The sequence below is a fragment of the Phaenicophaeus curvirostris genome, chromosome 1, assembly GCF_032191515.1.
Source record: "Phaenicophaeus curvirostris isolate KB17595 chromosome 1, BPBGC_Pcur_1.0, whole genome shotgun sequence".
Lineage (NCBI taxonomy): Eukaryota > Metazoa > Chordata > Aves > Cuculiformes > Cuculidae > Phaenicophaeus > Phaenicophaeus curvirostris.
Genome location: NC_091392.1, coordinates 150239849 through 150384027, shown reverse-complemented (window position 1 = coordinate 150384027; position 144179 = coordinate 150239849).

Here is a 144179-nt window from a genome sequence, read left to right as displayed (position 1 = left end):
ATTTGACAGAAAGAAGGATCATAAATTGCACCTGAATTTAGCCATCAGAAACATTAACATGTGATTTATATACAGCATAATAAAACATAACTGAATGAGTAGTGAATTGAGAAGCAAAGTTTGAATGTTGAAGACCTGCAAGTTGTAAGTAAATATATTTAAATTATTTAGTGACTTGTTCAAAATTAAAAGTTATGATCACACGCAATTACTGTCTGTCAACTAAGCAGAACCCTTGAAGATCTGTAATTAATATTAGCTCTAGGAAATAGTTTTACTAGCTCTCCTCCTGAAGTGAAAGGGGGAGACACAATTTATTCCCTAAAATTGAGAAATACGGCAGGAAAAGAAGAAAATATATGGTTCTTCGCAGCTCAAGAGAACTGAGAAGATGAACCAATAATCTTAATCTGTTTCCATCATTTCACATATGTCAGTTCAGAATTGAACTAGGGCAGAAGTGCAGCTTGATTATTCTGGGTTGCCTCCAAGTAGCAACTTGCAAAATGTTGGTAACTGAATCAGTTTCTTTCTTCCCTAAAAGTTGTGTTAATAATTATAATAATGATAAAAATTCTGATAATAGTAATAATTTAAATATATATATGTGTGTGTGTGTGTATTTTGGGTGGATTTTTTTTAGATCTAGCAGATTGTAACTTTGAGACTTTAGCATATAGTTTCTGGCAGGCATTCTGGCCAGTTTTCCAGTGACATCAAATATTTCATTGGTTTACATGGCAAGGATTGGATGGAGGGTCATGACCCATGCTGGAGAGGTCCTTGAAGGACTGTAGCCCTTAGAAAGAATCCACATTGGAGAAGTTTGTGAAGGACTGTCTCCCATAGGAGGGACCCCATGCTGGAGCAGAAGAGTGTGAGGAGGAGGGAGTGACAAAGTGTTATGAACTGACCATAACACCTGTTCTCCACCCCCCTGCACTGCTTAGGGAAAGTGGAAGAGTTGGGAGTGAAATTGAGCCTCAGAAGAAGAGAGGTGTGAGTGGAAGGAGTTTTTAGATTTGTTCTTAGTTCTTATTATCCTACTCTGTTCAACTGGCAGTAAATTAAATTAACTTCCCCAAGCTGAATATGTTTTGCCAGTGATGATCATTGAGTAAGTGTTCTCCTCCTGGTCTTTATCTCAATGCACAAGCTATTTAATATGTGTCCTGCTGAGAAGGGGGAGTGATAGAGTCACTTATTGGGTACCTGGTTTCCAGCCAAGGTGAACCCATCACAGATAATTTTTTTCTTATTAACAATATTTTTGTATAAATACTCAATTTGGAGGTATCTTTTGCACAGTAGTACTCAAAGAAAGGTTTACTGAAATTTGCAATCCATTCTTCTTGGCTATACAGTTTCTTTGAGAAGGTGTTAGAAGTTGGGAGGTTGAAAGATAAATAACTATTCATTTAATTTAACATTTCAGTATGTTTTTTCTAAGTTCTGCTGCACATATAATTTCTATGTTCTTTATTTTTTCCTTAGTGCTTATTTTAATCTGTATAACATCTGTCAGCATTTGTTTCATAGCCAATTGTTAAGCTGCTTAAATGAAAACATTATCAATAAATTTAAGTTTCAGAGAAGGATTTTGTATGTTTGTAACTTGTATGCATTTATGCTTGTAACTCAAAGCACAAAAGAGCAAAAAATGCTTCTTAAAATTAAAAAAACCCACCTGTTGTTAGGTTCATCTTCAAGATTGTAGTTGAGACTAATACAGTATATATACATTAATGTAATTTCTCAACAGCATAAAAGGACCTAAAGCTGATATGCTATAAAAAAGAGAGGCAGGATAGGAGACAAGGAACAACCAAGTGATTTCATTTTTGGAAATATTGCGTACTTCTCATTATATTCTGCAATTGCCAGACACTAAATTCTGCAGTAAGTGAAAAATTCAATCTTGATAGAAGCTCCAGTGGCAGCTCCTTGAGAAATTGCTGACTGTGTTTCTCAAAATAAAAGGCTATGACTTGTAAAAAGACTGGAGATCTGAAAGATATACCCTTAACATAATAGAGACTGAAGAGGTCTGAGGAAAACCGACAAAGCAACGCATGCCATGGGCCATCACAGAAAAGTGTTTACTTGCAGGTGATCTCAGTCATTGTTCTGGGTAAAAGATGAGAAAAAACCAAACTGAGAAGCCAGTGGAAACCCTGATTTAATAGTTATCTGTTTTTCACAGTTAGTATACATTATACACCTTGCAGATCACCTGCCTTTTAAATTAAATCTAAATAAATGCAAACACCTGTAGAACACAATGTAATTTTAATGTGAAAGTTAGCTATTCTAAAGTGATCCTTCACTAATACTGTCCAGAAAAGTAACATGACAGAAAAGCTTTCATTGTTGATGCACTGGAAACAATTTTGCAACATATTAAGACTATTGGACACTGCTATTAGACAATACATATTGCTTGAAACAATAATTAGGATTTGTTTCTTTGAGGCTGCTTAGCCTAAATATTGAATAGACACATCTTCTCTGAGATATTTAAAATAAATCCAGTGAAAAACAGAATATATGTTTATACATTATTATGACTGAATTACAATATTTGCATTCAAAGTGTGTTTTTTCAACAGGAAATAAAAGATTTTGGAAAAATAAAAAAGAGAATGACAATATATTTTAAGTTTTTAATAGAATTGTTGAAACTGATATTTTTCTTTAATAGTAATGACTTCTTTTTAATTTTGGAAATTAAGTGTGAAGGCATGGTAAAAAATGAAATACATTTTTGAGTAAATTATGCTTGGCTAATATTATTGACAATAAGAGAAAAGTATGCTAAGTTATCAGAGATATTACAATAGGAAGACTGAAAAAATTACTTACAATAAGGTTTTTAATCTAGGTAGTCCTTGATCATAGAATCATAGAATCACTAGGTTGGAAAGAATCTACTGGATCATCGAGTCCAACCATTCCTATCAAACACTAAACCATGTCCCTCAGCACCTCATCCACCTGTCTTTTAAATACCTCCAGAAAAGGTGACTCAACCACCTCCCTGGGCAGCCTGTTCCAGTGCCCAATGACCCTTTTCATGAAATATTTTTTCCTGATGTCAAGCCTGAGCCTCCCCTGGCGGAGCTTGAGGCCATTCCCTCTTTTCCCTGTCACTTGGGAGAAGAGGCCAGCTCCCTCCTCTCCACAGCCTCTTTTCAGGAAGTTTTAGAGAGGTGTTCAGAGGTGGGGAAAAGAATACTGCTTTTGTTTTGTTTTGTTAAGCAGACATTGAATTAAAATCTCGCATATCTCTCAAAGAACTTTAGATAAATTTCATAACAATGAAACTGCAAAATGATAATTAGTGTTGTCATTGGTTGGAAATTTTTGTATAAAGAATAATAATTAGTAGTTAAAGTTAGGAAAATGCATGATTTTTTTTTATTGAAAGTTAGTTCTAGTATGAGTTTCTGTTTGCAGCACTGATACAAAGCGTGGAATACATTCTTAATGGATATGAATGTGCTGAAATTATTCCATGTAAGCACCTGCTTCAAAGCAGAGGAAGACATTGCAGTGAAATATAAATGCAAACCTTTCAAATAAACAGAGATATTTTTCAAACTGACATACTACCAGATAACCACTATGGGCAATGGACCATATATTTTGTCGTTTTTTTCTTATTTTGTCTCCTGCATGAACTACTGTAATAATCTATCCTCCTCTATAAATATTTGCTCTTTTAGATGTTGAATTATTTCTTTTTTTTTAAAAAAAAAGTAAATATAGTGTACATTAAGCTTGAGTATTTCAGTTCTATTGGATGAAGTTGTTGGTGGAAGAGGGGCTGCATGAGGGGCCTCTGTGACAAGAGGTCAGGAGCTCCCTGGTGGCTGGCACAGCCAGTTTCAGACAGCTCCAACAGATCCACTGCAGGCATGGCTGAGCCCCTCAGTCAAGATAGTGGTATGTTTAAGAATGCACAAATTGCTACACAGCAGTGAGGAGTGTGGAAAAAAGTGTGAGAAACAACCCTGTAGACAGCAAGGTCAGAGAAGTAGAAGGGTAAAGCAGTGCTTCATACACCAGGGCAGAGATTCCACTTCCACCGGGAAGCCCATATATGTGCAGCAGCCTACGGATGATTCCGTGCTGCAGCAGGTGGATACACCCTGAAGGAAGATGTAGCCCATGAAAACCCCATGCAGTAGCAGGTTTTCGGGCAGGAGCAGCAAGCAGTCTGTGAGGGGTTCACACTGAAGCAGTTCATGAAGGACTGCAGCCTGAGACAAACACCATGCTGGAGCAGGGGAAAAGTGTAAGGAGGAAGGAGCAGAAAAGAACGGTTGTGAATGGATTGCAATCACCCATTCTATATTTCCCCTCTGCTGGCCAGAAGCAGAGATAGTAGAGGATTTGGAAATGAGGAAGCTGGAAAGAAGGTGGGGCTGAGGGAAAGGAGTTTTAGTTTTCATTCTTGTTTCTCACTGTCCTACTGTATTTTTGATTGGCAATAAATTACATTAATTTTCCCCAAGTCAAATCTGTTTTGCCTGTGATTTTAGTTGGTAAGTGATCTCCCTGTCTTTATCTTGACCCAAGAGCTTTTTTATCTTATTTTCTTTGCTTGTCCTGTTGAGGAGTGGAATTGAGAGAACAGCTGGGTAGGCATCTGGCAGAAAGCCAAACTTTATTCAGCACAACTGTTCAGAGGACTTTTTAATCAGAATTTGCAAATGTAAATGTGTTATTCAGAGTTGAATATATGTTTTTTTCTGACAAGTATCCTAATAGTAAGATTCATAACCGCTGCTTCAACTACAAGCTATTGGAATAGAAGATATTCTCTCATTGATTGCTCTATGTGAGTGTGGATTATTTTTCACTGACTAGGTGACATTGTTACAGATGAGTTCATTATGTGTTTGGAAATATACTAAGAAAAAAAAGAAGACAAAAGAAGAAATTATAAGCGTCTTTTAACAGTAAAAAGAGGTTATATATTTTTGACTGAAAAAAACCATACAAAGTTAAATATCCATATTCTGAAGATGCTGATATGCTGATCAAAAAAAAAAAGCGCTAGACAAAATAAATAACCACAGAAAAATATTTTGACATCAATCATGACTCAAATGACAGATTTACTGTTGCAGAAGTGAAATCATGACATTGTTATTTTGTTTTATTTATTTCAAATGATAAACAAAATAAAGTGTATTACTTTGTTCATGTGTGACTTAAGGGACTCCTGGGAATATTCTGCGGATTTTGAGAATAACTGCTGCTGCCAGGTGAATATAATGGCAGCTCTACAAGGTTCTGACAAATTCTGCCAGATGCCTTTGAAAACAGAGTGCTGGCAGCCTTTATTCTAGCTGTCTCCTGGTCAGGAAGGGTCAAGGACACGCTTGATCCATATTAGGCAAAGACCTATATAAAAAACAAGCACAGTGAACACACACACACACACGCACACGCACACACACAGCCCAGGCAGCAAAAATATGAATCACAGCATCACTGGGTTGGAAAAGACCAACCCAATCATCGAGTCCAACCATTCCTATCACTAAACCATTCCCCTCAGCACCTCATCCAATTGTCCTTTAAACACTTCCAGGGAAGGTGACTCAACCACCTCCTGGGAAACCTGTTCCAGTGCGCAATGACCCTTTCCATTAATTTTTTTTTTCCTAATCTCCAGACTGAATGAAGTAGCTTGTTTAGCCTTTCATGTAAAAAGGTACAAAGAAAATGCCAGAAAACCTTCTCTGTCCAACAAAAATACTTTTAACTATAACAGGGCACAGTCCCCCGGCACTCCTCTCTTACTGTTAGACTCTTGCCCAGATAAACTGCAGACAGACCACAGTCTCAGTATTCAAGGAGCACCTGAATCCTCTTTCTGTGTGTACAGCAGATGGTTCTCCAGCAGGAATACAGGATCGTTTGGGTTGGGTGGGACTTTAGAGGTCATCTAGTCCTCCCCCTCCTGCAGTGAGCAGGGACATCTTCAACTAGATCAGGTTGCTCAAAGTCCCTTCACTTGAATGTTCCTAGGGATTGGGCATTCACAATTTCTCTGGTCAACTTGTTCCAGTGCCTCACCTCCCTCAAAGTAAAAAATTTCTTCCTGTTATCTAATCTAAATCTATGTTCTTTCTGTTCAAAACTGTTACCCCTTATCCTGTCACTGCACTCCCTGATAAAAAACCTCTCCAGCTTTCCTGTAGTCCCCATTAAGTACTGGAGGCTTCTGTAAGTTGCAGGCTTCCTGATATTTTTCCCTGACTTCCTCTTTGCTGGGATGCATCACTCCTGTGCTTGGAGGATATGTTCCTTGAATATTATCTGGCTTTCTTGGCCCCCTCTCCACTCCAGGGCTTTATGCCATCGTACCCTACCCAGCAGAACCTTCAAAAGGCCAAAGACTGCTCTTCTGAAGCTTAGAGTAGTGAGCTTGCTGCATACCCTCATTGCTGCCTGAAGGATCTTGAACTCTACCATTTCACGGTCACTGCAGACAAGACTTCCCTTGATCTTCACACTTGCCACTGGCCCTTCCTTGTTGATAATTTTTTAACTTAGTATACGTCTTCCAAATTATATATTAGTCATATTTGGAGATTTTTTCTTCAGTATCCAAATCAACCTACATATGTTAAGATGCATTCATAAAATACTGTCTATGAATACCTAAAGCTATTAAAATATCACCACTAGATCCTAGTACAGTTTCATCACTTGACTTAATTCTTCTATTGCTGCTTTTTAATTTTCACATTTTTAAAATTTGGGTTTGCCCTTCTGAATAACATGGATCATCATACTGATATTTCCTTTTGAAAGGGAAAAATCTTGCATAATTAAAACATCATTTTTATGCTAAGACTTCTGCAAGCCTTCATTATTATTGTCTGTAAGTAGTCTGAGCTTTTACATCATTCATGATTTTGTAGCATCAAGCTCAATTTATTCCAGCTTCTTGTTTGAAGTTCTTTCATGCTGTTTCCAACTGACTGAGGCTATCAACATCCATGGAAAATCAGGAGCCACAAAGCTTGTTTGTTGGAGATAAATTCATCAATTCATTGCTATGTTTGAGTCTGTTCTGAATGTGTCTTTACATAAAACTAACAGCTGGAAAATATTTTAATCTCTAGTTTAAAAAGTATTAGGTATTGATACTGGCTTATCTCTCAGATGTGAAATGTCTAAGCTCCAGCTTCAGAGGAGTTCAAATACAATTTTGAATACTGAGATGTCATTCTTTGTAAGATCAGTAGATGACTTTATTGTGAAATCTTTCCAGTACTGTTTCTTTTGTGTCATCTTCTCCATCAGAAACCTGTTACACTGAAATTTAGGATTAATATTTGACTTTCTTATGATAAAGTCCTTTATTTTCTGCTGCAGAAATCTCAAAAGTTAGTTTTCAAACTTTTTTTTTCAATGTCTTCACGGCTTTGGAGTTTCTAATGATAAATACTGAAATGTTGTTACATCAGTCAATGCTATACTTGGCAGTGTCCTGTACTAGCAACTAAACAGATTTCTTTCTTCTTTTTATTTAGGCTGAGCAAATAATGCTATTGCACATACCTGAGGGAAAAAATAGTCCTCATTCTGGAATCATTTACACTATAAAGAGAAATAAACATGATGGTAAAGCAAATACTGTTGTAATGCCAATAATACATAAGCTGTTTATGGAGAACGGAGCATATTTTCTTCAGATTTCTATTGTACCTGCCTCCATGCACTCCTTTAGCAACTGCAGAGAAACAGTTTTGCACATGAAAAATTGTCTTAAAATTTCTGTTGGGGTCTTTTGGAATTTATTCCTTTTTTACTTACTTGAGTCCTTTTTAGATCATTGGGAATATGACTAGAGTAAGAGTGTGTAATCTGGACCATTTTCTTTCTTTTCAGTTACAGAAAATCTCGAACAAACCCAGAAGAAATAGAAGCAGATATATGATTTCAAAAGATGTCAAAATAGTAAGGAAACAAACACTCCTACTTGATATTATTTTATTTTGTATGCTTGTGGTTTTTCTTTTTTTTAACCAGCTGCATAATTAAAAGGGATAGTCAAGCAGAAAATTGTACATACACCGGTATTAAAGGCAATTATGTACTTTCAGCATGGATAAATGACAGCATGATTAAACATCAGCTGTCAAAAATAACAGACATAATGGAATGGTGTATTAAAAAAATCAGCTCACCTACATAGATGAAGATGATGTAAAGCAGAAAATAACAAAAAAAAGTCTTTGAAATGTTACAGCTGCTCTGTATATTCAAGATATCTGTTGAAAACATGAAAATTAAGATTAGCCAATACACCTGTCAGTGAATAGCTATACTTCTAGCACTTTAACTTGTATATAAAAATGTAAAAACACAAAACTTATCCAGTCAGTTTTAAAACTGTATGAAAAAATATATAAATCATCACTTCACTAAAACCTTCTAAATGCAAGTTTAAATAATATGATTATGTTAAACAAGAACAAGACCTGTGTTTTCCACAAACTCCTAGAGAGACAGCAGTACCTCCTAAAGATAATGCATCTGTTTTGAAGTATGTAAGTCAGGTGAATTATATGGAACTTTCTCATGGCACGCAAACAACATGTGTAAATTCTAATCATGTATGGATTTTAGAGATGTAAAATATGTTTCTCTGTTTTTTTCTATCTACATTTTGTTTTCCTGAAAACCTTATTTAACACATCTTATGAAACAGTTAATTAAGGTAGAATTTTCATTCTTTCTTTCTGTTTATGTTGTTGGTTTTCTTTGTTTGTTTTTTTAGTTAGTGATTTTTTTATGTTAGTTACATTGTACTGGGATTCAACTCCAAATTCAGATATATAAATTTAGTTGTCTAAACGTCTCCATGAGAACTATGTTTCAAAGCTTCTGTGAACAATGAAGAGAATGGTAGGGATAGTACCCTAAGCACAGGTATCCAATATAATTTGAAATTCTATGTATCAACACATCCTGAAAGATACCAACACAAAACTTCAAGAAAAAACACCAACCTCTACTGTCATACAAAATGTGCAACTGTACAGAACAAAAGAGTTTTGAATTGGAAAATGGCTCCTTGAGTTGCAAGTCTATGGAAATGTAATATATAAAGAGTTGGTTTTAGGATCAGAACATAAATCTTTACAATTTTTAGTATTTCTGATTAATTTTATATGCCTTGAGACATTTAATGGAGCAGAGCAGAAAAAGCTACAGGAAAAATTACATCTTTAACAAAAGCAACAGGTTAACTATAAAAACAACTTTGTCTTTTTGTAATAATATATTCCTTGTTTCTAAATTTAGAAATTTGTTTGTATAAATAAAAAGAAAGCTATTTTACATTCTATCCATGTTAAATATCTCAGTTTGAATCCCAAACATAAATTTGGCTGAGCGCCCTTGGAATGAACTTATTCTTCATTAGTAATCTCTCAAGGAAGAAATTATGCCTTCAAACAGAATAATAAGTGTGAATTAGGTAATTCATGGGCCATGAATGTGCCTCTAATAAGAAGTGAGTTATTTTATTGAGGTAGCCTACACCAAAAAAAAAAAAAAGTGAAAAACTTTTGCCCAAGTATTATTTTTGAAAATGTTTTTGTCTGTTTTTAAAGACAGCAAAAGCAAATGACTGGAACTAATTTACAGCATTTTATTCTTCACACTGAACTCTTAAAATTATTTAATAACTTCTTTTAAAATCTTTTAGTTTGACTCTACTCTTTGTTGCTGTCCACATTTTTCATTCCATTCTTATTAGGCAAAGAATCAATATATAATCTTCTGGCAAACAATTCAAAGAACAATAAATCTTTGTAAATAAAAGATACTGCTTTCTCATCCTACCAAAGTCTGTATTTCAGATTTTTTTTATTTTATTTCATCTATGCATAAAACCTGTACCAAGCAGCAATATCTGTTCAAATTATGTGCTATATTCCTTTACAAAAACATTGACTGAGTTGGGGAAAGTTCAAAAAGGAGCAGGCAGATGCTTCCTTTTCTGATGAGTAACTGAAAAGTCATGTAAAGAACGTTGTGTACTATAAGGAATAAAATACAAAAGAAGAAAGGAAATGAAAGATCACCAAAGAGGGTTGGAATTCTCCATTGAAAAAGAGAATCTGCTGAAAGGAAGAGAGCCTATGCCTATGTTTTAATGGAGAATTCTAGTGGTAGCTCTGGACATCCTGCACCACACACTCCCTGCAACCCCAAAACCCCTAGTTCTTAGACAACTGTGGTGTTTTTAAAGGGTAAAAGTAGAAATTGTGAACCTTAATATGGAAAAGAAGTATCTTCAGCAAATCCATATAGCATCAATGTCTTGTAAATGTAAGACGTGTTGAAGACAGAAAGAAAATTAATGATCGTCCATCCTTCTAGTTTCTTTGAGTTTAAAGAAATATTCTTGTCCTTTTTGTCCTAACTCTCCATAAAGGAAAGGACATTCTAGACAGACCATTAAGATCTGATCAGCTTTGGACCTATCATTCAGTCTTCTAAGGAGTTTTCAGTGGCTTTTTGGAAGACACATAGGACAGAGAGCTTGTAGAAATACTGTACATGGAACAGGAAAGTGGTCAGATTATTTGCATTAAAACATTCCAAATCACTTCTAAACGTAATACATAGTAGGTCACAGGGGTGCAACAGCAGTATGATATCGAATATGGCTTTGTGCTTTTTACTTTCTAAAGCAAATCCACACACAATCATACTTTCATTGTTTTGTTTATTTCTCTAGCCAGGTGTTTTTATTTCAGAGACACATTGCATTTATCATGTGGCACTCAGATGACATTTATTACTACTTGCGTGTTTTAATTTACTCTTAGAACAGTACAATGGCCTTAAGTTGGACCCTACTCTTGACATGAGTTATTTTTGTACAGATCTATTTGTGTACTGGGTCAGAAAGCAATTGTTTATCATATCAGTCATACATGCTACATTTTACCTCTAAGGTTTATGACTGATAGTGTAAGATAGCCTGAAAATGAAATTCTATGGTTTGGGGGTTTTTTTGTTGTTTGGTTTGTTTGGGTTTTTTTTCATGTTTAATAATACTTCTATTTCTGTGGAAAGTTTAGGTGAATAGCCAGTAACTTACTTTCATAATAAAATTGGATAAAATTACTCTTATTTTTTAAATCTACCTCAGTTGTTGAGGAACATAGACATAGAAACTTTATGAGGAAGATAACCATGACTGTAAAATAAAAACAAAATAAATTTTTTTTGGTGGAAAATTTAAATGTTTGGTGTGAGATTCAGTGAACACATAGGCAGATTTTTAAAGTTTCTATTTTGAACAGCTACTCCAAACTCTTTCCATAAGCTAAGAAAGGAAAAAGGGGCTTTTCAGAGGCCATTTCTTCCTTCTTAATTACTTAACCAAAATACTTTCTGGAAATACCTGTTTCCTCATTGACCATGGAAGAAAGTTGAGCAACTATTTAAAATTAAATGCCTAACTTTTAGAAAGAGCTACTTTGATGGAATTAATCAATACTTTTATCTCAAACCCTGTTCTGAGAAAACACAGTAAAGAAATATAGATATTCATGGTTGTCTTGCTTAGGGTACAGATCCTTAGTAGTCATACAGAATCTTAATAGTCACAGGAAAGGAGAAATGAACTTCACTGTCTGCCTGACCTCTATGTCATCATGCTTATAACTTCACAAATACTTTCAACAAATGAATTTAAGCAAGTCCTACATTCTTTTTTTTTGGGTAATTTTCTGCAATTTTATATGTTGCTAGTTATAACATATATCCAACATTTATGTGAGCTATAATTTGTATTTTTAATCTTCTTTGTAAATGCAGTCTTTAAATTTAATTCCTATCTTTCTAATATTCTTATGAAGTAAATATATTTCACTTTATTTTTTATATATATTTTCTCATTATAACCTATGAAGCAATTAATTTTTGTGTGCCTCTCAATGGCAAAACTCATTTGGCTAAGTTTCTTACTAACCTAGAGAAACAGCTTTTGCTAGTCTCAGAACAATTTGAATTCAGGAATAAATTAAGGTTTATCTAATGAATCTAAACAGGACATTTTACTCAGAAAGTGATTTGAAGTTCTCTTCTTCTTTGTGATTGTGCCAGAAGCTCTTTTCCTTTGTTTATCACACTAGATGATTTTTAAAGTCTAACTAGCCCACAGATACCTTTTGCTTGTCAAGGGAACTTTGCTCTAACAGTGAATGGAAATCTATAATTCTAGTCCAAATTAGGAAGTGAAACAGCTAATGTGTGTTAGTGTTTGTTAAACAATTGTTTTTACAACTAAAGAAAAAATAAAATAAACCTCCAGACAAGTCTTAAAACAAATCTGTGCAAAGCAAGCTCAGCAAGGTGCATCCTGAGACCTGGCAGAACTAACTCAAGATCTCTGACACCCTGCCTTTATGGGTGCTGCAGCAGGATAATTAGCAGTAGTTAAGGCTTATTTGTGATTTTTTTTCTGCCTGCCTCTAACCGAGGTGTAATATGGTCATGTAAGAATAGTTAGACCAAGATAACAGTGTCCAATACCTTGTAGTTACCAGGAGGGACCTTATGACCAGCACCCAGCTGCAAACACAAATTCAAATGAGCTGATACAAACCAGATCCCAGAAATTAATCTATTTTTTAACCTATGAAAACAGCAAGTAATTCTTCAGACTAGACAGAATTTGACCTATGAAAAATTGTATATAAAAACCAGTGATGCACACTGGTGTTTGGGACACAGAACATAACCTCTTTGGGTTTGAACTCCCTCAGTCTGACTCCCTACTCTGGCTCTCTCAGTCTTAAACACTAAGAATCAGCAAACACTGCAGTCATCAGAACCAAGAACTTATCATATACTTAGTGCTTCACTAGTACGTGTGCTCAACATTTGTTTCTTAGTTGTTAAAGGCTACATATTAATTGAATGTAATAAGTCCACACTTATTTGAAGTCCTGAGATTTTTCTGGTGTCTCAATTGATCATACAGATTTTTCATCATAGTGGTCCCCAGTTCCCTGGTATTGACAATTCCAATGATGGTAATAACATTTCTTGAGGTACAGGCTTACAATAATCTTATTCCCTGCTGTGACTTTCATGAGGGAATATCCGGAAAGAAATCATAAATAGTTATCACAGTTGATAAGAAATAGGCTGAAAGAATTATTCTTCACTGTAGAAATAGTCTCCTAAGGATCTTGCATCAGAGATGCAAAACGTAAATGAAGACTGGTTCTATAAACATATGTTCAATTAGAGATTTTTTCTTTGGCCCTTCTGTTGCAATTTTTATGATTTTTTTCTACTTGGCAGAAAGCTATGATTCCCCTGCCTGCTACCAGAAAACAAATATCAGCTTTTGCACTTACAGGCAGGCAGAAATGTTCTGAAGAGCAAACCTTGTTAATTAGAATCATCTTTTAAATCTCAGTACAAACATTTGTCAGAACAGCAATATATATAGAAGCCATGTATACTGGAATTTTGCAGCCATCATCAGAGTTTATAATAAATGTAGAAAGGGAATAGTGAGATTAAAGACAGAGGTTTTATGTTTTGCCTTTCTTTTTCTCAAGGTAATTAATATACTATAACTTCTGACCAATATACCATGCTTAGCTTTCAGGAAAAAAACTTTCTATAGCAAATATGCCTGTCAGTAATATACATTTAATTTGTGATTGTATTGATTTTCTGTCCCAGAATGGATCAAAGAGAAAGGAATTCTCTAAACAACCAAAACTATAACTGATGGAGGATAGAAATTAAGATGGATATAACCAACATCAGAAAAAAGTTATGGAATTGAAGCTTTAGCATGAGATGTCCAGCCTTTTTTTTTTTTTTTTCATAGGCATTTACTTTTACTTACATGGTTCATTTTTCTGAGCAGAGAAAAGGACTTCCCATTTTTTTATATAACACAAAATTTTAATTTGCTCTCAAACAGAGGGCATTGCAGTAAATGGGGAAAGAGTGAGGATTTAAGGTATATCGTTAATAAGAATAGCATCTTATAATATTAATAACAAAGATAACTCTAGTCAGCAAATAAATTAGTCAAAGAACAACATGTTCAACGGGTGCTTATATCAAACTGATTTTTTACTTTTAGGGACTGTGGATGTGGTAGAAAGACAATTTAAGTCAATTAATGGCATATTCTGTCATGAATTTGCTAACAATTGTGTTACTTATCTGTACCCGCACATCTCCTAAAGAATTTCTGAGGTCACTCCTAGTTACAAGCTAACGCTATGACCTGACACTGGTGCAAAAATTATTCTACCACACCCTAGATTAATCTCATATTCAGTATCTCTGTTATTTTTTTTTTTTACGCTGGCATCCACCTTGCATTCAGCTTGTCAATAGTCTCACATTCTTTGCAATGTATGATATCAGAAAGACTGATGAGAATGTGGGTTTGATCATTGTTGCATTGCGCACTGAATTTAACCTTGACTGATGATGTGTCCCTGTGCATCCCTGAAGAAGATCATCATCAGCAGCATCCTACAGCTAACCTCAAACATGTCTCTGATATCAAGCGATGCACCTGTCCTGCTATTTTTCCATTAAGGCTATTTTGGATGTTCCTGTGCACAACAATGTTTAACAATTGGCGTGAACACCAATACAAGAGAATGCATTCCTTCCAAATAGTTTGTAATACCTGCAAGATATACTCAGTGCTGTCTTTCACCCGTAATGAATAATCTGGTTAACTGTCATGCAAAGGTGAAGAATCAGAACTAATCTTCCACTTGAAAACCATGGCTGCATTCATACAAGGAGTATGGATTTAGTGTTAATCTTTCTGTTGTTTGTTGACAGTTTTTTTGAAACATACTGAAATAATACATATATCATAGAAAAATGGGCATGATATTATAACTTGTTACTCATTTTGGAAAACAGTTTTTAGAGTTCTCTCTTGTGCACATTGGACAATGGAAGCTAACATAAAATCTTTTTTTAAGTATCTTTTTTTAAAAGCATTTGCTAATGTGCACCAAAAAAACTTTTCCTTCGTTAAAAGTACATCAATTCCCTCTTCTTTGCTAAGAATGTGTTAAATTTAAGGGTGATTATTATATGAAAAAACAACACTTTACAAGGAAGACTAATGTCAGTAGCTCATGTCACAGAAGAAAACTCAGAACATCAGAACAAGAAGGACGTAAGCTAAAAATGAATGTGCTTTTTATGTGCTTTTTAAAGTGCTACCATAACACTCTGTAGAATAAAGACTGTAAAATTATTCATCCTTAAGAAAGACACAGGAGAAATAACAAAAGATTTCTATTTACAGAAATGTATTCCATCTCTTTGCCTTTCCTTCAATCATGTTTCACAGAACAGGTAAACATCGACAGTCTTTTCTTAAGAATCAAAGAAATTTTCCAGTAAAATTATATAGAACTATACACACTTCATTTTAATTTTACCTTGCTTTCATTGTGCTATGAATATATGACCTCATTTCAGGACTGACAGGACATCAGAGTTGATTAAAATATTGGTGTGTTCTGTGCCACAGTAGATCTTATGCATCTGGTTGTGGTGGTGGGATTTCTTCCCACACCACTAGCCACACAGACCAGTCTGTGCTGCTTTGCACGACCTTTTTGATGCACTTGGAAAAACATCTCTCCTGGCTGGGTTACTATCTGATCCAGTGGGAGACAAGCTTCATAGGGTGAAGTTGTCCCATTATTTAGAGGCAGTCATTCAAGACAACACCACAGCCCTCTCAATCTACCTGAAAATGCTATGGTTGGGAAAGAAATTCCCTTATCATCTAAAGAAGATGATAACCAGTCATCTCAACCAGTCACTCTGCATTGTTACAATGCAGCGATCCAGAATACTTGGGCAGTCCCTCACTGCTCTTGGGGACCCATGTACCTGGGAAGAGGCCCTGTCATTGCCTGAAAAAGAGATTGACCATCAGTCACCCCACCTCCAACCTGATATCTGGATCGTGGCCCAAGTGAAGTGGTCTGATTCAACTAATGGAAAGTTCAACTAGAATGACATCTAGCAAGCGCAGCCAAAGTGAATGTTAAAATATCAAAATTTAAACAGTCAAATATCTAATGAACATCAATTATCTTGAAACCCTATAAGTATGTAATTGTACCAAAGGCCCTTTGAACTCTTCTGGATCACAGTAGGCTGAGACTAGTAATCTCCCTCTGAGTTGGTCTGCCTCTCAGCTGTAGTGTGGGATCTCATTTGCTAACAGCAAAGGAAAATGCCTTAAGAGAAATCATCCCCCACTGAGAGCTGACCATCTTGTGTCAGGAATACTGGCGCCTTAAATGTGAGAATTCCTACCAATCTTAAGAGAGAAATTTTCAGGCTGCCTCTGTACCTGTCATAACTCATACTTCTCTAATGCTTAAATATTGATATAACTCTGTATACATACATATCTCTGTGTCTTCATATATAAAATGTGTAGTAAATAGGAGAAAATCTTGTAATTTTCAAATCTGATTTCAGTTACTGGTTAATTTGAGTGTAGCATATATGTTGAATATTTTAATTACTCCAGTAATAAAATAGTTAATTTTTAATAGAAATCTTGCCTCAAGAAATTCTAAATTGCTGATATATCAGTTTCATAAATTCCTATCCCCAACACTGGCACCATTTCAAAACCAAGAAAATGAAAATTAAAATTAAAGAACAAACAACTAAGACTAATCTATGACCGAAATCAGCCTTGATCTTTATTTTTAGTTTTGGCAAAGTGTGAGTTATATCTTTCTCCAGAACAAAACAGAGTTCCTTTGCAAAAGAAAGTACATTTAACTTCCTCAGTTAATCCCCCATTTATCAATATAAAGACATCTGAACATCAGGGAACACTTTTTCACTATGAGGATGATTGAGCACTGGCACAAGTTCCCCAGATCGGTGGGAGAATCTCCATTCTTGAAGTTATTCAAAAGCAATCTGAACGTGGTCCTGGGTATCAGACTCTAGGTGGCCCTGCTTGAGCAGGGGGCTTGGACAAGGTGATTTCTATGATACCAACTTGCTAAGAAAAGTTAAAACCCACTGTGCAGCAACTGTGAGAAAGAGCAGAGAGAAAAATATGAAAAAATGCCGCAGACACTGAGGTCAGAGAAGACAGAGCAGGAGGAGATGCTCCAGGCATCAGAGCAGAGATTCTCCTTTAGACTTTGGAAAAGACTGTGATTAAACAGGTTGTTCCCTTGCAGTCTGTGGAGAACATAATTGAAGCAGAAATCCACACACGGAGAACTTCATGCCAGAGGAGGCAGACATGCCCTGAATAAAGCTGTAAGCCACGGAGAACTCACATTGGAGCAGGCTCCTGGTGGGAACTGTGGAGGACTCATGCTGGAGAAATTCATAAAAGACAGTAGCTCTAGGAGAGGACCAGTGCTGGAGCAGGAAAAAAGCCTGAGGAGGAAGGTGTGGCTGCAAAGACCTGTTATAAAATTACTGTGGCCCCTCATTCTCTATCAGCCCTGATCCGTTCAAAGAGAGGAGAAAGAGACAGAAGAACTGAGAATGAAGAAGTGAAGTTGAGCCTGGCAAAAAGAGGTTGGGGAGGGAAGATGTTTTAGGGGTTTGGTTACTCTATTTCTGTTTATGCTAAATTTAACTGGAAACAAAATTAATTTTCTCCTGGTCAAGTCAGTTTGATTTATGATAGTAACCAGAATCTCAGTGTCTTTATCTTGACTCATGAGCTTTTCCCTCTTGTTTTCTAGCCCTGTCCTGCTGAGGAGAAGAAATGAAGAAGTGGCTTGGTCAGGGCCTGGAGGCCAGTCAAAGTTAAAACACCACATGAAATAAGAAAGCCTTTTATTAACTGCGTTAGCTTTTTCATGTTATTCTTATCTGTGCACTATAAGACAAATTAACAAAGTTTTTGTACAAGTTCCTCTTGCATACTTTAGGGATTTGTGGAATCAAAAGGGAACAGAGTTGAGAATGAAGCAGACCTGAATTAAATTAAGAGAGAACATAGCCCTAGCCTGTCACAGTTTTGGAAAGGGTAATCATTAGCTGTTAAATTCAATGAGACATTTATGCATGCCTTCAGTAGGTCTAGCTTTCCCTTGAAGTATACAGTTTTAGGGTTGTATATATGAAGTGAGAGTGGGAACACAACCTGATAAAATACCTAGCAGTAAAGATGAAATATAAATAAATGTCCACAGGGTAGGCTAAAAACCATTATAACGTGGATCTTCATTGGTTTATGAGAAGCTTTATTAATTTGCCTGTATCCTAATAAAGGTGAGTTATTTTAAAACTTATACTTTGTGTGGAAATTAAATGATCAGCTAAATGGTAGTTACTTTTTAAAACCGATACAGTCTTTAAACAGTTAACTAGCTTTGTTTCTATCGCAGGAGAAAAAAAATAACCACTTTTTTTGTAATGCAATAAACATATTTTCTATATAGGTTTTTTTTTTCACTTAGTACACTAAGAATGGGAAGTCAGTAATATATGCATCATTCTATGTTAATACTACTGTTGGCCTTCTGTGACTTGAACAAATACTTTATGAGGTTTTCCACCCCTCAAAAATCTCCAACAAATTCATATCTGTTAGTGTTGGGAAATCCTTAAAGAGACATTAGGAAAACTGATGTACTTCTTTGCTGAGCAAAATACTTTAAATACTTTTTCAAATAATTTAGAGCTACTAATCTATGTATGCACTTTCTAGATTTTAAGCTACACTTCTAGGAAAAGGCTGATATATTGAATACAGTAATGTACATATATTTCATCATAATTTCCTTCTCTCACACTACTGGCATATCATTCATGATCTTAATTATGAAAGAATTTACAGAATTGAATATATAGTTTTTATTGTATTTGAACATTTAAGCCTTTGTCCATTTCTGCCACTTTGTCTTCATGCTGGAGATTCATCTATTATTCGTATTATGGGATACAAATTGGTACATCTGCATAATGAGATGCTCAGCTACATCCTTGTGTGCCTTCCAAAGCTTTCAGAGATTAACATAATAGTAATAATAATAATAATAATAATAATAATAACAACCCAATAAAAATGCAAATGCTTGCTCAGTCACTACAGCAGCAGTTTGCCTCCCTATTTCACAGAATTGCAGAATCATAGAATCACTAGGTTGGAATAGACCCACGGGATCATCAAGTCCAACCACTCCCATCAATCGCTAAACCATGCCCCTCAGCACCTCATCCACCCGTCTTTTAAACACCTCCAGGGATGGTGAATCAACCATCTCCCTGGGCAGCCTGTTCCAGTGCCCAATGACCCTTTCTGTGAATTTTTTTTTCTGATGCCCAGCCTGAACCTCCCCTGGCAGAGTTTGAGGCCATTGCCTCTTGTCCTGTCATTTGGGAGAAGAGGGCAGCACCCTCATCTCCACAACCTCCTTTCAGGTAGTTATAGAAAGCAATGAGGTCTCCCCTCAGCCTTGTCTTCTCCAGGCTAAACAACCCCAGCTCTCTCAGCCGCTCCTCATAAGACCTGTTCTCCAGCCCCTTCACCAACATCATCACTCTTCTCTGGACTCTCTCCAGACACTCAACATCCTTCTTGTGGTGAGGGGCCCAGAAATGAACACAGGATTCAAGGAGCGGTCTCAGCAGTGCCGAGTACAGAGGGAGAATAACCTCCCTGGACCTGCTGGTCACGCTGTTTCTGACACAAGCCAAGAGGTCAATGGCCTTCTTGGCCACCTGGGCACACTGCTGGCTCATATTCAGTCGGCTGTCAACCAACACCCCCAGGTCCCTCTCCTCCAGGCAGCTTTCTAGACAGACTTCTCCTAGTCTGTAGCACTGCATAGGGTTGTTGTGCCCCAAGTGCAGGACCCGGCACTTAGACTTGTTAAACCTCATGTCATTGGACTCAGCTCAGTGGTCCAGCCTGTTCAAATCCCTTTGCAGAGCCTCCCTACACTCCAGCAGATTGACACTTCCATTCAGCTTAGTGTCATCCACAGACTTGCTAAGGGTGCATTCAATGCCTTCATCCAGGTCATTGATAAAGACATTGAACAGGGCTGGACCCAGCACTGAGCCCTGGGGAACCCCACTTGTCACTGGCCTCCAGCTGGATTTCACACCATTTACCACCACTCTCTGGGCCCGGCTATGAAACCAGTTTTCCACCCAGGAGAGTGTTCTTCTGTCCCGGCCAGAGGCTGACAGTTTCCTAAGCAGAATACTGTGAGAAACTGTGTCAAAGGCTTTACTGAAGTCCAGGAAGACCACATCCACAGCCCTTCCCTCATCCAGCAGCCGAGTCACTTTGTCATAGAAGGCGATCAGGTTAGTTTGGCAAGACCTGCCTTTTGTAAACCCGTGTTGACTGGGCCTGATCACCCGGTTCTCTTGCATGTGCTTCATGACAGCACTCAAGATCACCTGTTCCATGACTTTCCCTGGCACTGAGGTCAGACTGACAGGCCTGTAGTTCCCTGGATCCTCCCTGTGACCCTTCTTGTAGATGGGCACAACATCATCCAGCCTCCAGTCAAGTGGAGCTTCCCCAGTCAGTCATGACTGCTAGAAAATGATGGATAGAGGTTTGGCAAGCACATCTGCCAGCTCCCTAAATTCTCTTGGATGGATCCCATCCAGCCCCATAGACTTGTGGGTGTCTAGCTGGGCAATCAAGTCTCTAACCACCTCCTCTTGTATCATGGGATCTTTGTTCTGCTCTTCTAACTCCTGGATATGTATACACAGGATGTACATATCTACACATTTCTCTCAAGTACCTGGCAACAAAGACAGTCTGTGAATTACCTATCCCAACAATATTTACTAAGCTTGCCAGCTGCCAAACAAGCCAAGAAGCAGTGGAAGAAAGAATTTCAAACCAAGATGGTGTTAAGCTGTTATTTAATTATTTTTCTTTTTTGTCCTTATTTCTTCTGCACAGTCTAAGCTTTGGAAAAAGAAGCAAGATGTTTGCTTATATTTTGCTTGTGTGAAATGCTTACTCAGTTTCCTGAATATGGATCATAAAGACAAAGTAATTTCTTGGTTTCTGAGATCCTCAGTATATTAGCACCAACCAATATTCTCATCCAGTACAATCCAATACTTGCAGTCATATGTGCAGTTTAAGTGCTGTTTCTTCATAAAGCAAGTATTAGAAAATAAAAGAGGAATTTATCAAACATTAATGACTTTCAGTCTTTTGAATCACAAACAATTTTACTGCCTTTTTGTGTTCTTCCCTCACATTCTGGATACGGGAAATCTATACAAAATGCTGCAGATCATAAATATAGGCATAAGAATGGTGCATATTTTAAAAAGTTAAAAAATGTTATTTCAGCTAACTTGGAGCAAGTAAATGAATTTACAGTTCTTTGGAAAAACAGCTTCACATCCACTTTTGTTGAGGCAAGAGAAGTTATACAAACTGACCCCATCTGAGTTAAAAAAAAGCCTGTGATGCAATAGTTATCTACATGGTTGATAGAGACTTTCGAAGATTTTGTGTACTCTTTCTGGATGAGTTAAACACTTCCACCAAATGTTATCTGACTTTAAGAAAAAATAAATCAAAGAGAGATAAGTATTTTATAAAGAACTGCAGCTCTCAAGTGATTTAAAATCCACTACATAACAGATACTTTCTTTGAGCCAAAACAATGTAATGGAAATTTTAAGTTAAATGACAAAACTCCTTGACATTACTATTACAACATCCATAAAAATATCAGAATAAGAAATCTTACTCTCTACATTGAGAAGTGTAGAACTGTATTTCAGGAACAAAATAGGTACAGAAATACTGAGTGCCCCATTAGGGCCATTAATTGGGAATGAATTAGTAAAACATACACCAAACTTGAACACGAAAGTCTCTGTGCCTGTTGCAAGACTGAAGAACAAATAGGTTGATATCCATAACTTATTTTACAAGACACTGTCAGGTGCTTGTAAGAAAAATGTACCTCTGAAAAATACTCCATTGTGAATCATTAGCCATTTAAATATGTGATCATCTTTCTTCTGTTTTCCAGTGTACAACAATAAATACTCTTGTCTTCTTTAGCACTACCTTCATATGAATTACCTGCATAGTTCTTGCTGTGTACAATATTTTTGTCTTAGACTTCAATTGCATTATATGTGTATGTAAATGCAAATATCTACTGCATCATTTTCTGTTGAGAATCCCATAATCTTAAAAAAGCATTAGACTTGCCACCTGCTGGAATATACTGCTGCAAAGGACAACTGGAATGTGCTCTGGATTTCCTCTTTTCGAGTAAGCATTAACTGACTCTCTGAATTGCCACAATCAGTCACGCTCTATCACTTTTACTGTCCTCATCCCAATTAGTATTTAATGACTTATACCAAGTAACATAGGTTCAATGGGAGAGAATGCTATTTCCTGCCCTTTCCTACAGGCTAATTTATAGGGCTCCCCTTGTTAGTGTAGTGACAATCTAATTTTACCTTACCTTTTCAGGACTCCAATCTAGCCCACTGGGTCCAAATCTTGATTAAAATAGAGGATCATAGAGAAATGGTAAAAAAGAAACAATAAGTGCCTGAAATAACTTTTCTGTGATAAAAGGAATAAACATGACCAATATCACAGTCAGATATCACTTTTGGGTAGAATATTGCTGCCAATGTGGAATAATTGTTTCAGTATTAAGGGGAAAATCAGTCAGGAGAAAAATGTCTTTATTTCTTCAAATGCAAGAACATTCTGCTCCTGAGTTAGCTCTTAGAAACATATCAGGTCAACTGATATTAAGCAGAAAACTTTCTGCAATTAGCCACTCAAAGAATTCCAAATTGCAGAAAAGTGTTCTGCTTAATTCATTGCGCCTAAGAAATTACAACCAAGGGACACTCCAAAGGGGAACCCAGGACTACTGAAACACGTCTGAGACATGAAACATCCACAGGTTTCCATGAAGATGGTTTGCTTTTCACCATGCATCATTCAGAGTTTATACAGATGGCTGTAGATAGAAAGGGACAGAGAAATAGTGTGGCAATTTTAATGCTGTGTAGAGCCTGCATTTAGCTACGTGATGATAAATTAGGCAGTCAGCTGCACTTCAAATAAAGAGAAGCTCTATTCCACCGAGGGTACCTGGATAATGGTCACACACTAATGGTTATGGAATTAATGTGTTGAGAGAAAAAAAAGTAAGTTTCATGTCTGAGTTACACCTGTACATCAAGTGTCTGCATATTGCTGGTTAAAAAGCCTGAGGCTCTCAGGCCTGAAGCTCTCAGGCTCTGCAGGCCTCCACAGCAACTGACACAGAAGTAAATTGGATTTTGAAGGGCAATACATGCTTTTCCAAAATCAGCAGGCAGTAGAGATATATTTTAACATGTGGTGTAGAAGACAAAGCAGAATAATGTATGTGCGAGTTTTCTCTGGGGTTTTTTGACAATTATAAACCCAGCATTATTGCAATTTCTGTTATTCTTTTTAGTCTTGTTACCTTTTTTACATAGGAATATGAGAAGAAAGACCCACAAGGAAAACCCCTCTGCTCTACTTTCTTGCAAATACTGTAAAATTATGCAGTTGTTCCTATGTAAGATCTGAAATGCAAGATGCAGTTGGTAACTATTCTCTTTTACTGAAATGTGAACTTCAATTGATTAATTGTCTCACATTAGGAGGCAGAAAACACAGTCCAAGAAAACTTTTGGCCCACCAGGTTTATATTCACTGAGGAAAATAATAAACTGTCCCTCAGAATTTGCTTGGATCTCTGAAGGTTTCATCTATGATGCATGAAGTGCTGTCCCTAATAAAATCAGTATCACAATTCCCATTTAATTTCATTGAGGAAAGAATTTCAGTCCTGTTCTAATGCTTAGGCTACACGGCTCTCTCAGTGTCTCTATGTTGAAGTTGGAATTTATTTGAAATTCAAAATTGTTTGAAGCTTGCAAACCATCTGACAATAAACACTGTAAAATCATTGCCTTTTCTGTTACATACTTTTCTTAATTAAATTTGAAGCATTACCTTTATCTTCTTTTTGCATGGAAAAAAGAATTCAATTTACATCAAGCATATTTTTATTGTTAATAAGAATTGATTTATTGGTATATCTAATTTTTATAGTGAGCAGGAAAATGAATGATAGATTTTCCAGAATATGTTTTACACAGTAAGAATATTTTTATAATTTATAGAAAATACATTTCTTTCTGAGACACAAAAATTTTTAGAATTTCTTCCATTTTATAAATTCTTTTTCAAGTCACAGAATTACAGTTTATGGGTGACCTATTATATTTTTCTATACTGAAGTGTACATTAAGTTGACTATAACATTGACAAAATTTTTTCTACTTCCCTTACACTAGAATTTATATGTAAAACATAAAAAACTGAAGAATTTTAAGAAACCTTTCATTCAATTAGACATATAAACATTGCCTGAATTATGTCAGATTAAGGCGTATGTCCAAAAAAGAAACCAGCATAATTAATTACAAGTGGTAACACTTTTGTTTCCTGCATTGATGATCTGAATGAGAGCCAAAGAATCTGATTGAGCATTAGAACTTATTATTCAGTGCTTTGCTTCAACCATTTTATAGCAAAGTCTTGTTCCCAGATTTATGAACTTTAGGGAAGGGTGAGATATCTCTTCATGAAACATTATCAGAGCAACAGTACATTACAAATAGACTGACAACAAAAAGGTATGTCTCAATATACAGTACATGTCTTTGAATACCATGCATAACCTTCTTTTGGGACCCAGAGCACAGAGTTTTATTTCTCTTGAGGACAAATATGTTCCTCTAAGCCTCAGAAGAGGAGCTCCTACTTGCATAACAGTGCACTGGCTTGGGTACTCTGCTGGGAGGTAGAGATTTGTTTCACCAAACTTTGAACATCTTTTGTGTGGGCAATTACATCTGTAATAGTCACCTAGGCTTGATTAGTAACCACTGAAGCAAGAACAAGAAATTCTTCAAAGCAGATCCTGCAAAATGTTTTAGACTGATCCCTCAGAAGGAGATGAATCCTTCCCTGTCACAAACATTGGACGCTTTTGGACCATGATCACTCCAATGAAGGAGGTTCAACTAGGTGAGCATTGCATTGTTGACGCTCAATTTTGTGAAGCACTGCATCTCTTTAAAGACCACTTACAATGATTTCTGTCTGTTTTCAGAAACTAGCATGTCTTTGTATCCAAAACCAGAAATGTTCCCAAGGCACTTCAGTGAGCAGTGTCATGCACATCAGATTTTTAGTGATTGCTGAAACTAAAATTTAGTGCACAAATAAGTAGTTAAGCTCTGAGATGTTTTAGTTTTCTATGTACATTCTTAAAAGAAGTGTCTTCTCAACTCAAACAAAATAGTTGTTTATTTTTCCTTACAATTTTAAGGTTCTTGTAAGTCACATTTTAAAACTAGATGATGGCTGCTAGGTTATAAGAGAGTAGAAAACACTACTTTAAAACCCAAACACCATAAATGGAAGAAATTAACCATGAGAGATGGTCATATCATATATTGTGGTGGTAAATGGTGTGAAATCCAGCTGGAGGCCAGTGACAAGTGGGGTTCCCCAGGGCTCAGTGCTGGGTCCAGCCCTGTTCAATGTCTTCATCAATGATCTGGATGAAGGCATCGAGTGCACCCTTAGCAAGTTTGCGGACGACACTAAGCTGGGTGGAAGTGTCGATCTGCTGGAGGGTCGGGAGGCTCTGCAAAGGGATCTGAACAGGCTGGACCGCTGGGCAGAGTCCAATGGCATGAGGTTTAACAAGGCCAAATGCCGGGTCCTGCACTTGGGGCACAACAACCCTATGCAGTGCTACAGACTGGGAGAAGTCTGTCTAGAAAGCTGCCTGGAGGAGAGGGACCTGGGTGTGTTGGTTGACAGCCGACTGAATATGAGCCAGCAGTGTGCCCAGGTGGCCAAGAAGGCCAATGGCATCTTGGCTTGTATCAGAAACGGCGTGACCAGCAGGTCCAGGGAGGTTATCCTCCCTCTGTACTCGGCACTGGTGAGACCGCTCCTCGAATCCTGTGTTCAGTTCTGGGCCCCTCACCACAAGAAGGATGTTGAGGCTCTGGAGAGAGTCCAGAGAAGAGCAACAAAGCTGGTGAAAGGGCTGGAGAACAGGCCTTATGAGGAGCGGCTGAGAGAGCTGGGGTTGTTTAGCCTGGAGAAGAGGAGGCTGAGGGGTGACCTCATTGCTCTCTACAACTACTTGAAAGGACGTTGTAGAGAGGAGGGTGCTGGCCTTTTCTTCCAAGTGACAGGGGACAGGACAAGAGGGAATGGCTTCAAGCTCCGCCAGGGGAGGTTTAGGCTAGACGTTAGGAAAAAATTCTTTACAGAAAGGGTCATTGGGCACTGGAACAGGCTGCCCAGGGAGGTGGTTGAGTCACCTTCCCTGGAGGTGTTTAAGGCACGGGTGGACGAGGTGCTGAGGGATATGGTTTAGTGTTTGGTAGGAACGGTTGGACTCGGTGATCCGGTGGGTCTCTTCCAACCTGGTTATTCTGTGATTCTGTGATTCTGTGATATATCTCTGTCCTCTTTTATTTAACCATTTTAGACATGAAAGTTGTCTAATTCAGATTAGGTATTTGTACTTTAGATGCATAAAATAAGGAAATGTGAGTGCCTCTCAAAGTGAACCAAGTTCCTTGAGATGATGGGACTAAATTTCTAGAGCACTGGAATCTAAATGATACTCCAGCATCTACCAGAAGCTGAAAAAGTGAACACAACCAGTCTATATCATTAAAGACTGCTGCAGATTATGGGCAGTTTTAAAAATATCAGATATGTGAGATAAGTACTACCAATCTGAAAATGCACAAAGAATTAATTCCTTATGTTCTTGTTGTTATGTAACTTCACTTTGCACTAACAGCTGTGCAACCTCTTCATCCTTTTAATTAAAAAAAAAAAGTCTTCTAATACTATTATCTTTAATGTGTGTCTAGCAAACGTGAGAAAACATTATGAAAACATTATTGGAAAGATTACTGCATCAAGGGGGATATCTGCCAGTGTTGAGAAGTGATCCAGACACCATGACTCACAGTTATTATAATAGCATTTGCATTGTGTTACCATATGAGATTAGAGCCAAAGTATTTGGCAAAGTAAAAAGTCACCTCTGCCAAAGAGAGCTTACAACATAATTAAGGAAAATATACAACATTTTATTGTAACAGAAAAAGGAAGGAAGCAGAAACCTCAAGGAAAATATCACTGCTTTCATTTTAGTGGTTTTATGTGTTTCATCAGGGGCTGAGTGAAACAGATCATAGTTATTTAAAAGCTGAATGGAAGGGGTGATCACAATAAGCAAAAAAGCTCCTCCCAAAATTGGCTCTAAGTTTTTGCAATGGCAGACCAATCCTTTCCTCCAGCCTATTTACAGTGTTTTTGAAGGTTATTCTGGAAATAAGAAAAGGCTAATGTGTATAAATGAGGATGCAGTCTTTGTTAGTCATACAGACACTACTGATAAAATCACAGCATTACAGTTCCTCAGTGTTGCTTAGTGAGCAGTACAAGATATATTCAAAAACTAAATGATGATTGCTTTTTTAAAAGTACCAAATATTAGGCAGCAAATGACTTTATGCAGATACACCGAAGAGAGACAAGTGGAAATGTCAAATATGGGGATATTTCTCAATTCCAAGCAGAAACGTTGATACCTGAGTTTTGAACATATAGACTCTTAAATTTTAAACTTTGAGGGTTTATTGTTCACATCTTGGTATGATGAAAACCAACTTCTAATTGTGTGTTTTTTCCATTACTTAAAATCCATAAGGTATATGTAAAAGCATCTGCCTACATGCTTATCTGGAATCCCTAGGCATTCTATGAAGGAAAAATATCTAATCAATGTTTTGTACCAAAAGGAAAGTGCCATGCCAGTATATCAGTAGTGGGCATGATAGAAGGCTCGTTACCAAAACCATTCTTCAATGCATTTTGCACTCCTGACCTAGCTAATAAAGGGAATTATTTTGTAGAAATTTGACCTTTTTGTTCAATACACTAGCTGGCTTCAGACCTGACATTTATGAGTTTTCTATGATTCCACAGTATGGAAAACTATAGCAGCTAAGTAGAACTCCAGATATTGTATTATTCTAGGGAAAAGCAGGGTATAACAGCTATTCATCTTTTATTCACAAGTAATGTAGGTTTATACCTTCTTTTAATTTTATTTGATTAAATAAATGTTAATTGTAGTTTTTGAAAGAGGCAAGTGGGGCATAATTTCAGGTTTCTGTAGTTAGATGCATGTGTACCAAAATCAATATTTACTTGAGGTTTGAATTTTCCTTCATCTGAATAATTCATGACAACAAGTGCATATCTATATCATCCTAATTCCTTTTCTCCCAGGAAGTTTTGAAATAGCACATTTTCTTGTGTATATAAAAAGTAGATTAATGTTTTCCTTATTCAGTCAGTACTACCAACTAAAGACTGAAAATAACAGTTTTGCAGAAGAAGCAGTTGAGTCTTCAGTAACAGAAATTTTTTAACAGAAACTGTCAGGTGAGTGTATTTCTAATCTATATCTGATTTTTTTTTTTATTACCTGTTAATTTGGCCCCTTGTCTTTATTTACATCAAAAACAATCTACCACTCATTTCCTTTATCAAATCCAAAACCAACATGATCTGACAGCTTAGTGGAACTAAGAGATTTACTGCAAACACATTTCAAAAAATAGTTTTTCAACTCCATCAGTAAAGCACTGTTATCAGTAAAGTTTTATTACTTCAAGTTTTGTTATTGCCTCACCTTTTGTTACAGCAACTTTATGGGCACATTTGCAAAATGCATAATAGGATCACTGAATATAAGAAAACAATAAAAATGCACAAACTTCACATCACTAGAACTACATTACTAACACCAAGAATAGCACAATATTACTATGCAGCTAATTTTGCAGCAATCAAATACAAGCATTCTTACAGTATTACCCATGTTCTGATTTGAGCCAAAGCAGAACCAAATATCTAATTTTTCATCTAATCCTCTTCTAAGTAACTTCATTTCCTGAAAGTTAACACCACATCTGTCTCTAGAAGTGATAAAGCTTAATGTTCATAGTTATCACTGAAGTAATGGGGCACTGTTAGGCAGAAAGGCCATTGCTTATACTTATTCCCACAGAAACCAAGGTCATCCTCAACCTGATGAAATACCATAAGTCAAAAGGGCAAAAAAGGATCACATCTGCACAGAGGAGTAGGCAGGACAGATTACCAAAAACTGACCAACAAAGTGTTCCATAGATGTCACAACCAGTGTAAAGCTGAGGTTCAAACTCTCTTCTTTGGTGGTCAGTGTCCAGTGAGGACCTCACTCGTCCATCAGATCCTGATTCCAATCTGTACATTCCTGAAACCAGCTCCTGTTTTCCACTGAGCACAGCCTGAGAAATCCTCTGTGGCTGTCCTGCACCATCAGTGGTGACGTGGTCATTAAGGAATTTTATTTTGTATATTTTTATGTATTTTTTAATTAATATTATTATTTTCATTTCTGTTAATATTGCTTAATTAAAAATGTTTCAGTTTCACAGCCACAAGTGTGTCTCTTTCTCATTTACCTTTCCTCTCTCCTTGTGGGAGCACAACTGGGACTACAACTGTCTTGCATTTAGGTGCTGGTCAGGCCAGGGGTAGGGAACAGATAAATCAGGCCAACTCAATATTATTGTTTTGCTTCAGGAATTAAATTATTTACCAATAAACATGTTAGTAACTAATGTTTGGTAATAATAGGACTGTATGAGGATGGGGTTATCTTTTGTTGTCCTAACTTTATGATGAAAATAAGAACCCCCTTATAAACCTCAATAAAACATATTGATATTCATGCCAAATATATCTTCTCTCTGCTCTACAGAGCTGTAATGCTTGACTATTTTCATATCAAGTATTTAAACTTGATAAGGCAAAATTGGTTGACCTGGACAGGTAAGGGAATGAGAGGACTCTTCTGAATGGTTACAAAATACTACATTATTATGAAAATGCAGGGACAAATAAAACTTTTGTGGTCTAGCAATTTGTGCTATTTATGTCTATTCAATTTGATTCCCAAACAGAAGTAGTAATAAAAATAATTTCTAAATAGTAATTTTTATAGTGTACTTAATTGTGTTTTATGCTAATTCTCAGTTCAACTGAGGTTATTAAGTAGATGGACCTTTATCAAAAGCATTTTCCAGTAATATTGTTTGTGGAATGTTATTAAAGGAAAAATGTGATTTTAAAAGTAATTTTAACACTTAGTTAAGTGTTAAGTTACAGAATCACACAGAATCACTAGGTTGGAAAAGACTCAATGTATCATTGAGTCCAATCACTCCTATCAATCACTAAACCGTGCCCCTCAGCACCTCATCCACCCACCTTTTACACACCTCCAGGGAGGGGGACTCAACCACCTCCCTGGGAAGCCTGTTCCAGTGCCCAATGACCCTTTCCATGTTTTTTTTTTCCTGATGCCAAGCCTGAACAGAGGCCTCCCCTGGCAGAGCTTGAGGCCATTCCCTAAAAAAAGGTAAAATAACATTTTTCCTTGCTTAAGGTATTCAGTTAATTTGTATTCTTACAAATTTGTTGTAAGTCCAGAAATTTTCAGTCTTGTAACCAGTAGTTTAAGGAATATTTCAGAACTTCCTTATACATCCTAAAATGATTGAAATATAATATTGTCATGGGTATTAAAAGATATAGTGACACAGGTCAGTCATTAACCCATTGACTCTTGAAACCTGACTCTGCAAGGGAAATTTTTATGTCTTTCCAATATTGCTCAAGCAATCCGTGTGTGTATATATATGTGTGTGTATATATATCCCCAAATTCATTATGGCTCACAAGTCTTCCCTGCACCTTCTGTTTCTGAAAGAAAGACTGTCAAACCACTGTCTTTATGTAGGATTTCTCATAAATACCCAATTTACATTTCATTTTGGTATTTTCTGCTAGCTGAAGATAGAGGAAATGAAGGCACTATTACTGGAAGTGTGAAATTGAGAGCTAAAAGTAATATTGAACTGGAGATAAGTCAGGAGAAAACAAAATGTTTTTCCTTTGGTGATGCTGATAGGATGACGTCCTTAGGGTTCTTCTAGTAACCTAAACAAACTGCAAATGCATGGTTTGTGAAGAAATTATTATGTTCAATAGTCTTTCTCATCTGGCCTTTGAGAAATTACACAAGTTCATCACTCAAGCAAACTGTACCAAGTGACAAAGAATAGACTTGAATTTCTAGTGGTGTATAAAAACCAGCTTCAAGCCATTTGCCTTTGACAATGGATTTAGAATTCAAATAAATTAAAAAATAATAAAACATAATTAAATATTCTTAAGTATAAATGCCAATTCAATAAAAAATTAAACACAATAAAACTCTCTGTGCATGTCTGGCAATATATAGCTATTGCAAAAATGTCTTCCTGACCAATTGAAGTGCACTGATCTGTGCCTGCAGATTCCAATAAAGCCTTTAAGATACTTCACTGATTAAAAAAACGCATAGTTTCTCCATAAAGTTTCTGATTTTTCATTATTAACATCAGAATGTGTAAAATATACACACATCCTCAGGTCAAGGTACAATTCTTAAAGGAAGAAAATAGTATCCTAACAATACATGAAAAGCTTTTTCAGCTTAACTGTGAAATGCAACCAGTATGTCAAAACATATAGCTATTGAAGTTTTACTCCAAGACATCACTAAAGGCATTGTTATTTTACTTTGAACTGCAAATTTTAAAGTCTTAATTAAAGAACTGTATAGTAGGTGTGATATGTTGAATTAATTGATGAATTGCTTGTTTGATTAAAGCATGATTAAGCACATTTATTTTTATTTCATATTCTAAAACTGATAAATTGCTTTAAAACCAGTTCTGTAATTAAGATACACATAAAGTAAACGAAGAGTTTAACATTTAATTAACTAAGGTCCTGGTGATAGCACTTGAGGGTATATTAATTAAGGAGGATCTACAGTAGCTATGTTGTCCTAACTATTTTTTCATGGAACTTTTTAAATATGGAACTATTGTGGATAAGGAATTAGGCTAATTACTGAAATATTTGAAGGGTTATCATTTTCCTCAAAGAAGAGATGTGTTGATGTATATTCTTGCTTGTTGTAAATTACACCTGTATCTGTACTGATGAAAATTTCCTGATTTCCATCAAACATTTCCAAGAAGGCCAATGGCATCTTGGCTTGTATCAGAAACAGCGTGACCAGCAGGTCCAGGGAGGTTATCCTCCCTCTGTACTCGGCACTGGTGAGACCGCTCCTCGAATACTGTGTTCAGTTCTGGGCCCCTCACCACAAGAAGGATGTTGAGGCTCTGGAGAGAGTCCAGAGAAGAGCAACAAAGCTGGTGAAAGGGCTGGAGAACAGGCCTTATGAGGAGCGGCTGAGAGAGCTGGGGTTGTTTAGCCTGGAGAAGAGGAGGCTGAGGGGTGACCTCATTGCTCTCTACAACTACCTGAAAGGACGTTGTAGAGAGGAGGGTGCTGGCCTCTTCTCCCAAGTGACAGGGGACAGGACAAGAGGGAATGGCCTCAAGCTCCGCCAGGGGAGGTTTAGGCTAGACGTTAGGAAAAAATTCTTTACAGAAAGGGTCATTGGGCACTGGAACAGTCTGCCCAGGGAGGTGGTTGATTCACCTTCCCTGGAGGTGTTTAAGGCACGGGTGGACGAGGTGCTGAGGGATATGGTTTAGTGTTTGGTAGGAACGGTTGGACTCGGTGATCCGGTGGGTCTCTTCCAACCTGGTTATTCTGTGATTCTGTGATTCTGTGAAACACACTTCAGATGATAAATACATTAGATACATGCTGGGCCATATTTGTTTTGACCATGATTCCACAACTGGATTATGATTATGTTGCATTAATGTCTTATTGACTGAAGCAGGAAAGAGATTGGTCTGGGTGTTTTGAAATGTGGTTCCTTTCAAGTTCAGAATGAAAGCTGAACATCTTTGTATTCTCTGTGAAAGAAAATTCCCTTTAGTTACATCCTTCACTTTGTTTTAGAGTTTTTATGTTCAGACATAAAATGTGTAACACATGAAAGATTAACAATGTGTTTTTAAAGAAAAAAAAAGATTAAATTCTGCTAAAGGACACATTGCCATCACTAATGTTTAGAAACAGTGTTGTTCTGAGTCCTGCATTTGGGACACAACAACCCTCTGCTAGCCTTGGGGAAGAGGGACTAGAAAGCTGCCTGGCAGGGAAGGACCTGGGGGTGTTGGTTGGCAGCCGGCTGAATGAGTCAGCAGTGTGCTCAGGTGGCCAAGAAGGCCAATAGCATCTTGGTTTGTGTCAGAAACAGTGTGGCCAGCAAGACCAGAGAAGTGATTCTGCCCCTGTACTTGGCTTTGATGAGGCTGCACCTCGAATACTGTGTTCAGTTTGAGGCCCCTCACTACAAGAAAGACATTGAGGTCCTGGAGCGTGCCCAGAGAAGGATAATGAATTAGAGTACAAGTCTAATGAGGAATGGCTGAGGGAACTGGGGTTGCTTAGCCTAAAGAGACTGAGGGGAGTCCTTATCACTGTCTACGACTACCTTAAAGGTTAGTCGTAGTAAGTTGGGTACTGGTCTCTTCTCCCAAATGACAGGTGATAGGATGAGAGGAAATGGCCTCAAGTTGCACCAAGGGAGGTTCAGATTAGACATCTAGAAAAATTTTTTCACTCAAAGGGTCGTCAGGCACTCTATCAGGCTTCCCAGGGAGGTAGTTGGGTCAACAACTTTTTTTTTTTTTTTTTAAATTACTTATTTTTTTTTAATCTCTTATTTTGCCCATCAGAGAGAGGGGTATAGGCTGAAGTCAATGTATATTAATCACAAATTCTTTGACTAATACAGCCTAGTGGGGACAGATAGAATCTACGTATCACAGAATCACAGAATCACAGAATGACCTGAGTTGGAAGGGACCCATAAGGATCATTGAGTCCAACTCCTATCCCTACATAGGACAACCCGAAAATTTGCACCACATGTTTGAGGGCATTGTCCAAATGCTCCTTGAATATTGTTATGCTTGGCACCATGACTACTTCCCTAGGGAACCTGTTACAGTGCTCCACCACCCTCTGAGTGCAGAACTTTTTCATAACACCCAACCTAAATCTCCCCGGCACATCTTCCTGCCATTCCCTCAGGTCCTATCATTGGTCACCAGAGAGAAGAAATCAGCTCCTCCTCTTTTCCTTCTGAAGAAGCAATAAACTGCTATGAGGTCCCCTCTCAGTATACTCTTCTCCAGGCTGAACGGAACAAGTAACTTCAGCCATTCCTCATACAATTTCCCCTCTAGACCCTTCATCAACTTTGTGGTCCTCCACTGGACACTCTCCAGTAGCTTGATATCCTTTTGTACTATGGCATCCAAAACTGCACACAATACTCAACATGGGGCTGCACCAGTGTGGAGTAGAGTAGGACAATCATCTCCCTTGACCAGCTAGCAATGCTGTGCTTGATGTATCCTGGGACACAGCTGGCTCTCTTGGTTGCCAGGGGATACTGTTGGCTCATGTTCAATTTGCCATTGACCAGAATCTCCAGATCCCTTTTTGCAGAGCTGCTCTTCAGCCTCTCACTCCCCAGTCTGTATGTATATCCAGGGTTACTGTGTCCCATGTTCAAAACCAGAAACTTCCCCTTGTTAAACTTCATGTGGTTTGTGATTGCCTAGCTCCACAGTTTGTCCAGATCCCTTTGCAGGGCCTCTCTGTCCCCAAGAGTGTCAACAGCTCCCCTCAATTTTGTGTCATTACCAAACTTGGTTAGTAAACCTTTGAGCCCTGCATCCAGGTAATTTATGAAGATACTAAAGAGTACTGGTCCTAAGATGGATCCCTGCAGAACTCTGCTAGTGACTGCTCACCAGCCCAATATAACCCCATTCACTATGACCCTTTGAGACCGACGCATCATCCAATTGTTCACCCACTGCACTATGTGTTTATTCAGCTGCGTGCTGGACATTTTGTTTAGGAGGATACAGTGAGAGACATCATCAAAGGCCTTGATGAAATGCATAAATATTAGGTCAACTGGTTTTCATTGGTCAGCTAGGTGGGTAATCTTGTCATAGAAAGAAATTAAGTTTGTCAGGCAGCACCTTCCCTTTATAAACCTGTGCTGGCTTGGAACAATGACTGTGTTGTCTTTCCGGTGGTTTTCAGCAGCTCCCAGAATAATCTTCTCCATAATCTTACCAGGCACTGAAGTGATACTTACAGGCCTGTAGTTACTGGAGTCACCCCTGCTGCCCTTCTTGAACATTGAGACAATATTTGCCAGCTTCCAGTCAACTGGTACATCTCCAGATTCCCCAACAACTTATAGGGATTTAGCTGAAGCAGCAAATCCCACACAAATTTGGGGTTGATTGGAAGTTTACCATTTGCACAGTCTTGGTCCTCTAGTTCAGGGCTAGCGGTTGCAGGTGGAAGCCAATTATCAGCATTGAAAAGAGAAGAAAAAAAATTATTAAATCTCTCTGCTTTGTCTATATGCTTATAAGATATCCATGCTCATCAAGTAATGGGCCAGTGTTATTTCTGGCCTGCCTTTTGTTATTAACATATTTTTAAAAAGCGCTTATTATTATCCTGCACAGTGCTGGTCAGCTTCAACTCTGGACACATGAATTTCTGCCCTGAATTGGTGAACAGCATGCCTGTAGTCCTCCCATGTCACCTGTCCTTATTTCAACTGGCCATACACAATCCTTTTATGCCTCAGTTCAAGTAGAAGATCCCTGCTCAGCCAGGCTGGCCTTCTGCCTTGACTGCTTGACTTCCAGCATTTTGGAATTGCCTGGTGCTGTGTCTTAGGAGGTGGTATTTAAGAAGTGACAACTACCTTTCCTTTGGCCTTTACATGAGTGGTGGTGATGCAGGGGAGTTGACTGCCTGGATGACTTGTCCATCCCAGAAGGGCCTATACATGCATCAGCTGTATGACCATCCAATTCCAGGGTCTCATACCTGTGTGTACAGACACCTATGAAGGTGAGGTACACTGAGAATGGATTCACCTGCCCCCACTAGTATTAATCTTTTTCCATCCTCCTCCATCTCTAGGGCCTCTTCCATCTACCTGATGGTGGGAGAAGCATTGGGAGTCCTTTGTCTCCTGTGTTTTGGTTGGCTGGTGCATCTTTCTCAGGGTTTGCAGTGTATGATTCCACCAGTCAATCTTCTTCTCTGACTCCCTGATACTCCTCAGCCTGGACACCTCCTGAAGCTCTGTCACCATGCCAAGCAGATCCTTTATTTGAGCACATCTCTCACACGTTACCTTGCTGCTGCTGTCTGTTACTGACCAAAACTCAGGCACACCCTGCAGCCCAGGACCTGGATACCTGCATATTCCCTAGTGTTTCATTTGGGTGGCTGCATCTGTCCTTGCAGCTGGATGGGCTGAGGAACACTGAGGGCACAGCCTTTTGCTGGGTGGATACCGTGGCTCCTGTTGTTCTCAGATCCTTGGGACAAGGTCCTGCCTCATCAAACTGACAGGCAGACTGACATACCACGCCTTTCTGATGTGTCATGCCCTGTTTTCCTGCTCTGTTCACCAAGCTCCTGGTCATGGTGCTCCCTTAAGAACCATTTAATTCTCCTGCAGTTCTTTCCGGGAATGCCCCTGCTATGTCAGCCACATTCACAGGCTATGACAGCTCCTGGCTGGTCTCAGCCCATCTACAGGTTTCCCTGGCTCTGGGAGTACCTCCCTTCCTTCTCGACATGTGCTCAGCTGTGGAACTTACAGGCGCTGTCACCGTGCTCCTCATCAACTGAAAGGAACAGGAGAATCTTTGCTAGCAGATTGGCTGATTTAGTGAATTGTACTTAAACAGCTTGGGAGATAGTGTCCAATACTGTGACACTTATATATTCATAAGCAACAGAGTGGATAAGTACATATACCAGAGCAGTGACGAATCCTCTCCGACACCTTTCAAAGGCAAGAAACTGAAATCCTGTCACCTCAAGTGTATATATACCAATGCACATAGTTTAGGCAACAAAAAGGAGGAACTTGAGTTTTTGACCAGTTTGAGAGTTATGATGTCATAAGAATCACAGAAACTGGAAGTAAAACTGATGTGGCTGAAGGACCACAATATATGGTTACAATCCCAAAACACAGTACCATGTGTGAGCTGCTATGAAGAATATTAACTTAATACCAGGAAAAAAAGCTTCAGATTGCATTGATGATCTGTTAGAATTTGGAAATAAATATTGAGCCCATCAGTCTAAAGAATTGAATATTAGTAAAGTGCCATGTGCAAAATGGAAAGTTACAGTACTTTTGTGTGCAATGTACAAAGAGTAGATTCTAGTTTTACTTGGGTTTGTTACTCACAATCTTATGCCTATATTTTTATTTTTCAATTAATAAAGAGAAAAATAGCATAGTTCCAAAAATAGGTAGATATATCTTTTAAATTGCTTTAATTCATTGTTTCTTTATTGTACGCCACATGAAAACTCAATGTCTCTCTCTTCAGCACTGCGGCATTTTGCTGCTTCTAAATTATTTTCATGGTTGCCGAAAACAAGATCTCAATTTAATACTAACTGTGAACCTTACAGTGAAGTCATGGCTCAACAAGTCCTTATTTTCATTTTCAGTGGAAATAACAGCATAATCACAACCAAGCAAAATCATGTATGCTCCGAGATCTCAAGACAAATGTAAAATAACCTCTGTCAGTGGTCCATATGTGATCATCAGTTCAAGGATCCATAAAAAGTCTTCAACAATTGTATTTTTACACTTTCAATTTCTGTTCAATACACTTGACACACTTGACAATGTTAAAGATTTTCATACTAATGAGTCACTTTTGTTCTGAACTGAGGCAGTTTTGGTATTAAAACCTTGGCATGCAAATTGTACTAGCCCGTGGAGATACATTTTCTTTTATTTTCTTTTTTTCTCAGCTGAGCTGGAAAACGAAGATTTGATAACAATATTAACCAGACAAGAATTAGTTTTGTCATAAGATTACAAATTGCCATTGTAAAATTTCCAAGCTCAGCAACTAAATATATAAAATTAAGCCTTCCTCATCACATTATCATAAAATAAATTGACCATGAGTAGTAGCATCATCATGAAATTGATTATGGCAATGTAGCTTTCCATTTTGCTTTCAGAATAGTTTATGAAAAAAAAAGAAAAGTTTAGATGAATCTGTCATCTGTATTTGTGTTGGTATTTCAGTTTAAATGTTTATATTTCAAATACAGAAATATATGATTAGATAGTCAAAGAATTTTACAACCTTCAACTAACTTCAAAATGGAAACACTTTCCCGTTTGGGAGGTTGACAAGGGAAGAAGATCTTGGGATTGCTGGGAATCCTGAACTCAAAATACATTTGCAGAAATTACAAGATGATTAAGATAGGACACTGGGGTTGATTTCACTTGAATAAATGTTAAAAAATGCATTATTTACTATTATATTGCTTTCATTACTGTTTGTTTTTTTTTTAATAGAGCTCTTGACTTGGATTTTAAACCTTAAACTTCTACTTTGCAAATCTTGGTGCACACATTAAGTTCTGATCTGCAGATAACATGCTCAAGAACGTAGCCAGTCAGTACTAAAATCCTTCAGTTTCATATGCAGTTTCTGACAGAAGTAGTGCAGATGCTTAGGGAACAGTAAATGAACAGGACGTGTAGTGATATTTTCCCTGATGCTTACATTGTTCTATGGTATAAAGAGCTGTGACTCAATGTCTTCCTCAACCAGAGGTGACTTCATTCTATTTAATAAAGCCCAAAGTATTTTTTCTTTAAAAATCTGTCCAAATCTTCATTTGAATGTACCTAAACCAAGAACATTCAAAATGTCCTGTGGGAAACAGTTCAACAGCTTAACTGTATTTTGTGTGAAGAATTGTTTCCTTTCATTAGTTCTGAATCCAGCACCATATATTTTTCACTGGGAAAGACAGTAAGCAACAGTCTCAATAATATCTATTTCAGCCTCCTGTAGCTCATAGACCAAAAAGCCGTGATATAGATTCACTGCTGTTAGTGCTATTAAACTCATCTCTTTACATCTGTGGTGCGTGTATAAAATAAAACCAAAATATTTCCTCTCATTTTCAGCCAGAAACATTATGTCACAAGCAAAAAGTCTTGGTTTAGCTTACTTACAGTTCAAATGAACCTCCTGTAGACCACTGATATGGCAATAGAAAAGTCTGGTTATCTACTTTTCCATTCCCTAGTGTCATATTGAATATCATTAAATACAAAAAAAAAACTTCCAGGGTTCGCTGGGATGCAAAATGATAAAATTATAGCCTTCAGATATGTCTTCATATATTTCCTTGTTCTTAAATGAGACTATATCTGGTCACACCTATAAAATACTGTTAATTGCCTGATTTACCTGTTTATTTTTTTCTTTCTGTTTCATGCTATTTCTGATTCCCATGCTCATCTTCCATGCTTTTAGTAAAATGCCAGTGTTCAAACAGAAACTTTGTTCATTGCTGAATATTAAAAGGTAGTCACAACTTAAATCAATAGTACATTACAAAGTTACTGAGATCACCTGGACAATTCATCAGTGCCTCTGTGAATTGCCCAGGACATCCAGAGGTGCTTTGAATGCTACTTGCCTAAGTCACCAAAGGGACTGAAGATTCAAGCAACATGAATACTCCTAAAAATACTTTTGCAACTTATTATAGTTGACAGTGGATGTGCTGGGCATAGTGTTAATTTATCTTATAACAGATAAAAGTTACAGTGAATTTTATCTGAAAACGCTGAGGTCTTTGTCTGGAAACTCTAAACATATTTTTCAATCCTGTGGCCAGGAAGAGGACATATTGCCTTGATACAAAAGGGGATTTATGAGATTTGAGATTATAAATATAACCCCTGCTTCTTACCACATTTATTTGTGTACATGTGCAGTGCAGATTGAATAACAAACACTTACGGAAAAGAAAGTTATACAATTGCAAATGCATTATTGTTCTACTGACATAGATTAATTTACATATATAATATTTTGAAGGCTTTGTGATATATTTCAAAGTTTTGTCTCCCCTGTGTATGTATCACCTTCACTTAAGCTTTTTATTTTCCAAAGCTTTTGTCTGATTGCCCCTTCCCAGCAGTATATTTTGGAGCATGAATGACATTTTTCACAGTATATGTAACTTGTGAGCTCTCTTTCATTATAAGATGCAAAAATATTTTCAATTCCACACTTAAAAACTATTAAAAATAATTGTTAATTAAATGCTGAAATTTCCTATAGCTGTTTTTTTTGTTGTCATATTTTTCTTGTTACTTACCACTGACAGAGTATTTCATACTGACTCTAATCTTTAACAAAAATAATTATGCTGTCCTCTATAAATCATTACTATAACCTGCATTGTGATCCAAACTGGACTATCCAGGGGTCACCAGGGTGTACCCCGGGCTTCCTCGTAAAATTTGTGGGTTCTCCTTCAGCTTTGTTAAGGTGAACCAACCCCAAATGATTTATTTAAAGGCATTTATTTACATAGGTGAATTCTTGGGAATAAGAGAAGGGTCGGTTTGTTAAATCTGTGGTAATGAAAAAGAAAAAAAAAGAAAGAGAGAGAGAGAAAGAGAGAGAAAAGTGTAAGAATATCACCACCCCAGGCTCTGTCATTGCCTTCATGACCCTGGAATGGCAAGTGTGTGCCAGCCCTGTTTCGATAGCATTATTTATAGATTAGAGACCTTGAGGGGAGCACTTTCTGGTGCACCCGTGCTGTAGTGCTTGTGGAAGGGTCTGGAAATGAGTCTGAGGTCTGGTGATGCTTTTCCTCTTTGCTCCCTCTACTGGCAGGGTTGCAGAATGACCGCTCTTGACATGCAAGCACAGTCATGATAAGTAAGTTGACACAAAGACTCTGCCTCACTTCCTTCCAGCCATTCCACAGCTGGAAAACAAATGATTTAAGGCATAGAATTTCCCTTGCAAAATTAGTCTCTTACACACTTGCCAAGACATTTTTCTGCAACAGAGAGCTATTGGTTTCTTCAAGGTCTGCATCTTTTGTTTTATTTTCTGCTCTGTTTATCCATCTCTTAATAAATTGTACCTCCACTGAGGCAACATATAACACTGTCAGTATTCAGCTGAATAAACTGAACATCAGTATATCTGCTGTTTATGAAGGTTCAATTAATTAACTTCCCAGCTTTTCCTGTGAGATAGAATTTAAGTCCACTTCTAGACCTACTCTCCTTTCAAAGCAGAAAAACAGACTTTGCAAGAAAAATGTTTTATTGTGACATTTATGGCATGTGTCTTTTTCATAAAAACTTATCTGTAATACAGTTATAGTCTAGCTGTAGCCTACATTATTGCATTTCAGATATATTCCTAATCTTTGTTATACTTATGTAAGACATAGTAGCATTTTTATTCCATCTCTCCTTTTTATATATGACACAAAGTTCTATAGCCACACTATATAAAAACAAACTCACAAACTAGTGATAGAAACAGCTTTCAAAAAGACAGATTTATAGTAAGGTACAATGTAGCATCTGCATCATATATCATGTGTACCAACTCTGACCACTTGGAACAAGGGTATGTTCTGAGAGTATTTGCTCATGTTACAATCTTAGAAAGCTTACTTGCTTTGTTTATTTCCTTCTTTCTTTGAGCATAGCTTTTTTTGATGGCTTTCAGTTCTGGGTTGTTTTGTCTCTTTTGTGGAAATAAAGTCAAATTATTCTGAGGACGTTTTTACCTTTGTGAAATCATTCAACTCAGTTTTATAGCTGAGAAGAATTTTCATGTTACTGTTCCCTTGCTTGTTATGTTCTAGTAAAATCCAGACTAAACTGTTAAAGTCAATATCTTTCTGAAGATACCATACAGATTTATTTATCATATTCTCATAATTTACATGACTATGAAATTAGCTCTCTGTGATTTGTGATCCTCTGATGAAACCCAAGGTCCTAATGGCTTGGATTTGTAATGCAGTACTCTGATTTGTGTATATATGCTTTTTTGTTGTTGTTGCATATTAAAACTAAAGTTTTTATGAATAACATTTAGCTTCAGTTAGCACCCATGTATTTAACCATAAATGGAATGGTAGATCAGCTATGCAGAGGGTAATTCTTAAGTTTTTAGGCAAATCATTGACATAATTTATTACTAGTGTAAAGTTATCATGTTCAACATAAAATAAAAAGTGAGAGTTGACTCAACGGGAAAGCATCAGTTCAGCAATGAAATATGCTACAACTAACTATTTTAGTATTTCATTTTACATTAATGTACATGGTAATTAAATGTAGCTTTTTCAAGGGTTTATGCTTTGAGTATTGTGGAACTCATCAGAGATGCTCATTGAACACTCATGAATAAAATCCATGAATTATGAGAACTTCCATTTTATTTTTCCGAAAAGTCAATCAGCACCATGATAAATTGATCCTTAAGTCAATTCATGTCATCATTTCTGGAATTTCCTGAAGAAACAGAGAGGCAAGGTTGCTGAGATACACATCTATGTCACATATGTGATAGAGATAGTAGAAATAGAGAGGTAACAACGGAGATGGACATGGTGGTGGAGACAGGTAGGTATTTTCTACTCAGTGGAGTTCTAAGTAGATAAATAAATCATAGAGTCATAGAATGGTTTGAATTGGAAGGGACCTTAAAGATCATCTAGTTCCAACACCCCTGCCATGGCTGGGTCACCTTCCACTAGACCAGGCTATTCAAGGCCCAGCCCAGCTGGTCTCGAACACTTCCAGAGGGGGATCATGCACAACTTTCACTGGCCAACCTGTTCCACTGTCTCACTACCTTCATCATGAAGAATTTCTTCCTAATGTCCAGTCTAAATCTTCCCCCTTACAATATAAAGCCATTCTCCTTGTCCTATCACTATGTGCCCTTGTAAAAAATCCCTCCTCAGCTTTCTTGCAGGCCTCCTTCAGGTACTGGAAGAGCACTATAAGGTCTCCTCGGAGCCTTCTCTTCTTCAGGGTGAACAACTCTCTCAGTCTGTTCTCATAACAGAGGTGCTCCAACATTATTCACTCAGTGCTCCTCTGGGCTTGCAGAGATGGGCCTTTAATGGTCTGGTAGCCCCTGTGATGGGCTTGAACCTAGCCAGGCAGGATGTTATTTGGTGTCCTCCATTATTGTCTCTCTGAGCTTTATTGTGGGTCTGCAGATGAGCTTTATCACATAACCTAATGGAAACTACCTGTTTTTCTTTGAGGAACCACCAATTTCATGTGCTTTAGATGTATGTCATTTCAAAACAGGTAAATTGGTTTCTATATAAAAGGAAGATCAGGTATCTCAAGATACAGCAATTAAACCCTTGCTCTTCTGTAATACTGATAAGCTAGAATAATAGCAAATGAAAGATATTTGCTTTATCAGACAAAAGAAAAAGAACTGAAATAGGAAAATTACTAGATAAGCTTAGTTGCCTACAATAAAAATATTCTACCACAAAATTTTCATGCATATGATACAAACCCTCTGGTTGTATTGATGTATAATGACATCTGATCTAGCAGATATTGCTACATTCCATCCCTCCACTGTTGTTGTTTTGTTTTTTTTTTTACAAGTTTTAAAGTGTTTTCCTGGCATTTTTTGCTAAGTTCATACTTTTAGGTAAAACTCCCTGTATATCTGCTTTATAGAGGAGACAGCAATTTTGACATCTTATGTAACTGTAATCGTATGGTGTCACATCTAATCACCTGTGATAGTCTCTTGATTTGGACTATGATCAGGAAAATACCTAGACTGTAAGAAATATCACTGATGAACCTTATTTAAAGAATTCAGCTAATCCTTATTTAAGATGTCCTCCAACTGTCCTGTAAACCTTTGTAGATCATAGACTTCCTGAAGCAAACAAAGTTATTATGAATTTCATTACTGTTAAGAGTCATCATATATTAGATCTATCAATGTTCAACCTTTATAGATCACATTTCAACAATCTCACCTGATCTTATTTGAATCCATAAAAACCTTCAGCATCTGAAGGGTCCTTTGTCTCAGAATGAACTGGGTAAAGAACTGCTTTACTGGGTAAAGGACTGCTCGTTTTGCTTACTTGAGTTTGCCTTCTCCTAGTTTCATTTTATCCTCTGTTAATTCATGCTCTCTATGGCCGTTTTACAGTGCTGTGACGCTCATAATAGAGGGGTTAAATCCATGTATATGCAGTAAGTTAATTAACTCCTCATTACACTGAGGTTTTACTGAAAGAAAGATCCAAACTAAATAAAACAACACTCCTTTCCAGGTACTAAATCCCACCCACCTCTTCATATTTAATTCCTCTGTGTGTGTGTATATCCATATATATATGAAAAAAAACCAAAAACCAAAAAACAACACACCTCCCCTGTGGTTCTACTTCTCCCCTGTTATTACATTTATTTAAATGTTTAGTATAGGCAGCTGGAAATGTGTTTATTCCATGAACATTTTGTTTGGAAACAGGGACAATTTAGAGGTCTTTCTAAATTCCGTGAACAATTTTTGAAGTGTGTGAAGAGCATTAGAAATGGGTTATAAGGTGAGACTGATGTTATCATATCTTATTTCCACCTGGGAGAACATAAAGCACTTTAATTCTACAGTAGAGGATTTGTAAAACCAAGGAATTTTGGACTTCAGTGGAGAAAATACTTACAATGAGAATGAGATACAATAAAATATTCGAATCACAAAATAGAATGTAAGATAGGAGAGAGTGAAGAACTGGATAAAGATTTCAGGCAGGCCTGAATGAAAGCAATCACATTCACATACAATTCGCATACAATTCACATACAATGAAAAAAAATATTATGTAATAGGAATAATGGGATCTAAAATTTAAGACTGCAAATGAAGCATGGAAAGCACTTTCACTGTTCAGTGTGCTCAGATTTGGCCATTTTGTGTAAAGTCTCCACATCTGCATGACAATGCTCACATTGTACCAAAACATTATGTATCTGCATTCAACTGTATCTTTTATTTACAGGAATTAAATATCCTGTCCCACAGCCATGTATTTGTCCATGCTTGTCTGTTCAGTCCATAAAAGTGCACTGTGAAAGGCAAGCTTGTCTTGCTGGGCAACCACTAAATAATTACTCTTGTTTCATGTAACCTGTGACACCTCTGTCCTGCTTCCTTCCCATCACATCTGTCTACTGTGGGTGTTGAGGAGTGGAAGCTTTTGTGAGAACTAGACTTACTTCAAACAGTGGAAAACAAAAAAAAAAAGCACCCGACAGAGAACCACAGACACACTAAAGCATATTTTTCTCCCTTATCAAGGTGCCAGCGTGACTTACAAAGATCAAATATGGAGCTACTGAGGTCAGATATAAACCTGGACAGATATAAATTAATTCTTTGACATATTTTTTCAATTATGGCCTAGAAGTGAAAGGACAAAATACTGTGGCTCCTTCCTGCTTCAAATGCCTGAAACTGAAACTAGAAATTCTAGATACCTGTTTCACAGTCCTGTTGGAGCTTTTTCAGCACCAAGACAAGAGATTCTGCCAGAACAGAATCAGGTTCAATTTTTTTCTGTGTTACACAATCATAGCTAAATAGTCAGATTGATGTTGACAGTTATTGAATCAGTGATTTGCAAAGCAAATATTGTTTCCTATAACGGTTCATTGAGCTTTGAACAGACTTCTTTAATGCACTGTTTTTCAAGGGTGCTTAGTCTGCTTGAGTGGTTCATATGCATATGAGATTTAGAGAGAACGTTAGTAGCTCATTAAGAACAATTTGATTAATCAAGGAAGAATGGTGGCAAGCTCCATGGCAGCATTACTAAGGGCAAATCATGCCTGATGAATTTGGTGGGCTTCTGTGATGGGGTTATAGCATTGGTGGATAAGGGAAGAATAGCTGAAATTATCTACCTGAATTTGTGCAAAGCATTTGACACTGTCCCACACAACATTCCTGTCTTTAAATTGGAGAGACAAGGATTTGACTGATAGGTCCCTCAATGGATAAGGAATTGGCTGGATTATTGCACTCAGTGAGCTGTGGTCAACAGCTCAGTGTCCAAGTGGAGACCAGTGATGAGTGGCATTCCTCAGGGGTCAGTATTTGGACATGTCTTATTTAATATCTGTGTCACAGACATGGACAATGGGATTGAGGGCACACCCAGCAACTGCTGATGACACCAAGCTATGCATCACAGTTGACATGCTGGAGGAAAGGAATGTTATCCATGTGTGAAACTCATGAAATTCAACAAGGCCAAGTGCAAGGTCTTGCACATGGATCAGGGCAGTCCCAAACACAAATAAAGGCTGGTCAGAGAATGGATTGAAAGTAGCCTTGAAGAGATGGACTTGGGTGTGCTGGTAGATGAGAAACTCAACATCAGCCAGCAATGCACTCCTGCAGGCCAGAAAACCATTTGTATCCTGGGCTGCATCAAAAGGAGTGTGACCAGGTCACAGGGAAGAGATTCTTCTCTACTCAACTCTCGTGAGACCTCACTGGGAGTACTGCGTTCAATTCCAGAGTCTTCAGCAGGCGGAGGACATAGATCTATTAGAGTGAGTCCAGAGAAGGGCCATGAAGGGTATCAGAACGTTGGAGAACCACCTATGTGAGGACAAGCTGAGAGACTTTGGCTTGTTAAGCCTAGAGAAGAGAAGATTCCAGGGAGACCTTACAGCAGCCCTCTAGTACTTAATAGGGACCTTCAGGAAAGATGAGGAGGGACGACATCAGGGAGTGGAGTGATAGGATGAGGGGTAAGAGTTTTAAGATGAAAGAGGGTAGATTTGGATTACATATTAGGAAGCAATTTTTCCTGTGAGTGTGGTGGGACACTGGAACAGGTTGTCTGGAAAAGCTGTGGATTCTCCCATCCCTAGAGTTGTTCAAGGCCAAGCTGGTTAAGGCTTAGAGCAATCCGGTCTAGTGGAACAGACCATGGGCAAGGGGGTTGGAACTACATGATTTTTAAGGTCCCTTTCAACACAAACTATTCTATGATTTTATGATCTACAACTGTAATATAATCAATTTATATATATAAAAAATATTACTAGAAATCTCATTCTGCTGGTTGATTCATGAAAGAACTTACCAAAACAAGATATAAAATCATAGAATCATAGAATCGTCAGAATTTGAAGGGGCCTTAAAGATTATCCAGTTCCAACTCCCTGCCGTGGGCAGGGACATCTCACTAGATCAGGTTACCCAAGGCCCCATCCAACTTGGCCTTAAACACCTCCCAGGATGGGGCATCCACAGCTTTCCTTGGAAACCTGTTCCAGTGTCTCACCACTCTCATGCTGAAGAAATTCTCCCTAATGTCTAGTCTAAATCTGCCCTTCTCCACTTTATACACGTTCCCCCTTGTCCTATCACCACAAGCCTTTACAGATAGTCCCTCTCAAGCTTTCCTGTAGGCTCCTTTCAGGTACTAGAAGGTCACTATGAAATCTCCTTGAAGCCTTCTCTTCACCAGGCTGAACAAGCCCAACTCTCTCAACCTGTCCTCCTAGGGAAGGTGCTCCAGCCCTTGGATCATCTTTGTAGCCCTCCTCTGGACTCATTCCTGCAGTTTTTATATTGAGGATTCCAGAACTGGACACAGTACTCCAGATGAGGTCTCACAAGAGAGGAATAGAGGGGCAGAATCACTTCCCTAGACCAGCTGGCTGCTCTTCTTTTGATGCACCCCAGGATACGGTTGGCCTTCTGGGCTGTGAGCGCACATTAACAGGTCATGTCGAGCTTCTCATTGACCAGCACCCCCAAGTCCTACTCCACAGGGCAGCTCCCAATCACTTTATCCCCCATTGCGTGCTGAAATTGGGGATTGCCCTGACCCAGGTGTAGGACCTTGCACTTGGCCTTGTTGAACCTCATAAGATTCTCACAGGCCCACTTCTCCAGACTGTTCAGGTCCCTCTGGATGACATCTTGTCCTTCCTATGTGGCAGCTACGCCACTCAGCTTGGTGTCATCTGCAAACTTACTGAGGGTGCACTCAACTCACTATCAATATCATTGATGAAGATATTAAACAGCAGCGGTCCCACTATGGACCCCTGAAGGACACCCCTAGTCACAGATCTCCATCTGGACTTTGAGCCATTGACCACTACTCTCTGAATATGACCCTCCAACCAGTTTCTTATCCACCATACCATCCACTCATCAAATCCGTATCTCTCCAATTTAGAGAGGAGGATGTTGTGGGGGACCATGTCAAAGGCTATACAGAAGTCTAGGTAGATCACATCTGTCAGTTTACCTGTGTCTGCTGCAGTCACCCCATTGTAGAAAGCCACTAAGTTGGTCTTACAGGATTTGCTCCTGGTGAAGCCATGCTGGCTGCCATTAATCACCTCCATGTCTTCCATGTGCTTTAGCATAACTTCTAGGAGGATCTGTTCCATGATCTTCCCAGGTGCAGAGGTGAGGTTGACAGGTCAGTAGTTCCCAGGGTCATCTTTTCTACCCTTTTTAAAAATGGGCAACACGTTACCCTTCTTCCAGTCACCAGGGACTTCTCCTGATTGCCATGACTTTTCAAATATCATGGAGAGTGGCTTGGCCACCACATCAACCAATTCCCTCAGAACTCTGGCATGCACCTCATTAGGTCCCATAGACTTAAAAATGTCAAGGTTCCTCAGGTGGTCAAAACCTGATCCTTCTGCAACTGTGGGAGGGGGTTTACCCCCCGGTCACTATCTTGCTGTCCCATGACCCAGGAGGGGTGAAGAGAGCAGTTATCAGTGAAGATTGAGGCAAAACAGTTGTTAAGTAACTTGTCCTTCTCCTAGTCTGTTGATCGGAGGTCACCATTCCTAACCATCAGTGGGCGTACAGTCTCTTTGACTTTCCTTTTGATTGACTTACCTGTAGGAGCTCTTGTTAGTCTTTGCTTCCCTTGCCATGTTTAGCTTCAGCTGCACCTTGGCCTTCCTGACTTCATCCCTACAAAATCAGGCAGCGTCCCTATACACATCCCAGGCTACCTGTCCCTGATTTCACTGCCTGTGTAGTTCCCTCTTCTTCTTTAGTTTAACCAGCAGGTCTCGACTCAGCCTTGCTGGTCTCTTCCCTTCCTTGCCTGATTTTCTACATATGGAGACTGAGCGCTCTTGCACTTTATGGAAAGCATTCTTGAATATTTTCCAGCTCTGTTCTGCTCTCTTGTCTTGGAGGACCACATCCCAGGGGATCCTACTGAGTAATTCTTTGAAAAGTTGGAAGTCTGTTTTCCTGAAATTTAGTATCCTGAGTTTACTCCTCACCTGTCCCATAGTCCTCTGGACCTTGAACTCCACCAGTGCATGATCACTGCAGCCCGGGTTGCCTCCAATCCTGATATCACTGATGAGTTTGCTTGTATTGGTGACCATAAGGTCCAGTATTGCATCTCCTTGGGTGAGGATCTCTATTATCTGGACTAAGAAGTCATCCTCAATGCATTCCAGATGTCTCCTGGATTGCCTACAGCTTTCCATGCTACTTTTCTAGCATATGTCAGGGTGGTTGAAGTCCCCGAGTGGGATGAGAACTTGCGACTGTGAAGCCTCCTGTAGCTGGACGAAGAAGACTTTGTTGATTAGTTCTCCTTGATCGGGTGGTACGTAGTAAATTGTGTGGCCTGTGCTAGTATAGGTTGGGCTGACTGAAATAAAGATGGGAGATTAGGAAATAAGAGAAGGTTTTGTACTAATTCTCTTTGGCTGAAGGTTAACTGTCATCTTGTATAATGTCAGTGCACAATATTCATGTATCTTTGTTCCTGAATGCTTTTCAATCAGTTTCATTATATTGTCAATCTGAGATTCTTCAGATCCGTTCTTTGATATTGCTGGGTTTTTTTGCGGGTTTTTTTTCAATTGCTTTTTATTAAAACCTTTATGGGGAAAGGATATAGGAATACAACATTAATCACAAAATGCTAAGCTTTTAATCTAATCAGGTAGTTGTCTGGTTTGCCTTTACATGCAGACAAGAAAGATAGGAACTCTCAGAGGATCGTGGTTTCCCCTTTAGGAAATGAGTCTCAGTCAGTTCAAGTAACCTTCCTCTTATGGTATCACTAGTTATGAAGAGTCTAACTGAGCAGCAGTTTGGGGTGGAGACCTAACATGACAGAGTGGCAGTAGCAGTTCTGGTTAATAGAAATAATGTGAAAATCACCACCTCTTCTCCTATAATTTGAATAACTAAATTAATGACAAATCCAGGTCTCTGAAACTGAGAAATAAGAAATATATACCCAACACGATAAAAATTATCTGTTTTCAGGCTAATAATTCTCTTTATGCTGAGAAACTGGTTCAGTATATGTATCTGCTTACAAGATTCCATTCCTTGAACTTTGTCAAGAAACTAATAATTCTCTCCTAGTAAATCCAGAATTCCTAGAAGACACAGGGTATGAAAAAGAGAGTTCAAAATGGGCTGGAAATGGGAAGAAGATAGTCAGGTATTGCAGGTGAATAGAAAGAGAAAAAGATCTTTAAGACAATGCTAAGACTTGGATCATTTACACAGAAAGGAATATTAGTAGGAAAAAAATAAGCTAAAATAAAAATGAAAAACAAACACAAAGAAGATAAATACTCAAAAAGTACCGAGCTAAGATTTGAGGTAGGTATGATGAGGAATATTCATATGTACATGACTGACAGAGAGAAGAAACTTCAATTGTCTTTCTTGGAAAATGGAGACTTACTAGAAGAAGGAAAGCTGTCCTTTGCTACACTAATAAAGTAACTTAGAAGAATGAGCAAAAACTATTAAGGGGTAAAATTAACTTGACATAGTTAATGCACATAACTCCTTTTCAGTTTCAATATAAACTGCCTGCATAAAGCAAAAGGTAGAATCATATATTGTGCAGTAAGGAATTGATACGTTAACATTAACAAAGAAACGGTTATAAGATTCAAGATCGTTACATGTAAGTACTTATGCATACACAGAGAAGCCAAATAATTAGATTCTTACATTTACTTCAATGAGTTAAGACAATAAACATGCTCTCGCTTTAATTTATACCTTTGTGAGTCCAGTTTCTTTATTTCCTAAAAAGAATGATCTTATCTTCTGGGTCATTTATCCTTCATGAGCTCATACTTCCAAGGTCAACGGATTTCAGTTAAAGAGAAAAAATATATTGCTTCCAGACATGCTTTATAAATGTTGTCTGGTATACTGTCAGAGTTTTAAAAGGTAAGCTATAAATAAAATGGCAAAGGTTGTTGTAACTGATAAGAATATTTTATTATTATTATTATTTATTCATTTTATTACACACATGCAAAATGTAAAGGCATCCTAGCTGTATGGAGAATCTATTGAGGCTCTGCATGTGTACAAAATAGTATGAAATAAGCAAAAAGTGGTGTTGGAAATAGTTAATTTAAAAGAAAAAACTGCAAGAATAATTTCCAAGGACTAGACAACATTATCTAATAGTACATTATCTGTATTCACTTGTAATTGTAGAGTTGCCTTTCAGAGTGTCACAATGATTGAAGCTTATGGCAGAAATTAATGCCTATCGTCAAATAAGAAACTGGTTTCCCCAGGTTGTTACCTCATTTTTTTCTCTTAAACATATATGAAGTAAACTTTTAACCATTGCGCTTTATGCTAAGTGGTAAATCCTGGTAAATGATCGCTTTAAAATGCGACTTCTTGGTTTCAAGGGAGGAAAAATGAAACTAGAGTCTGAGACAGGAACAAAAATAGTAGGAACCAAATTCCTATGAACACCATTAGCTTTTATTAGAAGTGCCAGTACATTTCTTTACTCTTATGCTTTGGAGACAAAAATTTATAATAGTCTGTACTTATGGAAATGAATAGCCAAAATGTTAGGTATGTACACACATACACACAGAAATGGTACTAAAAAAGATATGGGACTTTCCAGAGATTTCAATACAAAACTATTGAATCTGAAACTTCCAGAAAACTGAAACTTCCTGAAACTACCAATAATTTATCCTTTAAAAAACAAAACAACTTCAAGGTGGGAGTGCTGTACTGGAAAGGGCTACTTAGCCAAAATAAATAGCAAGAAATTTACTCAGGATGGCAAAGAAAGAGATTCAGGGCCCTCACTTGTTGAAGGCAAACAACAGAATTAAATTTGCTGTGTTTTCAGTAAGACTCACTTATCTTATGTTCTTCCATATCCAGAAGAGAGATGCAGGCATTTCCAGGCCATATTTATCCAGTTTATGTTAGGTGTCTGTTTGTAGCTTAAGGGAGGGGAGTGGGAACAATTCCAACATTGCCCTCCCCAAGTTCTTCTATTGAACTCAGATAAATTTAGGCATAAGAAGGGACACCTATAGTAATTTAAATGAGTTCCAGTTAGCAGCTTGAAGACTATCGAATATATAAGTCCTCAGGAGAAAATAAACAACCAACTACAAGTTCAATATTCTTTACTCATTAAAACAGAGCTTTATTTAAAGCAACTTAATGTAATTACTTTAAAGCAATTTTCAGCTTCTCCAATACCAGATATTCTAATTACACCAAACAATGGGTCTTCAAGAATAGAAAAACATGCAGTGCTTTACAGTTTTCTTATAACTTTTTCACGGTTTAAAACTCTATTATGATTTATATCTGTATTGGGTTATGGTGGGAGATATCAGGAAAAGAACAGGAATTCTGTGTTCTTTGGTAGATAGAGCCATGTTGCCATACTAAATAAAACAGCTGCTTTTAACTGCAAATATTCTCCCGGCCATTACCTTCATTAAGCAGTGGGAAAGCAAGAGGCAGATCATAACTCCCAGACAAATTTGCCACAGAATATTAAATAGCACTTTAAACCACCATGTTTATAAATTATTTAATATGGAAATGAATATGTTTTCCTGAAGTCAGAGAACACTTATGTAATATTGAAGAATGAAGAAGATATTTTACCAAATCTATGTAAAATTATTAGGTAAAATAAGAATTGTTATTATGTAATAAATTCTAAAAGAGTGCTCTACACTTAATGAAGTATTGCATGAAGATAGCATAAAAAATACTAATAAAAAAATTCCTCAGCAGATTTAAATGCATAAATACCATCTATTTTATTTTAATCACATAGGCAGGAGAAAAAGAAATTAATGAAACATTTTTAAAGATAGGGAATTAATTAGAGTTCCCTTTGTTCCTCATTCTTAGTTTTCAAATACCCATGTACTATAGGTAACATTCTTTTTTCTGTAAGGTATTCAGGACCATGTGAGACCTTGAAGGAAATTTAATCTTGCTTCAGAATTTCCGTAAGAAACTCTAAATCTTAACTTTGATTTTTTTTTTTAATTATTATTCTTTTATTGTACTACTACAATAACACTTGTTACTGGGAATTTCTGTAGTTTCTTATTTCATTTCATATTCTGACATTATACAACAGCTTTGTCAGTTCTAGTTTTGCTTGCCCACTCAAAGCAATGTTAAGAAGTGAGGGATGATTAGTATAGTGCTCTGGAATTATCCACACCTACTTTGGTTGAACATAACTTAGCTGTCAGTCATTTCAAATGTCAAACTGAAATGTAGAGAGAGATCTAGACTCATGGATGATTCCACAGTAGAGTGTAACAGTCTGTTAGAGGCAAAGGTTTTAATCAAACAGGATCATTCTTTACCTATTGATGTTGAAAGCACTGCATCAGATAAAATCTCAGTGAGTGAAATGCTGCATGAGCTTATGAAAACAAACACAGACATGGTCTCCTCTCAGAAACATAATCAATGAAGAACACTTTGCCTGACTATTTTTACACTTCTTCTAAGTAAAAAACACATTCAGATGAAAAATTCAGTACTTGATGACTTGTAATGGGGAGTCCTGAATAACTGAACAATTAAGGAGGTAAGGCTTCATTGTTTACAAAGTTTTTAAACTCTTTGATAAGTAAAAATCATGTTCAATATCCATGATGACATTTACAATAAATGGGGGGGTAACACAATATTAAAACTGGTACAGTGCAAAGCAGATAAAAATGAACATATATCAGAGATAGATGAGAGTAGAGCTCTGATATATATTTAAGTTTTTCTGTGGCTCAGTGTTTTTTAAGACAGAGAAAATATTTGTGCTATGAAATGGATACTCAGTAACTCAAAACTTCCCATATCACAGAAGTTAGACTGAAAGGCTAGAGCACATGCCCTGTGATCCATCATTACACAGTTTCTTGGAAGCAGCTCATAGTTTTATTCGTAGGAGTTTATCAAAATGATCAGGCATGAATTCCCTTTAGCAAATCTGTGCTGACTACTCCTGATGACCTTCTTGTCCTTCATGTTCCTGGGAATGGTTTCTGGAATTAGCTGTACTATAACATTCCCACAGACAGAGGTGAGGCAGCCATGCCTGTAGTTGCCTGGGTAATTCTTCTTATTCTTCTTGAGGATAGGACTGACACTTACTTTCCTCAGTCCTTAAGAGAGTTCTCCTAACTGATATGATCATTCAAAGGTTAATTGAAAGTGCTTTCTAATGACATCAGTCAGCTCCCTTGGTACATTTGGTTGCATCCCAGGCCAATGGATTTATTCATGTCCAGTTTGCTTAAGTGTTCCCTCATCCGATCTTCTTCCATAGAGGGTAAATATTTCTTGCTTATGGCTTTCCCCATTATCTCTGGGGCCTGTGACTGCTGAAGGGCGGTCTTGCTAGTGAGGACTATGGCAAAGGCGGCGTTCAGTACTTCCATCTTTTCCTTTTGTCTTTGAGGTACTTATGGAAGTCATATTCAATTCCAGGTAGGTTTTAACTTTCCTAACTTTACCTCTGCATGCTTGGGCAATATGTCTTTATTCCTCCCAGGTTACATGTTCCTGTTTCCAGTTTCTGTATACTAACTTCGTACGTTCAGACTTTTAAGAGGCCAAAGTCTGATCTCCCGAAGTCCAGGGCTATGAGCTTGCTGCGTCCTCTCTGGATCCTGAACTCCACCATCTCATTGTCACTGCAGTAAAGGTTGCCTTTGACCTTCACATCCCCCATTAGTCTGTCCTTGTTAATGAGGACCAGCAGAGAACTTCTCCTTGTTGCATCCTCTATCACTTGGGTCAAGAAGTTGTTACTAATACTTTCCTGCAATCTCCTTGGTTACTTATGCCCTACTGTGTTGTCCCTCCAGCAGATATCAGGGCAGCTGAAGTCACCTATTAAGACCAGAACCTGCAGATGTGAGGCTGCTCCTATTTATCTGCAGAAGGCCTGATACACCTTTTCCTGGTCGGATGGTCTATAGCAGACACCCAATGTCCATAGTGTCACTCACATTGGTGCGCTCCTTGATACTTACTTATAAGTTCTCAGTCCATCCTCCATCCCCAGTTAGAACTCCATGTACTCCTGATGCTCTCTCAGATAGAGGGAAGTTTTCCATCCTTGTCTTTATGGCTTGTTTTTCCCAAAAATGCTCTATCCCTACATTGCAACACTTCAGTTACATGAGCTATCTCACTACTTCTCCCTGATCCTAACAAGGTCATAGCCATGCAACTGTACCCAGATCTCTAGCCTGCCATCTTTACTTCCTATGCTGCATGCCCCGGTGTGCACACACTTCAGATTCATACCCCAGCATGTTGATTTCACAGAAAGGATTTTGAGGATTTATCTGCAATAGCGGTTTGTAAGTATTTTCTTGCTTACATGTAAATACTGGAGTTGACCCCATTTAAGCCCCATTCTGCTGATGTTGTGATACCTTCCTTTACATCACTCCATGCACTTTGCTCATCAGCCTTATCTATTACTTCTTCACAGCACTGCTCCTACCTATCTCAGTCCACCATCGTTCCTAGTGCAGATCAATGATGCCTTTTAAAAAATACATATTGTCCAAAGACCCCAGGTTGTAGAATTGTATATGAATAGTTTTTATTTGTTTGAGTTTTTTCCTCTCTCAGGAGTCAGGAGTCAAAAACCAGAGTCCCTTATAGAGGTTGAACTCATATGGTTATATTAAAAATTATCCTCAGTGCAGACGTGAATATGTTCTAGCAATCAATTTCTGCCTTTGTAGTCATAAGACAGAACATATACACTCAGGTTGCTTGTTATTTTTCTTATACAAAGTAGACATGTATTTTTGGACAAATTAATAATGCAGAGAAAATTTCTTTTTGCTCTTTATTTACTTTAACTTAAGAGAATGTAAAATGAGTGCATGTGGTCCCATAGAAATAAACATAAAGTAGATTACCTGTGTCTCACCAACAGAATATTTTTTTCAAATGATGAATATTATTTTTCAAATGATAAAAATAATGAATCAGAAATTTCTCCACCAACATTTTGTACTTCTGTTTCCTCAAGTTTTATTTTGTAGTATTCAAACTTGAATAGTGCTAAATAATAATGTTAGTAACATGATTTTTATACAAGCAAGAGGCTTCCAGAGTGAAGCTCTTAAGAAGTTGCAAACAAACAAACAAACAAACAAACAAAAGGATAAATGGTGAAATTAAATATTATGTTAACATCTGAAAGCTTCTGATAGTAAATAAAACTTCTGGAAATACTTCTAAAATGTGGATAGATCCATTTGAGTTTGTTAGTTACTTCTTCCTTAATTTAACTTCTAAAAATGTTATGTTTTTATATTTAAAACTCCTGCTACATGAATTTTAACAAAAATAATTCAGTATAGAGGAATTAAAAAGCGTCTTTTGTTTTTAACGAGCAGCAAAAAGTTAAAATAATAACAAATCAACACTGAAGGAGAGTGTGAATTATCTTTTAAAAGAATTCTTAAAAAAACAAGTTCTATATTTTGCCATAATTTTGAAAGTTTTTATAGGAATCTAGTTTAATAAACTTCTATGACAATAGTTCTCTTAAACTTTCTATAACCTTCAAGAAAATGGATGATATATAAAAAATGTTATGTATAACCTTGGAAGGACAAATGCAAGTCTTATGAATTTAATTCGTTTTTAATTAACAGTGTTATACAAATCATTTAGAAATGAATTAGTATTATATAATGTGCATTCATGATCATGAGTAGAGCAGGAAGAACATCATCGATAATGAGGTTTTGGTTTTGAGCCAATCTACAATCACGTCAGTAGCAGACAGTCCATGGAAATGCTGTAAAGTTCCTAGATATCTCAAAGGATACTGTGACACAGGAATCTACCTATCCCAGAGCTAGCAATTAAATGCCAATGTGTTTCTTAAGGTCAAGGTCATATGCTTCCCACATTGTTGTATATGGCTTTAAGGAATCACTAAACTGGATTTACTTGACACAGCCAGATTTATCAGTCATATTCTCAGTTGGTTTTGGTTTTTTTTTCATATGGAGTGTACAGGTTTCAATTTATTACATATATTATGCTCCTCACAATTTTAACTAAAAAAACTTTATTGATAGAGTGAATAGTGATATAGGTGAATAGTCATAGGATGTTTTCAAAAATGAAATAAGCTTCTGTGGTTATTGGAAGTCTAAATATGATCACTGTGAATACATTAAGGAAACTTACATTCTGATGTAAATGTCGTATGGTGTGTTTCCCAGTGCAAAGTTCAGGACTCACGTTTCTGTTCCCACCTATCCTCACTTGTCAAGAGTACAGAGTATTTACTTACAAAACCCTGATTTATCAGCAATTTAGAATTTATTAGGATTAGATTCCAAAATTGCTGTTAACAATTAGGGCTGCCCAGGGAGGTGGTTAATTCACCTTCCCTGGAGGTATTTAAGGCACGGGTGGACGAGGAGCTGAGGGGCATGGTTTAGTGATTGATAGGAATGGTTGGACTCGATGATCTGGTGGGTCTCTTCCAACCTGCTTATTCTATGATTCTATGATTCTATGTGTTGATTAGCAAAGTGAGCAAAATATTATCAATGCTTATAAATATTTAAAGTGTGGGTGTCACGAAGATGGTCAAAACTCTTTTTATGGTCCCCAATGACAAGACAAGGGGCAGTGGGCACAAAATTGAACACTGGAAGTTCCACCTGAATATCAGGAAAATCTTGCTGTGAGGGTGACAGAGCACCAGAATAGGCTGCCCAGGGAGGTTGTGGTCTCCTTCTCTGGATATATTCAAAACCTGCCTGAATGTGTTCCTGTGAACATGCTGTAAGTGGACCTGCGTTAGCAAGGGGATGGGACTAAATGATCTCCAAAAGCCCCTTCTAAGCCCTAACATTCTGTGATTCTATGATAACCTTATACAGGATTCAGTGATTGTGCTCTGTTTTTGTTATATAGTATTTATTAAGCCTTTCCTTTACTCTCGTGCAATGCTTCTCTATTTTTTTGTTTTTTTTTTTTTTTTAAAGCCTATGTCCTCTTGCTAAAGACCTCTTTTCCAATTATTTTTGACATTACTGGAAATATTGTAAGAAATTTTACACTAATATTTTCTAGCATTTATGTTTTATTTCAAAATGATTGTTTGTATGGGACTACTAAATCTGTACTCTTTAATCTAGGTGCCAGGATAATATATAGAAAACAAAAACTCTTTTTCTTTGCATAGTATAAAAAACCAGTGTGTGATTCAGTCTAATATGAGGTCAGAAGGACTTTATAGATTTTGACAGAAAGATTGTGGGAATTAGGAAAGAATGGCTGCTAGCTTCTTCTACCTTAAATTTGTAACAGTTTGTTCACTGGGTGACTTCACTTTCATATAAAATAGAGCAAAAATATAATAAATGGAATCCCTCAATAAGCATTTTTCCTAAGAAGCAGGTGCTGTCAAGCCAAAGTCTTACAAATGATTTAAAGCTAAATGCTTTGTTTTGTCTCCTTAAGTTCCTGGCAAAATAAATTTGAGAGGGCAACACATAGAGAATTTAGTTTGACGTGGTATTCTAAAGTAAGGTAATAATCCTCTCTTCTCTGTCAAATTATAATCACCTTCACAATTCATTTTTTTTTCTCTGAACGTTTGAAGTAACTAAACCAGAGACATAACAATATCTACCAGAAAGTACTAAATGTTCCCAGAACATGAAACAATCAAATCTCCAGTACGCAGTACATTTACCATGTAAGAAGTAATCTTTTATTTCTTTGAAAATCTACAGCATCCAGGAGCACCACGGTAAATTGAATTTTATTTTCAAAAATGCTAAAACATATATTATGTACTTATATGTTAACCATACAGCTAAATTAATAGTAATAATTTGCATTCTGTTTTGTTCCTCAGAATTTATATTCAATTGTACAACTTATCAATTTTTATACTTTTAAACTTAATAAAAATTACGTAAATCATTTATTCCATAACTATTTCTCTTTATAGCTTTCTTACGCTCATGACATGACCTGTGTGGAATATCCCGAAAATATTCAACATTTTTTCTCAACGCTTTTACAGTTCGACATGAAAAATGCCTTTCTATTCAGTTTTTCATGTCTGTACTTAATAAATATTCCAGATTTTTTTTTTCTTTAAAACTTTGTAAGTGCACAAGGATAATTGGGAAAAATGATCATTAGGGTTGTTATGCCAAAAGAATTACTACTGGACTTTGGTAATTTTGCTGAAAGCTTTGGCTAAAAAATTAAATCTTAAAAATTCTATTATGCTTTAGTTAATTTACTATTGGTTAGAGTCATCATTTTCTTGGGGGTCTTTATCTACAGTCTCAAACAAAAGCAATCTGAGGGAGATATTGTTGAGTTGTTTCCTTCTTTTTCATCAAAAGATGTCTAAAGAAAAAAAAACCCAACACTTTTGCTTCTTTATTTAAGAATAATTTAAAAATAACGTGACATAATTTTATGACTAATTACCAGTCAGACTACTTTTTCCTTGTAAATATTCAAAACTATTCAAGTTTTTTTGCCTCATCATGTGAGTAAAGCACAATTAAGGATGAAAAAAATGGAGTAAAAAAATATTTCATAAGCTGAAAACCTGCATTTGAGACAGCACTAAAATAATTTTAAACTATATACTTTCCCAGGAAAAGCTGTACTAAATACAAGCTACTTTAATAAAAACTCTTCCAATAGCTTTTTGTAGGTCACAGAGTACTTTAAGATATTTTATCCAGCATTTCTATGCAGTGTGTTGCTGACATGGCACCGAGTCAGTTGTCTGTTCTAGAAATCTCAGCAGTTTTATTTTTCTGGTTTCCTGGGTTAAATAAGAGAGTGTGCAGTGGTAGTAGATGGGAAGTTTGCATAATCATTTCTGAACTTTTAAATAATGAACGTGCCAACTGGACTGTATTGTGCATATCAAGTATATGTTATTCTTTGCAGTTTGTCAGGATACCTTTTTTGTCTTTTACCTTATTGAAAGAAACAAATCTCAGTAGCGCTATAGGCAAAGCAAGTATGTGTTCAGTAATTGTTTAAAAGTGTTTTGGAATGGAAAAGAAGAGGAAAAAAGTAAAGACAGATTATTTGGCATAACACCAACTATTTGACAAATACTACCAACATGTAGATTTTAACTTTCTAAGCTAACTTCAAAACTGCATTATTTCATAATGTTAATGACAATAACTTCTATATGATTCCTTTTGCATTCTTTTTGGTTTTCTCCAGCTATCTTTCATGCCCTAATTCCTGAAACATTTTGACTGGAGCTTTTAAAGAAAAATGTTATATTTTATAATATTTAATTGTTATTAACACCATTTCTAGAGTGTGTTTATCAATGGCAGTTATCCATTTAATAACAACAACTTAGTATCACCTCAAGTTGTAGCATAGTTATATATGTAGGGGCAAATTATTTCATCTACATTATACCAGTACACACAAAATCAAATATATATAAAATATTCTTTCTAGGAAAATGTAAATCAGTTCAAGGAAGATTGGAATGGGATAAAATACACAGAAAGAATACAATAAGAGCAATTTACACAAAATATCTCTGTACAATATTCATTTTTATACTACATTTTTATTGATACATATAGGAGTTAGACTCTACCTGTGAAGAATACAAACACATTATTTTGCCATACGTGGAAAACACAGTGCCTCAAAGCTATCTGTATTACTTTTTGCCTGATAGGGCCTATTTACAAGCATTAGAAGGCAATGATGTTACTGGAAATAAAAAAAAAAAAAGACCTTTTTTTCAATGGGAAAACAAGAAATTTAGAAAAGTTAAAGCTTTTTACCAAACATTTTTCATCAGACATGAGTTTCCAGTGAGGTATAACAGAGGTTGGCACAAAACTCCATGGGTTCAGCTTTTTTTAATTGTCTATAAATAAGCATGAAGTTTCCACTGAAAAAATGTGTACAATAACACGAAAAATGAGGAAGATAAAGTACTATTGAAAGAAAAGGAGTGCACAAGACAGTGTGATGTTCTTATCTTATTCAAGTAAAACATATATTAATGTAGACTTGTACAAGTTAATACATTTCCACCTGAGGAAACAGGCCATCTTGACTTTATGGAAGATTTTTAAGGAGCACAGTGAAGCAATGCTGCCAGTGCAGTGCTGTCATCAGAAAGGCTATTGTAATCACTGCACATATATAGAGAGGCAGGGTGACCAGGAAAGGGGAGTCAATGATGTGTGCAGCACTGCCAAGGGACCCTTGGATTGCTGAAAGTAGATATCTAGACTCTCAAAACAGAAGCTGAAGAACTGGAAGAGGTAGAAGGACAGAGAGAGCATAATAGGCAGAAGGACAAAACACTTGATACAAAGAAACTTAATATGTGCCACATTGTTGCCAGTTTTTCAGCAAATTTTACTCTGACTCTGTACTGTGCTGTCAAATATCTTGTCATAGGAGAAGGCTGAAGCAGAAACACAACACACACTGAGTTTTAGTGTTTTCATTTTATTAACCTAATTATGTGGTCATTTATATTGTTTTATGAATGACTGCTGATTATGTACCAGAGAAATATGGTGAGTAGTGAATAAAAGGTAGGTTTCCTCCTCTGCTGAAGTGGAGGCATATGTGTTGGCATTTAAGTAAAATACCAGTCATTTGAAGTGTCCTTAACCAGGATAGATTGAAACAAGTCTCCCTCTGGTCTTTTGTTTCCATTTCTGAGCTGGTTGAGACTGTTTGTTATACTTTTTTGTTACCTGATCGTTTTCACCATATATGAAACAGATATAGAAACAGTATATATCAGAAATAGAAACAGAAACAGAAACAAGACACATCAGTTCATGTTTTTGACAGTCCTAAGCACATGTATTATGTATATGTTCTTTTTTTCTGAATATTATGCTATTGTCCTAAAATGTGTTCTAGCCAGTACGCTATGGCCCATTTGTCTTGTGAATGATAGCTGACCTTTCTGTGCTCATACTCATTGTGCCTTCTAATGTTTGGGATATTTGGACTACTATGCCCTAGGAAGTTCCCACATGTCAGAGGTGTTATCAAGCTTTTGCTAACTTCAAGAGTGAGATTCAGTTCTTGATTTTGCAGGATGTGGTAGGCAACAGTTGCCTAGACATAGACATTGACAGTAATTAAATATAATCAAGAATAACTGATATAATTTTGTGCAATTTACAGATACCACACCAGATATCACCATCCCAGTTCTCTTTCAGTTTTATATAACTGATGGACACATGTATATATCGTGCTCTTTAGCAGCATCTCAAATGACACAACACCTTGTTGTGGCAAATTTAACTGAGCTTAAATGAAAATGTGGACAACTTTTTGACCATGAAAACCAGAACAAACAGATACTTCAGGACCATGAAGTTGATGTGTGGCCTTAGCATTTAAGAATTAGAACTGAGAAAAGAAAAAGGTAAGGAAGGATGTGGGAGGTGAGAATAAGAGAATGTACCAGGACATATCTCATTTCTCATCAGTAGCGCAGTTAAAGCAGTAGCTAAATCTGTGGATATCTTTTATTTTAAGATTTTAACTATTTTACATATAAATAACATTTTAGATATTTGGATTAATATTATTGTTTTTGTCATTGGTCATTATTATTATTGTCATTGTTATTATCGTCATTGCTGTTATTGTTATTATTGTTATTACTATTAGTGTTATTATTGTCATCCAGTATGCATGGCATAAGACATATCTGATTCGTGTCTTCAGAGAAATAGTAAGCAAGTTGCACTGTTACATTCTTATTTTTTAACATTTCCTTTCAGTGAAACACTATCTAAAATATTTAAGCTAAGAGCACATTTCATTGTGGAAAGATTCATACACTAATTTTATACAATTTGTTTTCCTTAAAAAGAAAAGGTTTTTATTGAATATCATGGAATTGTTTTGCATGGTAAGTCAAGAAATCAAATGGAAGCAGCACTGGTTCACTAATAGCTTGTAGCAACTCAAGAATTTCATACTTCTAGCACGTACATCATACGTATGTCGAGAACGGCAGCTGTGTGACAACACTGTGATGTGTTGGCCTAGCAAAACTTAATTCAGTGCTGCAAGGTAAATGACATAAACTTTCCTTCATACTGTAGGCTGTATGGAAATTTGTCAGTCAGCCATGATAAAAGAGGTCAAGCTAAGAACCTATTTTTGCTGTTGTTGTTTTGTAACTGATCCATGATCAAATTCACATGCAACTATAAGCAGCCCCCTCTATGTATATATAAAGATATTACTATCATCTATGGTTAACATTCACATGGAAATAGCATATTGCATGGACAAGTCCAGTATGAATGCAGCTCTGAACTGATCGTTGAATTGAAGATACTAGGAAAGATGGCAAGACTGTTAGCATTGCCTAGGTGAAGTACCTTTTTCTTTTTTAATTGTTACATATAGAGACAGGTAGGAGAAAAGAACATGAAAGAAGTCATACTTTACACTGGAGAGAAAACCAGATGAATTGTGGGAAGCACAGCATTGACTAATTTCATACCAACCTACTTACCAGGAGGGTGATTCCTACAAAGATGGTCACAGGAATCACACTTCAAGATTTTTCTTTCTGGCTGACATTCTATCAGTCAAAGCTAAACAAAAATCAAGCAGAGCCACATGTACTTTTTACATTCTACATAAAAACAACATAATATATAGATGTGTGAAACGCTTTTAAAAGTACCTTGCTCTCTCTTCTCTCAAAGTTACTATGAAAGCAAGTATTTATTTGATAAGCTGAAATAGGCAGAAAAGCAGAGATTACAGATTTATACAGTTGAAACATCACATTCATGTTATATGAAAGAGATGGGAACATAAAAAAGACAGCGCATGATTAATGTGTCTGCAGCTTGCTCTTGTTTTCTTTTCTTTTTTAAAGCACAAAATATACAGTTTCAGAAGACAATCTCTGGTTTTAACTGCTAAACTGCCATTTATCATCCATAAAAAATGGTTTTACAGGTATGACTGGTCATCATTATATAGGTAGCTCTTCCTGTTTTGACCTAGTCCTACTATAAAACCTAGCCGAATCATTTAAACTGTTTACATCCTAGTTTTCATAGTAAAATAGAGTTGGTAGTGAAGGATGTATGAAACTTTAAATCAAAAATATTTGATTATCAGGAAGTTAGGAACTTAAGTTCAGGTTTAGAGAATGATAATTATTATACAGCAGAAAATTAACCAAGTTGCTTGCTAGGGTGTCATGATATAACCAAGAAATTAAAATCTGTACTTGTCGCATGTTCTGCAGCAAATTTAGCTTGGTTTAATAATCAGGTTTGGCTAGTTAGAATTTACGAAAAAAGCTTAGTACAAAGTATTATACAAAGTACTAAGCTATAGACTATCCATCAGCCATCTTCCAGAAAACAAATGGAAATGCAAAACTCTACTCAACAGCTGGACATGAAGAAGAAGAGGAGAAACAGGGAGCTCCTTTGAATTCTAACAGCTGATGATGGCAACTCTCCTTTAGACCTGTGGTTTAATAGCACCTTATCCAAATTCGCAGACTTCATCCAGGATATCCTTGTAATTTGTGCAGAGAAGTAAGAATATGTGCAAGTTATTAGATAAACTCTTCTTTCCTTAAATGCTAGAGAATGCTAAAGTGAAAACAATATTTATTCTGAAAAGAAAACATTTAATTTCCTGTTGATAGGAACTTAAAATAGTTTAAAGAGGGCAAATCAAAGCAACAGATCATAATTAACAGTAACTTGTCTCTACAGTTGTTCCATCATCTCAATAGAACAATTTTCCAGCTTGCAACTTAATATCTAAGAAGGAAAATCATGGATTCTCAGTATTACAGGAATAGTTGACTAGAGCTCCTTTGACTGCAATGGGAGATAAAATGGCTATTACAAAGCCATATATACTTAGATACCTAAATTTATTTGCTGTTTAGAAGTGAGGTGTGTGAATCTAAGAGTTTATATCACATGCATAACCATTTCTTTTGTGTCAGATGAGGTTTTTAGAGGAATCTTTTCTGGCATTCAGCTGCTGGCTGAAATCGAGCTGACCTCATGTAGTTGTGGTCCTCTGTTGTATCTTCTACCTTATGAAGAGGTCTCAAACATCCTAAGAACTTAAATTGCACTAAGCATCTATTGTTATTCAACTATACTGAATCCAATTTTTTTTAAATGCCAAAAGTAAGGTAGCATGCAAAGTGATTTTTGTTATGAATAGCCAGGAGCAAAACGAAGATGAATAAACATATTTCAAACTTTTAAGAAGATATACTTTTATTATGCCTTGTAATGATATGATAATCTTTATATTAGGGCATATTGCTTTCTGGAGAAAACAAAAGAGAAAAAAAAAAGAAAAAGACGAGTGCATCAGATTAATTCTTCATAATCAACTGATTAATTGAAACATTGGTTAAATAATGAGTTGTATGTAATTAAACAGAACAAACTGGTACTCAGTACTGTCTATTCATTGAAAAATGGTTTATGATGTAAGATTGCTCTACTCTAGCCATCTGTCAAAGGTCTTTACCCTAGCCAGCTACCTTAACACTTACTCAGTGTCCATACTGCCAACAAATATGTCTAAAACACACTGTGTGCATACCAAGTAATGTGTCACTCTGGATTTTCAGGAAAACTGAACATTAATTCATTAAATTAATTCAAACATTAATTACAAAGATGCTGATAAATTAAGAATAGTTATTTTATATGAAAAAATTATTATGAGTTTATTTTATGTATTCCATAATAATTAAGATTATTTATCCCATGGCACAAAACTGTAGGAATTTGGATTGAAATTAGAGAGTAAAAACCTAGTAATTGTAATAAGCACAAAAGGAAATATTAGATGAGTCTTAATGATTTTCAGTTTGAGTGAAATTATATTTCGTTGTCAAATCTGTGCAATGTTTTCATCCATCTGCCTGTCTGGTGTACTGCAAGGTAGCAATTGTTCTGTGAACTCTCTAATGATTTAATGTTCAATTTTTTCTCCACCTTCTCAGTATTTTAGAAATATGGTGGAAATGCCATAGGGAAAATTCAAAACATTTCAATATTTTATATACATTGCCAAAGGAATAAATCATTGTTTACATTGATTAAAAAGTTCCTCAATCAAACACAGTTTTAGACTAATACCATATTCTTAAAACTCTGATACATATTTTTCACAAAGTTTTGGTTTGGTATCTGTGATGTGAAAATGCCACTGACGTTTATGTGCATTTACCCTATAAGGGTTAGTAAAACATGCCATGTTTGCTCATTACTCTCATTTATCACTATAAAGAAAATGAGCCTTCAAAGGATTGGTTTTATCTATTGACTATGTTCTCTTTTAGTGTATTTATCATAAAAAAAAATTTTATTTATGTGTTGGAAAGCAACATTTACAAAATTGGTCACCCCTTTATTAGATTCAATAAAGGACACTAGGTCTGGGAAACAGACCCTAAAGATCTTAGCTTCCATTTATCTGTTGGGATGTACAATTTCAGGCCCAGGTTTAAAAAAAAAGAAAAAACATACATCTAATTGAGTAAGTATTCACTTTCTATTGATTTCTATGGGAATTCAAATATATTCTCTGCAGTCTCTGAGTGAGATATATCATATGAGGTATGATCCTGAGAAGCTACACTGTCCTTTCATTAAATAATTTCCACTGGCCCCTTTAGAGGACTAGCATCACAATGTATTCAAGGGAGTAGAAGGAAAAAAAATCCTACTCATAGGGAAACCTTTATAGAAGAAAACAAGATCACACTCAAAGGGAAAACCTTTTTAGAACTAAATAGACATTGTTACTAGTGAGGAGTTCTGTTGAAGGAGAGAGTTAGCAATTAGTGTTCTTTTTGTTCTTTAGTATAAGTGATGTTGAAACAAAACTTTTTTAATTACACATAGGCAGAATGCATTCTTTACATTGTTTGTATTTCCCTTATGAGATTTCAAAAGGATTTCCTAATGGAAATCTTATTTCCTTATAGTCCTGGTAGACAAAAAGTTGATGATGAGCTGACAATGTACTCTTGTGACTAATAAGACTAATGTTATCCTGGGGTGCATCAAGAAGACTGTGGTTAGCAGAGAGAGGCAGGTTATCATGCTCCTCTACTATGCCCTAGTGAGACCCGATCTGGAGTATTGTATCCAGTTCTGGGCTCTTCAGTTCAAGACTGAGACAAGGAACTGTTGGGAGAGAGTCCATTGGAGGGCCACAAAGACGATTAGGGGTCTAGAGCACCTGTCCTGTTGGGAGAGGCTGAGTGAGCTCAGTCTGTTTAGCCTGGGAAAGAGAAGAGTGGGACAGTGTGTTATCAATGCTTATAAATATCTAAAGGGCAAGTGTCAAGAAGATGGGCCAGAATCTTTTCAGAAGTGCCCAGCAACAGGATAAGGGACAATGGGTACAAGTTGGTACGCTGGAAGTTACACCTTAACATAAGGAGAAACTTCTTCACTGTTAGGGTGATGAAGCACTGGAACAGGCTGCCCAGAGAGGCTGAGGAGTTTCCTTCTGTGAAATTAGTCAAAACTCGCCTGGACACATTCTTGTGCAACCTTCTGTAGGTGAACCTGCTTTAGCAGTGGGGTTGGAATAGATGATCTCAAGAAGTCAGTTTCCATCTCTACCATTCTGCTATTCTGTGACTATCCAGCAAAATAATAACGCCTCAATACAATGACAGCATATGAATATATGAAAGGGAAGGGGAAAGGGAAATGGAAAGCTCTCCTCAGTAGCCATGAAGGAATTGAAGTGGCAGGGATCTTCCATACTAGCGTAGCCCTTTGGGGGTCCTCTAGTGTGGTGGGTGATAGAACTTTCAGGTAGTAATAGGTAGTTTTAGAGGAACCTGCTCAAACTCCCAGTGGTTTTTTTGCCTACTATGATGCCATTATCGCTGACTGGAGGATGCTTTGATCAGGTGCAGAAATTGCACTCTGATTTGATGCTAAGCTCTGTGGATGTAAATTACTAGATAATGCTTATCACATACATAGATGAAAATTATCTATTTTGTCATGCATTAAATCTTTATTTTCCTCTAGTACAAACTAAAATCTACAAAAAGAGGAGATAGAATAGCGAGGAATCCTTATCCCAGTGACAATCACTTCCTATGAGAACCCACTACGATATCAGTTTTTGCAAATATAAGTCCATAAAAGTACCATCAAAAGAAAAAAATTATGTGACTAATAGGAAAAAATGCTGATAGAGCAACTTAATTGAAAAGTTATGCAATTGCAACTGTAAAAGAGATTGTGGTGGTGAAAGTGAGGACCTCAAAGTATCCAGGTGGAGCCCCTTGGAAGCTTAAGGTGACTAAGGCACAGTGAAACACAGGAAATAGAAAAGACGTTGTTCTAATTACAGCATAAAATAACTTCTTCAGTCATAAGAAGAAATTAGTTGAAGTCAGGTTAGTACGGTTAGTACTGTAGTGAAAAGGTTGCAGAAAGATTGTACAGAAACAGTGGAAATAAGCACCTGATAAAATTGAAAAAAAGCAAACACTAAAGGACAAACCTGCCTGGTGTACTTTCAATGTTCATTATCCATTTCTGCAGCAAGTATGACAAAATAATCTGTATTTCTCATTTAGATTTTATGAAACAGTGCTTGTGGTAATATTGATTCACACCTTTCAGTACTTTACTGCTGCTTTATTATTATTGCACGATTAACATCTGCATCCAAGAGACAGACCTATTCTTTCATTTTCAACACTTTCTGCAAGAAAAATTCTACTCTATCTGCACTTCACTGACATTTTACTTGACCCAAAAGGTGTTGACTCATTATTTTATTAGGACTACAACAATCTATAATCAAGAAGTAGCTTTTCAGAGAAACATGGTCATTAAAAATACTATGATCACTTATAATTTTACCAAGATATGCATGTTAAATTTTGGAAATTCATCCATTTCTGTCCAATATAGTTCACTGACTTCCTTGAAATAGTCCTAGGCTGCTCATTTCATTGAGGAGTAGACAACAAAACAATAAAAATATTCTGCCATAACAAAACATAACTTGGTTAATTAGATACGGTACTGATTTTTATTACTAAATTTTGATGTTCTATGTCAAAAGTGTTTTATTTTTCTCTCAAAATAAAATTAGATCCATGAATATTTATTGCACCATCCAAAATTAACTATAAATTCACATACTAAGCATTTCAGACCAATAGAAGACAGTGTGAAAGTCCTTGCCTGATTGTCTTGTAAATTTAACAAACTGTGCTCAGTCAGTTCCATTTGGTACTTCAGTCTGTAGAAATCATTAGGCATTCACTAAAGGAGGAATCCCCTGGCTTTCCAAATCTTAACTGAAAATCCTGTATACAGATTGTTAACATATTATTTCTCTTACAGTGCATCTTCTGTATGCGTATAGTAGATAAAGAAATGCATTGCTGAAACTCTGTTTCACTGGATTGAAATCACCTGTTGATGAGCACTAACCATATAAAAAAGCAATCTGAACATGACTGCGGAGAGGGGAAGCAGTGAAGTTTGGTAGATTTTGTTATGGTTTTTTTTGGTGATGATAGTGAAAACAAAAGAAACCAAGCATACACAGTACTTCTATTTTTGAAAACATCTTCCCTGAACACCCCTTGAAAACATTACCTCTTGCTCAAGGCAGAGTTAATATTGTCACCACTGTTGCTCCTAGATAATTCTCTCTGCGTCTGCTTAGACAAAATGTCCTTTGGATGTAGATTTTACTGTTATTCATATCCTTTTTAATTTTAAATTATAATTCTGTAAGCACTAACATTGCAGGGCAATTCAGAACTCTGTAGAAATCCTCAGTACATGACAGAATAGGAAAGAAGGTAAGAGTCTGAAAGGTATAAGAATCTGATGGCTCGGGAAACAAATTTTTTCTTGAACATGTCCTTAGAGTTCTCCATTAAATTCTTCTTTTGATTTTTACTTTCCTAAACTTGTTATTGTGTTTAAAGATTTTTGAGAATAAACCTGTTACAAGTTACTTGGTTAGCAACAGAAGACTGCCTAAATCAAGAAGAACATGACAAATGAGCAAAGAAATAAAAATAGAGACTTGTCCACCTAATTTCAGAGTACGCAGCAGAGAATATTAATTCAAGTTAGTCTGGGTTGAGAAAATGCAGAAGTTTGTTTATATGATTTTATGATTTTTTTTTTTTTTTGGAGAGTTCTTCTAGAGGAGACAGCAAAGTTACCTGCTGAATTTGTCACATGATTCTTTAATTCATTGTGAAAACATATCATATGAAATACAGATGCCTTTTTCTGTATATTAGAAATTGAAATAAGTGAAATATTCCTTACTATTAAGAACCACTTTTAGTTTGTATCAACAGGATCTAGTTGCAGCATCTGAAGTTTAAGCATGGTAATAATCTCAGTATTAGTGTGTGTAATATCTTTTTCAGATCTACTGCAAAACCAGCTGCTTTTAAATGAAAAATAAGGATATAAAATGATAAAAAATGACAGCTAAACTACAAAAACATTAACTGCCTTGTTTTTCATAAAGAAACTTTAAATTTAATCTACATTCAGTTACTGAGCTAAATCATCATGTTTTAAAAACACATTGTTATGCATTAGGTGGAAAGCATTTCATATCAAAAGCTTAATACATCAAGCTGCAAGGGTTGGTTACAGATGAATTACACCTGTAATATTTTAGTCAGCTGCTAGAATTTAAAAATACCACTTTAACAAATTGATGTATGACCCACTCTAACCATTGTTTTCCACACTGCATTAAAAAGCTAAATAAAAGTACTAATTTTTTTTTTTTTTTGGCATACTATTGCTTTGACAGGTCTGTCTTTAAATTCACCAATAAAGGGACACAGCACACTAAATTTGTCCTTAGCAGAAAACCTTGTTTGTGGGGGCCTGACTATTTTAGACCAACACACCTTCTGCAGATGTTATGCTGGGAGTATAAATTCTTCCTTTTGCAGCTTAGTGATAAATAACCTCATTTGCTGTTGGCTGAGAGTCTGTGTGCCAACGAGATCAAGTTATGAAATACCTTGCAATTAAATGTTGTTAAAAAATAGACTGAATGAAACAATGCTATGAGCTGCAGCTCAGAAACTCTCTGCAGAAACTGCTGCAGGAAACTCTCAAAGGCTGCTTTAGGAGAACTGAGGTATGAGAAATAGGCAAATGGACACATGTAGAGAGCAGCATGGGCAGGAAAAGGGGAATGATGTAAGCATTTCAGAGAGAAGAAGGGAGAGGATATTTGGGGGCAGTATAGAAAGGACTGGATTAGAGGTGATTAGGACTCTGCAGATAAGGAGTAACCCATCTTACATAATGGAAGATCAGGAACACATGGCAAAGCTTTGGAGGACTGGTAAGAAAAAAACTATAAAATTGTTCTGGTAGCAGCATTTTGGAATGAGCAGAAGTGAAAGCTTCCCAGTGTGAAAAGTTAATTGTAGAGACCAAGACTGAGATGAATGAAGTAGAAGTAAAGATAAGTTGTGAAAATGGAAAGATTTGGAGAACAGAGATGTTTGATGGCATTTTGAGTAAATGAGGAAGAGGTAGAGTATGGGTTAGTAAAAGACCAGGAAGATGAAACAAGTCTAAGCATCTGGGAAGTTAAGAGAACAAGGAAGTCATGAGGATCAGAGATTTTCTCTAAATCTACAGGACTGAATAATAATAATTCTAAATACGCAGCTTAGTAAAGAAGATAGTTGTAGGCTGTGGTTCATCTCTTGGTTGATGTTGAAACAGTTGTCTGCATATGTAGACATATGTTGCCTGTATATACTACACAGGTATCTACTGCTATTTGAAACACAGTGGATGATCTGAGATACCCCTTTCAGACCAGCAGTGATCATATAATCATAGAATCATAGAATCATAGAATCACCAGGTTGGAAGAGACCCACCAGATCATCGAATCCAACCATTCCTATCAAACACTAAACCATGCCCCTTAGCACATCATCCACCCCTGCCTTAAACACCTCCAGGGAAGGTGACTCAACCACCTCCCTGGGAAGCCTGTTCCAGTGCCCAATGACCCTTTCTGTAAAGAATTTTTTCCTAATGTCCAGCCTAAACCTCCCCTGGCGGAGCTTGAGGCCATTCCCTCTTGTCCTGTCCCCTGTCACTTGGGAGAAGAGGCCAGCACCCTCCTCTCTACAACCTCCTTTCAGGTAGTTGTAGAGAGCAATGAGGTCTCCCCTCAGCCTCCTCTTCTCCAGGCTAAACAACCCCAGCTCTCTCAGCCGCTCCTCGTAAGACCCGTTCTCCAGCCCCCTCACCAGCTTTGTTGCTCTTCTCTGGACTCACTCCAGAGCCTCAACATCCTTCTTGTGGTGAGGGGCCCAGAACTGAACACAGGATTCGAGGAGCGGTCTCACCAGTGCCGAGTACAGAGGGAGAATAACCTCCCTGGACCTGCTGGTCACACCGTTTCTGATACAAGCCAAGAGGTCAATGGCCTTCTTGGCCACCTGGGCACACTGCTGGCTCATATTCAGTCGGCTGTCAACCAACACACCCAGGTCCCTCTCCTCCAGGCAGCTTTTTAGACAGTTTTCTCCTAGTCTGTAGCACTGCATAGGGTTGTTGTGCCCCAAGTGCAGGATCCGGCATTTGGCCTTGTTAAACCTCATCCCATTGGTCTCAGCCCAGCAGTCCAGCCTGTTCAGATCCCTTTGCAGAGCCTCCCTACCCTCCAGCAGATCGACACTTCCACCCAGCTTAGTGTCGTCCGCAAACTTGCTAAGGGTGCACTCGATGCCTTCATCCAGGTCATTGATAAAGACATTGAAAAGGGCTGGACCCAGCACTGAGCCCTGGGGAACCCCACTTGTCACTGGCCTCCAGCTGGAGTTAACACCATTTACCACCACTCTCTGGGCTCAGCCATCCAACCAGTTTTCCACCCAGGAGAGTGTGCACCTGTCCAGGCCAGAGGCTGACAGTTTCTCAAGCAGAATGCTGTGAGAAACTGTGTCAAAGGCTTTACTGAAGTCCAGGAAGACCACATCCACAGCCTTTCCCTCATCCAGCAGCCGAGTCACTTTGTCATAGAAGGCGATCAGGTTAGTTTGGCAAGACCTGCCTTTTGTGAACCCGTGTTGACTGGGCCTGATCACCCGGTTCTCTTGCATGTGCTTCATGATAGCACTCAAGATCACCTGCTCCATGACTTTCCCTGGCACTGAGGTCAGACTGACAGGCCTGTAGTTTCCTGGATCCTCCCTGCGACCCTTCTTGTAGATGGGCACGACATCAGCCAGCCTCCAGTCCAGTGGGACTTCCCCAGTCTTCCAGGACTGTTGGAAGATGATGGAAAGGGGTTTGGCCAGCACATCTGCCAGCTCCTTCAATACCCTTGGGTGAATCCCTTCTGGCCCCATAGACTTGTGGGTGTCTAGTTGGGCTAGCAAGGCTCTGACCACCTCCTCTTGGATCACGGGAGCCTCATTATGCTCCTCTAGCTCCTGGATTTGTACACAGATGGAACGACCCTCCTTACAACTAAAGACTGAGGCAAAAAAGGCATTAAGTACCTCAGCCTTTTCCTCATCCCCTGTCACTGTTGTTCCTTCTGATGACGCAGTATGACAGGAGCACATAAATTCTTTTGAAGTATCAGATACAGAACAGGTGGCATGCCACTGGATACCTCACAAGTAACAAGGCTGGATAAATTATTCACAAACAAACTTAAAGTATGAATAATTACTTGTAAACATGATCTGAACTTAATGTATCTAACTAGGAGTTTTGTGGGAAAATGTGTTATTTCTACATAAATTAATTAGTTAGAGATTTAATGTTCAGTATCTCTTGCAATATGATTGATACTGTGTAGATATCAAGGAAAGAAAGTACAGAACAGTTACATAAATCTGAAGGGTTACATAGTGAATTGAGTAAAAAAATAGACATATACAGGAAATAAACTTTAGATACAAATGCATAGGTGTGTGTATTAAACACATACATATATATGCATATGAATATATTTAAAGACCGTTTATATATACATTAATATCTACATACTTCTTTTAGAGATGCGGAAAATGAGAGGTTTTACACTTTAATGGCAGAAGCACATGCAAGCATGAGTCAGATATGCTCTAATGTCCATATTCCCATATGCTCCGTAATGCAGAATATTCTATGACAACCTGGCAAATCACAAAGCTGTGAATGTATCTAAGGGTCTCCACTTAATCAGTCCTGAGAAGCCTAAGGTTAAGAACACATTTTTTTGAAAGAACTGAATAAAAAGTAAATATAGCAAGGGATATAAACATTGAATGTATACCTAAAAAAAAAAATTACAAAATCAATTCACTCTTTGGAAAGAGAGTTCTTTATGAAAATTATGGAAAAGTAATAACTGTGTGCACCTATTTTTTTTTTAACTCCGTATTTTTTTTTACCTTTTTATTTTTCAGGTTAGGAAATTAAGGTAGGACACTTCTACTCAAATTTCTGTTTTAAGAAGATAGGTATTCATACTAGAACTAGCCACTTCAGGCTATTTTTATAGTCAAATAGAAGAATAAGATTCTAAAATAGGACATAAAGACAAACTATAATATTTTTGCAGGTGCATTGACTATAAAGACAGCCTAGAATAGCTTCTAATTTGATAGTCTAGCTTTTTAAAAATATTTCTAGTTCAGTCTTATGATCAGACATTAGTGGATATAATACTAAGAAATATAGGAATAAATAGGAATCGCGTTAGACAAAGGTAAGGGGGCAAGGGAGGGAAGCAAACAGAATGGAGAAATAAAAAGACCTGATATACAGGGGTAAGAGATTGCTGTAAGGACGTAACAAAAAAAATACTAGGTTCATATTTTATTGGCCTTCTTTTTGTGGATCACTCTTTATCATCTCTCTCATACTGACATTTTTTACTGGTGTTTATGTGGAAAGGTGACAAGAAGGTGAAATTCTTCCATAGTGTTCAATAAGACTTAAAGCTCAAAATGTTCATATCTGTCAGAAAGTGTCAGTTCACCATTTGGGGGAAAAGATCTCAAACATACTTTCACAAAATCCTTCCGCAGGACGTGGAGTTTTGTTCATTTATGTTTTTTATAGACACTTCTATAACACAACTGTACTGTAGCTACATATAATCTATCCTAAATATTCTTGAAGTTCTATAATCAGTAACTCAGTAGTAGTAAAATCTTTAAGATGCAAGAGATATTAATTTTTTGAAAAGTAAGTAAACTTACTGCATTTTACATATAAAAAAATTAACTTCAGAAACTCAATAAAGTATTTACATTCTGCATCAAGTAAATATAGAGAAGTTAATGTTGAAAATTTTGCAGCTTCCAGGTGCAGATATTTTTTTGTGTTACACATCTATTATTTCACATAAATTATAGAAAGCACTAGAAACACCTGTATAGTGAGAGACCAATTTCATAAATCCTACAGATTCGCAATGACATTTTTTGACCCAAATTTACTTAAATTCTAGCTTGGATGAGATGTATGAGTTATCTATACCAATGAAAAAGAAGGAGAAAACGAAAGGAAAAAATGCAACCTTGATCTATCTTTCAGTAGAAAGTGATTTAATTCTAAACAAACTGAAAAAGAGACTCAAAAGAACTCTTTGGAGCTCTTCTGCCCTCTTTCTGCACCGGACATTGATTTAGCTTTTATAAGAGTATCATTGAAATAATGAGTGAAATTATCACTCATTGAAATTATCCTTCTGAAGGAAATTATGACCATACTTTATCAAAATCACAGAATCATTATCCAACTCTTATTACCCTTGACCTGTCATCACCTTCACCTGTGCAAGTTCAGCTCTTCTTTTGTCAGGACTTCAATCATACTCTCTACTACCTAAGAGTTTACCTCTGTGTGCTCAGTATCAGCACCCTAGCACAGCACAGATACCTAATCTTGGTTTAGACTCATGTGAAGAAAAAGTCAGAAGCCTCACCAGAGACTGCCTCCTCCATGCCCCCAGTTCCTCTTTCTTGTAAATATTTTTCAGCTCAGGTATGCACTTTTTGTTCCTGACTTGAAAAAGCTGCTAGTGTGTTTGGGTTGTCTCTTTTTGTCTTACTTAGGATTCTTCATGTATTCTCCCCATTATTCAAGGACATGATGGAAAGTGGTCCCAAAATGATCCCAAAATCCATGCTTTATCTATTAGATTTTTTAAAAAAATGAGTTGTTTTCTCATTCTCATTATCCCACTGGCATCACAGAGACATAGGAGGATGGCTTCTATGACTGGAGTGTTGCGATAGAAGGATACAGGCTCTTTAGGAAGGACAGAGAGGGGAGATGAGGAGGGGATGTTGCTTTCTATTTCACTGACCAGCTAAAGTGAATGGATGTCAGCCAGGGAATGGATGAGGAGTCTACTGAGAGCTGATGGGTCAGGATTAAAGGGAGGGCACAGACAGATGACTTTATAGTCAAAATCTGCTATAGGCTAGCCAAACAGGAAGACCAAGCAGATGAGGCCCTCTATAAACAGATAGGAGCAGCCTCATGGTAACAAGCCGTGGTTCTCATGGGGGACTTTCAAACATTCTGATAGCTCCTGGAGGAGCAACACAGCACGGCACAGGGAGTTCAAGAGGTTCTTGGAAGGCATTGATGACAATTTCCTTCTCCAAGTGACAGAAGAGGCAATGAGAAGAGGTGCTATGCTGGACCTCTCACCAACAAAGAAGGGCTGGTGGGAAGCCTTGGGAAGGTTGTGAAGCTCATGGAAAGCCTTGGCTGCAGTGACCGTGAAATGGTGAAATTAAAGATCCTTAAAGCAGATAGCAGGGTGTACAGCAAGCTCACAACCCTGGTAAGGAGAGCAGACATTGGACTCTAGAGGGGTTGGCTTGGTAGAGCATCATGGAATAAAGTCTTGGAGGGAAGAGAAGCCCAGGGAAACTGGGTAATATTCAAGGATTCGCTCTTCCACGCTAACAAGCAATGCATCGCAGAAAAGAGGAAGTCAGGCAAAAATGCTATGAAGTCTGTGTATGAACAAGGAGTTCCTGGATCAACTGAAACACAAAAAGGAAGGCTAAAGAGAGTGGAAGCAGGGGCAGATAGCCTGTGATGGACAGATTTGGTGGCTTTCTATGATGGGGTTACACCGTTGGTGTATAAGGGAAGAGCAACTGACATCAACACTGTCCCGCATGATACCTTTATCTCTAATTTTAGGAGGCATGGATTTGATGGGTGGCCCACTCAGAGGATAAAGAATCGACTTGATGGTCACACTTAAAGCACTGTGTTCAACAGCTCAATGTCAAAGCTGAGAGCAGTAATGAGTGGCATTACTCAGAGGTATGTATGGGGTTGGAATCAGTGAGTCTTTTAAGGTCCTTTCCAACCCAAGCCATTCCATGATTCTGTGATTCCTTGAAATGTGATTAAAATTTAGATAATTTACTTTCTAAGCAGCTCACCTAATAACCTGAATTATATTTTCTGAGTGATTCCCAATGCTCCATTTTCAGACTTCTGTCATGAGCTTTAATCAGGAAGTAAAGAATAATAGCATGTTCTATTTGATAAGAATTTTTTTGTGATTGATTGCATATGCAAGCCAGACAAAAAATAATTTGTAACTGTACCTGTAATAGATTCATTTTAGAAGTATATGAGTATTGACAGTTAGCTCCTAAGCTAATCTTTTAAGTCTCAGTGAAGGAAGGAGATGCTGAAAGAAGTGAATCACCTGACTTATTTTAGATATCTACTTTAGATATCCTAGATTTGCTTCTCTTTCTTCCCTGTTTATAAAAGGAGTTCAGAGTGAATAGCTCAAAAATAGATATTAAAACTCAGTTCAACAGCCTAGTATGGCACTAGTCAACTGAGATTCCCTGTGGTATCTGACTTGATCTTTAGCTACCATTCAGCAAAGAATTCTCTCCCATATGTCCTCTGTAATGTAAGCCATTCTTATGTGGATGCATATTAAGTTTATTAAGGGCAACTCAAATGTGGCTTTATGCTTAACTCTAGACAGATGAATATAGCTGGAGATGTCTGAATTCCCATTGTAGCCTATAGAATTCTAGCACTCAGCTGAGTTGTCCACAAAGTGTCTGGTGCCATATGAAGTACCTTAGGTTTGTTATTGATGATATTGCAGCTGCCACCATCATGTCTGCCTTGGATTCACTAAGGCACCTCAAATGGTTGCAAATGCTTCTGTTTTGTCAGCTCACTAGCCACATCTATAAGGAGTTTCACTACCAATTTATGATACAGGTGAGGAGCTTCATCCTAAATTAAAATGCAAATTATTGCATTTATATACCTAAATAAAAGTGTGTGCAATCTGGATGTGAACACCACCAGTAATGTGAGACAGAATTTGTCTTACCTTCATGCCTACCTAGTATTTCAGGCAAAGTTATTGTGTAAAGTTTTCCTAGTCTCATCTTCCCTTCTTTCCAAATTAGGTGATACTAGTGGGAACAGAGAGTTAGTGCCGTAAAAAGAGGCTTTTACTCTCTCAGGCTCATATTTCTTTTTGTTGTGTTACTAGGAGAATGTATTTACTTAATACAGTTCCTTGATCAAATCAGAGAAAAACTCTAGGCTTCACTGAATCTCAAGAACTCCTCAGAGCAAAATTGTCATGTGTAAGACAGAAGTGTTCATTATTCCTGTCAAAGGAAGCCAGCAGAGGTATGTAGCAGTAAGAAAAGTGCAGTGGTATATAGGAAGAAAGAAGTGAGAGTTTATGCTAAAATATGGTAAAAAAAACCCTGAAAAGTATGCAAAAATGAATAGCATGCCACTAAAACAGAAAGGAGTCTGACTTTGTTTTGAAAAGTCAGTACCCAGAAAAAGAAGGGTAATTTATTATCTGATGACAGACAGAAATATACAAGCAGCTTCAGAAGTTGGATAAGCTTCAAAATGAAAGTTCAGAATGCCAAGATGTGCTTCTGTTGAATTAAGTATAGACTATAAAAAGCATCCATGACTTGCTGTCCAACAAAATGTCGAGCAGAAATGAAATTTTCTTTCAAGAAAATATTGAATTTTGCAGTTATAGCTCCTCTCCTGAAAAAGAGTACAATATATGAAGCATTAATAGAATAAGTAAGCTACTATTGGATGTCTGAGATTTCCATGTTAAAGGATATAAGACATTATTATAATATGAACTTTAAACCTGAGATTGTGATTTGAAAATATTATTAGTAGGAAAATGATATTTTAACGCTTGCTGAAGAGAGGCTATTTGCACATCTTTACCCTTTATAGACAGCATAAACACAAAAATGGTGAGAGCAAGCTCCTGAGGTATCATAGATATCTCAACATGTCACTTTCATGAGATACAAGGCTTATGCTTATTTTTCTTGAAAGATTGTAAATTTGACCAGAACAAAACACAAACCAAACCAAAATAAGAAAATAACTTATTTCAAGGTTTACAAACAAAAATAGCTAGATTTACCAGTTAAACTAGAAAGAAAATGTAAATGTTTTTAAGAGATGTAACCCAAAGATATCAGAAAAGAAAGGACAGCTGTAAAAGCAAAGACTTTTCAATTCAGAATATAAAACGTTAAGTATATCAGAAATGGCTTGTTTTGCAGGGGAGTGGGGTAGTGTTTTGTTTCATGGTTTTGATTTAGTTACAAAATTCTTAGGGTACCTCATCTATATGCAAAACTAATATCTGTGAATTCAAGAGATTTAACATAGATTTTGAAAATCTCTCTGTAAATCTACTTTTTTTCTCATTTATTCAAAAAATACTACAATTATTGCAAATTCTTAGGTAATTTTTTGTTACTATAACTATTGTGTTCCTTCTGGAACAAAAAAATCTCTAAATATCTTAGTTTTACTTATATTCAACAGTGTCTTCTCTTAAGCTCTCTGCCAAGTTCTTGGAAAACCATCTGTAATGAGTTCTTTCTTGAATAATATATAAATAAACAAGCACATAAAGTCATCTTTTACTATGGTAAGAATGTACCTAATACTTGCCAACTGAAAATTAGTTGACCAGTTCAAACTGGTAGCCTTGGTTCTTTCTCCATATCACGTGGAGAGAAAGAGGCAAACATGTCATGTGATTCATTTAAACCTAAAATTGGTTTCTACTGCCCAAATTGTATTGCCTTGTTAAACTGTCACCACTGATCAAAAAACTTATTTCAACAATTAGTTTAGACTAGACAACTACTTTCATGTAGCAAAATTAAGATAGCAGTAACCTCCACTGCACTAAAATGGTCTGATTTACCCTTGCTAACTAAGATACCAGAATAAGGAGGGTAAGTTTGAATCATGCTATCTAAACCAAGTAATGTTGTACTTTTAATGCATTAATCATACTATCATAGAATGGTTTGAGCTGGATAAGACCTTAAAAGAGTCACTGATTCCAAACCCCTTCCATGGGCAGGGACACCTTCCACTAGATCACTTTAACAGCTTTCAAATCCTTTTTTCATTTTATGCCTAAATCAATGTCTTCAGAGAAACATAAACATTTCTCAATAACTTCATTGTTAATGCACCTTTGCAGTGCAGAAGTTGGGTATTCTCAGTGGGAACGTTCTTATTTTCCAGTATATTTTTATTTGAATATAGGTAGTATTCATTCCCCAATCATCTATTTTGAGGTCAACATTACCTTTTTTAGGGTTTCACCTAGAATTGAGGAAAAAAAGATCAAAAAAAAGAGACTATCAAATGCTGCTCATAGCATGGTATATCACTTAGAAAATAGAAATTCCAATTTGATAGAGAAATACATGGTCTCTAACTCAGCCATACTTCATAAATTGTAAAAATGCATTCTTCAACTTGTCATAGATATTTTTTGTTATAAATCCATTTAAGTAGTAAAGAGATATTCTGCTTCATTCTGCTTCTTTCTGTTCTGTTATGCAAGAGAAAAGTAGTTAGAAGCAGACAACAGGATCATCATGATATGTAAGCTACTCATATCAGTAGGACAAAGGTAATCATTACTCTCTGTTGGACCTTCTCAACCACCTATATTATACAGAGAGAAATAAAGCTGGACAAGTAGTATCTTTCATAATATATTTCCTTTTTTCTCAGGAACCCACTTTTACTCCGAACTTAAAGCATATCTCAAATCCAGTTAAAACAGAGGATGCAGTATTAGGGAAATTATACTTTAAGGTAAATCACCACAAATACTTCATGCCTGTTTAATTTAAGAATAGATATGGTAGAGACAGTGACAGATATATCTGTGGCAGAAAACAATATGTGAGTTTTACACTAAGTAGGACTGAATGTTGGCACAAAGCAGATTTATTTTCCCCAGATCTCTTTGGTGCTTACGTTGTTGATGTACAAACAGACCTTTACGCTTTTCTTCAAAGACTGTAAATAAATTCCACTGAAGTAAAGATTATGGGAAAGAAGTTTGGATTTTAGTGATTTTTAAGTGGTCTACATAGATGCATGTAAATGGAGTGTGGGTATTCTATTAACACAGGATATTCTGTTATTTATAATTTAAAAAGAGGTAATTAATGGTATCTTACACACTTCTTGTATTTTCCAGTTGGATGATTCTAAGTCTTTGGATATTACAATGGTTAGAGTTGATTAGAGGAAAGAAGGAAGAAAAAGGAGAGAGGAAGGAAGAAGGGGGGGAAAAAGGATGAACAGACTGGACCAATCATATAGCTCTTGGACAAGGAGAGTTGTACCATGCATCGCAGTAGTAAACCAAGCCTAGTATATGAGTCAACCAAGGCCCCAGAGGAATAGTTACCAGCAACCCTGACTGCAGTAGGGACACTGGGACCACACAGGACAAAACTCTGGGACTATGTACTTCTCCTTGGACTTGGGACAAAATCAGCTCTGTTTTGTAACATGATTAGAGCTACAGATAACATGGACCCTTGTCCATGCAACTGCCTGCAAGGATAGGTGCATGAGAGCATGACTGCCCTGGCACAGTGACACCACAAGTGTGAGGCATTTAGAGCATGGTGTGGGCCAAGTGTTAAAGCTGCTGAGATCCATGACCTAACTCTGGCACTTAAACGCCACATCTGCTCCTATGTCTGTGAGAGGCAGCCTTTGCACCACTGCTGCTGAATTAACATTATTAAAAAGCTCTGTCGGAAACTCAAGCACCAATTTTCATCTCAAAAGATTTATTAATCTGTGAAAAAGGCAATTTCTGAAGTGAAGCTTCTTAAATTATAGAATTACAGAAATGTGAAAAAAAACAATTAAATTCATCTGTTATCGGAACTCCTAAGTCTTACAAAAAATGAGAGGAGAAATCATGTTCTTCATGAGAAAATAAAGTAGAATATATTGGAATATAAGAAATAGCTTTACTTGCTTTAAGTAGATGGTTCCAAACACGTTGGGGAAGAAATAGCTGTTTACAGGCAGCATCTTACTTAAAATAAATATTTTACTAGTATAAGTTTTCTCATTAACAAATATATAAGACAAAAGAATTTCTTAAGTATTTACAATTAAATATATGCAAAAATAACCTTAAAATACATTGGTACTGGAATAAAAGTGGTTATGCCTTTAAAAATATGATTCCTAAAATAAAACAAAAAAAAATTGAGAACTTCATTTTTCTTTTTCAAAACAGAACAAACTGGAAACAATAGATTTATTGGTCTCACGAGTACACTGAAAGTCTAGAATATCCCAATCAAATACCTCTTTAGAGGTCACAAATCTAAGGGAAGTTCTACCAAAAGAAAAGGAAACACAAAAAATATCACACAAGTCCTTATTTTTATTCCACTCTCTCAATTTTCAAATGCATGAATGTTACTGATTAAAATTTTAACACTAAAAGTATTTCTTAATGTATCATGTTGAACATGTTTCAGGAAACTTACAAAACTTCTACTTGTTCTGAAATGACATAAATATTTTATCACAGTTAATGAAGAGAAATACAGCAATTTGTGTACAGTATAATGATGTTAATATATTTTAATGTAATTATTACTGAATTGTCTTGAACTCTTCCTATTTCTGCAGGTGTCAATTAGAACTGAATGTGAGTATGAAAAATAGATATAGCTTATAAATACTTAGGAGAAAATGAACAATGTTAGCTGTACAAAGAACTCTTTTTGTACAGCTAAAGCAATGGGAATGGTCAATGAAATATAAAGAATCTTGGGTTTTAACCTGTAAAGTTATACTGAAGTGTCAGGAGTAGCAAAATAAAAAGCTGTTTTAAATTGCCTTAATTATAGGAAGTTAAGTTTTCCTCTTTTCTTTCATTTTACTGGCTTTTTTTTCTTTCTTCATGGATTCAGGTTAATTTCCTTCTGTGTGCTTACTTAGGAAGATTGCATGCACACAGGTTATGTGCATAGCATAACTCTAGGCTTCCTGTGTTAATCCAAAGAGTACTAATTATATAAAATTCTTATCTGACAAACACACACTGAGAACATTTGTCTTTTGGATTAGCAGTGGTTTAATACTGATAAACATAAACTCTTCCAAGAGTCATTGAATTCCATATTTTAATTACATTTTACTGCATTGTTCGCCAGTTATGCTAGAGGGGTCTTTTCTGAGGCATGAAAATCGTTTAGGAAACAGGCTACCATTGACAGAGTTTTTAAGGGTGCACAGAAAAATTACTCTGAAAGGTTTGGTTTTTTGGTTTTTTTGGTTTTTTTTTTTTAATCTATCAACATGTCATCATCAATATTAGGGGAAAAGGGAGTGTTTAGGCCTAGATTCACTGGCTTAAGATTTCAAGTTACTCTGTGAATGTGGATTCTCATGAATGCACATTGTCATCTTATCAAATTTCTCAGTACAGGAAGAAAGTAAAGAAGTGACAGACAAAAACTTTCAGTATTACTAAAATTATTCATTTATTTTAATCTCTTTCTTATCTACAGGTTTATTCAGTATGTGATATCAGGCTTTCAACCTATTTCTCTGATGATATTTAAGGTCCTTTCCAACTTAACCATTCTAAGATTCTACTAAATGTTTTATAGAGAAGTAGATTGGGAAAAAATCATTGTGGTATGAAAAAAACAGTCAATTGAAAACCTGAAACATAAAGTTTGATTATGTACATATATTCAGTTCTCTCTTAAAACAAGTTAGGGCAAATTCCCCACTTGTACCATTTGCTTAAGCATATAAATTATGCTTTCCATGCACTGATTACATGCTGATATGGTAAGTTTGGGGTTTTTTTTCTCTTGTTTTTCTACACAAGTGTAGTAGACTGATCCAAGGTGTTTTGTACTCTCAGTAAACTCATCAGTACATCCTTTTTAGTCTTCAAGGAGAATACACTGCTTTGTTTAGGAGGTTTCTGTTTTGGTTTGATTTTCTCCTGTTGTTACACACCTTTATTATCCTTGTGTCATTTTAATCTCAGCTTTTGCATCTGGTTAAGCATAAGAATGCAAGTGGAACATAGTAATTCTTTCTCCCTGGCGGAAATGTTTAATTAAAGTTAATGGAATCCATTTATATCAGGACCTCATTCAAAGTCTTTACAATGTATTACTTTTTTTTTTTTTTACTTAGGCACTCAAATTACTTCATTACTGCAATTTCACAGTGGTAAAACTCTTCCATTAATCTATACATAATGTCTTTGAGATATAGCTACTTTGAAAGATACTACAGATTGAGAGGCCATCACATTTTGTTTAAAAATATTCACACATTTATAGTCAATTTGTTTGTTAAATACAATACCTTAAAAATACATCCTGTTTTACTGTTTCGATTTGCTAGCATTTTATTATTATTTCTCAAGCCACAAAGTGTAAAAAAAAAAAGCACTGGGATCTATGATCTAGAAGAGTCTAAGATTCATAAACACTTTATATCAGAAATCAGGATAAATCTAAAATTTTAGATTTTATTTTTCCAGGTCACTTAGAACAGAACATGATTCTGCAGGTTTTTTACTATTTTTTTTTTAATAGTTTTTTGATTCTAATAAAGTCTAAGACTGTATGTTGTAAGTGAACCGAATACTTTGGGTTTTTTTATATAAAATATCTGATGATGAGTTAAACTATAATAAATATAGCAATAAATACTTTATTATTCTCAAGAACGTTAAAATAGATCTCAATCTGAAAAGGGGAGGATCCCAGTTCAAGTTTTTGTCAATAAAATTTTTAGGAATTTTTAAGAATAACTGTAGCACCACCACAAGAAAATCTAATATCAATATAAATACCTTTCACACATTTCTAATTCAGTTATACAACAATATCATCAGTGGGATTATTATTATTACTACATTATTACTATTATATTTGGAGTTGGAAGCCATTTTATTCACTGAGAAATTTCCCAGAATATACCATAATGTAGTCATTAAAGATCATACTAAAATACATTAGCCTAAAACATTGCTCACAATGTTGCTGAAGATATGGAAGTAGAAGGTTAGAAGGTTATTGTCAAAACCAGACAAAGTTTTAAAGTAGAGGTAATATTCAATATTAAACCAGAAAATACACTTGGAAAAACTAAATGCATCTTTGGTCATAGAATACTTGCTTCAAAAGTAGAAAGTAAGCACCTTGAGGAATATTTTGAGTTTTGTTGTTTACTACAGAAGATAGCATATGTATTTACAAAACTTCTTTGGCAACACTTCATAAAGAACATATCTGAGAGGTAAAAATGAGCATGTTTGGGGGACTGTGGTCAGGTATAGTTGAGTAACAATGTCAGCAAAAGTGCAGTAATGTGAGCTTCAGTACATCTTTGAATGTATGCCTGGCAGGAATCGTATGAGGAAGGCCTTAATCAAGTTGCTAGTATTGCTCTTTTCACTATACTCTTTCTGTTGTTCTGAGTAAGCTAGCATGAGAGAGTCAATTCACGCCATTTACTTACTTTCATTAGGTTGTGAATTAATAAAAACCCAAGCCTACTTGCTAGGTAGCCACAACTAGAGAAGTAATTTATCTTTCCAGCTTCCAGCTCTGTGTGTAGGAGTGAGAACTAAGGATGGCCTTACCTTAGGGTATAACAGCATCTAGTACCCTGGCATCTCAGAATAGCCTTTCCATATCTTTTCATGCTTCAAACACCACCTCTGATGTGACAACAATAAGACATGTATAGTTTACAAGTGTACCATAGATGCGCCTAAACTCGGCAGCTGGGTTTCAGTGACCAAATGACCCATGGAGTGGGGTTCAAATCCACATTCAGATAGTTACATTTAAATGTACACAACATGTAAGTCTGATAAAGAAACAGACATCTAGAGTACTGGAATTTAGACATATGTGATTGGCTGTGTAGTTTCCTGGACCTGCTTGATTTGATTAATGCATTTTTCATAAGATGGAATGTGGGGTTTATGTACATTGATATTTTCCTAAGGACAGTGAGTTGGAAGGCATCTTCCTCTATTATTCTGTGCTGATTTTGACTGGGATAAAGTTCATTTTCTTCATAGTAGTTAACATGGGGTTATATTTTGTATTTGTGCTGAAAACAGTGTTGATAACATAGGGATATTTTTATTACTACTGAGCTGTACTTACACAGAGTCAAGAACGTTTCTACTTCTCACCCCACCTCACCAATGAGTAGGCTGGGGGTGCACAAAAAACTGATAAAAGGGATACTCCGCACCATCTGACATCCTGCTCAGTGTATAAACCTGGAGAAGAAGGAAGGAAAGGGCATCCAGAGTTACTGATGATGGAGCCCCGCTTTCCTGGGGATAGCTGGACATCTGCCTGTTGATGGGAAGTAGTGAATACATTCCTTATTTTGCTTTGCATGTGTGTGGCTTTACCTCTTAAACTCTTTATATCCTTCCAGTATTTTTCTCACTGTTATCCTTCCAATTCTCCCCCCACCCCTCTGTGGAGAAGTGCGAGAGCAGCTGTGTACTGTGCAGTTACTAGCTGGGGTTAAACCATGACATCTTCTAAGAAGGTCCTGGCAAAATATAGAATTCAATATAGCTCTGCCTAATGTATCATGAATAAATCAGAATGGATTTTGAAGGACAATTATTCTCTGGGGAAAAAAAAATAGGAAATTAGCCTTCTGGATTATCTCTAAACGCCTTCTAGTTCTGTATCTCTCTCTGACAGTAGGTGAAACCGAGACAGATATATATTGTGTCCTGGAATATTTTCCCAGTCTCCATCATTTTTATTTCATTTTACTCACAGAATTGCTGAGGCAAAATTGGTTTCTAGGTATTGCAGCTAAATTCATTTTTCACCTATTAAATTATCTGATCAGTTACAATACTGAATAAAGAAAATCAGCAGATATAGCATTTTGTAGCTAAGACTCCTATAGATTTTCACAGCTTTGCTACATTTTTTGGAGGTGTATTGTAATGCAAACCCCAAGAAATCTTTCCCTTCTCCTGTTCCTTGAATACAACTGCAAAAGGGGAATTATTATATCTTCACCTAATTTTTAATAAAAGTGTTTTTTATTGAGGTCATATTTTCAAAACTACTAACATAGTTTTGGACGTATGACTCTGCTACGTTCAATCTTTTGCCTGCTGTTTCCAGAGGTGTTCTTGTTTTATCTCTTGACATCTTATATGTGATATATATCATAAAATGTTGCTTTTACTTCTTTTTATAATTCATCATTTTGTGTCATTCATTCTCACCAGGATATTTCTGAGAAGAGGTATGGTGTTTGTAAAGATTTGAGCAATATTTCTATGGATTAAGCGTTCCTTAAATCAAACAGTAATATTAGTCCACAAATTAATCTCTGCACAAAATATCTACTATGAGCTAAGGTAGATGCATCCCCCCGATACAATGTGCTAACCCCATCAATTTAGACATAGTCCGTTCTGTACAATGAACATAAAAGGCAAGTAGAACTAGACAGCTAGCAAAACTGAATGAGACTAACAGATACATACTTTCTTCACAAGAATTAAGAGGAAAATCTCGTAAATTATGTAAAGATCTTTACATCATATGCATTTGAAGCCAACTTTGCCCAACAGTGATTTTAACAAAAATTCTGTAAAATATGCTGGTTTTAAGTTTCTTGTGCACAATTGTTTTCTATCATTTGAGCTTTCAATGGATTTATTTTTGGATATATATGACTCCCTTAAAATTTCTAAGAGTTTAAAAATGAGATATATACATATAACCTTGATTATGGCAAGCTGCTTCAGCAAAAAATATGTTTATTTCCATTTCAAAAGAAGGGCATCTGATAAAAGGGGTTTAAATTTTAAGAGATTTTCAAATAAGATATATCCCTAATCAGTTACACTATGAAAATTCTATCTTGCTTTAAAATATCACTTTTTATAATGAAACTGTCAGAGAATTTTTAGCAGTAATGAAAGCGGGAGGCTGAAAGATGCCTCGAAAGTTCCTAATTCAGTTTTTAATTTAAGGCAAATACAATAAATCAGAATGTTTTTGAAAATTAGTTATCTAGTACCTTATTTCAAGGTGCCTTCAATAATATAATAAAATTATTACATTCTGTCTTCTCTAGCTTCTGAAATATGAAATCTTTTAATTTCTAATGAAGTAAAACCTACTTGTTTTCTTACTCATCCTGTCTTTCATCTGTTCCATCTCTCACCCAGAAAACAATATTGGAAAATCTGCTGTGGGTAGGATAGGTGTGGAGTGAAGCGTCCACAGTTCATATATTCCATATCCTTCAGATAGAACTCGGAAAACAGATATCAAAAGTTCTCCTCAGCTTGGAGAGATTTGAATCTGTATCTCAGATACTAACTTGTAAAGTATCTAGGGAAATAATTTTGTTTATTTTGAAAGATAATGCTTTTTTTTTGGTCCTGATTCAGATGAGCTTAAGATAGTGTTATTGTGATGTCAGACAACTTCAGACTGAAAATAATCTGAAGCAACATCTCCAATTCCCATGTGATTTGGTATAAGGAACATGTTTACCCTTAATAAAGAATTCCATTACTGTTTATTCCACTGATATTTCTAATCAATTCATTTTCTTATGCATGATCATCTTAGTATAATATGAGTATGGCTATAAGCACCAAAGTCTATTTCAAGAAATGAATAGTTAACATATCAAAGTAAAGTTGAGCCCAAATTTAAGTAATGGTACAGTCCAGATTACACCCAGAAAGTTGTCTTGGGCACAGACTAGGGAAGCAATACACCAGCTGTATTTAAATAGAGTGTATTTTTTTCAGCCTGAGATTAGATCTTACAAATTAGTAGTTCATATAACATTTTCTTTATAATGTGTCTTAACATTATTTTGAATACTTCTCATAACTGCTTTGAAAAGGGTAATTCAAATATTAGTCAAGTGAGATGTGTATTGATCATAATATTTTTATTAAATTGAAAAGATAACAGAAAGGTGAGATTCTGTACAGAGATTTCTGTAAGCAGTGTGCAAAATTATTATTTTCTTTCATTTTTGCAAAGCTTTTATCTCTTAAATTTCATTAGTTAAATTTCTCCTACTTAGAAATAGTTTTTTAAAGAATACTGGGAAAATTAGTTTTTTTTGTGGGAACCAATTGCTAACAATGAGAACTGAGTTTGATAACCTAGTGGGTCAATTGAAACCATTTTCTCATTGCTTGGTGTGCAAGTAAATTGGAAAGTAATGTAAGAGGAAAAAAATCTCAACTTCACTTTGATACTAGTCTTCACAAACTCTTTTCATTTAAGACACTATTTTAAATTCTACATTACACAAAATCGACAATCTCATTGCAGTCTTTCAAGGTACACACTGCACAAATACATTCAGTACTTGGAGATAAGCTTGCATTCCTAATAAACCAGAGTTGCAGGAAGCTATTTCACAACAATGAAAACTGCACCGAACTAATTATTTCTGTATTTCAATGTGAATTAATTGCCATTTCTTCCTCTGACTTTCTTCATATCAGGAGCCTGGGAAGAACAGAATAAACTAAAGGCGGCAAGAAAAAAAATGCAAAGTACTTCAGAGTACACTGCACATGCAAAATTTTCACAACATATTTGTTTCTTTTAACAAAAGAAAGAACAAGGAGCTGTGTTACTACAGAACGATGGATTGCTGCCACAGATTCAGCAATCTATTATTAGGAGCAGATTCAGTCTAAAGGAGGACTCAATGATGTTGGAAAGAGAAAAAAAACAGAAACCAACAGAACACCTTATAAGTGTCAAAGTTTGCAGATACAACAGCAGGTTTTTAACTTTTCCTCTTTTTTTCAACCAGACGCTTCTAAAATAAATAGAATAATTGTTCTAAATAATTTTTTTTCTGAGCTGATACTCCAGATTATAATCTTTCTTAAATCCATAGTGGTCCATGTACAATCATGCTAAACTTATGATGTGAATTACAGTCTTTTATTATCTCTTCAATATAATTTGTGATCAATTTTCTTTTGCCAAATAATTGTCATCAGCGTTCTATGCGTCAGTGTTTTGATCCCATGCTGCCTTTTAGGGTTTCATATTTTATATCATTCCTTCCTTGACTCTTTCACTTTTTCTCTTATTTCAGGCTCTTGCAACATAATTACTGTGCTCTAAACTTGAGAACAACAAAAATAAAATTAGGAACTTAAGACTACAGTTTTCCAATGTATATTATATCTTCCTTTCTCTAAGATTATGATCAGAATATCATAACAATGTGGAAATTTTCTTCTTCCTATTTAGCCCAAGAATATCACTGTGTCAGTCTATATTAGATGTTTTCAGAGTTTGGTAAACTTAATCATATCTGTAGAAATAGTGAGTGAAGCCACTGTCTTCAGTGGTATGTTAATGCAAGAAAACCTTCTATCTCCTCAGAAATCAGTTCCTAAAAGTACATGGATACCTATTTTACCAAGCTTTTCTGAGAAATCAGTTGAAATTCAGACAGTTCCTTTCTTAAAGCATAGTTTGTATATACTAAGTCATTAACTTCCATTTGAATATACTTATCCTGAATAAATGAAAAAAAAGAAAGATCATCCAGAGATCCAAAGTAAGTTTCACATGGTGAAGAATTGCTATATCTTTATATTTTATACAATCTTGCTTGTATAACACATATCTCATGTAAGTGAATGAATGCTCTTGTATGAGTAAATTGGCAAGAATCATAGGTGCAAGTAGAGACTTCACTAAATTATGCCTATTATATAAACCATATTGGTAATTTTTTTTCAGCTGTACAGGAAAGTTTATAGTGAAGCAAATTGCCTAATTAAAGTAAATTACAAATCTATTCTACTGTTTAATTTAGGCTGCCTCTGGGGAAAGGTGTGATCTTGACGTGAATTCTGTGATCATAACATGGCTTTCTGTTTTTGAAGTAAGAGTCATTTAGAGTTATTCTTATCTAAGCAGCACACCTCCAAGTACTAGCAACTCCCTGGTTTCAAAAGTCTGTCTTTTTGTTTCCCATAGCAACTAAATTTTCTCAGAAATCTTCTAGTGTTTTTATAAGAGAAAGAAAATCTATATAACAATAAAGTGTTGGTGCATTTTATATTAACAGCTTAGTTATAAGGACTGCTCCACACTCTCTGTGGATATATTTTGCTTTTTGTCTTCAAGGTGCAAGGATAAATAAATTGACATGTTTAGTGGAAAAGGTGAATGTGGATTTTTCTCTTTACATCCCCATGAATTAATAAAGGTGCAAGAGCTATCTTGTAGAACAGAAACTCATAGAATATTAAAAGAAAAATAAAACCCAGAAAGTATTTTTTTGTGGTTTGCTTTCAACATTGCAAAATTAGGCTATTTATTTTTCTTTATTCTCAAAGAAATCATTACAAAGCACTATAATGTAAAATATTTTTTTCCAGATTGAAGAACAGTAGACATTCTCATCTGTAAAGAAAAGCAATATATTATTTTTGCCCTGACAGATGTTTTTTTCAGTGCATAGAATATATACAGCTGTCCATCCTGACTTCAGGCATTTCTTATGAGAACTCACTTTTAGTCTTACTCTCAATCTTGCCTGATTTCCTGAGTTCAAGTTAAGTAGAGAAAATGCTGTTCAAAAGATAATTGAGCAAAGGAATAGGTATGGACAAAAATTCTGTTTATCATCTCACAGGGACAGCATACACAAGAAAATAATCAGATTTGGAGGGGCTGGGAATTTTGAAAACTTACATCCTCCAGTCAGTTTACACAAATATATCAGCATTCTATGTCTGGAAAGGAAAATAAATAAATAAATAAATGGCAAAAATGAACAATGTATTCCATAAGAATGAGACAGCTCTGTTTACCACTCTCCAAATGATGTGATGGTTTTCTCTCAAGCTGGTTTAATCATGATTTTTCAATAAATGACCCAACCAGCATGTCTCAACAGTTTATTATTAGACGCTATGTTAGTCAATGTATGACAGCATCTTGCTGTTTGGTCATATACAGATTAGGTTCAGGATTGGCTTAGATTTACATGGATATGACTAACCAGAATCCAGTATAAGGACTTCATATAGACCTGTTTTCACCAGCTATATGTAGGAAATATTTGGACAAAAGTGTTTATTAGAGAACGAATTATCATAAGTACCTTTCTTCCATGCAACAAAGCACTTATAATTTGTTGGTATCCATACCTGTTTCAATAATATCTAAATTTTCAGTTTGGTGGAAATGTGAAGTTTTATTAGTTAGCAACTTTCCTCAAGGTCTAAAGAGAGTTATCCCAGTAACTGCTACACAGTTGTTATTACAAAATCAATTTATTTGCTTTCATCAGACACCTAACAACACATACAAAAATAAGTTTGCCAGGAGGGCATCACAAAACAATGTAATTCTATACTATTTTACAAAGACCTTAATCTTTCTGAAGTTTTAATCTAGGAAGTCAGGCAAAAATGCCAGGAGGCCTGCATGGATGAGCAAACAACTCAAAGACAAACTTAAATACAAAAAGGATGCCTACAGAAAGTGGAAACAGAGGCAGGTAGCCTCGCAGGAATACAGAGGAATTGTTCAGCAGTCAAGGATTAGGCTAGGAAAGCTGAAGCCCTGACAGAAATCTTGCCAAGCATGTCAACAACAACACAATAAGCTTCCATAGGTATGTCAGTGATAAAAGGCAGTCTAGCAGGCCCTCTGCACAAGCAAGCCTTGTTACCCAGGATGTGGAGATGGCTGAGGTACTCAACGATTTTTTTTGGCTTATTCTCCACCAGCAAGGGCTCAAGCCACATCATCCAAGTTGCAGAAGGTTAAGGCAGAGACTGGGAGATTCAAGAACTGCCCACTGTAGGACTGGACCATATTCAAGACCATCTAAGGAACCTGAAGGTGCACAGGTCTGTGAAACCTGATGAGATATATCCACGGGTCCTGAGGGAATGTTGTAGATGGAGGGAAATTAGAGTCAGTTTTACGACTAACTTGCTGCAAGTAACTTCATCCTCTGAAAACCAAGCGCACGTTTTTGAGAAAGTGCCCTTCTCTAAAGTGATAACACAGGTCATTGGTATGCGAAAAGGTCAATGCGTATACTTAACCAAGGAGATCTTCAAGCTGGAGGAAAAGGAGCCACACCCGGAAGGAGGTCCAAGTGGGAGAGGTGACCCTAAACTGACCAATAGAGTATTCATCCTGTATACGTCATTCTCAGTATAAATTTGAGAGATCATGAGGGTCTCGCTCTCTTCTGTGATGGCTGATATCCAGCGAGGACCTTATTTATCTGATTGCTCCTAATCCCAGATGCTTGCATTCCTGAATCCAGTTCTTGTGTCCAGCTCCCTCCTAGCTGTGGACCCATTTCCTCGTGTCTGCTCTGCAGCATTTGCCGTGAGGTATAGTCACCAAGGGGTGAGATGGGGGCACAATGTCATAAATTTGTGTGTATTTTGTTACTTTCTAATTATTTTCATTTTTTATTGTTATCATTAGCATTGGACTAAAGCTGTAGTTCTAGTTTCCAACCTGTAAGTCTTTTTCCTCTCATTTCCCTCTCTCCTTTCCCCGCATGATGGAGGGAAGAAGGGATTTTGGAGGCTAAACTGCACAGCTTTAGCTGCCAAATTTGGCCAGGTTGGGGCAAACTGTGACAGAAAATTGGCAGATGAAATTGATAAATGACTATCCATCATATCTGAGAAATCATGGCAGTCTAGTAAAATTCCCACTGACTGATAAAGGGGAAACGACCTCCATTTTAAATAGAAGTAAGACCTGGGGAACAAGGAAGACCTGGGGAACTAAAGGCCAATCAGTCTCACCTCTGTGTCTGGTAAGATCACAGAGCAGATCATCTTGGACTTGCTGGACACCAATTTGAACACAAATGTCATCAGTTAACACTAGTAGGCAGCTAGGTAACATACAGCTGCTTGCCTACAACAGGGTGGACGAGAGAATTGGAAAGGTAAAAGTGAGAAAACCTGTGGGTAGATATGAAAGATTAAAGTAGAACATTTTGTTTCTAAGACTGCCTAAGGTATAGAATGTGTTGCAAGTATTAATTTGATAATTGGTGAGCAGCAATAGGGTACATTTAGACAGCCATGCCAGCAAATACCATATAAGTCTAAGTTTGTCTTGGCAACAACATTGGAAACTCGAGATTTGGGTAAGTGTATTGCAGAATTGCAGTTAATGAGGAAGAAGCTGTTAGTGGCAGGGCAGATGGGTCCAAAAGTTGAGGAGAGAGGGGAGTAGGGAGAAGAGAGAGAAGAATGTGTAAAGCCAGGTAAAGAGCAAAAGAGGTCACGACCTTCCAGAGGGAGGGGTGAGGGTGACTATGACCAGTAATTAAATTGACCTACAGAACCAAGCCCTGTGATATGCTGGATGAGTCCCCTTCAATAGCCTACTAGAGTCTCCATCAGATTTATAAATAAAAGAATTGGTCCCTGAGGGTGCAGTAAAAACAAATCTTCTTTCATGTGGGTTCTAAGAGGGTTTGGGAGGGAAGGATTGTAGAATTGTGGTTTTTTAGTAGGTTCTGTCCCACTTTATTACTCGTTTCTTACTTATTTTGCATTTTGAACTTGTGTTTTCAGTGTGGCATATGAAGTCATCCGAGAGAAAAGTTTATTTCTTCAATAAATGACATAACAATTTGGTGATTAGAGGGTTGTCTTGGAATGCGGAGGAAATCAGTTCAAGTATCTTCAGATCAGAGGGAACCCTAATAAAATGAAATCTTACAAGATAGTTGAGACCTTAAAGATAATTTACGTTAGAAAAAAAAGAAAAGTCCTGGTCTTTTCTTTCTCATTTCAGAAATTCCAGCTGCAGTATTCTAAGTAGATTATCTTTCCAAATTAGATTATTTCCTCACTGACACAAAATTCTTACTTGTCTACAGAGTTCACTTTGCGCCAAAGCTCTATATCAGATTCAATAGTTCTGTGCTAACCAAGGTTTGGATTCATTTTGGACTGACCACCACCTGTCATATTGTCTGAATTTAAAGCTTTTGGGATTTCTCAGTTTCTATGGTGAATCTGGGCATGAAAGCACAGACAATATGTATTAGAATGCCAAAATCAAGTTGTGATATATCAATCTTTATTTCTCAGTGTTACCTTCCTTTCTAACCAGTGGAGTATTGGGAAAATTAGTGTGACTCATTTTATTTACATGCCAGTTTTAAGAAGTTAGAAAAACAATTTGAATGTTATGTCACTGTAGACAAACTCAAAATTGACATGTAAGGAGCCTGCTTTTGCAGTCTTTGTTGAAGGGGAGTCAGAAGTAAAATGTTTTTTTAGGAATAGTTATTACTTGTGAAATACCTTAACTTCAATTAAGTTATTCAGGGTAAGTAATATTATATATATAACATATAACATATATCACATTGTGAATTAAAGATTAGTGTCGGGATTGTTAACAAATCAGGACACTTTCAATATTTTGAAAACTTTACTAACACTAATGAACAACATGATTCCTGTTAATTAGTTCTAACAAATTATAATTTATTATTGTTACATATTCAGCATGGTCAGCCCTTAGCAATCACACCCTACATTAGCTGGGAACCTGCCAAAGTACTGTGCAATTTGCATTGATGACTATGATCTGTGATAGTCTGTATCACTGAGGTTGAGGTGATCGGCCCTGGGAACTCTTCGGCAACAAGAGGTCAGACCAAAGCAGTATTGTCCTCTATTATCCACCAAATTTGGGATCTTATTCTTTTACAAGATACCTGAGTAATGACAAGAATTCCCACCCCTTAGTCCCTGTCAGAGGCAATGGAGAAGGGAGGAGACAAATAGGAGAGGGAAGAGACAGGCAAGTACCCTATCTTGTAGTTTGGCTTATTCATTTGATTGTTTTTGTGTTTTGATTTAGAATCATAGAATCATAGAATAACCAGGTTGGAAGAGACCCACCGGATCATCGAATCCAACCATTTGTTTTTTTTTTCTGATTTGGTTTTTTCCTTGCTTAGCTGCTGCTTATTTCCTTAAAGAATCCATATTGTGAGACTTAACCAGGTAACCTTTGGGGGAAAATGATGCCACTATCAATCATATTTATTTTGTTACAGGCAACTTAATGAAGCTACCTTCTTGTGTTGGTGCAAGGATCAGTAAACTGAGCACTGGATCTGTATGTTAGAGACCAGAAGACACCACTTGGACTCGATGTCCCTGATAGGCATCAGTGCTTGTGCCCAGCGCAGTCTCTAATCCTATTTCCAGCTGGCCTGGGCCAGTGCTGTCAGGATCTCATTTCCTGGATGGACCCATCTGGCCGGCACTGCAGCTCATATCCAGCCTGTCTCTAGCCACTCCTGACAGGAACCTCTGGCCAAGCTCCAGCCCTAGCCTGGAATTCAGAAAGGTTGGGGACTGGTTTTGGGCCCAAGGATGATCCCAAGGATGGTGCTGTTGGCACACTTCATGCCCTGACAACACATTGGGAGTATTACATTCTAGAAGGGTATAATCAGCCTGAAATTGTTTCATTTCAGGAGACATGAAAGAAGAAAGACTAGTTTGTCTGAGAAAATAAGAACAATAACTCCAGTACATGTTTAGGATGTCCTTGAGCACTTTGGATGGCTGTAAATGCCTAAGGACAGGAAAATGAATCACAACTACAAACAGGATAGAATTAATCTCTACATTTGCAGATGTCAAAATTTATTGTAAATATGTGTCTGTACAAGAGCTGCATGCTCAAGTTCCCTTTCTAGTTAGTGAAATCCTTCAGTTTAATATAATTACCTCCGTACAGACACCTAAATTATGTACGTGTTGACTGAATGTAACTTGATGTTTCAGTTGCCACTCCAAAACTGTATGGATTTCCATTAGTCCAGTGAAGATGTTTTGGTTAACCTACCTGCCTTACATGACCCCAAACTCCAATATTTAAGCTCCTGAATGGATTTCCAAATCAATATTGATGGCTGAAAAAAAACAATCTGAGAAGTTCACACATATGTTATCAGCTGTATAGCCTCCCAGGCAACACTCATTGATTTGTCTAGTAGCTGTATATAGCCATCATAGCTCTCTGCTACCATTGTAGATGTCCTAATTTATGTAAGGTATTAGCATGGGATATCAGTAAGGATATGCGCTTTTCTGGAACAACATTTAGGTGCTGTGCCGAATACCCTAGGATATCTTACATGTAAGAAATTAAATTTAGCCCCCCTTGATTGGAAGAGAAGTTCATGTATGATGTTCATATGCAAATTCTGACATTTATTCATTCATATCACATGTAGTTGTCTCACATGCAAGACGTTATTCAGGTACATAAGGGTACGTAAGAGTATCTTACAATACATAAGGGACTCATGGCCCCGCAAAACAACATCTTAAAATGATCCAAGCAATGTTTAAAATTTTTAGTGAGTATGAGATAATCTGTGTTTATATAATGAAAACCTTAGTGACAACACATGTTACTATTTACTTCATGAGCCTTCATTTAATTGAGAGGATTTAGGAGGACACTTTTCTGAGAGGCAGGAGATCTTATAATAGGCTGTTGATTTTTTCTTATATCCTTGTGAGTATCTGCAGATGTTTATTTGGAGAGGCAGAACATTGAATTATTTGAAACATTAGTATGATTCAGTAGATCAGTTGCTATGTTACAGTTATCACTTGGTACTACTTATTATGTCGCCATAATCAGTTGTACATGGCAATATATCGAGTTCCACAGTGCAAATGATGGAATGTGAATGGGCTTTGTTCCAGGCACATGGATAAAAAAAAAAGAAGAAAAAATGTACAACAACTACTTACTATGCAATTTTGGTATGTTCCAGAAAAAAGATTTTACGCAGATTTTGGATTTTTTTTTGTTATGATTTCATCTACCTTTAAAAGGAAAGACAACTAATATAATTATTTTGCACATTGAAAAGCCATTACTGAGAAACTGTGTGAGAAAAAATTCACCCTGCTATTACCACCTGCACTGATTTGTCCTGCATACTCTAAAGTTATGTTCAGATTGTTAGATGAAATGCTCTATAAACATGAAAATCCAAATTATCTCATTAATTTTATCTCTCCTCCCCTCCCCTCCCCTCCCCTCTCCTCCCCTCCCCTCCCCTCCCGCTCCCCTCCCCTCCCCATCTAGTTTTGGTCTTTCATGTCAATGCAAGTAAGCTCTAAACAGGTTGTTATCATAGTCTTATATCAATAGGCTTTACATGTCTACTACAGATGACATCTATTGAGTTCAAATGACAAAAGAAACTCCTCCTGAGGATAACATTCTCCTGATGAAGGACATACTTTTGTGTACATAGCCACAAGGCTGAAATATGAATAAGGATTTTCTCCTTGTTTATTAAAACAGTGAATGAAAATGTACAAACAGGGTTTTTCAGAAGTTCATGACTGCAACACCAAATGCAGTCATGCAACAAACTGAAAACTCTGAATACTTTCTGCAGTATGACCCAGCAGATGGGTTAGAAACTCATGCATGCTGTTGCTCCAATTAGAGACTTGAAAATTTCACTCATTCCTTGTTGCAGTCACAAAAGAATGTGAACAATAAAAAAAGAAAATGCAATGTGAATAACAAATAATATGAATTACAAATAGAAGGAATGGTTAGATCTATGGTGAACTTAACCTTGAGCTTTACCATTTCTAATTCATTAATCATATGGGTTTACTTCTTCCTCATAATTCCAATTTCTTTTTTATTCTTAATAAGCCAGAAATTATTTATGAAGAGGATGGTCCTCTCTGTTTGCACTGTGTCTAATCAATATTAGCTTTTCCCTAGGTACAGATTGCCAACATTTTAGTGTTATTAGCACTGAATAGTAAATTTTTGTCAGTAGTGGTATTTAATTGAAAAATATTATGAGTAGCAATAAGCAGTATTATCAGAGTAGTATGATCAGAATAGTAATATAATATTAATGATATTTATAGAATTAGAATAATGGAGGATGGAAGGGACGTCTAGAGGTCATCTTGTCCAACCTGTCTCTATAAAGAGGTCAAGATGAGATCAAGTCTGGCCTTGTCCATGTGGGCTCTGAGTGTTCCTAAATCCAGAAATTACAGTCTCTCTTTGCAACTCATTCCAATATTTCACTACGGTGTTTTCTTGAAGTATCATAAAAAAAAAAATGTGCTAAAATGAATTTGGAAAATTTTGCAGTTGGAGGAGGTTATAATTTCACCAGGATAAATTAAATGTATGTATCAGGGGTATTTTGTCATTATTACAAACTGAAGACCTCAAGTGGCTATTTTAATCAAGAGAATTTGTATTATAAAATCAAAGGCTTAATAGTATTTATGCTATAAATATTACAATATCAAAATGTCATTCTACTAGGTGAATGATTACAGCAGAATACTTGATTTTTTCCCCCCTGATAATAGCTCAGACTATTCCTCTGAAAATAATACTGAATGACTGTTAGACAGCTATTTTGTGGCACTGTGAAATATAACTATTTCCTTCTGTGAAAAAAAAAGTGTAGAATCTTTGGATCTTTTGAAGGGCATCTTTGCAGTAAGAAATTAAGTGTAAATAAACTAAAAAATCAGAGTTACTAACTTAACAGAACCCTTAATATATTATTATGCAGTTACATTTATTGTATTCCATGCACTTTAGCAGCACATTTCATTAATGTGTGATTTGAACAATCGTAATTGTCTTTACTTCGGCTGCACACATACAAGGAATGTAAAATGAGGATGGAGTCTTTCATTGATTCAAAGTAGGATACTACCCTATAATTTCAATTTATTGATAGTGGTGTGCGAAGCACATGATTATCTCGGTCATTTTCATTTGTGTATCACCTTCCTATTCCATAAGCCCCAAAAAAGTAAATGGCTATCCTGTCACTATTTTTCCAGTCTAACACAAATAACGATATAAAACATCTGCCCAGAACAGAACAAATAATACTAGCACACTGCAGCATGAAATACTACTCAGAAGTTTGCAGAGGAGCTTAGCACACGTCTACAATTCTTTCTGTTTTCTCCTTCTACATTTTTGCCAAAATTGTCTGTTTAGACAGGAGATTCTCAGTTAACTAGTCATTTCTTCATTCAGTCCACACATACTCAAGGACTGTTAAATAACCTTGATGACCCGAAAGTCAGCACACACTTCCTCTGGCCCTTAGAGTCCTGATTTCTTCCTTCAGTACAGACTTCATGTTCTTTTCCCTCTTGAATTCCAGATATTCTCTATGTAGGAGAGGACTAACTGAATTTATCTCAGACTTTTTGGAAGAGAATATCCCATCAAATGTTTCTTGATAAACAAAATTCTTCATTTCAAATTGCTCCAGAAATTTACCATGGAAACACCAGAATTTGCTTTTATTCTGTTCAAAGAGAAAGAAGTTTCTATGCATAACAAATGTAAAGGAAATTTGAAATGTTTCCTTTAGAATTAGAGTTAAAACAGAGCATACCACAAATCTACTTTAAGCCATGTAACCTAATGATATTTAAAATCCTTCAAGTGTAAAGCCCTTTTTTTTTCTTTTAGTGTCCTTTCTTTCAGTGTGTGACAGTAACAGATATTATACTGCCTATTTATTCTACCAGCTTCTTATTAGCACAGATGATAAGTCTGAGTGGTGAATACAAACTAATATATCCAGCATACTTGTCACACCATGTGTATTTCGAGCTATAGCTGAGTTTTCCAAACATTGACATTTGCTTCATTCAAGATGCCCTAAGGTATGAGAGACAGCTACACAGGCTGGCAGGTATTATGAAGGACGTCCAGAGACCTGTGTTCATCTAGAAGAGCAATACAGGTCTCAACAGTACACCTTTGGGCATAGCAAAATACATTAGATTTTTATTGTTAGGCAACCAAGTTCCACCCTGTAGGTTGGGGAAAGCTCAGTTTCTTTAGTCAAATAAACTAATTTGTACTTTATTCATTCTTCAAACTGCTGACACAATCTTTGCAAAGACCATAAGAAAGAAAATGTAAAGCAACAGTTACAGTATGATTAAACAGGCTACAGCTGTGAGGACAAACAACTTACATCCTGCAATTAAAATAATATTTATAACAATGAAATATAGATTTTTTTGTTGCTAAAAATATATTGGTCACATGTTGCAATCCTTCCACACAGAGCTATAATCTTAAAAGTGTAAAGGGATGATAGAAGTTTGATGGAGGTGAGAGCCTAATGTATATAAATAAATCTGACATGAAAACCATGACAAATTGTATTATGTATTTATTATTTTCAATGTCTGACAGAACAGCAAGATGGAAAGAGATCTGCCTTCTAGTCCTTGCCAAAAACTTAATAAAAGTAAATAAAGTTTATTGTATTTAGCAGGTGCCTGCCATCCTTTTCATGACTGGAAGACCTAAATTGAAATCCATGAAAATCAAATGAGACAGTTTCAAATGTTAGGGTGGACATTGCACTGACAAGTTTGGTAATAGAATTGCACAAGCCATTGTTGTCGACAACTTGTAGCAGGAATAGTTTTACCTGTGATACTTTTGCTACTTTGGTAATCACAGTACTTCCGAGTGCCCATTGATAAACAGTAATTATTATGGCTAATTTTTTTTCTGAAATCTAATTTTTGAGATTTAGGATATAAGAGTGAAAATATAGTTATTTGGAAAGGGAGTTAAGTAGTCTGCTAAAATTGCAGTATTGACTATAGAATGTCTCTAGTCTTACGTGTGAGAAAAAGTGGTCTTATTGGATCAGGAAAGTGACAAAGTTAAAAGAATAATTTACATAAGGTGTTAAATAGTACATTGGAAACAACCAGTAGACACAAGAGAACATGTCAATATGCAGGTAAATAGATAGAAATTAATATTGGCTTTGCAGGAAGGTAAAAACAAATCAGAGTTTTGTTACTGGGAAGTTACCAAAACCATGTCTGCAGTTAGCAGCATGTAGTGCTATGCACACTGAAACATAGTGAAGCCTGATTTCCTGTAGGTGTGCTTCCTCTGAATATCTAATGGTGGGACTTTCAGGTGATGGTGAAAATTTGCAGGCTCTTGTGGAAGAATCTTCCACAACTTAGATGTTTTTCATTCTTAAGGAAATCTCTAGTAATCATTAATATATGTGCTTACATTGCACTCATAAATTTAATAACTAGGCATATGAGATTCCTTACCTAACTCTCAGTAGAGTCCATGTGATTGGAGAGCATGGGGAAAGATAAGCACATATGATTCCTGATTTATCATAAAAGCAAGAGTTAAGCAAAAAAAAAGAAAAAATATAAAGAGAAGTTTTATCTCTACTTTGTACTTTTGTCATAAGTTTTATAGTGCAGAATCTTGACAAAATTCTTTAGCAAAAATGATGCAATTAATTATTTGCTTCTAACTGGAAAATTAACATTTATTTTGTAATCACACAATGATAACTTAAAGTACACTTCAGCATAATTGCAAGATGAAATGAGAAATGTCATAGGACAGAAGGTTAATAGGTGAGGGTTTTTTTTTTTTGCTTGGTTTTGGTCTCTGCTGTCTGTGCCAGTAGCTGTGGGAGGCAAAATACTTGTTAAACTGAAGGTTTCCTAATTGCCATAATGTAGTTCAAAACTGGGTTACCCAAGCTATATTAAATCGCTTGACATAAACTTGTTTAGTATGAATTTAAATAGGTGGTAGAAGCCCCATTCCTGGAAACATTCAAGGTCAGATTGTATGAGACTCTGAAAGACCTCATCTAGTTGAAGATGCCCCTGCTCATTGTAAGGTAGTTAGACTAAATAACCTTTAAAGGTCCCTTCCAACCTGAACCATTCTATGAATGTGTGGTTCTAAGAATGAGATAGTAGAAGAAAAATACATAAAATTATCTAATGGCTAAGGAAAACAGGTACCTCTGTAAATTATCTAATCTGATCTCCCTGTTCAGAGCTTTCCCCATATTGCTGCCACCTCGGCTCTTTTTTATTTGAGCGCATATCCTTGGAGAGGAAGTCCCTTCAGCCCTTTTTTGATGATTAAAACATCTCCATGACCACTCTGCACTCATTGCTTTCCAAGGTGGTCCACTACTTTCTCACTTGATAGTAGGTCATCATGTCCCACTTCCTGTAAGAGAGTGATTCTTTTTGGTTGCCTTAAATCACTTGTTTTCCTTCCTTAAATTACTTGTTTTCTACTACAGCAAAGGCAGTGTCCTTCAACCTTTTCTCACTCTTGCAAGTAGTCCAGCTGTGCTTGCTGCCCAAAGAGGTCATGCTGCAGTCTTGCTGGTAGGAAAAACAGGGGCATAACAATACCTTGGACTCCCCCTGGACCCCAGAGTCCCCATAAATCCTCCCTAAACTCAGTTTCAGAGCTTTCTGAGAAAAAAGCACTGCACAGGCCCACCAAAAAACTCTAAATAAAACTCTATAAGAAAGGCCATCTGCAGCTGTGCACCTGCCATCCAGGGAGAGAAAAGAAGACTGGAGCCCAGGTGGTGTCCTTATGCTTCTCTCTCTCTCTCACACTCTCTCTCTCTCTCCCTGTGTCTCTCCTTTTTCCCTTTCTCTCTGTCTTTCTTTTCCCATGACACAGATTTAGCAAGCCAATGCAAATATTACTCCTAAGAATGCCTGTACAAATAAACTTCTTTTTGGACCAATTCTTTGCATTCTTTTGACTTCGTTTAGCCCACTGGGAACTGAACCCAGAAATTTTATGGGAATACCCAGATTCTTACCCCAGCAACCCCTGGACTGTCCAGGCTGATTTGCAACACTCCCATCTCTCATAGTTTAAAACTATTCTCAACAGATAAGCCAGCCCATCAGCAGAAGTGGTTTTTTTTCCTACTCATTCAATTGAATCCTACCTCTTCTTAGCTGCCTTTCCTTGATCATGAGGGAGGGTGACTTGGTCATAAAAAATCAAAATCTGTGCTATTACCACAAAATGTGCAGCTAGTTATTGACCTGCAGAAAATCTCAGCTCCTCTTCACTCCTTCAAGCACTTCCCCCTCACCTGCAGGACTGAGGAGAAGACCACCTGGGTCTCCATGTCTTTGACCCTCAACCCCAGATCCTCATGATACCACTTTGCATTCACTTGTTCTCCCTTGATAATAAGGTTGATGTTTATGCCAAAGGACGTCAAAGACAGAGTTTAAGGGCCTGAAAAGCTTTAGCAGTCTGTCCACAGCATCCCAGATCTTATCAGAAAACTGTTTAAAATAGCTGGTCAGATCAGCAGATGTGGCCTCCATTCTCTGCAGCAGGGGGTCTCCCACTACTATCACTCACCATTTCCTCTTGGTGTTGCTGCATAGTTCAGATTCAGCCTCCTCAGATGAATCTTTGAACACAAATTCCAGGCCATCATCTGTTACCAGGACACTGAATGTCTTCTGTAGATTCAGATATATGGTTGCAGAGATTACTCTAGGTGGAGCAGAAGCTGCCTTTATTGTGCCAGAAGTCACAAATTTCTAGCCTTTGCAGGTATAGGAGTCCCCATTTCCTAACTCAGTGAACACAGGCTCTACCTGTGCCTTCTTTAGTACAGGCAATCCTTCAGGCTTTTGCAAATGCAGTGTCATAAAGAAGTTCTAGAAAACTTTTTTCAAAATATCTCTGATATTGAGCAGTCCACTGAGCTCCTTCAGCAGCTACATGGAAATGCATATTCTCCACTAGCGCATACCTGCAGGACAGGACACCACTTCTCCTCCAACTTCAGCCAGAGGTCCCAGGCACTCTTCTGTGAAAAATACTGCTTCAGTTGGCTGCACTGTTTTAACTGTGCTGTAGGCTGGCAGTCCCGTAGGCCCCTCGGTACCACCTGCTGAAGGAGTGCTTCGTGCTCCTTTCTGCAGATAGAACAAGAGAACTGTTTGACCAGAAACAAATGACAGAACTTTTTAGAAGCTGCTAAACTTCCTGAAAGCCTCTTGTAGCAATCCTGACTTTGTTGCGGCACAGGGTGCAGTGATGTTCTTCAAAAACCTTCCAGGAGCTCCTCAACAATCCTAGATGAAATCAGAAGATCTAGATGCCTAAGCAATGCCTAGAAACTAATGTGCACCTTGGCGCTCCTGTTATTTGCCTGTTGATGGTTATTTTTTAAATTTCAGAACTATATGACTATTAATTAAGTGAGCATAGTGACCTTTATTATGGATCATAAAAATATTTTTATTCAAAAGCCTAAACATAAACCCTCAAATCTCTAAAGATTTTGCAGATGATATTATTCTCACCTAATATATACAGAAAACTACATTCAAACCACATTTGCTGAATTCAATTCTGAACTCGGCTGAGAAAGAAACTGGACATTTTTTAAATGTTTGCTTGAGACTGTGGGATTTATTCCTTAAAGCATCTATAATTCTGTATCGGGGAAAAAAAATTGTACTGCAATTATATGCAAGTGCCGTGTAGAAATGAATAAATGAGTTCTTGATAGTAAAGTCTCTAATGTCACATCCCACAAAACACATTAGTCAGTGATTAGGATGCTGGATCTCAAAGCATAAATTTTTAAAGAAAATCTGATTAATTCCAAAGTGATCTTACTCTGTATTGATCAGGAAATGGAAAGTCAGTCCACCATTCACCTGTTACCTAAAACAAATGAAAACTGCAATTACTTGGCAGTGTTATCTTTCACTGCATATCCCGTATCTGATGTACTGCACTCGCTAGTAAAATCTTTCTACTCAGTCTTCCCAACAAAACTCCTTTGACTATACATATGTTGTTAGAAATATTCTCTGCTAGCTTTTACAAACTCTGCAAAGTTCACCGTTGGTTGATGTCACAACCCAGACCCACGAGCCATACGCTCTTGTCCGGCCCTGACCAGGGGGAAAGTGGATTCACTTGTCTGTGTGGCAAACCGGAGGCCAGGGTGAATATCAAAAGCAGTATTTCTTACTGGCTCCGGTAAAATTTTCTGGTTTGCTTTATAGCATGTAGTTGACAAATACTCTTGGAGAAAGAATAAATGTCTGCTGTATACTTTGGGCTTGCCTTCTGCTATCAGACATTTTAAAACATCTCTAAAGAATATACCTGAGAAGCATTTAAGTTTTGAAAATGACAAAGTTTGTAAAATATGAAATTTGGCATGGCATGCTTGTTATAAGTGTTCAGTAAAGTAATAATGACTTCTTGTAATTAGTATGCTGTGAATAATATCCTTTTCCTCAGACATACTCTAGGAAAAACAAAAAAAGTCAGGGCATTAAAAAGATTTCTAGTTTCATTCACTAGAGTTTGAATACTGAGAGCTATTCTAAAGCAAAGCCAAGTTTAAAATCATGCAAGCACAAGTAAGCCAGTGTTTAAAAAAGCCCAACAAATTCTAGTAGGGACTCTGAAATTATTTTTGAACTAAATAAGATGTTACTCAAGCTGAAGAAGAAAAAAGTGGGGTTTGAGGTTGGTTTTTTTTTTTAAACTAGTTTAATAAAGATATAATAACTATTCCATGACAAAAAAAAATTCTTCTGATTTTTCCCTGGGAGGACTATAATTAGTTAATTCAAGTAGATGGAGAATCTATTTCCATCCTTGCTTGATGGATCTTCCTGAGCTAATAGAATAGCTTCTAAGGCCCTTTTTCTGATCAATATTACTCTCTTTTTTGCTGTTATTTTTTCAAAGAAAATTTTCCTTGAGGGAAGAAACTTTTCACCTTTGCTGACATATTAGCAAGTCCTCTGACATCAGCCAAATGAAGCTTAATTCTCATATTACATTTACAGGAATGCTTATTGGAAAAAAAGAGATTGGTGAGAAGTAAAAAAGAATTGTTAGCAGATATCTTTTTGCAGAAAAACAGAAAGTAATTTTGAACTTCCATTACATTTCCTAAAAACAAGCACAGAAAAAAAATCAATGTATTTTGCATTCTTTTAAAATGAAAAATAATTATTTGTAAAATTAAAAAGATATTGAAATAAACTTATTTACAGGAAGAAAGTTTCTCATTTAATACACACAAACTGAAGAATGATAAAAACTTATTTCCTCCGTGTGTAAGCCCCTATTTCTAAGAATATATAAACCATCAATATTTAAATCCTTAATATATATTTTTAAAGAAAGTATACCTACAAATCTAGTGTCATTTTAGGTTACCTAGAGCATGTTGTAGGTGTACAACCATTACTCCAAGAAATCATGGGTCTTCCATAGAGATCACTTGTACAGCCTAAGATTTTTAACATAAAAGCATTTGCTGTGCAACAGAATCAAACCTCCACATTTTTGTCCTTTGTAGTTAAGATGAAGATTCCACAAAAAAATTCTGCCATCTCATCTTGGTATTGATAATTAAAATTCTTCACATAAATCATATCTTATTATTCTTCACTGACTAGATCAGAAACCAACAGCTATTTTTTTGACCATCACAAACTACCTGAATTGAACTTTGAGCTTTGTGCTAATTCATATGAACCTATATATAGAAAAAGGTTTCTTTTCCCTGTAGATGAATGTAAACTTTATTAAAAGTTTCATTATGTCAGGTTAACACAGATGTCACTGTTGGTCTTAAACTTGAGTCACTTTTGTATATTTTGATCCCAGGACACATAGTACGATGATGACTACTATTAATATGCAGCAACTGACAAAGATGAAACTGAAAATTGACTTTTTTGTAGAATAAAGCCAAAAACCAGTCTCAAAACTATTACGTACATTAATTTATTATGAGAAGTAGAGTAAAAATTCTTGGAAGAGGTTAGATAATGATACAAGGCTAGCATGCTAATTCAGCAATTTATTATGAGAAGTAGAGTAAAAATTCTTGGAAGAGGTTAGATAATGATACAAAGCTAGCATTCTAATTCAGCAAGTGCTTCCACAGTAACTTAATATCATTAAAGTTTCATGACTGTGTGGTTCCTTTTATCTCATGTACAACTGGATTAAATAACTGTTATCTACTATTGATTTCATTATGTTCTTTTGGTATTTCTGGGTGGTTTTAGACAGAAAAAGTAAAGTAAAAGCAATTCTCTTTTGCTGGCAATTGATTCTGAATAATCCAAGGAAGTCAACTGAGCCAAGGTCACTTCAGACATATGAAATGCTTGCATTTGTAATTTATTACTGAAGAGAGAGGAGACAGTTCTTCCATTAGAAAAACTGACTGGTGTCTGTGTATAATTCAGGTCTATAAACATAAGGTGAATACTGCCATATGAGGCTTGGAGCATATCCAAGACCTACAGAGGACTGGCAGAGAGGACACATACCTTTTAGGAGTAATAGCTGAAGATGGATATAAAACCTACATCAACTGAAATAGCTCTAAACTCCCATGTGTGAAAAAATGAATTCTTTTGTGTGCATTGTCTCTCTACAATGCCTGGATTGTCTAAATGATTTACATAAGACACTTTTCTTTGGTGCCGAAATGGTTGGAATAATTCTTACCCCAACATTATATATAAATATAGAATGGAATTAGTGAAACACTTGTCCTTTGAGGAACTCCATAATTAATAGATTTAGGAAGCCAATGAAGTTCTACATCTAGTCTAGTATTGAAGAAAAACACATTTTGATATTCAAAGTGACTGTTTACAACACTTACTATACAGTGCAGTCCACCTAAATCATAGAATGAAAGAATAATTTAGGCTGAAAGGTGTCCTTGGAGGTCCCCTGGTCAAGATTGCTCTGAGCAGTAGCCCTATCCTCCAGAGAATAATCATTTGCCCAATTTAATTTAAGAAAGTCTGCCACCTACCATCATCCAAGTTGCTAATGAAGACATGACATGTAATAATATTGGCTTCAAAATCAATCCCATAGAAACGCTACTAATAGTCAGCAGCAGAACTTCAAACTTAATCACTAGATTTTCAACTTGATGGCCCAGTCAGTTTTCCACTCAGCTAGCATTCTATCCCTTTAGTCTTTAGGTCTTCAGTTTGGCCTCAAAGACAGGATGAGAGGTCATATTTAAAGCCCCAATCTTTTCAACTGCCTTCTATTTTCTCTGCAACCAGTGTAAGAGGAAAGTGATAGAGAGACAGGGTAAGTGTGTGACTGCTGCCTCAGATAAACCCACCACACTATCTTAATAACTAAAATTCAGTACATTTCTGCTTGATAATCCTTATTACAGATCATGCCTATTACATTCATGTAAGTGTTGCAATTAACTGTGCTCAGGCTGCATACTAAATTCAAATTCTTATATCTTACTTTAAAGACCCTTTATTTTCCTAGCATACATTTACAACTATTTCCAGGTGACCTCTTGGAAAGCTGGAACTCGGAACAAGTCACTGTTTCTTAGAAAGATTAACACCATAGCCACAAATGTCCCCTTTGCTCTTCTTTACTTGAGCTTTTAGTGCTGAAGCATGAAGTCATAAGTTATAGAATATCCCTGCGGTCAATTGGGGTCACTTGACTCAGCTGTGTTCCCTTCAACTTCTTGTCCAACCCCAGACTACTAATTTGGGGAGTGAGGAATTGTTGTAGAGCAAGCCTTGCCACTGGGCAAGCACTGTTCAGCAACAGCTGAAATATTAGTTCATTATAAATGCTCTTATCCAGAAATACAAAGCACAGAACCATATGAGTTGTTATAAAGGAAGTTAACTTCATCCCAGACAAATACAGTACAGATATATTCTCCTTTCCTCCTTGTTTAATGTAATCAGTTAAAAATAAGTTAGAAAAAAAGCCATCCTCCTCTTTCTGATAATGATCACTGTCAGATACTAATGAAATGTCATATTAATGAAATGTTAGGAAATTATGCCTAAAACAATAATGCAATCTATAAATAGAATAATCCTCTTTAACTCATTGCAACTATACTGTGTCTTGCGTTCGTCAGGTTTTATACAACCAAAATAGTCAAGATCGAAAGATTTCTGGAACTACATGTTGTCTGATAAATGTATTTGTCTGGGGAAAAGTACAGAGGGTTGAAGCCCTTCTTCTATCCATTAACCACATAAATGAAAACTAATTAGAAATGGGAATTGATACTCCATACAGCAGATGGTAAATTAAGTAGTTCTGGTTCAGTGTCTCTAAAACTCCTAGGTTTCACTGATCGAGTTCTTCCTAACATGTCCATCATAGAAATAAGATTTATCCAACAGTGAATAAGATTTATAAGAGGTTAATAAGATTTAGTATTGATAGTTTATTGGAAGAATGCACTTAATTCTCTTAAAAATAATATCCTGAGGAAAAAAGAGGTTTAAGGAAGATCAGCAAAAAATACTTGTGGCTGTCTGATAGAAATAACCCAATATACTAGGACTCTTCAGAATGAAAATGAGATTGCTTTGAGGAAGGAAGTCTGCTAGATTTCTATAAAATTTTGAGTTGCATGAAGGGGGTACAAAGGCATGAAAAAGAACTAGGTTCCAAACTGGAAAGGATGAAATGACTCTTCATGAAAATGGTAATATGTGTATGAAGTCCTTAACAAAGCACATCATTGATACGAAAGTTGATGTGGATGTTGTCTTGAAGATTTTACCATCTTGAGTCCATTAAGTGACCAAGTATAAAGAGTTAGGTATAAAGTTCATTACTTGAGACATGCCTGCCAATAGGGTGATGACAGAATGGGAATTACTGAAGGAAAACTATGATACTTCTGCCATAGCAGCAGGATGATGAGGTGACCATCTGTGAACAGATTGCTAACTTGTGTGCAGCTGGGACAAGGACTGTCATTTTGACTAATCATATGGAGAAGAAATCCCAAAGTTGAAACACACCTTTCACATACCCCTCTATTCAGAGTATGGCACTAATGCACTGTGAAAGGGATGACTGACACCAGAAGAGGACAATCCTGAGAGGTGCCAGGCCCGGCAGATCTTGAGAGCTCTGACCTCCATGGTCAGAAAACAGCTGCTGCCCCACTGCAGGGAGAGGGTCCAGGAGGAAACACAATACACAATCCTACAATACACTGCCAGGTAGCCAATGCAGACCTGGTCAGAGGGTGCATCTTCAGGGATCCACAAGGGATTGTCAATTGGGGAGGGATGTCTAAGAGTATCTATATTGCATGTATGTGGTGAGTGAAGATGGTTGGGAATCATCTCCGTCTTTGGTGAAAACTTTTTCCCATGTAAAAAAAATTAAGCAAGTTATCTGTTAACTGACACGTCTCATGTCATCTGTTGTGCTCTCCACAGCAATGGTTCGGAAAGAAAAAATTGTACTTTGGAAAAGAAAATTTTCAAAGATTACAAAACTAGAAAAGAACAAAATGCAGTCAGGAAATTACCAGAGCTTAACACTGTTGGAGATTTGGAAAGAATCATAAATGCCTCTCCAGGTAATACTCTTTCATAAGTATTTCCCCATGATCATTGTGTGACGCAGGATATTGAGCTAGATGGAGCATGGTCTGAAGCCAAACAGAGCCATCCTTATATTTCTCAAAAAGAAAACATATTACCTGATTTTATGCAATCCTTATCTCTGAACCACTAAGTACACCTAATTTGCTAATGAATCTGCCATGAAATTATCTGTGAAACATTCCAATATTTCTATCACAGAAAAATAAATTTGGAGACTAAGGTCATGCTGAAAGTGAAGTAGAGTGTCATCAATGCAATACTCAGTATAAACTAGTGAATGTTGTAGATTATTACTTAATTATTGTGGATTATTATATATTATTTATGTACAGTGGGATTTGCATCACACTACTTTGAATGCCAGTGCTAAAGGCAAATGACTAGATTTTGGCCTAAAGTTTAGCTAAGTAAACATCTTATGAGAAACTGCTTGATTTGACTTGAAGAAACTGCTGGACATGATACATAACAGAGCAAGAATCTAGCAAAAGTTACAGATAACTCCATGAGGGATGAGTGTTATCTCAGAGGTTGTTGAAGGTGAGCTGTGAAAAATAGTCAAATGATACAGGCAGCTGAAGGGAAGCATTGGAGACTTCTGGAAGGTCAGCAATGCCTCAGTAGCCACAAGTGACACCATGTGAAGAAGAGATGATCTAGGTAAAGATGTTCAAATATACCAATTCTGGATATGTTTACTGTGTAGAAGCAGGGAAGAGAAAGGGAAGGATCAAGGTTGATGTAGGAGGAAACAGCATGGTGTGAAGGGGCTGGTTCTGTATAAGCAAGCCAATGGTCTATCTGGACTGAGCCCTGTGCGTGATTGCCATTCTGTGTCCTGTCTTATTTGTGGATATACTCTGACCTACAAGCAGGAGCAGGAATAAACATACCTAAAGGAAAAAATACGCTGAAACCTAAAGTCTACCAGATTCAGCTTTCCCCAGTGATGTGAGCAGCCAAAAAAAAAGTGGCCTGGATAGAACAGGAAAATTATTGAACAGAAAAAATGTCTGTTGAAAATACTGGCAGAGAAATCGCCTTCCAGCCTGGGAGATGTGAGCCTGGAAACTAAAGCTGGGAACCAGATGCATCCTCAAAAAGTGCAGCTCTGAAGTACAGCTGGGTACCTAGAAATGACAGACATCCTCAGACACCACTGATAATCATAAAACCAAGAAATTATAATGGTAACCCGTCATCTGAAAAAGTGGAAACATTCTGAATAAATAAAATTAGCCTGAAAGAACAGTACTCATCATCATCTCTTGGCTGTTACAGATGCAAAACAGACAGCATCTATTGACTGATCAAAGTGCTGGTGTCCTAATCCTCTTGTGTCTTTGTGACATAAAAAGATTTAATTCTTATCCAAAATAAAGCCTCCTTCTCTGTGAAATTCCCATGCTGCATGTGCTTCTCAGCTCCTAAACAGGCTGAAATCTCCACATCCTGTTGGTAGAAAAATTCCTAGGCTTCCTTTTCAAATGCTGCTGCACAAAAATGACCTTTTAACTGTTTAAGTCTTGGCTAATGTCCAATTTACCAGGTGAACAGGTAACATCACACATTGTATCCTGCCATGTCTTATTCTCACTCCTGTTCTTGTACTCCAACAGGTGATTAGAAGTGTGATACTCCCAGATCAGTAATAAGTAAAACCATCTGAATATGCAGACCTTTTTCCAGTCATGAATTAAGGAGTTGCCTACAGAAGGGTAATTTTTATCATTCCCTTTCCTCTTTGCATATTGTGTTCAATATGAAGCTCCTAACACCAGCAGCCAGAAACCTGCTGGTTAAGTGTTACTGATTGAACTAAGGATATCTTCTTCACAGAAGCTCGGTAGTCTTTTCTTCAAAGGTGAAGCTGCAATGATTGCTTCCTGAATTGTGCAGATTTAGACCTTCACTGTTGTATTTGGTTTGGCTGTGATATAATTATTTTTCTTCATAGTGACTAGTACAGGGCTGTGCTTTGAGTTAGTGCCCAAAACAGTGTTGAAAACATAAGGATGTTATTGTTCTTGCTGAGCAATTCTTACAGAGTCAAGACCTTTTCTGCTTCTTGTATTACTCTTCCAGAGAGGAGGCTAGATGTGTATGTGGATTTGGGAGAGGACACAGCCAGAATAGCAAATCCCAACCGACCAGAGGGATAATCCACAGCATACAATGCCTTGCTTAACATATAAAGCTGGAGGAAGAAGGAGGAAGTGGATGGAGGGGACAATGACACATTTGAAGTTATGGCATTTGTCTTCCCAAGTAACTGTTACACATGATGAAGCCCTGCTTTTCTGGAGATGGCTGGACACCTGCCTGCTGATAAGTAGTAGTGTATTAATTCCTTGTTTTGCTTTCCTAATTTGTGTGGCTTTTGCTTTACTTGTTAAACTCTTTATATCATCCCAGCAGTTTTCTCACTTTTATCCTTCCAGTTCTCCTCTCCATCCCACTGTGGGCAGGTGAGCAAGCAGCTGTGTGAGACTTAGATGCCGACCAGGGTTGAACAACAACAGCTCTATAAAATGATTCCTTTGAGATCCTGATGTTTCAAAGGTGCATTTAAAAGAACATAGACTGATCCCTTATTTCATTCAACAGATTTTCATTGATTTATGCATGTGGTAAATATGCATGCTGCTTTTCTTAGCAGAAGTAATTGTCCTCATAAATAGAAAAACAACTATAAGAGCAGCTTTAGCAGTCATACATGGTCTAAAAGTTGTCAATTACCACATGTAGACTTTAAATGCTGAAATTGTCATCCTGAGGCTTTGCATATTGATTTTCCATTGCTGCTAAATCCTTACTTGCAGGAAAAATCATTGAACCTCTCAAATACAATTGTTTCTTCTCTACATTACTGTAAGAGTTTCTGAAACAGAAACTTAATCCATTTCAATAGTGCAATACTACTTAAGCTGAAAATTCAAATAAATTCCCTGGAAAAAGAAACACAAAGAAATTCTGTACTGTGGCATCCACAATGATTATTTTACTTATATTAAAAATAGTTTTGATGATTTTACAAATCAGGAGGAAATTTTTCCATAGTACAGTAAATTTTAGGTTAATAAGAATTTTGGGACCCAATTTTCTTACCATAATTTTAAAATGCATGACGCGGTTCGGCAGCAGACATGGTAAGTGCTGCAGCTAGGCACTAGATCAAAGTGGAAGGGCACTTGACAGAGTAGGGGAAGCCCAAGAACCCCAGACGGAGCCCAGAGGGCAGGTCCAGACTGCTGGAAACCCAGGCTCATACGTGGCAGCTGATGTGGTGGGACAGTCCCAGAAGCGATTGCAAGAGATTTAAACGGTCTTCAGGGAGCACCATGACCCAGAGCGCACAAACAGGGGCATGCTTGTCAGAGGGGTGCACTTGAACAGTTTGTGAGATCAGTTTGCGAAGGCAGGGCATGCAGGGAGGGTGCAGTTCTGGTGCTCAAGAGGTAAGCTCGGTCAGTGAGAGGGACCCCAGCCATGGTGTCCACCTGGTGAAAGGCTGCATCCTCCACACCTGTCAGAAGGGAGGTGTCAGTTCAGACTGAGCTCCCGGGAAAGCATGCAGCCATCCAGGCTTCAGGCTGCACGGAGTGCCACCAGCTTGCACTGGAAATGGAGGGCAGTAAGGGCAATGTCTGCATAAGGTGTACTACATCCTCAGCAGGGAGAGTGAGCTAGAGATAGATTGGTGGGATCACATCCTGAGCTCCAAAGCACAAGCGAAGACACAGACACAAGTAAGAGCCCAGGATTAAAAGGATCTGGCATCTTCCTCCCCTAAGGCTGTAGGCAAGGGCTCAAAAGGTAGTGAGTGGAAGCATGTCCACTGACAGGGGAAAAATCAACCCCCTCCTTGCCCACACCACCTCAAGTGTAACTCCACAATAAATTTGAGGCTTTTGGTGTGGAGCATGGACCAGAGGAAAACAAGGAGGAAGATGCACTCTTATCAGAGCAGGGACAGAGACCAAAACAGCGTAAATGCTGCATTGCCACAACTGCCACAAGGACTGATAGAAGAGTCATAGTTGTGGGAGACTCGCTACTGAAGGGGACAGAGGATACAATATGTCAAGCAGACCCCACTCACAGAGAAGCCTGCTGCCTCCCAGGAGCCCAGGTAAGGGATGGGGCCAGGAAACTTCTGAACCTGGTGGAATCTGCAGACTATTACACATTTCTACTGCTCCATGTGGGAGGGGATGAAGCAGCAGTACAAACCACAAGGGGGATTAAAAGAGATTTTAGGGTCTTGATACTGAGGGAATCTCCAACTTTTCCTCTTACATTTTAACCTATTACAGTCCTCTCTATCTGTTCATTAGTTTTCACCTTTTAAAATCCACATAAATTTGTTTCAAGTGTTCTAATGAAATAGTTACTGTTGCAGCCCATGCTGGATAGTCCAAAGGTCTCCAGGGTAAGACTCTGGGTCTTCTCATAAAATTTATGACTTCAGTAACCAATGGGCTAAATGAAGTCAAAACGCTGTTAAACAATTGGTCCAAAAAGGAATTTAGTTTTACTAAATTTACAGGCATTTTTAGGAATAATGTTGGCATTGGCCTACCAATCTGCATCTGTAAGAAGGGAAAGGAAAGAAAGGAAGAAAGTGAGGAAAGGTGGGGGGGAGAGAGAGAGAGAGAGAGAAGTGCAAGGATGCCACCTGGGCTTCAGTCCTCCTCTTCTCTCTCCCTGGATGGCAGGCACACTGCTGCAGATAGCCCCTATTATTTGTAATTTTTTTTGGTAGGTCTGTGCAGTGCTTATTCTAGGCAAGTTCTAGAACTGAATTTGAGGAGGCTTTGGGGGGCTCTGGGTCTGAGGTATTGTTCTGCTCCTTGTCTCCATTCCAACAGGACTGCAGCATGACTTCTCTGGGCTACTTGCAAGAGTGAGATAAGGCGTTTAAGTGGTTTAAGGTAACCAAAAAGAAACAATATCTTACAGTAACCTTTAAGCATTTTTCAGAGTTGTTTTTTTTTTTTACCTTTGCTTTCTCACCATCTGTGTTTCAACAGGCATAACATCTGGCACATACATTACACATTTCTTACTCCATTTTTTACACTTTCATTTGTGTAATTATCCATTCTTCATTATAAAGCTTCCACTTATATTACCTTTACTGCACAAGTAAAAGATTGTGTCCATTATTGCTCCCCAGGATACACTGCTAACTAATGGCCTACAACGAGTTTTCATGGCTCTGATCACCATTCTTTAGGCACTGCTGTTGAGCCAGTTTCCAATTCATTTCACCATTCATATTTCTGAAGGGTTTGTTACTGCATTTGGTCGTAAAAGTGAGATTCAGGCCAGTCACATAGCACTTCAAGATGCCTACAACTCGGGCATCTGCAATTTCAATGAGGTAAAGCAATATGAGAATTCATGAAAATAAATAGGCATGTTTATGATGCAATTCACTTGAAGTATTTAAAACTTAGTCTTAGGAAAAAGCTTTGTTACTATGATCAGTTAATTCTGTCTATTCAAAGAAAGAAATCTGCATTAATAATAGTTCCCAGTGGCTAATGTGACTTAACCTTTATAATGCTGAGTCCTGCAGTCCTGTAAACCTGCATTTCATTGTCTGTGTAACAACTGACCTAAGCATTTCTGTCAATGTTTTTCCAATGTCTTTACAGCAGCATTTTTCCCTTGTTTCTGTGAGCCATAACAGCACTACAAACAGAACAACTCATAGGTAATTTGAGCATATCCTGAGGAAAATATATAGTGCTGTGGAAAAAGCATGTTTAGCATGAACTTTACTACTCACTGTATGGGATAGATTGTCCAGAAAAGGTTGCTCATTTCAGAACTTTATCACTGCTTTTCTCAATCAGCCACAGTTGTGGGTTTTCCCTTTTTCCCCTCCCCTCACTTCTCCCTGTCTTTTCAGCAGACTGTGGTACCCTTCCATGTAAACTCGTTGAACTTAAGCTGAGAAAAATGAAGTCGTATACATTGGACATATACTGAAGATGTTAAAACCGGATTTAAAAGTTTCAGATCATACAAACAATTTTCCTCTAATATTTGATTCCACCCTCTTACAAAATGTATATATACTACTTGAGAACAGGATTTATCTGGATACAGAATGGTCTATGGATTTAGTTAAAATCTCTCTATTTTGCTAAATTGAGGAGGATTTAGGTTTTCAAATGAATTGAGATGACAATATTGGAAGGCACATCCACTGCATGAGTACTAACCAAATACAGAACAAAGTAAGTATGCAGCACTTTCTAAATAGTTGACACTTCCTTTTTTTTTTTTTTTTTCTAAAAGTTTTTTTTGTTTCTCTCATGACTGCCGGATTATTGCTTCATGGATTTTTTCTAACAGTCCAAAAATGAAAAAGAAAATGAATTTTTTTATAGAGCTAAATAAAATAGATTTTGACATTGTCTGAGCTTTATAGACATAATCCAGCAAAGTAGTCAAAGCTGTGGTTAAGTGCTTTGTTGGATAAGGGCCTAGCAACCTGTGAGGGGTCTTTGGAGTTTTTCCAAGACAGATAATAGGTTCACCCTTCGGTCATGGTGATGTGATTGCTGAATATGTCATAAGATGTATTAAGGAAGAGGAAAAGCTGAGAATGTTAAAATATGTCTTATGATTTTGCTTTGACTAGCACAACAAAGGAAATTCCTTAGCTTAAAAGAAGAAAAATAAATCCCAAATGAGAATTCAAATCAAGCATCACATTGAGACTTTTCAGATATACTTGGAACTAAAGAATTGCTATATGTCTCAGAAATATAGTGACTTTAGTGAATTTAGTATATAAATATAGTATATTGCAGCTTTAGCATTACATAAATTAGGTCTAAAATAGAATGGAAATATGGGTATCAATATACAGTATGCCTCAGACTACACACATCCAGAACTGAAAAATTACTGAACTAGAAACAGAATAAATTCACCTAATGACAATGAAGTAATGTAGATGAGTTTCATAGAAAATTTCCACATTTCTTTAAAAGAAAGGGTGCCCAAAGGGAACTTTCTTCTATCCTAAGATGCATTTTGCTGATTGATAACGCTATGTCACAAACCTAAATGACATGTTTTGATGAGGCATTCAAATTTTAGACAGCTAAAATAATATGAAAGTAATATTAATCTTATAGTAAGTAGCCTATTTTTATACAGCAAACATCCTTTTTCTTCTTTATGCATGAAGTATTGAAAATTATTTTATAGTTTTATATCTAAGGTATTTGTGATATGCATAGATTTGTATCATTCCATTTTCTTTTTCTGTTTTCATTATGATGTTATGAAAGGGCAGATATACCTTATTTGAAAAAGTATCTGAATTTTTTCAACTGGATATATTGATAATTGCATTCATATATAAGAACTTGTAAAAAACTCATAAGCGTGTATGCACACAAGTGCACACATATGCATGTGATTATGAAATTATTAGCATTTAACACTGTCATTTCCAAATAACATTAATGTTATCAGTATGATATCATAATTTTGGTCAAAAAATCTGATAAAATGTCTGATAAAATCTAAGTGAATAAAAAAGTCTACATATTAGATAGAAGTATCCTTCAAAAGAGTTGTCCATATTCATTAGTAATGTCTCTGATTTTCTCATTGTTAGTGGAAATTGCTGTAGATATACAGTCCTGCAGCCATAGATTCAGCTCTCTGTTACTTCAGACCATCCTATGGTGTAGACAAAAGCTAGCACACCTCAAAGCATAACACATAATGCTTCCATTGTTCCACTTTTGTTCTTTGGTCACAATCAACAACATTCTTTTGGAGGTAGAAAAAAAGGAGGAAAAAAGAAAGAAGGGAAAAAAAACCCAAAAAGAATAACTGTCTTTAAAAGCTTTAAAATCACAGTAAAATCTTTCCTTGTGGGAACAATGAAGTAGCCCTACAAGACATCATCTGTTCCTCAGATACAGGTATTTTTCCATTGTAAGCATGAGAGATGCATTGGTGAGATTAGAAAAAGACACATGCTACATAGCACACCACAACACATACAAAACATTCAACTGTTGAGATAAATTCTTTCAGATCTTCACTCTAAGTGTATAATAGCCTACATTACTTAATGGAGGGAGTTCGTCAGACATAAAATAGCAGTGGAGAAAAGAAAAGGCATAGAAAAGGAAAGAAAAAAAAGAAAAAAAAAGAGAGAAGAAAAGGGAGAAGTATTTGAAAGGGTACTAAGGGTAAGGCAGGGATGTAAAGGTCTCCAGTGTATCTGCAGAACAGAAATTCACATTTCCCTGAACTCTGTATTTCTCACAAGCTCAAGTGCTATGAGAACTTCTCTCAGCTGCATCATATAAAGATATTTTTGTACCACACAGCCTGCACCAGATTATCAGTGGCCACCATTTATGTCAGTAGATGAAGAACACCTTATCTCAAGAGGTAAGTGGCTGAACACTACTGTTTCTTGTAGCAATTAATAGACTTGTACATATGCTCATGGAAAAATATATTTTGTATGCAATATTGGACCAATGCATTTTTCCACTGATGCATTAACTTTCACAGAAAACCAATTCAGTACCTCCACTAATATATGCCACCCACACAGGTCAGTACTCTGGTCAGCTTGTCTTTCCTCCTGGAGACTAGCTAGGCAGTTAAGCAGAAGTTCAGATCTGCTGTATAGCCAGATACTGGAAGGTCTGCAGCAGGCACAAGGAAAACTTCAGCGCTTCCTCATGACTTCTCAACGTGTCTCCATTCACAGGATAGACAATGCACAACTATAAAACTGCTGTGTGTTTCACACACTTAAAAACAGTACATCTGCACTCTGTAAGAGGAAAAGTGTCATTCCAGGAAACCAGGAGAAACAGGAAGGTCCTCATTACTGTAAGCAAAAAGTCTTTTTTTAATTCCTTGATCATGCTGTCAATAATCTCATAACCAGCCTGAGGAAGCATGAGATCAGCATTTCTTTTATTGAAGGATAATTCTTCATCCTCATTTAAGATGACTTATGTAGTAGGTGGGCCTTTTCTGTAGTTATGGCTATATAAGTAGGAACAGCTGGCAGGTAGGCAGCAAAATCTCAGCACAGACTTATAAAGGGGTGCATTGTACCAGCTGCAAAATGCTTAAATTCTGTGTGCTGGATTCCTTGTGCTTTTTGCAAGAGAGACAGTACAAGTATCTTCTACAATGATACATCGACTATGCAAGAATAGATGAGTACTACCTTTATATAATCTAGAAGTTAGTGTACAGATGGAGGAGGAGGCAAACACATAGCAGCACTGATGTATCACTGCCAAAACTAGTGTTTCAATGTAAGCAGACATCTGTATGTAACCTATTGACCCACACTCACACTATCAAGAGGACCAAAAAATTGACTCATATCTAGAATTATAATTTAATATAAACATATTTAACCACATGTTATTACAGAAAAAAAATACTTGCAGAAAATAATTCAGGTTATAAGGAGATGAATTTTCAATCTTTGCACACTGCACCATCCGATTTCATAACCTTACCTCTTACTAGTAATACAAACATATGCTTTCTCTTTTAGGGAGGTATGTTTCAGAGAAAAGATGAAAATGGTGTACTTTGCAGTTACTTCCTCAGAAAAGCTATGCTAAGCCAATCTTCACCTAATGTGTTTTCTTCACTTAACACCAGCTGCTGCTTTTTTTCCTTTTCTGTGCTTGATTTTTAACTCTTAATTCACTAAATATAGGAAGTAACAACACAGGTTGAATTGGGAAGTTTACTTTTTAAACACAGGCTGTTTTTTTCTGAATTCATGCTTCAGACAAATCAGTCTGAAATTACTGCTTCAGCATAGTTATTTGTTTGGAGCAAAAACCATCCAAGGTGGTCAGACTAGCAATTAGTGCCTGGTGGTCCCTTCTGGGAGAAGTGGGATGCCCATGGCAGGTCTTGCCCCCTTGATCCAGGTACATGTGTTTCACTACAAAGCACTTCTGCCTGGTTTTAGGAGAAGCTGAAACTTCTGTTTCAATAGAGCATGAAATTACCCACTTCTGAAAAACTATTAGCTGTATGAAAGTATAGATTATTCAGTTTTTCAATCAAATCTTCAGATCACTTTTTTCCTCAGCAAAATGAAGCAGAGAAATATGTGTGTGGGTGAAGAATTCGTGAGGAAGGGCTGCTGGATAAGAACAGGACATAATATGATAAATGTCTGTTGAATACTATGTAAAAAGCAACTGAATAACGTTGGACCCTTTTTTCACAGAATCACAGAATTACAGAATAACCATTTTGATGGTATTCTGATAATATTTGTACAAAAATAGGTGGAAGTAGTTTTTACTTTACTATAAAAAAATTAATCTTGTTCAAATCCCACAGCCGTGTGAATTATAAATATGTAATGGAGTTACGATTAGCATCATTGCGACCTATTCTTAGACTAGACACATATTTTACTTTTGCATATTTTCAATATGGCTTTTTGAAGTATATAGTTATAAGATATTGATTAGACTGTTCAAGAAGAATAAGGGTTAATTTTTCTTGAAGATGTGCTTAGTATTCCTGTAGTCTTAATACTATGGAGAGCTGCAGGCAAATAGATTTTCTTTTCTTTTCTCTCTTGCACATTACACACCTCAGTATAGTGAAAAGGAAGAACAGCAGAATGTAAGCAGACAAAACAAGTATCTAGCAAATGTTTGCTTTCCAAAACGACAAAGGTCACTGAATTATCAAAATCCTTTTTCTCCTTTAAAAAAAAACCAACAAAACTTGAATAAGTAACACTATGTCAATATGTCAGGTTGTTTATGTAGCAACTTGAATTGCAAAACTACTGTGCATAAAATTCTCAGAGCCAAGCTCTAAGACTTGAGCTCTGGCACTGTGTAATGAAAAAGAATGCATAGTTTCAAAACTAAGTAATTTTGTACTCAGTGCACAGAACTACAGAATCACAGTATGACTGAGGTTGGAAGGGGCCTCTGCAGGTCTTCCCACTCAAGCTCCCTGCTCAAGCAAGTACAGCTAGGTCCAGTCACCCACAACCTTGGGCATATGGATTTTGAAGATCTACAAGAGGAGAGAACGTATTTCCTGATGTTCAGACAACATATACTACATTTCACTTTGTCCTCACTGCCTCTGGTCTTGTCACTGAGCACCACTGAAAAAAGCCTGGGTCTATCTATCTTCTTTGCACCCTCCCTTCAGGTATTTGTAAATATTGACAAGATCTCCCCTGAGGCTTCTCTCTTCTCCAAGCTGAACAGTCACCACTCTCTCAGCTTTTCCTCATGAGAGATACACTCCAGTCCATAGAACTCATACTCCAAGAGTATTTGAAACTCCTACTTGTGTTTATTTGCATAGCTAAAATCTCTTGTTGGAGAGAAAAAACTGAGTTGTTAACAAGGAACTGCGATCTACTCGATCTCTGTTATTTTTAATAACTTCAATAAAGTAAAAGTGCATTATATTTAAAATATTTTTTATAACAAGAATTTGATGGGAAATCTCCCTCTTGTGATGTGGGAAAGGGAATTCATTTGCAGTTATGTCTTTTGCAGTCTTAAAAAGTTCAAAGAAGTATTGGAAGGCAATAGCACTGTTCAGTTTTAAATATTTAGTGGTGACCTCAATTTTTGGTTTCCCTTGCAGAAAGGTAGTATGAAGAAATAAATCAAACTATAAGGAGAAGATATAATTTCCTTTAATACTTCAAGTGAAATTTGGCAGAAAATAACTTTAAAGTTTGATTTACTGGTGTTTGCTTAAACAGTTACTCCTGAAGCACAGTAGCATGACACTACTAGAATGTATGCTCATTTTTGAAAGGCTGGGAGTGGCAATGCATTTAAAGCCAAAATAAAAGGGAGAGTAAATTATTTTCCCTTTAGTTCAGCTTCCATGTAGTCAAAAAGTATTTTACAGATACAACCTTCAATATTACTTAAATATTGTCACTTGAAGTAGTAATAAAGGACTGTCAGAGATATATAAAAGTAGTTACACTGCTACTGTCTGGCACTTCATTTCATATGTATTTAATTGAACAAGTATTGTTAATACTGTCAAAATATAAACACCTAAAAGTAGGAAATCAATCATTTGTGATGGTAAAAAATGTCATAAATAACACACTCATGCCTTATCTCTCTGTCTCTGTCTGTCTGTCTGTCTATCTATCTAAAGTTATCTTTCTTTTTTTGGCTGCAGAGTCTGTCCCAATATTTAAAACATAATAAAGATGAAGTTTAATTTTTCCATAAGGGTTTTTAAACAAATTATTTGTAGGCTCTGTTCTGGAGCTGTAAAACTTCCTTCACAGTAAAGGTTCTTATAAGGCACTGTAAGACTTAACATCTGTGCAGTTCTAGCATCATGTGCCTACTTTTGGTTCAGCTTTTCCCACCAGTGTGCTACATACCAGGAATAATAACCAAAGTACTGGTAATTATGTTGAAGAAAATATGATACACTGCAGTGTATCTGTCATTAAAAACATTTTAATTGGACATTGTCTTTCCTTTTATTTGTTCGTGCATCTTAAGGGGCTGTTTTTTTCCAGAATTGTTTATAACAAAACATGGGGTGAGGAGGGAAAAGGAAGGGGAGAGGAGAAAAAAGAAAAGGACAGGAAGAAAAGAAAAACCATGCTGATGAGTATACGAACATAATCTGAACAAAACTAGATTTTTTTTTTAATATTGTGAAGTTTCCTTAGTGTATAAGCAATTTCTGAGGCAGCAGAAGTGAAAAAAAGCAGAAAAGGTAACTATTTCATTCTAGTAGCATGGAATATTTGTAATTTGACCAATCATTCCAATTAAAAAAAGAAAAAGTTTATGTATTTGTAAAAAAAATTCTATATTGCAAGCAATTATTATATGAGACAATGCAATTTTATCTCTCTTTAATTCAGTTAATTACTTAAAGATTTGATACTCTCTTTCAATCAGATGTTGTTTTCAATCAGTGCTTGATGGTTTACAAGCCAGGTGTTAGCAATTAATGACTCATCACAGTCATCATAGAAAAAATAAAAGAAAATTAACACTAGCAATTGAAACAATGGCAAAGTCATTATATTAGCCATAATCAGGCAGTATCTCTCTACAGTTTGCATAATCTAAAGCAGATGTATAATTAATGTAAAAAAAATTAAAAATGTGTTTTATGTGCTTTAAAATCTCCCGGTTTTCTCAGTGTTACAGCCAATATTCATAATATGTGAATAAGTACAGATGTAGTTTACTTGTCATTTAAATGGTAGCAGATGAAGAGCAAACAGATGATCATTAATAAACACAGAATCACAGAATCACTGAGGCTCGAAAGGATCATTAAGAGTGTCAAGTACAACCATAAACCTAACACTGCCAAGTCCACCACTAAACCATGTTCCAAAAAACAGCTACATATCTTCTAAATACGTCCAAAGATGGTAACTCAACCACTGGCCTCGGAAGTCTGTTACAATGCTTGATAACCTTTTTGCTGAAGAAAATTTTCCTAATATCCAATTTAAACTTCTCCTGCAGCACCTTGAGGTCATTTCCTCTTGTCTTACCTTTTGTTACTCAGGAAAAGAGACCTAAACCCATCTCACTACAACCTCCTTTCAGGTAGTTGTAGAAAGCCATGTTTCCTCTCAGCCTCTTTTTTCTCCAGACTAAATGATTCTTAGTTCCCTCAAGTGCTCCTCATAAGAATTGTTCTCCAGACACCTCACTAACTTCATAGAATCATAGAATAACCAGGTTGGAAGAGACCCACAGGATCATCGAGTCCAACCATTCCAACACTAAACCATGCCCCTTAGAACCTCGTCCGCCTGTACCTTAAACACATCCAGGGAAGGTGAATCAACCACCTCCCTGGGCAGCCTGTTCCAGTGCCCAATGACCCTTTCTGTAAAGAATTTTTTCCTAACGTCTAGCCTAAACCTCCCCTGGTGGAGCTTGAGGCCATTCCCTCTTGTCCTGTCCCCTGTCACTTGGGAGAAGAGGCCAGCACCCTCCTCTCCACAACCTCCTTTCAGGTAGTTGTAGAGAGCAATGAGGTCTCCCCTCAGCCTCCTCTTCTCCAGGCTAAACAACCCCAGCTCTCTCAGCCATTCCTCATAAGGCCTGTTCTCCAGCCCTTTCACCAGCTTTGTTGCTTTTCTCTGGACTCGCTCCAGAGCCTCAACATCCTTCTTGTGGTGAGGGGCCCAGAACTGAACACAGTATTCGAGGAGCGGTCTCACCAGTGCCAAGTACAGAGGGAGAATAACCTCCCTGGACCTGCTGGTCACGCCGTTTCTGATACAAGCCAAGATGCCATTGGCCTTCTTGGCCACCTGGGCACACTGCTGCCTCATGTTCAGTCGGCTGTCAACCAACACCCACAGGTCCCTCTCCTCCAGGCAGCTTTCTAGACAGACTTCTCCTAGTCTGTAGCACTGCATAGGGTTGTTGTGCCCCAAGTGCAGGACCCGGCATTTGGCCTTGTTAAACCTCATGTCATTGGACTCTGCCCAGCGGTCCAGCCTGTTCAGATCCCTTTGCAGAGCCTCCCTACCCTCCAGAAGATCAACACTTCCACCCAGCTTAGTGTGATCTGCTAACTTGCTAAGGGTGCATTCAATGCCTTCATCTAGGTCATTGATAAAGACATTGAACAGGGCTGGACCCAGCACTGAGCCCTGGGGAACAAAACTTGTCACTGGCCTCCAGCTGGATTTCACACCATTTCCCACCACTCTCTGGGCCCGGCCATCCAACCAGTTTTCCACCCAGGAGAGTGTGCGCCTGTCCAGGCCAGAGGCTGACAGTTTCTCAAGCAGAATGCTGTGTCAAAGGCTTTACTGAAGTCCAGGAAGATCCAGCAGTCGAGTCACTTTGTCATAGAAGGCGATCAGGTTAGTTTGGCTCGACTGGCCTTTTGTGAACCCGTGTTGACTGGGCCTGATCACCCGGTTCTCTTGCATGTGCTTCATGACAGCACTCAAAATCATCTGTTCCATGACTTTCCCTGGCACTGAGGTCAGACTAACAGGTCTGTAGTTCCCTGGATCCTCCCTGCGACTCTTCTTGTAGATGGGCATAACATCAGCCAGCCTCCAGTCCAGTGGGACTTCCCCAGTCTTCCAGGACTGTTGGAAGATGATGGAAAGGGGTTTGGCCAGCACATCCGCCAGCTCCTTCAATACACTTGGGTGAATCTCATCCGGCCCCATAGACTTGTGGGTGTCTAGTCGGGCTAGCAAGGCTCTGACCACCTCCTTTTGGATCATGGGAGCCTCATTTTGCTCCTCTAGCTCCTGGGTTTGTACACAGAGGGAACAACTTTACAACTAAAGACTGAGGCAAAGAAGGCATTCAATACCTCAGCCTTTTCCTCATCCCCTGTCATTGTTGTTCCTTCTGCGTTCCTTCATTGCCTTTCTTCAGACATGCTTCAGCACCTCAATTTCTTTCTTGCAGTGAGAGGCTCAAAACTGAACTCAGTATTTGAGGTGGAGCCTCACCAATGCTGGGTATAGGGGAACATTCACTTCCCTCATTCTCCTTACCATGCTATTTCTAATACGAGTCAGGACGTCCTTCTTAGCCACTGGAACGCAGTGCCAGCTTATATTCAGCCAGCTGTTGATCAACACTGACATAAAAGTATTGAGAATGTAATTATTGCTGGTGTAAATATATGAATATGTAGGGTTTTTTTCCACTAGGACATACTATAAAGAGAATCTACCTACATAAAACATTTTATGAAACCCTTTATGGTACATGAGTGTTAGATAAGAAGCTTCACATTCTACAAACAAGTGGGATGAATAGTAATATTCACAGTACAGTTCACAACCCTTTCTCCTCTCATGATGTTTTAGTAAGGATTTGTTTTTTTAAGTCTTTTTAAAGGTATCATAGGAGCAAACCAAGGTAAATGGCTGGATAAAAAGATCCAAACTTTTTATCCCATGGCTTTCTGCTTCTTGATGATGAAACAATTTCTTCTAGCTTCTTTTCAGTCTCTATCAGTTCTTTCATTGTTATTTCTTACTTGCGAGTTCTGAATATTATTCACATTTTTTTACTTATGCCTTATTGACCTAGAAAGTATGTTAAGCATTTATGTAAACTCCTAAAATGAATGAAATTATTTTACTTTAAAAACACTCTGAAACAAGATAATCAGATATTTTGACATATGCTTACTATTTTTAGCCCTTCTGAAAACTAATAATTTATTAAATATCTTAGAAAATAAATGTGTTTGTCAATAAATGAATACATAGCTGATTTTGTGTGAGAGGAGTGTTCAGATTAAAAAGTAAAATGCTTATAAACTGGAAAAAGGCAGAATTAAGTCAAGTTCTACAGTAAGAATTTATCAGAATAGCAGATTTTTATTTTTTTTTAATTATTCTATCCCGTTCAAATGCTACTCTGGAAGCAAAATTACTTTCATATTTTGGGATCAGTTAACATTAGCAGGGAATTCACAAGATCTTACAGGCCTTTCCGCTATAGTGCAGAGTGACTTCAGGAAAATTGGATTTCTGTTTCTTTATCTGTAAAATGGACAAGAGCTATTTCAACCTCCATTGTAAACTGTCATGTGACCTGCTGCTGAAAGCACTTTTACTTAAACCACACAGTTATTGAAAAGCTATTCCTGAGTAAATAGATAATAATTTTTATAATACAAAAATCAACCAGCCAAGGAAATAGAGAAAAACATAAATCACTGTTCAAAACAAAAGAAATTGCTAACTTGCACATTGTAAATGTGACACAAGTTATCTTCTCTTTTCTCATTGTAAGATGAAGCGATTGTATTTTATAAAGGTAGTATGTTACATAACATTAGATTGCTATATTTTATTTGTCGTCAGTTGAACTGGTGATCTAACAAATTTATGAAGTAAATTAATCTTTTGTTTTCTTTCTAAAGAACACAGAGTAAGATTGAATAGACACAGTCATATCTTGATGGGTAAGGACTACTGTGAACTTGTTTTTCATTATGTAATAAGTAGTCCTGTTATCTGTAGGGAATCCAGTATTTCAGAGCAACGTTTTTCTGCAAGATGGTATGTTCTTTTCTAACAAGCTTTGCATATACTTTCATCTTATTGTACAACACTATTTAACATGAGTACTGGGACAGATTGTAGTTGTGCAGCTCCTCGAGCCACTCTGAGATCTGAGAGTCCTCATGTATGCTTTGGGAAAAAAACCTCCCATTCTTCTGTTATCTGTGTTACAGGTCCAGGCTAGGGCAGTCAGGTACTCCCTGAACAAACCTGTGTCATCTGCTGCTTGAATTCTATAACTGTATGACTCAGCATGAGTTGTGACCAGAATGGGAAATATTGACCAAAGAAAATCATCTTACAGTTGTATATATAGTGATCTAAAGCAAAACACTTTGAAGTCTTTGGGACAGGTCTGTAGTGGGGCTATGTGATTTTATCTTTCTTCTGAGGTGGGATGCCTCTCAGGGTAGATTTTATGAGTACTGAAAGACTGTCCATTGATGATTTTGTCAGATTGGGTGACTGTTGATGTATGCCAGCACATAAAATTGAATAATTCATGAAACTCATGAAAAGGAAATTTTAATCATAGACTAATCTCTGTGTGTGTGCAATTTGATTATTTGATTTAATCCTTATGTGTATGTGTGTGCAAGTTGATTTAGGACTGTTTATCAATCTGTTTGTCTGTGTGTGGTTTGTTTTAACTTCTGTTTGCTTGTATTCTAAGTATGATTGAGGAAATCCTGCTTGGAGGCTTCAGGTGAATCTTGCCATTATTGAATCTTCAACTAAGTTGCCATTTTGATTGTAATAAATTCCATTGAATTTCTCTATTAAACTGGCTGATGATTAAGTGCTGTTAAGAATTACACAACCTAATCTTGTGACCTATCTGAAAAATAATTAACCATAAATAGGCACTAAACCCAAGTTGTGTGAAAATTCATACTTGTGAAGGATTAACAAAATTACTCAATTTGAAACCTTGAAACAGAAGCTTTGTTAAATAGACCTATGATTATCTTTACCTGTATAATGGTTTGTAACCATGTAGATGAAGCTGACCATATGAGTTAAACTTCTGATTTAACTTTTACAATTTGATTTGTTTTGTCTGGTTATCAGGGATTACTGTGTTCTCTTTTAAGATTAGAAATGAAATTATTTCACTAAGTTGACTTAACATGGTTGCTTGGATTTCAAGTTTTTGACATCCTGAGATTTAGCAGAGTGCTTCATTTCCAATAAATGTCATAATCATTAAAATTCTTTTCATAGCGTTGATTGGAAACGTAATTAGGTTTATTTCCCTAAACTCATTTCCCTCTTTGTTTTATTTTGCTTGCTCTTGATATCTGTTCTCATTACTATGTGTTCATTTAAAACAGATGTGAGCCACAATAGAACAATTTATTACAACTTCATAGTCATTTTAATGCTTATTTCCACATTTTAATTGTAAATATTGAATTGATCATTTGAATATTGGTATACCATTGAGAAAACTGAGATTTTTAATGACATACATACAAAACATTTAATGAACTAATACAGTCTAAGCCTCTATTCAATGGGATAATGACAGTTTTACAAGATCAGAAAAAAAACAAAAAAAGAAAATCATTACGGGACATGCTTTAAATCATACATTTCCATTGTTGTTTGTACCTAAAAGAATGCATCAATATATTGTGTTTCAGCTAAAATTTAAAGAAAATTGTTCCAGTAGCTCTTTCTGCACATACAAACACACTCAATCCATTTTAAAATATGTCATTGACTCTGTCTATGTTAAACTTATGTGCACATTTTATATATATAAAAATACTCAGGCAGGCAAATGCAAACAACTTAAATAGTTCATTGTTAACAAATTCTTCACCCATAGAATCTGATTGATTGATTGTCTCAATATCAGAGGTTTGGCATTGACAAGTTGAAATTTGTAAACTATGTACTGAAACAAATGGATTTCAGTCAGGAATTTTTGATGCAATTTAGAAAAATAAATTTACAATAATAAAATAGATAGATAATCTATTTGGTGACCAAAAAGGAAGAAATGGTATGTGCAAAGACATTTAAAAATCAGCATGCAGCCGTTACTTTAAAAGACAGACTTCGGTGTTCAGAGAAAAACTAAGTAAAATTATTATTAGAAGTAGAAATAAAAATAAGATGCATTAAAAAAATGATTTTTTTTAATGTAACTAGATAAATAGAATAGTATATTTAGCAGCAACGGTAAAAAAAGCATACTTGTTTTCCCTCCCTGGAATTTTTGTACCCAAAATATCTTCATTCTATGGAAACTACATTTTGTTACAGAAGGAAGACTGGAAGTTATAGTCTTGCTATAAACTGATTTTGCATATCCAAAATTCTACAGTCAATCTGGAAATGAAAACTTAAATTTCCCTTCAGTTTTGAAATTATTAGGTCATCTGATTTAATGGTATATCTTGTTTTTGTTGGTTCTGTACCTTGATTTCCTTATTCTGCCTCCAGAAGTTAGGGAGAGTCTTCTATCCCAAGACTGCTCTCAGAATGTCTCATATATTTTTTTTAAAAAGTGCTTTCTACAGGCATGCTGTGCTAGCCCATGCTTAATTCAAATGAGGAATTATATTTGATTTCTTATATTGTAATGAGTAGATTGCTGTTTATTTTTTTATCTTTTTTCCTTTCCAGTCTATTCCCTGGTTATCCCTTCAAAATCTACCTGTTTTACCCATTTTGAATCTTGTGTCTTGGAAATGTATCTCAATTTTCATCTGAGGTTACATAAAATTTAAATGTCTAAGCATCATGTTTCATCATACTTTTTCCACTGTTATTGACATGATATTTTTCTATACCATTAGAAAGGTAAACCGCAAATAATATTTTATCTCATTTATGGGTTTAGAGCTCATGTCGTTTGCTCATGTATACAGCAGAAAAAATAACAAGTACTCTATGGAATTATATTTCAAAATAATTATTTCAGTATGAAAATAAACATAGCACACTATGATTCTGCATTCTAAGTAGAATGTTTTTTTTAGATTCATGGCTATATATGTTTTTGTCCAGTACACTATACTAGAAGACAAGCAAATATATTTTCCTCCTGAAATGCTGACTGTTTATCAAAGTATTAAAAGCTTTAGTTGACCTGTAATAATGGTCCAAAAAGTTAAAACTTAAGGCAATATTTTATTTTCGTTTGCTTAGAATCAATAATACCATATTCATGTGACTGTAATCACTATATGTTGAATGAACATAGGTGGAACAAGGTTAATATCTAACCTAATTGTCCTAGAAGATTAGATGTAGAGATCAGTAAACAGCAAATAAGCAGAAGTAGGAAGCTTTAAAAAAGTGATAAGTCAGAAAATTTCCATGATTTCTAATCATGTTTCTCTGAGTGAGGCCTTTGGTGTTTTCTTCAGTCACTTTTGATTTTGTCTTAACCTGTGTCTACTTCAAATTGCACTCACCACAGGGCAGTGCTCGCAAAGAAATTTATACCTAGTTGCATACTAAATTTAGAGGTAATATAAGTAAGATGTCCAGGCTGTAGTTAAGGTCCATTAGATATAGGCTCTTCTAGAGCATACTTCACTTTGTTATAACAGACTTTTTTCAGTGAGAGTTCGGATCTCCCTCTGGTGAGGTCTGTCTCTCTTCCTTAATTACAACTCTGATTAGATATTGAACTAGTAAGGGCCAAAATTAGATAGAATTAATTTCATGCTCCTCACAACCTGTTTTTTATACACTGATCAATGAGAAAACTAATTAAAAACCAAAAAATACAAGGTATGGAGAGAAATACTGAGGATACAGAAGAAACATGAAAGGATAATCTGAATTTGGAAGCTTGAGGAATAAAATGAATAAGGCAAATGGGAAATGGGAGTATTGTATACAACTAAGTAAACTGAAATACTTTCAGACTGAGATTCGATGTTAGTGAAAAAAATTTCTCTTAATTTCTCCACATATTTCATTTATAAAAGAGAATAATATTTTTCTATTCACAAAACTGCTTTGAAAATAAACTGTGAAGCAGGTGCACACACTACATGTATAAGCAGAAGAAACTTCTATTTCTGGAGCCTGATGTGAATAATACACAGTTTATAAAGAATGAGGTTATGGATGAAACAGTAACAAAAAGCTTTAACAAAAGATTATCTGATCAAGTAATTAGATGCAACATCATGAAATTTATGTGAAGAACACAGAGATACAAGACTTGCATAGAGAATCCAATTTCTGTCATTCTTAAATTATGTACTCGACCTTGCATATTTTATGAAATTTTAACAAGTACATTCTGTGTGGATGTGAACGGTAGTTCACTCATAGTTGTCTCTCTCTCTTTTATTTATTTTTATTCTATGACTGAAAATCTAACTCAATATTCTTATTTTGGAACACATTTTTGTCATGACATCTGGACTTTCCTAAAATTTGCTGAAGCTCTGTCAGGATAAACAGTGTAAACTACAATGGTACTACACCCAAGGATATCTGGAAGAACTTGGTTCTAAAGAGCAGATTAATCTGAACAGTTAGTTGTCAGCATGAGAAGAGACATTTCACTTCTGGTAGTCCATTGGTGTGCTAAGCAATAAAATGGAAAAAAAAAAAAAAAAACAACACAAAATCCATGAAAAGATGCCGATTAGTGGCATATAATGATATCTGCAGTATAAAGTCAATTTGTATAGCATCAGGCAAATGAGGACAACTGTGTTGCAAATATCCTCTAAATACTGAACAACTCCATACAGTTTTTTTAAAATATCATCCAATGAAGACCAACAAAGAAACTTTGAATTTTCTGAGAGACACAAGGTAAGGTCTTCACCTGTTCTACATATGCTACATCCAATTTTCCAGATTCTGTCATGTAAAAGGTACTAGACAGTGAGCTATAAGGTAATGTTTGGTATGTTTGTTTGTTATAATAAGTGAGTTTTAAATAACAGCACAAGGTTGAAAGCTTTATCATTCTATGAAACTTATGGAGAGAGTGATAATGAAATGTAATATGAAATCTAACAAATGGCTAAACTAAAGTTTCAAGAACTGGTACTGGTTTTGACTCTAGGAAGAAAACCTGTACTGTACTGTACAAATACTGAAGAAGCAGCTTTGCAGAGATCTGGTTTTGATTTGCATTTGGGACTGTTCTGGTAGTCTGAATGGCTTTTGAATCATCTGAGGCACTTTGACATTGAAGCTGATGGATACAGGAATACAAAATACTAACCTTTGTAGGCCGTATTCCTAAATCCTTTTGGTCTGCAACTGCGATCTGTAATTATCTTTTTTAACAACAATTGTGTTTATTTGTCTTTTTTAACTGCAAGCTGAAACAGGGCCACAATATAATGTAAGCCTCTAGTGGAAAAACACACACAAAAACTACCAAGAATTAAAATCCAGTATTTTTTGGGCCACACACTAGTAATTTGACTAACATTTGTGCATACATTCTATTATACATTTGTGTATAGAGAACAGAATTATAGAATACTTCAAGTTGGCAGAGATCCATAAGGATCAACAAGTCCAACTCCGTGCTCCTTGCAGGACTACCTAAAACGAAATCATATGACTGAGTGTTGTCGAGAAGCTCCTTGAACTCCGACAGGCTTGTTACTGTGATCCCTGCTCTACAGGTGAGCCTGTTCCAGTGATCCACAACCTCTCAGTGAAGTACCTTTTCCTAATGTCAAATCTGGATTTCCCATGATGCAGCTTAATTTTGTTTCTTCATGTCCTGTCACTGGTGACCTGAGAGAGGAGATCAGCATCTCCTATTCTTCTGGGCCCCTAGTCACCCTTCAGCTATTTCTTCTCCAAGCTGAACAAGCCAAGTAACCTACTCTGCTCCTTGTAAGACTTGCACTTGAGTCCTTTCACCATCTAGACCATCCTCTTCTTGAGATACTTAATGATCTTATGTCCATCTTATATTGAGGTGTCCAAGACTGCACACAGTACTTGAGGTGGGACAAATGCCAGTACAATGCCGAGTGGGACAAATAACACCCTCAATGAACTAGCTGTACTTTGTTTAGTGCACACCAGAACACAGTTGGCCCTCTGTTACCAGGGTGCATTGTTGACTCATATTCAGCTTGCCAGCAACCCAGATCCATGGATCTCTTTTTCATGAGGTTGCTCTCCAGCTTCTCGTTCTCCAGTTTGTAGGTATGACCAGATGGAAAGTTTCACACTTACTCTTGTTAAAATTCATATGTATGGTGACTGCCCAGATCTCTAGTACATCCAGATTTGTCTCTTTACCCTTGAGGGAGTTCGCAGCTCCTCCTAGTTTAGGATTGCTGGCAAACTTACTTAATGTACATTTGATTCCTGCATCTAGATAATTTATAAAAAATATTAAAGGATATATATATGTTTTTCTTGTAGATCTGCATAGGAAATAGCTCTGTGCCTTGTAGACATAAGAAATACTAATGAACACATGACTTAAATACTTAGTTTCTGACACATCCGAGCTTTTTTCTTTGAAAAGGACTATAGAATGTCTTATTGATTAACTGGGGTTTAAAGAGGTGTACTTCACGTAAATGAGATGAACAATGATGAATATGAGTTATTCTGAAAGTGAAAGTAATTGTGTATTAGCATTAATCTTATTTAACTGTAAGTATCTCTGCTAGACGTTCAGGTCCACCTTTATAGTAACGGGAGAGAAGATGACACTTTTGGCTGTGATTCACATGCCGTATTTCAAAAGCCTACATCAGAATGAAATGACTTATACCTACTTTTTTCTGCTGGTTATGAGCCAGACTGCCAGCTCCTCTATAGAAGTCTAGACCATAAGTGTCTGAAGTTAAGTGGTTTTATGTTATGTAATGATAACAGTGGAGCATTGTGGAGTCAATGTTGCACACTATTTTGGTGAATTAACTATCTTTTTAATTAATGATTTTTATTACTGTTTTAATATGCTTATAACCATTCTAATGGGATATCATTAACAAAATAAGAAACAAGAAGGTAAAATACCTTGTCCTAGTTTCATCTTGGACTGAGTTAATTTTCTTCATAGTAGCTACTGTGTTTTAAATTTAGTATGAGAATAATGTCAATAACATATGTTGTTTTAGTTGTTGCCAGGTAATGTTTATCTTTGTCTGGAATAGACTTAATTTTCTTCCCAGCAGTTTCTGTTTTTTAGATTTAGATAAGAAGAACGTAGAAAATACATTGATGTTTTCAGTTGTTACTAAGAAGTCAAGGACTTTTTCAGTTTCCCATGTTTTGCCAGTATACAGATGCAGAGACAGGACAGCTAAGCCAAATTGGCCAATAGAATTTCCATATCATAACATCATGCTCAGTATAAATATAAGAACTGGGTCGGGGGAAGGATGACATGCAATCAGATTGTGTATTCAATGTTCCACATTCTGCTCTCACTGCACTCACTGCTATTACTACCCTCACTGAAATTGCTGCTCAGGACAAGCTAGTCACTGAGCAATGAGTGGTTGTATTTTCATGTATTCTTTTACATTTATTATCACTCTTATCTCTTCTTTATTGTTCTATTTAAACTGTCTTAATCCCAAACCACAAACTTCCTCATTAAGTGCTAAGTTTTAGAAAAGAAATGTCATAGAATCATGGAATAGTTAGGGTTGGAAGGGAACTCAAAGATCATCTAGTTCAAAACCCCCTTCCATGGGCAGGGACATCCCACTAGATCTGCGTACCCAAGGCCCCATCCAAGCTGACCTTAAATACCTCCAGGGATGGGGCAGCCACAACTTCCCTTGGCAACCTGTTCCAGTGTCTCACCACTCTCATGGTGAAGAAATTCTTCCTAATGTCTAGTCTAAATCAGCCCTTCTCCAGTTTATATATGTTCCCCCTTGTCCTGTCACCACAAGCTTTTATGAATAGCCCCTCCTCAGCTTTCTTGTTGGCTCCTTTCAGGTACTGGAAGGTCACTATAAATATATTTAAACAAAAATATATATGGACAAAAATTATATAGATTTATTTAAGTTCTAAAACCAGTGATGTCCATGCAGTTTTACATTTTTCTGAGAAGTTAGATTCTTCAACAATTAACAAAATTTTACCTCTTTTTCTGCTGATTTAGTTCTTCGTTAGCATATACGTAGATTCAGAATTGTTTAAGGACCAAAGCCAAGCAAATAAAATAAGGAAAGAAACCCTCAAGCAGCTTCCTAACCTTCCCCTCAAACAGATTCTAAACCTTCTGCACACTTTAATTTAAAGGCCAATGAGTTACTTTAAGGTATAACAATAAGTCAAACTGAAGGAAATCTTATAGCTGTGTGGATGATAGAACAAAACTGTAACGCACAGATGACTTCACTCTTACAAAAGTAATCAGTTCCTCAAGTCAGCTGTGAAAAATTGCACATTTTCAAGACATATATTAATATGCTTGGGCTTTTCTATGTATATTACAAGTGTACAGTGAATTTAAATGAGTCCAGTGAAGTATGTGTCACAATCATCGATACATATACTTTTAGGGTCTAACAAAGTCTTAAATCTCTCCTTAAATCAAACCTAAATCTCTTCTTAAGATATTAAAGACCAATTTCAACACCACCTTCATAGTGAAGAATTTCTTCCTTATATCCAACCTAAACCTAACTTCCTTTGGTTTAAAACCTTTGCCCTTTGTTCTGTGACTAGAGGTTCTGCTAAAAAGTCTCTCAATCTTTCTTGTGACCCCTCCTTAAATACCAAAAGGTCACTATAAGTTCTCCCTAAGAACTTTTTTTCTCCAGGTTAAACAACTCCATTTCTCTCAGCTTTTCTTCATGGGAGAGGTGTTCCAGCCTTCTAATCATTGTACTCACCCACCTCCTGGTCTGCTACTAAAGATGTCTTTCTTATACTGGGGACCACAGAACTGGATGTAGTACTCAGGTCGGGTCTCACCAGAGTGTGGTACAGGGAGATAATCACCTCCTTTTACCTGCTGGTCATGCTTCTTATTGTGCAGCCCAGGACACCATTGGCCTTTTGGGCTGCAAGTGTACATTGATACCTCATATCCAATTTTTCATTCACAAGTACCCCCAAGTCCTTCACTGCAGGACTGTTCTCAATCCCTTCATTTCCCAGCCAGTATTGATGCTGAGGTGTTGCCTTCGGAGGCGTTGCCTTCGGAGGCGTGGCGACCTGGTTCAGGAACGGCACAGCGACCAGCCTCAGGCCGCTCGGTCCATGAGCTCACAAACACCAATGTGGTGGATGGCAAATGGCGTTTATTGATACGTAACACAGCCTTATATAGCCTGGGCTTACGACGTCACTTCCATCCGCTTACATCATGAACTAATACGCAATTGGCTATCCGGAGGGGGTCCTACCTTTCCGTACATCGCGAGATCTTCTGACCGCCGGGCCTTAGCTACCCACACTGAGGCTTGCCCCTATCCAGATTCATGACTTGGCCTTGTTGATCTTCATGAGATTTGCACAGCCTCACTCCTTATTCCTCAAGCCAGTCAAGATCTAGTGGCATCCCATCCCTCAAATCAATCAACTGTTGCAGTAACTTGAGGTAAATTAGAGTCAGTTTTGTGACTAACTCTGTTGCTGTAACTTCATTCTCTGAAAACTAACTGCATGTTTTTGAGACAAAGTTATTCTCTAAAAATGATAACACAGGGCACTAGTATGTAAAAAGGCCAACGCTTATACTTAACAAAGGCCATTCCCAATCTGGCAGAAGATGTCACACCTGCAAGGAGGGGCAAATAGGGCAGGTGACCCTAAACAGACCAAGAGAATATTCTATCCATATATGTCGTAATCAGTATAAACTTGAGAGATTATCAGGGTCTCGCTATGTTCTGCAATGGCTGATGTCCAGTGAGGACCTCATCTGTCTATTTCATAGAATCATAGAATAACCAGGTTGGAAGAGACCCACCGGATCATTGAGTCTAACCATTCCTATCAAACACTAAACCATGCCCCTTAGCACCTCGTCCACCTGTGCCTTAAACACATCTAGGGAAGGTGAATCAACCACCTCCCTGGGCAGCCTGTTCCAGTGCCCAATGACCATTTCTGTGAAGAATTCTTTCCTAATGTCCAGCTTAAACCTCCCCTGGCGGAGCTTGAGGCCATTCCCTCTTGTCCTGTCCCCTGTCACTTGGGAGAAGAGGCCAGCACCCTCCTCTCTACAACCTCCTTTCAGGTAGTTACAGAGAGCAATGAGGTCTCCCCTCAGCCTCCTCTTCTCCAGGCTAAACAACCCCAGCTCTCTCAGCCGCTCCTCATAAGACCTGTTCTCCAGCCCCCTCACCAGCTTTGTTGCTCTTCTCTGGACTCGCTCCAGAGCCTCAACATCCTTCTTGTGGTGAGGGGCCCAGAACTGAACACAGGATTTGAGGAGCGGTCTCACCAGTGCCGAGTACAGAGGGAGAATAACCTCCCTGGACCTGCTGGTCACGCCGTTTCTGATACAAGCCAAGATGCCATTGGCCTTCTTGGCCACCTGGGCACACTGCTGCCTCATGTTCAGTCGGCTGTCAACCAACACTCCCAGGTCCCTCTCCTCCAGGCAGCTTTCTAGACAGACTTCTCCTAGTCTTTAGCACTGCATAGGGTTGTTGTGCCCCAAGTGCAGGACCCGGCATTTGGCCTTGTTAAACCTCGTCCCATTGGACTCTGCCCAGCGGTCCAGACTGTTCAGATCCCTTTGCAGAGCCTCCTTACCCTCCAGCAGATCAACACTTCCACCCAGCTTAGTGTGATCTGCAAACTTGCTAAGGGTGCACTCAATGCCTTCATCCAGGTCATTGATAAAGACACTGAAAAGGGCTGGACCCAGCACTGAGCCCTGGGGAACCCCACTTGTCACTGGCCTCCAGCTGGAGTTAACACCATTTACCACCACTCTAGTTGTTCCTGATCCCAGATCTGTGTGTTCCTGAATCCAATTCCTGCATCCGGCTCCCTCCTAGCTGTTGACCCATTCCCTTGTGTCTGCTCTGCAGGATTTGTGGTGACATATAGTCATTGGGGGGTGGGAGCATAATGTCATATATTTCTATGTATTTTATTACTTTCTATTTATTTTCATTGTTATCATCATTGGATTAAAGCTGTAGTTCTAGTTCCTAACCCTTAAGCCCTTTTCCTCTCAATTCCCTCTCTCCTTTCCCTGCATGATGGAGGGGGGGAAGGTATTTTGGAAGCTCAGCTGTGTGGTTTTAGCTGCCAGAATTTGGCCAGGTGGGGCTAAGTGATGACTGTGCCTTTCAGCTTGATGTTCTACCCAAACATGGTGAGGATGTACTCAGTTTCACTGTTTACATCATTGATGAAGATACCAAACAGTACCAGTCTCCATACAGACCCATGAGGGACACTTTGACATTTAGCCATTGACTGTAACTTTTTTGGACATAGCCATTCAACTAATTCTTTATCCATTTAATAATGATCCATTAATCAAATGAATCTCTCTTCATTTTATATGTAAGAATGTCAATAATACTGGTAACTAGGAAGATAATTCTAGATCTTGGTAACCCCATGATGAACCAGAGATCTTATTTTGGATTAATTTGCTTTACAATAGTTGAGTAAAATCCCAGTCTTATGCAGATAATGCTCTATTAACCTTATTTTTTTTTTTATTTGGATCATATCTTAGGGAATACAAATAATGCAAAATTTCTTCTGCTAAGCTATTTTCAAACAAACTTCAACAGAAAGCCCTTTTCCCTCAATGCAGCATGAGTGATTAATCAGTAAAGACAAAGACAGATGAGGGAACAATGGAAGAAGGTGCAGTATAGGAGAAGGGAGGATATTGCGAAAAAAGGAAATTAAGATTGTGGAATGTGAGAAGGATTTCATTTACAAAATCTGAGTGGAAGTTGTTTTTTTTCCTAGTTTAACATCATGTAAGAATCAGTAAGCAAGCTAATACTTAGAAATAATTTATGTATGGAAAGCTATTTTTAAGGTTGCAACTGCTTCTCACTGGTGCCAATATTGAGAATTCACAAATATTTAGGTGCTAAAAAAAAATCTCAAAATCGTGGTGGGTGAAGAGTTCTTTTTACCCTTAATCCATTTTTCAATATGCTTAGGTAAAGCTGTTGGGAACTTCTGGATATATCCAAAGAATTTTACTTCAGTCAGGTGTACATAATATACAAAGGAATAACCAGATTCTGCCTGTTACAGTGCAGGACTAAGACATTATAGCAGTGACTACTTTGGCTTAAAAAATTTGCCAGCAAAAATATCAGTTAGGTCTCACAATTCTGGTAGTTTTTTAAACTTACAATGTAAGAACACTTAACAGAAAACCCAGGCAAGAGAGTCTTCTATTGAGAATAACACTGCTCACTTTTTCGGCCTGGTGATTCTGCCCAGTGGTCCACATGTATACATTATTTCTGCTAATTAAGCCTTTAATTAGCATTGGTAATGTTAATTTTAAGTAAATAAATATGATATCAGTCTGTAAATATTGGCTTTTAATAACTGTGTTAATGTCTAATTTACTTGCTCCAATTATCTTGCTAAACACCAATAAAATGCTGTAGCATGTTTTACGATACAGTCTATTAATAGCAGTTCAATTACTTTGGTAATGCTTGTGTAATTTAGAAGAACTAAATAGCAACATTTACATTTTATCTTTTTACAGGCCATAAATGATATGTAATTCCCAAAAATAACAATACATTTCTTAATTTGTGGTGTGATCTATTTGTGAAACTCTCACTAATAGGAGATAAATATATATAGACTAATTTTTCTTTAAAAGAAACACCAAAAGATCTCTGTGTTCAGTTATATTCTATCAGTTGTTTTGAAAGGTATTTTTTTTCTCTCTGACTGTAATAATATTAAAAGAACATATTCAAGTGGTGCATTGTACCAGAAGTTTTCTGCATACATTTCTCTCTCATGGTATGTTAAATCTCAAGGCCAGAAACATTACAGTGAAAAACATTTTTTACTTCCTTTATTTACTTACAGGGCAAAGAACAGCAATAGAAATCCTGTTTGGCACAAATACTTATAAATGCAGTTTCGCTAGTGCCTCAGAGTTGAATGAAGTCTGCCATAACCCAAGAGCAATTACAGTTGAACTAAAACACTGTAGGTGATATATGTGGTACAAAGCAAGCAACCAGTGTGGCACACGGCACAAAAAAACATGCTTGTTGCAGACCTATTCAGGCACCTGAGTTTTTTCACAGTATGTACTCTGCTGCACTTGCTTTTAGTAAAAAATGGTGCATAATTTAAACTTCTGTTTGTAAAAAAAATCGGTTGGATGGTAGCATTCAGAGAGCATCATTCAACGGCTCAATGTCCAGATGGAAATCTGTGACAAGTGGTGTCCATCAGGGGTCCAAAATAGGACCAGTGTTGCTTAATATTTTCACCAACGATATATACAGTGAGATTGAGGACACCATAAGCAAGTTAACAGAGTACACCAAGATGAATAGTGTACTTGTCAAGCCAGAAGGCTAAGTACAAGGTCCTACGCCTGGATTGGGGCAATCTGTGGTTTCAATACAGGATGGAGGATGATGTAGTGGAGAGCAGCCACACAGAGAAAGACATGGGGTTGCTGGTTGATGAGAAGCTTGATAGGAGCTAGTAGAGTGTGCTTGCAGTCCAGAAAGCCAACTGTATCCTGGACTGCATCAAAAGAAGTGTAGCCAGGAGGCTGAGGGGGGTGATTCTCCCCCTCTACTCCTCTCTCGTGAGACCCCACCTGGAGTACTGTGTCCAGCTGTAGAATCCACAACTTAATAAGGATATAGAACTGTTGGAATGGGTCCAAAGGAAGGCTACAATGTTGACCAGAGAGCTGGAGCACCTCCACTATGAGGACAGGCTGAGAGTGTTGGGGCTGTTCAGCCTGGAGAAGAGGAGGCTCCTGGGAGACCTTGTAGTGCCCTTCCAGTGCCTGAAGGGAGCCTACAAGAAAGCTGAGGAGGCATTTTTTGCAAGACCATGTAGTGATAGGATGAGGAGGAATGGCTTTAAATTGGAAGGGAGAAGTTAAGATGTTAGGAAGAAATTCTTCATTGTGAGGATGGGGAGACACTGGAACAGGCTGTCAAGGGAAGTTGTGGATGTTTCCTCTCTAGAAATGTTCAAGGCCAGACTGATTGAGGCCTTGAGCAGCCTGGTCTAGTGGGAGGTGTCCCTGTCCAGCACTAGGGGGCTGGAAATAGATGGTCTTTAAGGTCCTTTAGAACACAAACCATTCTATGATTCTCTGATCTTGGGAGACAAGGAGTTGTGCTGCTGTACTACCCCTTCATAAGAGCTGACCAATAGAATGCAGCTAGCCCCATGAAAGGGTGATGGAACACCCCTTTGCAGTGTCTAATAATACTGCTGAGAAGAGAAAGAAAACTAGTGACTAAAAGATGTCTCTAAAACAGTAGTCATCTTAACTGATGGATATAACAAAAACGAGGAGCGAATGTACACATATGGGTGTTGAGGCTTTTTGGGGTATATATTTTTTGTTTTTACTCTAGAGCATTTACCTGAACAAAACCTTTACAAAGATTTACAGAGGATTGTCTGAACATTGCTGAGAGATCTTAGTGTAAAGGAGCTTCACCAATTCCCATTTAAAGATACTTCATAACGTATGGGCAATTCATAATGTAGTAAAAGAATGTATATT